Here is a 144179-nt window from a genome sequence, read left to right as displayed (position 1 = left end):
CAGGCAATACAATGCATTAACTCTACCAGTGTCTCAATCCTTTTCCAATACTTGTCGGTGCATGTTGTATACGGTACTCAGACTTCACACTTTTGTTAACCTCAGGGAACAGTGCTCGGTTGTCCAATGGTAGATCATTAGTACATCTAAAAAAGACTGTGTGTGTCCGTGAGCTTCAGGATTCTATAGTGTGTATTGTAATGAACAGTGATAAAAAGAAGGGGTGATTCTTCCAACCAGTGGAATCTTCAAAGGGGCTGTAGGAGCCTGGTTTTATATGGAAGTCCCTGCTGGGGTGGGACACTGTGTTTGTGTGCATTAGTCTTCACTCTGTGCTGTCACACATGGTGGCTTCACAGCTGGAGAGCAAAACCAGGAAGCCTGATGTGTGCATTCAAAGTAATTGGTTTGCATGTTACCACGTTTGGGTAGCCTCAGCAATTAAATGGTAGCCCAAGGCTGTCGGTGGCCCTGCAGGAACTACTGTTTGTGGGAAGGGATCACACTTCAAAAACTGGGCCATTGACCCATTCGAAAAATACATCTGTTGGAGGGAGGGCAGAGGGTTTGGGATTTACCAATAATATCCAGCCATGCAGCCACTGTGGCAATGCTTTTTATATTTGGATGTTGGTGCTGACAATGTGACTGTGTTGTGCCACATTTCAATCTGCATCATGAAACCAGTCTGTAAAACTTAATCTCATCTTGTTCCAATATAGGACTGGGGATACCTGCTGCTGGTTCCATCTGCAGTAGTCAATCCATCTGGAACTGGATGTAATACAAAAGTAAAAAAAAAAAAGTTTGTTATGTACAGTAATTGCTATTTATAAATGTATTCAGCAACCTCCAATATTTCCCTGACAGATGACTACATTCACAGCCCTCCATATGCAGTCCCAGATTTAAAACCTGCCTCTCGCATCCTTTACATTCAACACACTTTAAGTCTGATTTCAAATCGATTTCAAGTCAGTCCCAGTGAAAGATGGAAGTGTGGCATTAGTGAGTCGATGCTGGTCATACTCGGTATTTAAAAGTTGGCTTCTGTTAGGAGTAGAATGGAAGCAGAGGACGCACGTGGCTAGCTAAAGTAGTGCCTCTGAAAAGCAGGGTAATGTGTGAACAGTGCCATCTAGTGTTCAAGTCGGAATAATGTTGTGATGTCTGTGCTACAGGTGATGATACTTTTCTTGGACTTGAACATTTTAAATACCTGTATTAACTGACTTAATACAAACCACACTGCTATATAAGGACAAGCAATCTGTCAGAATTCTATTGTTCTAACAAAAAAATGAATGTTTTCTTGTAAATCCATTGAATGGCCTCTTAGAATTACTATCATTGTCAAATGTGTGTTTATCTTAACAGTAAATATATGTATGGAAACATGTGAAATGTAGCCAACCCAGATGTAAATCACTCTATTTTACTATACTAGCAACACCTTATTCCAAAGCTCCTGTTGTCCATATACTGTAAATAAAACCATTAAGGAGCCATACCTCATCGGTCATTGTCACTCCATTGGTGCTACCTACCTTCCCCACTCCCCTGAATTCCCTTCATTATTGATTTCAACTACCTTAACTTCTTATGTGATTTTTAAATAGCATAGAATGCCACTCCGTAGCCAATGACGCTTTTGGAATCTAAAGTTTTAAGACGGACCAATAGAAACCAGAATGGCAGACAAATTGTTGTTTTCCTTTTGAAGAAAAACAAAACTCAATTTGACTGCGCAGGAAGTCATTAGGTAACATAAAAGAACAGCAGCTTTTGTATTTCAAATATCTGCATAATCTTATATTAAAGTGCTTGTGCCAATAAGATAAGAATATGGGTTTTAAAATGTTAGTTATCACTGAGTAATCAGTAAATACAGAACCGCTTGTTGAAGGATAAGTCGTTTTCTACTTCTCCTTCCTTCAAAATGTGGTCCTTGAAAGTCTGAGACACATCAGAGAGATCACATTTATCATTGCATTGTTCAAAATGTACAATTTGTCATCATCAATCAACTCATTGACACAATTATCAATGTGGTAATCATTGTCACTTTTGTTGCAGGGATCCTTGTGAAATGCATTGTGTAACCTGAGTTGTTCTGCTTTTCAGAAACGCGTTCATCACTGAGATGAAGGATTCAACAGATTTGCTTTTACAGTAAATACAGATGGCATTTTTTAAGAAGTAAGAGAGCAAAACACTAAGCAACCCCATCCCTTGTGATAAACTACTGAAACTTGTATAGGACTGTATGTGTACAGCTTTTTATTGTATAAGGTAAAGACTGGGATAAATATTGAATATGAAATAAATTGGCTTTCTGTACATTGTACACTTACTAACTGTAAATCCCTATATTTGGCTTACATATTTTTGACAACAGATCAACATTTAGGCCATTTTCACTGCAGCTAACGTTAAAACTCCCATAAATTACGAGACACCTTTTCATTTTTTCACCTGTATCTGTAACAGGCTTTATATAGAATACAATTCATTCAAAATGACGACAGCATACTTTATTAATGAGTGCAATTAGGGAAAAATATATTTGTTACACGAACTACACCTTTAGCTGTAGTCAGGATATAACAAAAAGAGATTAAATAAACCCACATATTCTTTAGATATATTATTAATGGGTTTACAGTAGGAAAAACTATTGTTTTCTTAAACTGAGAAAACTGAGACAATGGGCTGATTCTTGGTGTGCGCCTGCTTTATTACATATGTATGTGGTGTAACACATTATATTACACCAACAATAACATTGATTTCTCCTACTCAATGTTAGCTTATAGCGTGAGGCCAAATCGCCCAAAAGTCTATTTTACTAACAATGTTCTGTTGGTTGCTATGGCAGTAGGAGGTAACGACGGTGGCCATAGGAAAGTGTTTTTTGGACTGTGTGCCTCCAACTATGTGTTACATGATTGATTTTTTAATGAGGTTAGCGTGAATCCACTATTTTTGTTCTTATTTAAGATCCTCTCCAAGGATGTGTCAGAGAGATCTAACATCATAAACACAACAGACCTTACACTACATAAGAACGGTAATAAACATTAGGCCTACATTTAAACATCTGATGAAAAAAATATATAAATACACAACGTTGCAAATATACTGAAGACTGTTTTCTTATAATAATAAACATTTAAGGAACATTTTCTCAAATAATATTACAAATCATTATTTTTTCTTAGCTGGCTCTGAATATTGAATATGAAAAAAAAACGGCTTTCTGTACACTGTACACAAAACAAAAAAGAACTAGAAATGTACCGAGCACACACACCACCCAATCAAAGAGCGCCAGCTATATACCGTTACACTAAAATCTCTGAATTTGCCAATTAAGCAAAGGAAACAAGCCCAATCAGCCATCAGCCTCTTGATTAAACATCAATACATGATTTCTACAACAGGTCTTAAAATAAGAAACGCTTTCTCTAATGCAGCATTGTGGCAGTGTCGTATTTCTTCTGCAAGCCCTCCCCTAATGGATTATAACATTATAAGGAAATGTAACATTCTTTTTGTATAACTATTTATATTGGCTTCTCCTTTAGGTCAAACAATTCAAATGCAACAGCAGAACAGGGTAAATAACTTTATAGTATTCAACAATGCATAAATATGCACATAAATAGATTTCATATGATTGACCCTCAATCTATTTATAAAAACTGGTAACATATCTGTTTCATAAATATGCAAGTCTGTGTTGCATTACGTTGAGTTGCTGCTGAATATATCAGTGCTCGTGATTCGTATCATTACGTATTCAGCCAGTCCATGTTGACACTACAGTGACGTAATGGCTTTTTTGCCGACCCGTACTGGTATGAACTAGTGTATTTAGCATCAGGATGGCAGAAGAGATTATTGTCTGGATCGATGTCTTTTCTGCATGGTGTTGCATATATTAGCACAGCAACCAGGAAACAGTATACTGTACTCAAAAGTTATTGAAACAGGAGAGAGCACTGGCATCAAACAGAGTAGACAATTGGTGTGTAACAGTTTACCAGTGACTTCAAAACAGGGGGAAGCATGGGAAATATAATCCCTAAAAAGAAAAAGGATTTGCTCCTTAAATAAAGAGTAAATGGCCTCAAATGAATTTCTTCTGCCTTACCTTTTATGATGTTTGCAATGATTCTCTTACTCCAATGCTGCAGTTCCCTTCACTCTGTATAAGCAGCTTTCAGCTTAATGCATGTCTGTAGTTCAATGCTAAGTGTTCATTCAATAGGACTGGGCAATTGACTGCATTTAAATCTGCATTTCCGAACCGATCTGTTGGTGTGCGCTGATATTTTTACAGGTAAGGCATGGAACTGACACAAAACATGTTGCAGATTTAGCAAATGCTAGTTGTGTAATTTACACATTCCGTTTAACCTGACAACGTAAAACCTGTTAAAGAGAATCGCTTGGTAAATTTGCATATCTGCACAGCCCTAATCTGCATTTCAGATTTTCTTTTTAGCTCAATACCGTAACTTACATCTTTTCCATATTCTTTATTCAATTCGTAAAATATTAATCAAACATTTTCAAATGGATTCTACCTAAATTTTTTCCATTAATAAAATAGTTTTTTTTTTTTTCTAGATGATGGTAAGTAAACCGCTGGAATAGATATGATATAAGAATGTATATTTCGTGAAATATTGTTCACATATTTCATCCTTGAAAAGAGAAACTGTAGCACAGTACTGCAGTGCTTTACAAAAAGCATTGTTGATAAGCTAGACGACTTCTTCAGTACATAAATATCACGGATGTCACGTCTCTAATGATGAGGCTGCTGCTGTGTATTGAATGTTCAGTATCAGGGAGAAACACAAAGCCGACATATGGACCGCTTCCCACCTCCGAGTCAACATTTGATAGGAGGCTTCATAATGAGGACACGAGAATCTGCGCACAGGCAAGCTGTGTTTGGATTTGCATAGATGAAATGATTTCTGGTGCCATTCTCTCCTTCTTTTCTTTCTTCACGGCTCTTGCTGGCATCTTGAGTCTGAGACAAAGGAGGGTTTGAGTCTAGTGCGAGCCCCGATCTCCATGATTGCTTTATACAGATGTCCTGAAGCAATCCCATGAATTGTTGCTCTATAGTCTCCAAAGCTGTTTGGGAAAACATTTCAGATGACTGTCCTACGCATTGGAGTGACTGAATTAATGGCATTTAAATGGTCAAAACGACAGTGTGAATAGGAAACAATGCCATCCCTGTGAAAGGGCCAGTCGGATTTTTTTCCATGACATTTTTATTGTTATCTACTGAGCCTAATCCTAAATGCTTCTGTCAGATGTTGCAATGTGCTCTTCATAATTAGAAGCTTCTTTAAAAAAAGAGTCTATTAAGGCTGACAGTTAAAATGTTCAAAGTGCTTTTACTGTAAATGTTCATCGCACTACAACACAGCAGTATAGGCTTATAAAGAATTTTGTTTGCACCATTTTTGAACCCTACAATCCTTTCATTTTTACATACCAGTATTATATGTCTTAATGCCATAGGGGCAACCACAGTTTGATTTCGTAACATACTCAGTATATCAACAATTTTTATCTATTTTAATGATCTAAATATTCTTATCTTAATACCACCGCTCATTAATATTAATCCTAATCCTACTTTTTTTTTGTTTGCTCGTTTAAAAATACAAGGACAGTATATGTAGAAAAAATGATATATAGAAGAAATATTAGCTGTCAATGTGGCAAGATAATGAAGTATCTTATTAGAATAGTATTTTTGTAGCGTGAGGCTGACACTGCCATGGGATAACACTTTGTATTTAGATGCTGATACAGTCCTCCTTCTGCATTTTGCTGTCTGACCCACACATAAAAAAGTAAAGTATCAAAAACAGTTAATCAGCGAAGGGCTCTTATACAAAATAATAAACTACTTGTACAATTTACTGTCAACATGGCTTTACTCTGAAATAACAAATTAGTGAATTATTGAAAAGTGAAATATTGAAGGAGCACTGCGTTTATCATTACTTTAAAAACATATAGTTAAAATACAAGAAAACACCCCAAAGACGTTTTTATTAATATTATTATTATTAATACTCTTTCATGATAAATTTGAAAGGGACTCACATAATGATGCCTAGCTTTACATACAATAAATCACCCTGATGTAGAGCGAAGCATTCATTTCCCTGTTTGATTTGCAAAAGGTCATTATTTGGCCTTCAGAGTTATCAACTTGAGCAAAAACCACTGAAAGTTTTTCAAGGGCATTATTCTAAATAAAATAAAAGCTTTATGAAGCAGACCTTGTGTGTGTGTCAAAATGGCAACAAAAATGATGCTTGGCTTTAGAGTTCTGTGTGCTTAATGAGGCCATTTTCTTCTATACATTAAAACGAATGTATTCCGAATATATATACCAGGTTATGAAGGTTGAAGCAAGTATGTGGTGCGTTGTGCTTCTGATAGACACCACAATTACAAAGAAAACCAGGATCAATTATGTTTCCTGTTTAATAAATGTGTGATGTCTTAATAAAAAGTTAACAATGCATTATTAAGGGAGAGATGTGTAATCTTTATATTAGTTGAAATTTTGCATATTAAAATAAAATATACAAAATTGGGTACCGGTCAAATCGGCCAAAAACTAGGTTTGCCTAAGACCCATTGGACATAAGTGAAATCGGAGGTAAGACCACTTGACCCACTGTTGCAAAGAAGATGACTACTGCAAAATAATAATTGAACCACAGGCTTAATATTGAGACTAAGAATCATATTTTAACTAACCTTTACTGGGCTACTACATTGACCACCAAGAAACGCAAAATAAATGTCTTATTTTCTATTTCAATTTACTTCACCTTCAGAATCACACAAAAGAATCTGTCACCAGACCACTCAGAAGCTAAGCAAGGCTGGGTTTGGTTTGTACTTGGATGGGTAAAGCAAGCACTGCAGGAACGCTGAAAAGACAAGAAAGAGAGAACTGGTCTTCAGAACATCTTTGTCTCCAGATTTGATGCCTATTGGATGGTGCTCAATTATAGAAATGTTCATTTTTTTACTTATTTTATTTACATTTTTTACTGAGCCTAGATCAGAGAACTACAATAAAGATTGCTGGCTGCCTTTCCCATTGAAATGCAATGAAGCTGCTCCTTATCCATGCTGAAACAATTGCATATTTGAACTTTGTTTCACAATCCCTAACCATTTCCAGGATGACGCATACATCTCAGAGACTGCACTTGCTAATTAAGCTCAGCAGAGTGTCATAAGAGAGAAGGCGAGGGTTATCAAGATTCTGTTCAGCTCTATAGCACGGCGTGCTCCCATCAGCGGAGCAAACGCTCGGTCCCAGGCTTCTACCTTCTACTCTGAAGACTTAAAGCTGCCCTCTAGTGCTGCCAAGGCAAGCTAGGACAGCTCTCAGTCCAAAGTGTTTCAATTGTTCTGGAGGGATATATGACCACCCTTCATCACTTTAGAGACTGTTCGCTGTGAAACACGTTATTTATACATTCTTGGATACAGAAGCACCTGCTAATTGAGTGCCTGCTATAAGTTGTCTATGTAAGATCAGCTGTATTGCTCATTGTGACTGATACTTATACAACAGGGAGATGCAGCTGTTATATAATGCATAGCACATGTCAGGGATTTCATTCCCATAACCTATCCATCAGCAATGTGAGAGACCGCCCATTTGCAAAAAGAGTGTGCTGCATGTGTCAGGTGTTCCTGTTGTCTTGAACCATCTTTCTGTGTTTAAATAACTAAAATCATCTTAAATACATTTATGGTATGATATAATGTCTCTATATTAAAAACAAACTCTATTCCATGAAATATCTTGATGACTCTGAAGAACATTCAGTCTATATGTCAGTTATCTGTAAGCCTAATTATCTATATAGATAGATAAGTGTCCAGAATGCATTTCTTTTTCAAATTATTGATATAGAAAGTGAATGCTGCTCCTAGGAAGAGCACTGCCCCCCCCCCCCCCCCCCCCCCCGCCCGCCCCCCTCGTTTATTTTCTCCATTACTTGTTTATATTCAAAATGTTGTTTTTTTTCCTTTCACCTCTTAATGAAAGTGGCCAAGATGAATGAAGTTGCCTCTCGGAGTCTTCTCAGAGGCAAAGAAAAAAAATATAAACTGCCAAGAAATGATTGACGTGTTTAATGGAGGCCGTGGGTGAAAAGGAATTTGGCAGGGATCCAAGCTCATGAAGCAAAATGCTCTGGCGAACACAAAGAGGCACTTTGCAATTCCTGCTGCAGGTTGTTTAAGTGCTATTTTCACCAAGCATGATGCCCCAGTGTAGGTATAATTCAAACCACAAGCAGCTCACCTCTAAATACCAGTTTGTTTGTTTTTTGGCTTAGTGTGTAAGGAAAAACAGACTGCTGACAGACATCAAGTGCTCTTGTGTAAGCAGACTCTCGTTAAAATATTAAAGTCTAGTGCAAATGTAAAACTATGCAAATTTGTAAGCAGGATACTCCTTACACCATCAAATGTGACGCTGTGATTGTACCAGTGAGTTAACTCCCCACCTTAATATCAACCTTCAAGCAATATCAGTTACCACTTAATTTGAGTGTCTCAAAAGGCAAGGCCTAGCACAAAACTCTAAATGCTACCGATACAGGCTGCTAACAGTTTTTATTTTTTTTTAGAAAAATCTTGGTTTTAAATCTCAAGAATTGTCCTGACTAAAACCAGCATTAGTTTGACATGATGATGTGGTATTTTTTTGCACTGATGGCATCAGTTATTAACTACAGAAAAAGCTGAAGGTGCTGAAATTATCATACAGCAACAATGCTCTCCGTGCTAGATAGTGTATCTTTCAGAGAAATGATTACCAAATAGTTTCAGTAAATCAAGATTGCAAAGTATATCAAATCAAGTTCAAACAGCAGACAACAAAGGATGGGGGGCTGTAATAGGTGTGGACCAGCCAGGGTCCGTTAAAAAACTTTCCCATAGTAAAAGCACATTAAGTGTAATGGTAGCATGGTAGGCTTTTGGGGATTTGCAATGCTTACTTATGTTTTACCAAAGCATGGTAAAACATAAGTAAGCATTGCAAATCCCCAAAAGCCATGATCAATTCATAGTATAAACATAGGTAAAGCATAGGAAACCTTACAGTGCAGATGTACTGTGGTATATACAGTATATAAATATGGGAGAAACACTCATTTGCCCTTATTTGCAAACAAATCTCCAAAGTATTATAATAATGAAGAGGTGTTGGAGCATTCACGTGGAGATCTTTAAAAGTAACCTTCTGGAAAGATTTTATCCGATGAATGAACTCATACGTGACAGAGGTAGTATCAAATACCTCCTGAGGATTTCCTGACAGCAAACAAGAAATGTAACCATTCTTTTGACAATACTGAAAGCAAGGCTCGCTCGACTATCCTATCAGAGCCTACCGAATCCTAAACCTCTGGAGGAAGCTCCACTGCTTCTCTGTTGACAAGTTCAGAACTTCAGGTCAAAACCTTTAGATTACATCATTATGTTCAAGAAGTGGTATATCCTCTAATACCCATATGGATCTACTAAGAAAGTGGTGGAGTACAATGGAAACCTTTGCAATGGAATAGATATTAAACAGTTACTGGCAAAACTCATCAGAATTTTAACTGGGTACAGTACATGGGGTCAATAAATCAGATGACCCCATGACCATTTAACTCTGTTAGGCTCCAGGGAATACTACATGAGTGGGTAGATTCAACAGAGTTCAAAGGTTAAAGCCAGTTTGAGACAGCTAACTGGAATAAAAGTTTTAAAACTCAATATTGCTCTGATTGAAACAAACTTAAGTGCCATTTAAAGCTGTATACCTATGTAAAAGCCTTATAAAGTGTAGCAGAGTCTTGTAAATTCTTGGTCAGTGCAAGAAGTATTGTAAAAACTAATACCATGGTAAAATACGGTAAAGACATAGAATGAGCACAGTCAATTGCTAAAGACATCAACATTCTGAATAAAATGAACACTAATTCCTACTGAACCACTGGTGAAGTGCAGCATTTCTACTGTAGGACTAAGAGACAGTACCGCTACCATCTCCAGGTCTATTTTAAATCACAGCGCGGTGAGGCTAATTCATCTCAGCTCGGGTACAGCACTAGAAGAAAAAGAGCCTTACTTGGAATTCTCCATGTGCAACACTACTTAAGGAGAAAATATGCAGCCTTGTAACCCTGCTCGTGTGTCCCTCAGCTCCAAACCACAGAGAGTGTGGGCTGGAATACAGCTTGTTCCTTTATCATGCATAACACGCAACAATTACACCGAGAAAAAAGAGAGGCATTTTCACCAGTGAGGAACCCATAAGAAAGGAGACTTGTTCCGAGAAATTATTCATCAGGCCCTTACGTAGGTGGACGACAGCAGATTAGAAGGAAACATTATCTCTCCGGGCAAGTTCATTGGGGCAGCGTAAGCCAAACTGGCACAGGCAGCACCTCTCAATAATTTATTCTTTCAGCTCGCTGTGTCCTTGGGAACAAAGTGGACAGTGTAAAAGCTGGTCTTTAACTAAGTGCTGCTCTTTTCTTTTCATGGCAGGGCTACAAAAGTTCAGCGCGAGACACGTGTTGGCTATTAGTCCACTACAAAGCCTATTTGAGTTTAGAATTTAGAGTTCCATAAAAACATTATTGTCCAGTCCCTCGGACATTTATTTACTTGACAAAGAATAAAACAAAAATGTTAACCCTCAAACTTTCAGATGCATTTTTGAAATTCTGTTTTGACTTTCGGGGCTAGCTCAAACAGGGGCCTATTGTACATTTTTTTTTCAATTGAGGAAGGTATTTGAAAGGTTGCATTAAAGAGAGCTTTTTTTGTTTAGTGTTTTAATACAATTGCCAGTTTTGTTTGCCTGTGCATTCATTACTGATGTAGCCTGACAGTTTACTGTAAGATTAACTTCAGGATAGCTTCCTTTTTAGCTGAATAAAAAATACAGTTCGATAAAGTACTACAATGTGCTTATTTTCCATCCTGTTTTCTTTTAGACAAAGCCACTTTATATGGATTCAGAATATTGCAAAAACTGTCCAATTGTTTAATTAGAAGTCCAAAATTAAGGGGAGCTGTCATCCAGATATATATTTTTTTATAAATCAATGAAGTATATAGTGTATATATTGTTTTTAAAACCAGTACTGTATTTTGTTATATGAATGGTAATATTTGCCATTGAATGTGCATGTTAAAAAAAATAAAGGTGGCATTCATATCTGGGGCATAAGGTTACTGATTCAACATATACACCAATGCCACCTGCTGGATATAAGAAGAATTGAACAGAAATAATCTTGATTACTGTACAACCACCGTTCAATGGCAAGACATTTGGGGCAGGACACAACGCACCAGCTTCTATTTTTTTTTTATCCAGATACAAGTTATTATTATTATTTCTTTTTGCCCTTCTCTTAAAAGTGCCAAGGGATCTTTTGCACTATGTTTGAAATCACATATGAGAGATCACTGTTAAGGATCTGTCAAAATGTCAATATATCTTACCCTGTGTATAGCTGTCATCCCATGCATAGAACACGCAACATCGTGCTAAAGTTTCATAGTAAGTAGCTGATGAGTACAATATTTGATTTGTTATTTATAAAAACACGTTGTGTATAGAGTGTCCCTTATTATAACGGAAATTATTTTTAGTTTTGTTTTATTTTATTTTTTTTTCAATGCACATGGACATTTCTACATGAAATCCTTTCTGACTTACTCAAATGATCCTCCACAATACTTTAGGGAGAGCATTCGCCTTTCATTTTCTCTTAGAGGACAAACATCACTCCCGTTTCAGTCAGTGCTATCTCCATAAATATTAATGAGCGTTTATAAATATCTGATTTGGGCGACTTTCTAGCATAATACAAACACAGTCCAGCCGTGGCAAGATTATATCTGTTAAGATCACATGCTGGATAAGATCAGCTTTCATCGCTATTGGTTTCACCTTAATTAAACAATAAGTGTGACCGCCAAATGAGAGATGAATTCTTAATCAAAACGTACCTTTCGCTGACAGCACGATCTTATCAGGGTCTCAGCCCACAACAGGAAAGATTTAAAGGTATAGCAAATTATTTCAGCAGAGATTTTTTCTGTTGTCTGCTTGTGGCAGCAATTTCATGCACAAATCTTACTATTAAGCTTGCACCTGTTCTATATGCTTTGCAACAAAGTACAGCTATAGCCAAAAGTTTTGCACACACACAAACTGTCTCACTTGAATTCTCATTAAGTGGAATGACAGTTCGTGTGTCTACATGGCAGAGACTTTACTTTCTGAGATAACGGTGCTCCGTGTAAAATTACTGTGCAGTAGCAGTGAACAGTTAAACCTGCAAGTGTTTAAGAATAGAAAGAATAATGATCATCCTAATCTAAGACTAAATGAGTTAATGCCAATTTCAAAAGCATGTATACTGTACAGTATACGGTATTTTATTTACACAACACGTGGTCGTGTCTTTACCAGGTGAGCCACACAGGGACCACTAAATTTACTTCTGTTTTTTTAAGTGAGCAAAATATGCTTTTACGAATTTGCGTCCACCATCTGATTTTGTGTGCTGGGAAACTGTTGCTAATAGGGAGAGTTAAGTCAAGGCAGGGCTGTTTCTATAAGTGCCTTTAGCTGTTTTTCTCAAGGTACCAATTTTTCTTTCATCTTCCTCATAATTATTCTTTTCTCAATGATGCAGGTAGGAAAAACCTTTTTTGTTCCTGTGGACTCTGTGCTCAACGACTAGCCTAAAACAGAAGAGAATGTCATTATTAGCCTCTGTGGCTCTTCTGGGACCATGACAACAATATAATTAATGACTGGTGCTGACAACTAAAGCCTTATTCTTTACTGATGTTTGTGGTCATTATTATTTAGAACAGAGTTAAAAGAAAGATAATGGAATTGGGAAAAAAGGGTGAAACAGGGTGTTTAACTTGTTTAAGAGATCAAGGCTGACAATTCAAAGAACAGGTCATTGCATTGGCACTGTAATTTAAAGAAGCACTGCCCTCATACAGTTTAAATATATATTTGTGACATATTTAAGAAGTTTATTCCAATATAAATGCATGTTAAAATGTCAGTTCTACAGCAGTACAGTGCGAAAGAGGAAGTAGCTTAAAATTTAATTAGATACAATCGATCTGAAGGAGGAAGTGACATGACAATCATCTATATACAAATAACACATAGTGACATTCGGCGAGAGCCAATGGAATCAATCTAAACAGAACAACATATTGTATCATGTCCCAGTGACTGTCAGTGATCTGGGGCAATCTGAGTTTATCTCATTGAGAAAGCTATTATGACTTTTCCTGTAGAGTAGACCGTCATCAGACTTACTTCTGTATACTAAGGGATTACAATTACTAAAAATGGGATTTCATGTGACCAGAAAAGGCTATGAGTTTTGTAATGTGTATCAGACGTATTGCCTTGTTATTACACATTACACAGTCCTACCTCATCATCATTTTTTCATGATGGTATTGAGGAATAAAGCCTCACTAAATGGAGGTACAGTGGTATAGGAACACCTCCTAAGAGAACACCCTTGTGGTTGATTTTTCCCATTGTAAATGCTCTGCCTAAAGGTACAGGAACTTCGCTTAAAAGAACACCTTTTTGACACCACTAGTGATTCGTTCACAGCTGATACAGTACTGTTTTGTAACCTGATTACTCATCATCATCAAACAGGATAATATGCAGTAATAAATCTCTCAGTGTCTTCAATGAAGATATTGGGAAAGAAAGTTTACCACGTTCACTTCCGTTATTGCTCTTCTGCTATCCAGTCTGTTTAGAGTGTGCTCTTTTTAAATAGTCTGCTCTTATAAAGCAATAGCATGTCAGAAATCTTCCTGCTAACTGTTCTGTATCTTATTGTCACATTTACAGGGGCCTACAGTTATTTAATTGTATGATTGGGGCAGCAGTGTGGAGTAGTGGTTAGGGCTCTGGACTCTTGACCGGAAGGTTGTGGGTTCAATCCCCAATGGGGGACACTGCTGTTGTACCCTTGAGCAAGGTACTTTACCTAGATTGCTCCAGTAAAAACCCAACTGTATAAATGGGTAATTGTATGTAAAATAATGTGATATCTGTATAATGTATAATGTGATATCTTGTAACAATTGTAAGTCGCTCTGGATAAGGGCGTCTGCTAAGAAATAAATAATAATAATAATAATAATAATAATAATAATAATGATTTGAAGAAAACTTGGAAGTCTGAAAAAGAAACTGCATACAAAAAAAAGAAACAATTCCCAATGTGATTTGATCCCATCTCCAACAGAGCTAGCTCATTAAACATGCATATCACTTGGCTGGGCTCCCACACCTTCTAGCTCGTTATAAATATGCAGTCGCTGCCAGCACTACCCCAATCATCTCTGCAATCAGAGCTTTTAATTAGGTTAATTAATTTGTATCAACCCTCATAGGGACATGGTTCAGTGATGCTGATGAGGCAGCCAAAACTGATCTTAACTTGGACTCTTAATAGATGCCCTGCCGTCTGCCTCGCTAATGACACTGCATAATAAATGAGAGCTTCCCTAGTAAGGTGCATCGGGGTTACTGCTTGGGTGAATTATGATCTATTCATGCAACATTACTATTGCAGGGTTTTGGATCCGAACATTCCAAAAAATGCTACTATTAAGGAATGCTCATCTGTTTACTAGATCTTTTGGTATTATGTTTAAATATATATTTGAACATCTCACAGCCAGACTTGTACTGTATGTGTAGATCGGTATGCGTGGAGCAGAAGTCTCATTCTGTGGGGTGCAATATACGATATATTTTTGGTACAGAGCCTTCAGTTATGCTACACTAATGATAGTTTGATTACACATGTAGCACAGAACACAAAATACATGGCTATGAAACACTACATATGCAACAGTTGTAGTGGTTATTTTTTAAAAACACACAAGGTGGATATCACAAATTATTGGTAAAGTCACAAGTTGCTATGTCAGGCAACCCTCATGTATATGAGGAAGGTAATTCTCACACACACACACACACACACATATATATATATATGAAAATACACTGGATTCAAGATTACACTGGATTCAAAAGACATGGTAGCAGTTATATTCCTTTGCAATATGTTAAATTATTTATTTTTTTATCTCCACTGTTGTATTACATCAAATGTAATGAACACATTTGTATACTTAAATAGATGTATTTCTATAAATGTTGTATTTCATACAGTTTTAATAGGGCATTAAAAAAAATGTTGTTGTTTAGTTTCACAATCAGTTGAACAGGGACTGGCCAATAACTACAGGTAGTGTTAAAGGCTCAGCAGACAGCATTTTTCTGAGGCATACACACATTTAAATCCAGCGAAGGACAAAAACCTAGACTGATTAAATCTATCAACACCCAGAAACAGAGACGGGCACTATTGTGTAGTCGGTGTGACATTCTTTAAAGACATAAAGGTCCCATCTGGTATTATGCAACAAAAGAAAAAAAAAGATAGCAACCTGCTATGTACACATAAAGCAGAAATCACCTTCTACTGTTTCCTGTGCTGTTACACCATAGAAGGTGTCTGTAATTCAACAGCAATTGAAGCTGCAGTTTTTCTGCCGTTAGTTATTTAGTAATATACTAAAATTTTGTAAATATCTCAAATCTGTGTTCATCAGGGCAACACACACTGTTGTTTAATTCTTTATTAATTGATTTTGCAGGGGCTGAAAATGCACAGAGCAACTATGTTATCCTAATTGATGTTAAATTCATAGGAAGTAGTCATTCATGTATGCAGAACCCTAAACATAAGCAACAATACGAGCAAGTGGGAATTGTCTGATCAATTAGATACTTGCAAGTTCATTTTTTGAATTACATTAGATACACTCAGACTAAACCTGTTATAATTTCTTCGCAATCATGCAAATATTTCCTAACATTTCTGTGCTTACTTTATTTCAATTCATCCCCAGCTTACATCACCCAAAGCATATGACCTTCCCTCCCAGACGTAGCAATAAATATCATGCTACAGGGGTCACAACACTGTACATGCCATGATAAATGTGACAGTCTTGATGAATGACATGGAAGTTATAAGGCAAAACTTAAATATGATATGGCAGAACGGGTATTCATGTCTACGATAATCTTTTGCTTATATCAGCCAGCTTGCAAACTGTTCCTTATGGATAACACATCTTTGCCAAGAGAGATGGTAAATGTTTTTGCAAACAATATGAATGTGACCTCTCCACTACTAACAGCACAGGCCTTACTACAGTCTTTGCACAAGCTATTCTCCCCTTGTGGAGTCCTGTTTTAGCCCCATGTCGTAGGATCTATACCATCGATCGTATCACATCGTTCTACAGCTGCTTGACAGTGTACCCTCCTGTATCACGATTCATGTTGTGTAATGAAGCTTGCAAAGCTCCCAGTGTGAGCCAGGATGCTTAAAAGTGCATTCTGAAAGCAGGATTAGATGGTAAATATACCATTACCCCAATATTGCTGATGGCTGTGATTTTCCAATGGGTACTGAATCTCTCGAGGTATCCCTTAAGTGTAACGGGTTACATCGCTTTCTAATGTTGCTTTCCAATTAACTGTTTAAACATAATATTTTTTTTTCAGTCTTCAATGCAAGTTTGCTGACCGTTTTGTGAAGTCCTGAAGTTTTATGCTTAGTACAGATTGACAGTGTTGTTAGTGTGTATTTTGTCCTTGTATAATTATATTGTGAATTAGTCATTTAGCCAAAGCGACTTACAGAGACTAGGGGGTGAACTATGCATCAACAACTGCTGCTGCAGAGTCACTTAGAATAGGACCTTGGTTTTACGTCTCATCTGAAGGACAGAGCACAAGGAGGTTAAGTTTCTCAGGGTCACACATTTGAACTGGGGACCTCCTGGTATCAAGCTCTTTTCTTTAACCATTGGACCACCAAACCTCCTATTTTATATCTGAAAGACAATATCAGTTTTAACAACACGTGAAAAATAAGACTGAACGTTTATGGCGCCACCATAGATATACTTAATAGTTTGCATTTTTAATTAGCATTATTTCCCCATACGTATTGCACATAATCGTGTCAAATGTACTACCCTCAGCTCTCGCTAGATGGCACCATCACATAATCTCTGGATTATCACACAAAACATAGGCAAAGCCTAGGGTGGCAATAGCTTCACAGTACTATATGTGTCATGAGGAATGCTGCGTCTCAAAGCGTCCATCAAAACTCTCCGATAAACTTTCCAGCGCTTCAAGCTTGAGGGTGTTTTTAAATAATACCAATTATTATTATTATTATTTTAAAAGCGTTCAACTGCTCATGAGTGAGACCCAATCAAAGTCTGACAGAACTCTGCAATTCCAATGGGTGTCTTTATAGGTTTACAGAACCTCGGAATGGTGTTTTCTAAACATACGTCTCCAAAATAAATAAATAGGAAACATAACAATTATATTAAAACAAAATTATAATAATAATAATAATCAGTGAATTACAACACACAATGGGTTTGTCTGAAAAGGCAGTAAGCGGTTAACTTGCAAGGAACGTTTTGGGGCAGATGTGTGTGGTGTCACAAGAATGATGGATTGACAGCACAGGAGGCTGCCCATGTTCCTCAGCCCCGATCTGAAGGGACTGCGTTCTACCAGGGTAAGAAGGTGATTTAGTCTCCATGCAAATTTAATCAATTCAAGTGCCTCTTGCTATCCCAACTGTGCCTCATTAGTGGCAATTTAGGAGAGCTATGTGATCTCTTCTCATACATACAAGGAAGCACAGCCTCTGTCAAGCCCGCACAACTGTCAGAAAATAAAGATTTCCCTTCACTTGCGCTGACAGTGGATTCCAAAACACTACTTCAAAGGGAAGCGACACGCCATTGAAGTAGAGCTATGCTGCCACCCCTCCCCCTCATTGCTGTAATTGGGAAGAGGTTATATTCCTCCTTAGCCTTTTAATTAAACTGCAATGAGAGCTGAATTGCATGCCTTTTTTGTTGTAGGATAATAAGTCAGTTAGAAAAAAAGATTCAGGTTCAGCCGTAGTGGTTTCTGTGCCATCCTGAAGAAGTTACTGTGCAGGGCATGCTGGTAATTCATCAAATACAGAACAAGCAGTGGTACTTCATAACATTGCCATTTAGCAAATCCTGTTTCATTGGATTTACTTAAACATAATTTAGTGCTTGGGTGAAGAAGGATTCTCTCGAAATTCAGATCAATATTTGAATACTGTTTCAATGTTAAAAAACATAATCCTTAATTATGCACATTTGTTTTTGAGGGAGGTTATTGATACAGTATTGTACATAAAGCTTCTCTTTCAATCCAGATGAAACTGCACACATACCGCACGGCTGTATTGTACCGTTCTGCTACAGGAAGTTTCACTTGGATCGCAATTCTACCCAGTTCTTCACCCTTCCAAACAGTCATGTGGTCACACAGGTGAAAAAATATAATGATAGCACAATTCATACACAAGCTTTACAGTTCAGGTCGTATGAATTATTATCATGCCATTTTGTTTAAATAAATATTTCCGGGACAAAATCTAGACCTTATTGTCACCCATCCTTTCCAGAAGGACAAAGAACTGGCTGTTCCAACTCCAACAAAAAATCACAAAGCTGTACAGGAAGTGATAAAAAAAAAAAAAAATACTGCATGCCAGAGTGATATCTTAAAATCGAGTACCCCTTTCACCCAGTGATCCCTGGAAGAAAAGCCTTTCTTACTGAGAACTGAGGCTTTCCTGTCTGGAGGGATTCATAAAATGGATATTTCCCCAGAATTGCGTGACCCGCGAAGGCATGAGCCGGTATGGCATGACGTCTTTCTGTGATGCTGGCCTCTCTGTTTCGTAGGCAGCTCAGAAAAGCTTTGTATGTGTTTGAGTGGACTAACAACAATTCAGTATGAAGCCTTTCACCTCCAGGTAACATGTGCCATTTCAAAAAAGTTCAGCAATCTAAGCAAGTCATTTCAACATGGCGGCTTTGAGAGTCTTGTTCCTAGCCAGTGTATACCAGGTTACACACATCTCTGGACAAAACCACCATCAGTTGCACAGACATGTTAGTTGCACTGATACAGTTGCACTAACATGTTTGTCTGCTGAACTCAATGTATTTGGAGTAAAGTATAATCCACCCCAATGGCTGATTTCAGACCTATTTAGCCTACCTAATTTTACCTAACGATAAGTAGTCTAATCTGGTTTTAAAACAACAGCCATATACAGTTAATAGGTCATTCATACAAACTGATTAATGGCTTAAAAGAAGACAGCGAGATTGAAATCCTTGATTGTAATTATTTTAACTCAATAAATATTAAATGACTTTGATTTTCCACCTTTGATTATGTGTAAACGTGTTGCATTTATTCCACAAGCCGAACTGTTTTACATTTTTGTTCTGAAAGAACTACATTTGAAACTCGTTGCCTGTTTTTGTTGAAGTCTCACCCTTTTGTCAGCGAAGTGCAGTTGAGCAGCACTGTAATCTAAGCCCTCAGATCCTCCTCTCCACTCCCACTTCAGAAAGAGATTGATTGTGTGATATTATGATGTTCTCACCAGCGTGATCAATCACAGCTACAATATGCACAAAGTAGACGCCGGCACCTTCACATCAAGACCTCTGCCGAGATGAGCATCCTGTTTTGAAAAGACAGTCAGCACGTCTCTAATAAACACATTCTCGCTTCTGAAAAACTGCTATAATCACCACCACCAGAAAATACCCTGCAAGGTAACAAACCACATTAACCAATTGATATGTAAAACTACCGTTAACATTGCCACCACATTATGGGTTTTAAAAATAAGCTATTTTTTCCTTCACTGAAAATGTGACTACTGTTAGTGGTTTAGCAGGTAACACATTTAAAGAGGAAAATCAAACCAATTTCAATATGGTTTTATTCAATCAGCCAATATTAAGTTTCAATCCCTATAGCCAACACCCACTGGCTTTCAGCTAAATTCATGCTGCTTTGGAACTTACCTGGTGTCTGTGACTTTCTCATTCTAAATCATAAGGGTATAACATTTTAAAGTGGTACTGTACTATGCTTTACAGTACAGGCGATGGAGGTAACAATGTGGAATCTAATTAAATAAGACTGGACAAAATAGAAATGTTGCCAGGATAATCATATCAGTGATATTCTCTCTCTCACACAAGTACCAGCTTGTATTTTTGGTTAAACCTGAAACAGTAAGGCAAGGAAGGCTTTTGGCTTCCTCTAAATATTTGCATAGTGCACAATTTTATTTTCCATTTGTGGGGATTTTTAAAAAAATGGACCCAAGAAAATATAACTGTTTTGTTTGCTTTATTTATTTATTTATTTTTAAATTCCGACAAAACAACTCTACTGCCATCTGCTGGATGACAAGAGCATTTATTATTTTTAGCGATTAGGCCCTTTTAAAGAAGCAAAAAGCCTGTGAAAAGGTATGACTTATTTGTTGAAAGCATTTATTGATCCATGGAACAATGGATCATCCATTGTTCCAAATACATAATATAAATACAGTGGTTTTCAGCACTGCTACATTAGGATTCAAACCAAATGTTGAATAATGTCCACAGTTAATCCAACCATAAACACATACACAATACTCAGTTCATTACATATATCTGTGCTCTCTGACCTGTTACTACAAGTACTCAGCGTTTCCTCTGTGGCTTAAATTTATAAATAGCTGGACTGTTGACAGTTTCATTCTTCACCTTCACTTTGTTGACCTTATCCTGTTAACGAGAGACAGAACAAAACCAGAATGAAGTTATATTACCCAACAGTAGTCATTCAAAATGGTTATTTAGACCCTATTATTCTTGCACTGTACTGTATGACTGGATCAAAGGATGTTGTCAAATGTCTGACACTGTCAATAAATTGTGCTTAAGAATATTTTGACCAAGTTTTATTGACCAAGCGGTTCTCTGGGTGTAGGTGCAACTCAAAATAGTGCCTTCCATGCTGGCCTACACTAACCATTTCAATGGAACGACAGCTGAAGAACAGAAATCCCAAACCTCATGACATTTCAATGCACTAGAGGAAGATCTTACCGTCACATTAAAATCAGATTCCAGTTTTGTCTGGAAGGCGGGGGGGATGATGAGAAATCTAAAATACATTCTGTTTGCAGCAGTATAAATATATATTAAAAAAAAGGACAAATACACCTGCTTAGTGGATGAAATCCCAAGTCTTCAACAGTCTTCTTTAATTTTTGTACTGTACTGTAGTGTTAGCGTATTGTTACACTCCTACCCAGTTTCCATTGAAACAATTCACAGGGAGCTACAGACAGTGTGTTTCTGTAGCAGGTCACTCATTTTTTTGGCCAGCCCATATCGGATGATTCAAAAGCATTTTGCATCTACTCACTGCTAGATCTTTTCGGGTTTGAATCTTCTGTACGATTACAAACATCTTCTTTTCCCTTTCAATCCTCTGCTTCAGAACGGTATACTGATGCTTTCGTTGAATGGCTAGTTCCTTAAAAGAAAGATTTCCAGGGAATATGTCAATTAATATGCCTTTCACCACATTGGAAGGGAAAAACAAACCACTCCTCAGCCGTATCTTAAAGATGTTGTGCCCTATATGGTTTTAAAAAAATAAAAAGCTTTTTTTCCCCATATTTAAAAAGGTGTTGTCTTTTAGACTACAGATTTTTAACATTTTTCCAAAGCAATGGATGCCCACACAACTATTAATTTTATTTTAGCACAGAAAATAAATACAATTGTGGAAGACACTGCGGCTTTAAATTAAAAAATAAGAAATCTGTGCACAGACCTTTAATACTTCTGGTCCAGTAGCTCCTTTGATGGTCTCCTTCTGCAGAGTTTCTATGGTTGGCCTGTTGTACACTCTGTCCACTAGTGCAGGGTCTGTGTTAAAGTGTTTTGCCAAGTCAAACTCCTCACCTGAAAGACAGATAGCGATAGTCATGTGCATCACTTCCATCCAAACTCGACAGAATAACGAGACAGTTTGACACCTTTAAGAACAGTTTTTCCTTTACCTTCTTTTTTTGTATTTAAGAAGAACGTGTGCTTGTTGTTTTGTTTCCCTTCAGCTTCAAGCAGATGGAGCTCAGATTTTTGTCTTTCTATTTTCTGAGAATGAAAAAAAAAAGAAAACGTAATGGTTTTAACAGACACTGAAGTGGAACCTCAGTTACCGACACATCGGAATGGAGGATGTTCATAAGCCTGAAACTCTTGACACTTATATTTTCAATCATTTAATACATGCATACAGCAGAGATTGAAATACAACTCCTACTGCATAGCCGTTTCACCCATTCCAGGTTTTACAACATGCTTGATTAGCCACAGCGTATAGGTAACAAGCTCAGGTGTGCTCAACTAAACATAGTAAAACCAGGAATTGATCAAACTGCTATGCAATCGGAGGCTTATATCTCTGAACTGTATTAATAAAAGACTTATAGACAGATCATAAAGTTTACCTGGTAAAATGTGTATCAGTTTCAAGTGGTGCAGGATTCATATGAGGATGCTGTACATCCACATTTTAAACTGACAGAGAAAACTCACTAGATGAGTTAAAAGCAGCTAAGGCAGGATGGGATTGAGGGAAGAGGGTCTGACACTCAATGCAGCCCTCATTCTTACAGATAATGAGCTCAGTGGTTTATGGGCTTTTCCTGGGGCCATGTTAATGTTACGTGCAGTCAGCACTAGAGCAGCAGACAGTCTGTGAGGTTACCTTTCCTTCAGCGACTCTCTTCATTTCCACATACTTGATGTCCTGCGTTCTCATCACCTTCAGCTGCTCCTCTGTCATCTCCTCCTTGGAATGACTAAGAACATGAACCCCATCCTGTCGGCAATGCGGGAGACAGGGAACATCGTTAGCATCGCTAGCCACGATCCCCAAGTTAAGGATCTATGGCTCACAATTTCTTGTTTGTTTGTTCAGTGCTGCTGAATATTAAAAGATTAGCTTTTTTTTTTATATACTGGCCTGATTGTAAAGTATTAACCCCAATGCTCTGCATGAGAAACCCTCAATTAAAAAAGGAATGAGCAACATCCATTCAAGAGCTTCTGTATATATAGATGTTGTCATTACCCTGTACAACACTGTATAGGGCTATGTCAAATTTAGAACTCCGAGTATAATGGTTTGAGCTTTCTCTCTTAAAAAAATGTACTTGCCTTATATTAACTCTACAAGCAATTTATTTGTGGTTTCTCTGAACACGTGCCATCTGCTGGACAAGCAAGGGACTGTTGTTTCTTGTATTTTAAATTGCTTTGGCAGTTTACCGTTAACAGTCCTGCGAGTTTTGCTCCCAGCTCATGAAACGCTAAGCAGCAGCACACTGTTCAACTGGATTGCTTGGGCAACAGTTAATGTATTTTCAATACTGAAATCAAAGAAGAGGTCCATTCACTCACCTTGAGCTTATTGCTGATCATCTTGTGATAGAACTCATCTGGGTTCTTCTCCAGGGCCTTTCTGCGCAGCGCCCTGAGCTGGTTCTGTTTACTGTGGTAATCACTGGAACACAAGAAAACCAAATAGTGACGCATTCTGCCAGACTCAACACTGATAATGATCTTGAAAATATTATTATTATTATTATTATTATTATTATTATTAGTTTATTTAGCAGACGCCTTTATCCAAGGCGACTTACAGAGAGACTAGGGTGTGTGAACTATGCATCAGCTGCAGTCACTTACAATTACGTCTCACCCGAAAGACGGAGCATAAGGAGGTTAAGTGACTTGCTCAGGGTCACACAATGAGTCAGTGGCTGAGGTGGGATTTGAACCGGGGACCTCCTGGTTACAAGACCTTTTCTTTTAACCACTGGACCACACAGCCTCCTGTATAAAATATTTCATAACATGGGGTCTATTCTTGTGTTGGGCGGATATGATTTTAAGATTTTCTGTACTGAACTTGCTAGTGTAGAAATGCCTTATCACTGGTCACCCCCTCTAATTCTGCTTAATATTATTAATGATACTGGATTCTCATCGGAAGCACTATTGTGTCACTAATTGTATATATAAATTGTTTTAACTTATTGCATCTTATTTTAGTGTCTGCTAAATAAACAAATAATAATAATAATAATCACTGATTAAAAAGGTTGAACTACTGCTTCCTGAAACTTAAACACTAGACTGGTTAGGTTTCAGGAAGCACAGTTTGAATGTTTAGCTGTATGTGTGGTAATGTTCATTTGAAATATCAAATCCCCCAGGTTTCCATAGCATGTACTATAAAAGTAGCTGTTACTCTGGCAAACTAGGGAAGGGGGTCTTAGCAAACCAGACACTGCCAGAACGATAAGGTGGGGAGGGGTTGCTATAGAAATGGAATCTCTGAAATGTATTCTGCGTTCCACCACAATTTTCTCTTAATACATAAGAGGTCGTTGTGAAGGAAAGATCACCTAACCTTTAAAAAGCTCACACCTAGCTTGCCTATTGGTGGCGCAGCACACAGTTGACAATAGTATGGCAGGTTTTCCTACGATGATAAAACACGGCACATACGCAAACAATACGATGCGTCAACGGGTGCACATTACTTACTTAGCTCGGACCTTGTAGTCTTTCTTTTTCTCCAAGAAGCCAAGATGTTTTCTGAAACCAGGCTGGAAAACAATTTTAAAAAACACAATATTACTGAATTTATATCTAATAATAATAAGTTCTGTGCTTTGAAATTAGTCACTTGTTTACTTGCAAATTCTAGTAATATCCAATCATTTCAACAAACACCTTATTGAAGTATTCAAACATGTTTTAACGACCCGTTTAATCAACTCACCTGAGACCTCTCTCTGTGGTTCCGCTGCTGGGATTTTAAAGCTTTCCTGAAAGCAGAAGACATGTTTGTTACAACACAGAAAATAAAGATTATTCTAACATTTAATTACTGCACAGGACAGCACAGCACACGACTTCCGACCAATTTTGATTACGCTGCGTCCATAGACACACGTGGGGCCGCTGTGCATCAAATACAGCCCTGTAATTCTTGTTAAGAAGATTCGTTACAACCCGATAAAAAAAATAAAACATTACATTCAAATTAATTTATACTGTTAATTTAAATTACAATATCTTTTAAAAAAGAATGTGCTTCTTTATTATTTTTTTCCATACAGTCTTTTGAATAAAAAATAGCGAAATGTAATTGGAGAAACTAAAGTTAAACTTTACGTTAACGCCCCCTTTGTAGAAAGGGATGGATGATATGCACAATAAATGACGGAATTGAATTCTGTAGTTTTCTACACGTGCTGTAATGTGTTTGTTCTCGTAACAGATTTATAAATAAGAGATTTTATAAGAATATGCAAATAAACTGTTTAGCTTTTGAGATAATTATATACTACTACGACGACTACGATTCATAATATTAATAATAATAATAATAATAATAATAATAATAATAATAATAATAATAATAATACATTGACCAATATAACGTAATATATAATATAATGTATTTTACTAAAGTGAAAAATGTTATTCTGGTAATAACAACATCACACCAGATGGCAGTGTTTACCAAATATTTCTAATTTGAATTCAAACGCTTATCGCGTATAGCGGGTGAATTCAAGATACAGTTTTAAAAAAAACAACAAAAAAAAACAACAAAAAAAAACATCACAGTCTCGCTACATAATCTGATTTTCCAATGTAATCTATCTAAAGTGTAATGGTTTACATTTGTGGCAAATGGGATTTGAAATTAAAACATGAAGAAACGTGTTCATGCACAAAGGGATTTGACGACGTCACGACATAACGTGTTCATAACTAATGTCAGCAGTAGATAGCTCTATCCCAGCATTCCATCCATTCAGATTGGAAATCATCACATCAGGTAGTGAAGCAACTGAATACTCTATACAAACGAGATGTTATGATCACTGCTAGAATGTTTCAAATAGTAATAGTGATAATAAAATGTATTCCCTGACCCTTTACAATAAAGCATAAAAAAGAATAAACTATGGTACGCATCAGAACATGTTACTATAATACAAACAAAAAGCAAGGCTACAGAGTGATAAAGTGTGTTTCTAGTTTGGATTTACACACAGAAATTGAACAGCTATATCTAATATCTTTAAGGAGGGAATTCAAAAGTGTCACTGCCACACTGCCAATTAGAACAACCACCAAAAGTGGCTTGTTTAAATCTTGGCACAACCGAGAGGCTACATAAGGAGTTAAAAGCAGAGGAAAGTGGGAAGGGGGTGAGCTGGGTTGGGCACAATACATAAGCAGCAACATCACATTTATCTTCTTCAGCTGTTTGCCTCCTGTGAACTCAGAAGCAGGTCTGGTTGGCCTACCAGTTTGTGTACAAGGTCGTTTGAGCAACCGGCACCAAAGTGTCCTCATTGATTCAGTTAAGAAATGGGTGTCTTCAAATAAACCAGCTAAAGTTCTTCTTCTCTATGTTTGTTTCTGTCAACAAACTATGCCGAGTTAATAGTTCTGGAAAATGAACTTAATGATGAAGCTGTCTGTACACTACAGTACAGCTGGTGAATCTATTAATATACAAACAGGCATGTGATTGATGTTTTTTTTAAACACTGGATCAGCAAACACAAACCCCATCAACAGATAATATAAACAAGACTGATGTAACCTGGCACAACACGTGCAATTTCATCTCAGCGCAATAGATTATCTCAAGCTTTACTAAACATATTAATCTACCTTGGCCATTGACTGGGCACTATATTCAAATTTAAGGACATCTACAATGTTTTGATCAAACTCGCTTGCTGTGGGAGAATGTTACAACTCTGTTTAAGTTTTGGAATATATTTATTGAAACTACTTCCACCACTAATGATGCAGCAGTAGGATGGTCGGAAAGCAGATTACACCAACAGCTTCTCAGTTTGTTTTTCGGTTGTCTAAATATTTTCTTTTTTACTGTTACTCATCCTTAGCTGCCTGGGCTGTTTACTGCTCCCAAACTTAGTTTTTTGTGGTTTCCATGCTCAGATGAGGATAAGGGTGTCTGCTAAGAAATAAATTATATATATATATATATATATATATATATATATATATATATATATATATATATATATATATATATATATAAGAGACAAGTTCAGCTGTAGCACAGATAGGTAAGTGTGTGCCAAAGGCTTGTGTTCCTGTGTATAATATGAATTCAAAGTAAGCCCTTACTTTTGGAAAAGGGCCCCAGCTTTATGTAAGCCAAACAAGGCAAGTTCTAACTGTTTTTAAATACAGTTCTGTGTTATCTGGACTCATTCTTTAAAGATTTTAAAGTACACCAGTTACATTCTCCTCACTTAACTAACCACACCTATACTATTGTTGTACAGTTGGTTTATGGATTACTGACTAGTCAGAAAAGAAGGGAAAAACCGAAGGTGGAAATATAAGGGATTATAAAGTGGTTATGATTCATGGAAACTTGAAGACGGGGACAAAATTCTACAAACCACTTTGGAAAAATAGGTTTATATATTTTTGTTTCGCTACATGATGTAGTAGGTTGTTATTTTAATGAATGTGTTGATTGGTGTTGGAATCTAAATGAGCTAATTCCTCCTCAATGGAATTGTTTCCTCATGTCAAAAAAGTGGATAGATAAAAATATAATGTACCCCTCCCCCCCATTAAGGAAACATATGGGCATTAGTTTGTGTCTCATCTCACATACCAATTAAACTAAGTAGAGGCAATGATGTTATACTGTTATTTTCCAAAACAGATTCTAATACAATACAATTGTGTTTAAATCATACTGTTACCTTTGCCAGTTTCAACCGATTTCAGTATTATACCTATTTCTTATGTGGGGCATTGTATAACCTTAACATAGATCTATTTCCTACTTCATAGAAGCCCTGTTCCATTGCTACGTTTAAAAAAAAAAAAAATCCTTTGAATCCAAAAACAAACGTACAGTTTCCATTGGAGGATTCAACGCTGAACCTATATAAACTTGAATCTCATTAAACCCCCGACCCAATTCCAGTTCAAACAGGTCACTTGAATCTGTTGATCCACACCTATGAAGTTCTAATTCACTGTTCTTTAAGACCTATTTCACATCTCTCTGGAATACATACTATATGGGCATAAGCTGGACAAGCGACAACTACCAATGCCCACGTATGGGCACTGGCTTGGCTGTTTGATTTGCCACCCTTTAGATAAAATAACATTGTACCTGTTTGCTCTCAACTATCATTTCAGTAAATAATAGTGCAGTGTAACAAATGAATGTGCCGCACATGATTTGGTTCAGGAGAATGTTCTGGCCAGAGTTAGGCCTTGTATTTTTTATTTCACTAATTCACTGTGGTTGTGTACCAGCTTTGCTTTGAAAAGTCCACTATATTTGTAATAACTGCAAACAAACATCTTATATTCACTACTGTGTCAGAATTCTGGCACTGCTAAAGACATGTTAATAGAGCCAGGATATTTATTATTATTATTATTATTATTATTTATTTCTTAGCAGACGCCCTTATCCAGGGCAACTTACAATCGTAAGCAAATACATTTCAAGTGTTACAATACAAGTAATACAATAAGAGCAAGAAATACAATAATTTTTGTTCAAGTGTGACAAACCACAATTCAATAATACAGCAGATAATAGTGATAGTTACATCAGGATATGATTAAATACAAAATACTACAGGTTAAACACTTGGCAGATTACAGTATTCTGAAGTACAGGATTAAATGCAGTAAAATAGGGGGCAGATAAGAGCAAAATAAAGCACATTTAAATGAAGGGTGATAGTGTCCCAGGATACAAACAGAGGAGTTCTACAGGTGCTGTTTGAAGAGATATTTACCTTCAAAACATTTTCTCTTTTCTGTAAATAGTTTTTTTTTGGTTTTCTAGACTTGTGTTTATATCATATCACAACAAACGTTTCCCTGTTCACTTCAGTGCTACAGGTAATAGGACCTGTTCCGATTCTGTGGTACAACATAGGAAGTCTGAGCGAGGTTCAGGTGGGGTCCATTCGTAGAAGTGAGCTAGTAGAGGAAACGCTAACTCACAGTATTGTGGCAGGACAGTTAATCTGAAAGTAAAATAAATTGATCAGCAAACTGTAAATGTGATACCATGTTGTTATGCTAATGAGTTTCAGATAGCTTTATCTGTTACGCCTTCAAACTAAACAGCCTTAGCACGCAAGATAATTACATTATGCCAATCTAAAGGAACCGAGGAAGGACCAAGAATAGCCTACAGTTCTAAAAAAGCATTCCATCTTTAACAAATCATTCATTATCCATCTTTTAAGTACCCTTTACCCTTTGCAGCAACTTGTTAATAGTCTGAAGATAGAAGTTCCATGCGCATTGATTATGGAGAGATACAGTGTTTGTCATTGGTCCTTAAAGGGTGTAGAAACCAAAGCTTTAAAAGCTGTTTCTTACATCTCACTAGTTTTACAACTACAAAGCTTGTTCTCTTTTACAATTTTTACCTCTTTAAGGGATAAAAAGAGTGGAAAATGAGTATCTGTGTTCTCAACAGATAGGTGAATATGGGTTTGTAAGGGTTGAACCCCACAGTACATTTGGTGAAATGTGACCCCACAAAAAAAAAAAAAATTGGGAAGTTCCTACAATAGTATATAACTTTTGATGCTTTATTAATATATCTATATTTTGCATCCATGCAATCTATTTCTAGAAATGCTAGTAAGCATTTATTGTTGCAATGGGACACCTTTGGAAATGAGTAGTTTCATATGAGTGGCTTTATTGAAAGAATTCAGCAGCATGCCACAGAATGCCAGTTTTCACTGCTGGAGGAAGCTCAGTGGAATTATACAGCAGAGGGTTACACAGCACCATAGTACTTGCAGCAACATAAACAAAGAGCATTCCAAGTGATACACCATCAGTTTAACAGTCCTGTAAAATAACCCTAATAACACAATTCTGTGCGTTTGAGAGCAGAGCCTTATAATTTCCTAGGCTGGAGCTAGTTATTTTGCGGTGAATCTACTAGAAGAATGTATGTGGGGCCTCATTCTGTGGCAAAGGCCCCTCAAAGGTTCATTGTCTTTCCTTGCCATATGTTTTCAATCGCTCGTATATACTGGAGGGCTGGTTAATTGAGGCACTGCGATGACGTCTGTTTCACAACACTTGCGTGGGACTCTTGACTCTAAAGGTGAGCTGTTCGGGAGTTTGAAGTGGTGCTGTTGACATTTCTAACCCCACTTGAACCCTTCTTACTATTACGTTACAGTGAGGCAAATGCTTGCTTTTGATATGACGTTAACAGTAATAGGGGATTATAAATTATAAATTGACTTTTTTTCAGAATGGAGTGTTTGTTATTTTGGTAATATTGTGCACCTATAAATATAACTGTTTTAAGGAATGTTTTTTAAAAACCCATTTTGATCAATTTAATAAAGTTTGAAATTTACAAAAAAAAGAACAATTTTTGAGGTTAGAATATATTTTTTTTCTTTTTAAAGAGTTTATCAACACTCTTCAAAAACAGTCCTTAATGTTGTATACCTTAGTGAAAAGATTACAATTTTCCAGTACAAAAACATTTTATAAGTTCTTAAATTAATATTTTGATTAAATAGTGTAATGGTTTAACAGATTCACAGGTCATAAATTCAGCCATAAACTATTGGCTCAAAAGCCTGACCTAAAATGTACACCCCATCCCTTGTGCTACCCACAAAGAACGATAAAATGTAATTGAAAAAAAAAACGTACTGGGGCTGAATGGCTATTTTCTCTGCTGGAGATCAAGCCATGCATTGTGCAAGGAGATGCCAAAATACTCCTCCCACTCCCATAAAGATGAAGTCCTTAGCTGTGGTATCAGGGCACAAGGGCTCAAAGGCACCCAAATATAATAAAAGCAGAATCAATCATGAAAGCTATCAGTCATAATATTTAGGCATCAGTTTAGGACAGTGTACTAGATCATTTTAAAGCTGTGCTGTTATCTGCAAAGGGTCTCTTACAGCCTCCAGGGGAGATATTCACACAAATCAATGTGTCAGCTGTAATCAGAGGAGACAATGTTCTTATTACAGCAGGTTTACTTTACCGTGCTTGACTGGGTAAACAGGCCAGAGAGAGCACACCGATATGCTCTTTCAGCAAAATGACTCAGTGTGCCACACTTACTGTAGTTTATAGAACTGTAATGTGAGACGACAGCAACGTGATAAATTAAACAAAATACTGTACTATTGCATGTCAGCATATGAATGTAAGGAAAGATATAGAAACATATTCAGTCTGTTCCCAGATAAACAATCCAAGGATAGATACAGCTATGGCCAAATGTTGTGCATCAGCCTGTAGAATTAACTAATTTTGCTTCCTAAAGTCGAATGAAACCTGCTAACTAATGTTAAGTTTAACATATTGAATTGCATACCGCGTTGTAGTTTTCCATATAAAATGAAAAACTGACATTTTTTTAAAAATGTGATATTTCGAACTCTAACATGAAATACTGTACTATTATAATGGCTTTGGGTAGACTTTTGCAATATCATTATGTAGTTTATTATTATTATTATTATTATTATTATTATTATTATTATTATTATTATTATTATTATTACATGATGTTAAATAAAAGATTTAAATGATGTTCATTTTTTTTTTTTTTTTTTTAATTATGTCTCAATCCTGAAATTCTAGGTGATGCTAAAATGTTGGGCATAGCTATACATGTAACACTCACAAATATATCAGAATCCCGGAATCATATATTTTAAAACAGCCTTTAAACCAAATGCATCTAGATGATACATTTATATATATTTTTTTGTTCAAAACAAAACCGACTAGCATGCCAGTTTTCAAAGTGATAGTCATTAGTGTAATGAGGATAACAACTACATGAAAACAACGCTGCGAGACGGATTGTCTCCTCTGCTGATAATCGTGATTCACAACATTCTTGCAATAGATGCTTTTGTATTTAAGGAATTTAAGATATTTCTGCACAGCTTGTTTTTCCCCCCAGGGCTGACTATGGCTGTTGGTGTTAAAAGCATGTATTTTATAATAAGAAACACCTTACACACGATATCTGAACTTATTATAAATCACAAAAAAACAAGGATATTAAAAAGTGGGAGTTGTATGCAAACCAATATCTTCATTTGATTGTACTGTATACTGTTCTAATACAGCAATACTGTATCTAATAATACTGTATGGTGGAATCGTATTTGTTTTAGTGTAATTATATTACCATGTTCCACCCTCTATAAAACTGTATTATATGTTAAGCCACTCAACTAGTAAGAAAAGCTTTTGTTTGAGTTAACACACCCGCAATAAAATATTGTAAACATTTACCAACTCTATTATTTTCATTTGCATAAAAACAATTGAATCTCTATTTATCTTTCAGGCAGTTCTCGCTAAAAAAAAAAAATATTTCTGACCACTTCCTTACCTCTTATTAGCAATAATATTATTATTTGGTCTTATTAGCTCTTATTATTATTAGCAATATTAGCAATGTTATACTTCTGTTTCAAAGACCAAGCTACTGGGTGGAATAAAAGCTGTTGATACTTCCTGGTAGTTACTTGCGTTTCTGATTACGCTTGTGAGAGTAGACAGGTGACTTGAGTCAAATCAATCTAGCTGGGTGTGTGAGTGCAGACAATCAACACCACTTAGACGTGATAAAAGTGTAAATGTAATTATTCAATTAAATAACAAAGACCCTAAACAGAAAGAGTTAAACCGGGACGCTGAAAATTCACCACCCGTGTCACACCTCTCTCGCTGGAGAGTTGCAACTCTGATGTGAGTCAGGGAGTTGCCTGATGTTTGAGAACATAGGGGCGGGGGCTGTGACTCACGAACTTCCTCTGTGGTGTAGACTGCAGCTCTTATTCCTGAACCGAGTGGATTAGTGCTTGCAACAGTGTTAGCAAGCAGTGTGTTTAGAGGCTGCTGAATGTCTGTAGAAACGGGGAAGGGAAAGGACAGCAGAAGACAATCGACTTCTCAGACCGCTGAAGTTCGCACGGCAGAAATTTCTGAACTTGTTGCACACGGTAACTTCAAATTCTATATCTATCAAAACATATTTGAGTTTTGCTGTTAAGGATTTTAACTTTTGTGTTCGTGCCATTACGCTAAATATTACCGGAGCATCATATTTCATTTGTGGCTATTGCAAATTGCAACATAGGTAGACTATGTAAAACTTCCTTTTTAAAAAGCATGGCTTGAAATACAGTAATTAAATGCAAAGAAATGCCCATAAAACTGAACGATGTTTCAAGATTCATATTGCTAGCAACAGTATGTAGATTTTTAAACGGTAGACGGTTACATAACTGTCAGCTACAATTGATAGATAAAAGGTAAATTACATTATAGTAATAAAAAAAAACAATTATTACATTATGGCAGATGAAAGAAATCTGTCGATAGCTAATGACCTGCCTACATAAATCCGATTACCGCTCAAACGTTACAGTAGAAAAATAAATGTAACAGGAATAAAAATATATAGGCGACATGAAGACGTAGTTTATTTAATATGTTGGTGGCATTTTATCACGCTGTGGGTATGTATTTAAGAACTGTACTATAAGAAGTACAGTAGGTGGCGCTGTGTTCTTTGCTTCAAACTGAATGTAACTGATGTTGTGATATGGATTTATGGCCAAAAGGTTTCGTTGAACTCATGTCAGTACCTCACTGTACTTATAATATGAAGGGATAGATAGTAATATGAAGGGATAGATAGTAATTGCACTAAAACCCTATGGTTAAGTAATATTCTTTTTTTTAAAAAAACTGTTTTATATTAATTGTCAGAAAATACTACTTTTTTTTCGTCCCTCGGGCATCTTGATTCATATATTTTAAAATAGTATCCATATACTCAATAAACAAATGTAAGACTTGGTCAAGACGTTTGTCATTGAATTTACAAAGTTTTGTTCAGTATTAACATATGATATGAAGCTCGTGAGGTCAATGTAGTGAGGAGAGAACAGGAAAGGGGGATATTTCTGTCGCAAGCCAGCACGTTGCGAGCTGCACGGCTAATGGAATTTGCTGTTTCCTTTTTTGAAAGACTGGAATACTCTTTAGAATGGTTAACATCCCGTACAGCACAGCAGCAGTTAAACTTTAACCCTAGCAGGCAAAGTGAACACAAACATGAGACCCTGTACTGCTGCACCAGGAAACGAGCGAAGGGAAACAGTCTCAATGCTGTGCCTAGGGAAAGACAGCAGACAGTCCATGCCAGACAAGATTTATGTTCCAGAACATAAAGCAAGCCGGTGGTCTTTAAATACAAATAGGTCTCAGCGTGTTTAAAACTGACCGAATGGAACATTCAAATAATAAACTAGTTCAGTGCCCCTAGAAAATACTGTTCTGTACAATTCCCCATGGTGAATGTGGCCTGACAGTCACCCGATGTGTGAGTAACTGAGGGTTTATGACTTTGAATTATGCATTTTTTATATGACTAATTACCACTCCTTATTTTCAGTTGATGTTGCTCAACTGTACCATAGCGTAGTGTTGCGCAATACACTGGCAACTTGTTTCAGATGCTTGGTTGGTGACGGTGAATCCTGTCGTTGAAAATGGGGAATTTGCACTTGTTTGTATGAGCCCAGGCATTATAAGTCTTCTATAGTAGTTTTCTATATGTTTAGCACAGTACACTAACTGATTTTGGCCAGCATTTAGGCATATTCAATTGGTGATGCAGTGCTTAGGGCCCTGCTGAAACATATATTTGCCAGGTGTTCAAATACATGTTCAGGTTTAAGACAAAAAATGATAGTAGGATGCAGTCTGCCATAAGGGAAACTGCTTCGCTACAGTCCTATCAGTAATGTAAAACACTTATGACTGGTTTCACAGACCCTGATTAGCACTGTGAAACCAACTGAAAAAAAAAGTATCCTGGGGAAGAATGCAAGCAATATGTTTAATTGGCTCTTTGCATGTGAACTGTGTTAATTTTAGGAAGAGCGGTTTATTTTTCTTAACTGGGAATAGTTTGAGTAGCACATATTTGTGGTCTGAAACTATTAACGAAATCTGTGTTTTTAAAGCAGTGTGTGGCTCTGGTGTAGCCAGGTATGGTTTCTGTGTTAAACAAGGCCTCGTTGCTAAGTGAATCTGAGTGAAGGCAGATTAACCCCCCCAATGGGAGGGCACAAGGTTAAACCTTTTTTCTTGGCTGCGAGGTCACAGCAGAGGAGTTTTGCAGAGTCTTGTGGGGGTGACGGCTCCTTGTAAATTTTATTTATCAGTCATGGGTCTTTTAATGTAGACAGGGCTTCACAGACAAAGACTTTATTTACAGCAGACTAGTCCAGGCTGACAAATGACTTTGCAAAGGGGAGTGTGCCTTGCTGGGACTGGGTGTCTGTCAGCACAATGGTGCATCAGTGCTGTTAGTCTACTCTGGGAGGTTTACTCAAACTGTGCTGTACTGTATCAGTCTAGAGATCAATGCATAATCCACTCTGCTTAAAAACCTACAGGGATTGGACAACAAGAAACACCTTCAATATATAGCACACACTTTTCGGTGCAAGTACTTTTCTCCAAAGGCCCTGTGAATTGAAATACTAATGCCATTCCTGTCATTGCTTTAAAATGTTAGTCCGTTAAGTCTGTTTCAGTTGCAACTGAAATTTCTAACTGGACTGAATTAGAGATCTGAAGGGCTTCAGGCTGCAGTCCCTTGTGTTGTGTGTCCACACTGCAGTGTTTTTGTTCTTGAGTAAACTTGTGGATTAGGTGCATGTGTGTGCAGTTTGGAGTGAAGCAGGCGTCATGCTGGGTGACAAGATGAGCCAAGGAGGACCGAACTGCCTTTTCCTGTTTTTGAGGTTTGTTTTCTCTATCGGTTCTTTCAGTTTGGAATTGGGATGAGCAGAAAAGCACGGCATTAAAAGTCCCTTTTAACTTCCACAATTGCCATTTTGAGTGGGACTGAAGGGGGAACAAAATGGTAAGGATAAGCTGCCATTGATTGTGCTTTTCCATCTCAGGCACTTCATAAAAACTGCTCTGTGGACTTGATTTATATCAAGGCTTTGTGTGCAACTGCTAAACTTTTTAATTTCGCCAAGGAAAAACTGAGAAGTCAGTTGAACGCCAGTGCTTTTTAATGAAACGGTTACCATGTATACTGTAAAAATAATTGGCTTTTATTAATCCACAGAGTGTCTACATTACCCACAAGTTTGATATTGCAGTTCATCTTCTGTTTCTGCAGTGTTTCATTTTAAACTAGAGTGAGGCAGAGTCACACTGGGTGACAGCAGGAGCCAAGGATCAGGGGTCTGTTTTAGTTTGTTTTGTTTTCCTGTGTTTATTAGGGCTTTTTACAGTCTGAAAGAAATAATATATATGATTTTTTTAAAAAAAATCTGTAATCATATTATTAGCGATTTTAGTCATGTTTCTGATAGTCACCTAAAATTTAAAAAGAATCAGTGATGCTACCATTGTTGTGTTCTTCCTTATTTCTGTTTTATAAGAGGACTGGGTGGGGTGTGGTGGAGGTGTTACGTGCCGGTTCATTAAACTGGGCATTGGGGAAGTTTACTTTAAAACAGTGGTATGGCTTTATTTTAAAAAGCCGACAAGCGAAAAGCACACAGAGGAAAATCTAAATAAGAGCTTCTAAATAGGGAGAATGTTTTAACATGATTTGGGATAATCATTTTTATTGTGACCATTTTTAGACAATATTCGATAACTGAAAAGCATGCCAAGGCATGATCTGCTTTGTTTATGACTCAAGTATTGGTCCACCAGTTTTATTTTTTTTTTTAAGAGGAAGTTGTTTGATCAGCTTTGCTTCTGCTTTGCTGTGTAGATGCTGGTAGATTATGTTTTTACTTGATTTATACTGTAAATAGGCCCACGGGCATCATTCCTCTTATAATTCCTCGGGCAGTAGTGTGGAGTAGTGGTTAGGGCTCTGGACTCTTGACTGGAGGGTCGTGGGTTCAATCCCAGCTGGGGGACACTGCTGCTGTACCCTTGAGCAAGGTACTTTACCTAGATTGCTCCAGTAAAAACCCAACTGTATAAATGGGTAATTGTATGTAAAAATAATGTGATATCTTGTATCAATTGTAAGTCGCCCTGGATAAGGGCGTCTGCTAAGAAATAAATAATAATAATAATCGCGTTTTGGCATCACGTCATTTAATAATTCTTCCCATTCATAAGTATGTATACCCAAATAAGTTTAAAGTTATCGGAAGACTGGTTCTAAACCTAAAGTCAGAACCATGTGAGCTACAATCATCTGTCTGTAGTTTTATTTCAATTTGCAAGCTGATTAATGGAGAAAAACAGGCTTTTTTCTACACTGCCCACCAACCAAAAATGTCTAGTGCTAAACAAGATTTTAAAATCCATTTTCATTTTTATTAGGACTAGAAGTATTATCACTGGTCCCACTTTTCTTCTGTTAAATGTAGGTTATTGATGTGTGTTTTATTGTATTTAATTTGGAATAGGTGTATATTTCAAACACAATGCAATAGAAAAAATATCAGCTATAGTGGTATGAAGTCACGTCACATAGCCCAGGTCCACTACAGTGGACAAACTGTACTTGCTATCAAGTCAGGAAGAAAGGGTTGTTATTGGAACCCTATTCTTTGGTATAGGGTCATAGTGTTCAAGCTTTCACTGTGCAATGGTCCCGTTTGGGAATGGTAACCTTATCTTACAGCAGTGGACACTTCATCATGGAGGTTTTGATGAATAGATCAGATGGAAACTCTGCCAGTTGTAAAACCTGTAACTTAGAAGCAAAAAAAAAAAACAAGAGTTGCCGGAGAGTCTGAAGGGGTCATGGTTAATGTATAACTCCAGAGCTCTCTAAGTTGCTTGTGCTTTTATCTTTATCTGACCAATGTGTTGCTGTTTTAAGTTGAAGGAGGAATCGTTTTTGCTTCCACGTTCAAGCCAACAATAATGGAAAAGCACTGTGAAATCTCTGATATTTCTTTTTATCTACTAGAATGGGAGAAGGATGTCACATTATACGTTTGTCTTCTGTAAGACTGGTAGGCTGGATTTTCAGAATCAGATATAAACCGATCATCAGGGCCAGCGTTTGGATGTTTCAGTGGAAATCACAAGTGAAGATGATATTTAGGCCAATCCAGTACAATGGATTGGGAGACTTTTTTTCTTACTTTTTTGTAAGAGGTCCCTGCCAAGATGTTTATTTAAAGATTTTTACATTAACAGGGCATCCATTTGGATTGCATCAACTACTTATTTTTTCTGGTGATCTCTGGATAACTAAGAATAGGTGGTTGATGTGATCCAGGTTGATAACCCAGTGGTGTAAAATGCTCAAAAAAAAAAAAAAAAATCCAGCAATGGCAAGGTATATGTTGATCAATGTGAGTAGCAGTGTGGAGTAGTGGTTAGGGATCTGGACTCTTGACCAGAGGGTTGTGGGTTCAATCCCAGGTGGGGGACACTGCTGCTGAATCCTTGAGCTTTCCCTAGATTGCTCCAGTAAAAATCCAACTGTATAAATGGGTAATTGTATGTAAATAATGTGATATCTGAATAATATATAATGTGATATCTTGTAACAATTGCAAGTCACCCTGGATAAGGGCGTCTGCTAAGAAACAAATAATAATAATAATAATAATAATAATAATAATGTTGGTCCAGTTGTGCAAATTAGCTAATTTTAAGGTCTTTTCTTACTTTGCGTCCATTTTTAATATGAGCGCTATCTTTAAACAATATCGTCTTTAAATATTAAATCGCATCTCATAATACTAAACAACATACTGAAGATTGAAGTTGTTTAAAGATACATACGGTTCTATAAACATGGAAAAAAATAGGAATGTGGCAGTAGCAAGTTCATTTCTGCAAACATAATCTCTGGTAGTTCAATTAAAGGTGAAACAACTTCCATCGTTAATATTTATGGCCGTCCTTTGTAGGTGGAATTCCTATCTTTTTTATAGACCCTTTTCCTTGATCAAATATGCCAGCAACAGAGATGGCTACAGTGTACATCAAGGGACCAGCACCAAATCTTGGCTTGAAATGCAAGCAGTAATCCTTGCTAATTGAACATTCAGTTGACAGATTAGTGCCCTTTATTCCAAACAGGAGATTTGCAAGGTTTGCTGGTTCCTTTCTGGGGTTTGAAGCCAAAAACAGTATCCTAAAGCTTATTATTACTTCCCAGCAGTTAATTAGTCTGAACATCTGTAAAGAATGAATCGGATAACAATGACATCACATTTAATGAGGACCTGGTGGAAAAAACAGACTTCTCAATCCTGGTTAGATGTGGCTGGAAATCTGGAGTTTGGTTTTGATCATGGTTAGTGTAGCTGGTTTAGACATGTGTACCCTTTTAAACCTGTGACCAGAGATAGTAAAAGAGACAGCTCAGCGCCCTGGGTACAGCCTAAAGCAATGGAGCTGTAAACTAAACACACAGTACAAATGTTACAGCACATGATGTATTAGTTGAGCAATCAAGTATGTGGCTTCTTCAGAAATGATTCCCTTGTCTTCAAAGGGTTTGCTAACCAGCAGGCTTAAACAAGCAGTAATTGCTTCTGGCGACGGGGTAAGAATTAGTATAAAACTTGTAAAGAAATTATACTTGAACTGCAGCTTTAACTTAGGTCTTGGCCTTGCTTTATATAGTGGTCAGTGGTTTTTAAAGGTGCTGTTTTAAAAAAAATATTAATACTCCTGTTTTCATTGACATGTCTGTTATGATGTTTGTTCTGCAAACGTATACAACTGGTCTCAAAGACCCTCATTAACACTAATCTTGAACTACCAAATGTTGCCTTAGGTAAGGTAGCACACAATTCTCATTGCTAATGTCCGGCATTCCCAATTTCTGTTCGTTCTCAATTAGAAAGCTGGACCAGCCTGGTAATGTTCAGTATTAAGAATTGTAGGTCAGGTTTAGGGTTAGGGTTGCATACCTAATGCGTAATTGTTTTATCCTCTGTCAAGTGAATATTGAACTGTGTGTGTAGTGTGTGGTCTAATAGAAGATATTTTTATGAAAGTATATCTACATGGCAGTTTTTTTTTTTTTTTGCTAAACGGAAAGACAGTACTGTACTTGACTTTCTTATAAACACTGTTGTGGAGATGAAGCAGATTCGTGCCCACGATGACTGTGCTTAACTGGTGAATCTGGGTCCTCTCTATACTGCAGTCCATTTTGGAAGAACAAGGCCAGGCTAAGAATCTCAAAAGTATGGCCAAAGCAAGACAGATTACGTTAATGAAATTGGAAACACTGTAACCTATAACAGTTTGATTTAAATGTGTATTTTCTTTGTTGTATAAGACCTAGAACCAGTATGTCATTACTGAGTTGACCTGTATAAGTCTCGATACATTTTTCATTGACGTTTGACCCTTTTGTTCCATTAATCCACCTAATCTCACGTAATGAACTTTTTTTTTTCTTTCTTTTCTTTGGCGCTTACCGCAGTTTCATCACTGACTGTAAACCCCATGGAGCAGGATTAAGAGAGCTGTTCATATCTGTCACTCTGCTTGTCTAAACTCTCCAGCCGTTTTATAAGCCTGTCAGGCAGGGAATGTTTTTTATTTTCCTGGAAACAGTGTGCTGCGCTTGCACATTTCTTTGAGGGCATTAATAACTGGGTTGCGTTTTCATAAAAAGAGAATACATTGTGGTTTCTGGACTAATACATTTTTTTTTTTTTATCCTCCACTGCTGGATATGGGAATGCAGTGGAGCTGTTTGTACATACTTGTGTTTTGCATTGAGAATAGGGGATTATAATGGCACTTGGGCTGGACAAAGCATGCATTTCCAGTGGTCTGCTTATTTTTATTGCAAGCCTGAAGAAAAACCTTCAAAGTGATGACCCAGGATTGTTGTGAAATGAATAACATAAATGGACATAAATAAAAATGTGTTTCCATTAGAAGTGCTGGACTTGGGCTGATTTCTACTAATTCAAGTTTTCCCAAATCCATTTTTGTAATAGTTGTATATCCAAAAACCTTTATTAACCTTGTTAACTCCTTAAACATTTCTGTGTAGGCTGTCCCAGTAGTTCACATTAGTAGACCAGGGTTGAGAAAAAGGGCCTTTTATTGGAATGGCTGTTGGGGGTGGAAATGCTAATTTTGTTGTTTTAATGTTTGTTGTCAAGGCAATTCTTCTGTCGCACCCCAGGGCCACCTAATGAGCGGAGCTGCCTTGATGGTTATCTTTACAGAGGAGGTGAAACAGATGTGTCGGAGGAAGTTAACATTTTAATTACTACCCCCTCCATAGAAACTGTGGAGTCAGATACTATCATTGATGGCTGTGTTATTTTTAAATCTATATAAACCTTTGAGACATTTCAAGACCAATAATTCATCAAGACGGTCGGCATATAGCTCATTTTGCATTAATTCACTCCTAAATCACACATCATTTTGTAGTCAGCATTGTTTAATTAGTCTTCATTAGCCAGTATGACATAATGTTTAATTTCAGGTATTGAGTGTATTGTTAATTACGGAGACAGCTGGTGTTCTTTGCTAGAATCCTAACAAAACATTTGATTTGAACTCTTTTGTTTACTAATCGTTTAGTGGTTTCAGACCGTGTTTATCCATAGCATTCCATCATAAGATATATAGAAGTGATCACACAAAGGCTTCCCTTTGGAACGTTGCCTCCAATAAAAAGATTGTTTGGAATGGAATGCAAAAATGAGTGTGGTTAGCACAATCAGTGCGTCCTGCAGATTATAATGCAGGCTGATTGAACAGAATTAATTATATTTTTGTTGTAAAACTGTGTGATGCTGCTCCTTCGGGCTACACTGGTTACCTGAGACACCAGTGGGGAATTAAAGTGCTGTGCTTGGTAGAATGCAAGTTTAAATGGCAGGAGGTATTTTGTGGTTACCCGAAAGAATAATTGAATCCATATGTGCTAGCTATTCAAATCCTGAAGTCTTTAGCAGTGACGAAAGGGGATACAATTTTCACTACCTTAGTGGCAATTTACTTAATTACACGAGCCCGGCAATAGCATTACTGCTTGCGTCAATAAGTAGACATGATACGAAGATGACAGCAGTGGAAATTGCTGTATGGTCAACTTAAAGGTCTTCAAAGTTTTTATGAGGGACGTCATTTTTCTTGCTTTTGATAGACTCCTTGAGCCCCAGAAGACTGCACTTTGACACTATTGTCTGCTTCTTCGGGTTCAATTTAAGCTAAATTATCAGCAGAGATTTTTTGCTGTGTAGATTCTGCTTGGAGAGTACATTCCACCCCGATACACACATGGTGAGTGCTAATTTAAACTACATTAGAATTACCTTGCACCTACTCTTTAAACTCAGGCACTGTCCCAGTCTGTTGTCCGCTCCAAATGGTTCCCATCTGGGTCTCCAGAACCAGTTCAAAGGCTTAGCTTGACTGAGTAGAGAACTGCACTGGTGACACAAGGAGCATTACCTCACTCTTCAAAAATGCTTTGTTACAGAGAAAATGGAAACTGTCTGAGGTTTATGGTGGGAGAAAAATCAGAGCCGTCTGTGTAAACCACCACCAGTCACTCCACTGCAGGCAAATCTTTGTGACAGCCTGGAGGACTCTGGTTACAGCTCTGCGGGCAGTCCCTTGCACCAGAACCGCAGGCAGCAGTCCCACACACATGAAACTGTATCTCTTAACTTTAATCCCCTTTAATAAAAGGGTTCTATGAAACATTAGTTGCGTTTTAACTATTTAAATTCATACAGTAAAGACGTGAATAAAGAAATTGCTCCATAAATCATGTTAATGTGTATTTGAATTATATTAGGTTAAAGAAAGCTTTACTTTTTTTCTTTCAGGTTAGTGTCATCATTTTTTTTTTTTTTTAACATACCGGCAACAAAAGTACATTTGTTTTAAATATGAGTGTGAGTCTGAATACATTGGCAAGAACAGTACAATTAATGTATGACGGATGGAGGAATGTTTTAAACAAACGACCTGTATTGATTGTTACAAAAGGGCATCTGTTATACTAATGGCATCTTCTCTAAAGAGAGAATGCCTGCAGTTTACCTTTATGGGGTAATGAAGTGGTTAACCAGGTTCTGTGCTGCCTGTCTGGGAAGGTCACTCTAGCCACAGCACCTGTTGTAGCCTGATGCGAGTCATTGCAGCCAGCCAGATAAAGCTGTGCTTGACTGGAAGAACATTCATTCAAATCTGCTATCTCTCATTGTCTAGGTATCTGCTGTAAATTAAGTGTCTAGGTTGTTGTGTTTTTTTTTATTTTTTTTTATTAAGCGTGCAGATAAAGGGATTACCGTCCTAACTACAAAGCTTTAAACCGCTCCAGATGATACAAGATGGAGTTGACAAGTAGCGATTGCTATTTTTATGAAATATTTTTATTAAATTTTTTTATGAAATTCTGTGAAAACTACCTTTTTTTTTTTTTTTTTTTTTTTTCAGTCAATGGCAGCTTATTTTGGAAATTGATTAGATTCTGATCCGATGTAGGGGTATATGTTTGATGCAAAAGACCTAACTTCAGGCCTTGGGTCTTTTGAAAATAAACGTCTGGCTACCAACAGAGAACAATGTAAAATATTTTAAGAATGAGAAAACTGAAGTTGAGAAACAAGTTTGACCCCTGTGGGTATTTATACATTTCATACCCATACCCATGAAACGAAAGTCTGGTCTGTTGCTAACCAATTTTGTTGAAATTCGAATGTCTCCTTTTGAAACGTGTTTCTCAACATTTAGTGGATTGTGTAAATATGTTTGTTTCTTAATGGGAGAGGTATAATTTAATAGGTGATTTATGGATGTATTTTGAAGTTTAACCCTTCCTCAACTGGTTGTGCTTTTAAAATATAGTGCTTTGTCCCAAAAAGCATTATTCTAAAGTCCTCAGTTGACCCACCTCAGAATTTGGGCAAGCCTGGGTAAACCCCAGAGATTGTTTATTTGCACTCCAGACAAAACAGTCTTTAACCTTTTGTATCATTTCAACACCACCAGCATTTTCCATTGTGTCACTTTGCCGTTTAGTTTGGATTTCTATTTGACTATACACGTGTGCCAGGCTTGGCCCCGCTAATCAAATAAACTTAATGATTACCCTTGGAAAAGGCAAATACTGCCAAGAGCAATGCTGACTTTCCTTGCTGGGGGGAGTAGTTGCCTCATTAGGACCCTGTAACTCCGGTATCTGTCTAGTATACAGACTGAGGAAGTACCTCAGGGTCTAGTTCAGCCAGCTGCTGAGATATCAGTACTGTCTCCTGCCCACAGCCAAGGACATGAAAAGTACCATATGTTTCCTTTGCTTTGGCAGTCCTTGAATAAATAGAAGCTACAATATCTATATTCAAAAACATTTTCTATGAGATTGATAGCTCGGGTCCTTTTCATGAATTTAATTTATAAATTACGTTTGAGAAATTGCGGAGTAATTCCAGTGTAATTGGCATCCCTGCACAGTTGTCTCACCCAAACTTAACGGGGTCTCTAGTACAGTAAGGGACACCCTACAACAAGGCATAACTAGAACTCAATGGGTTCTTTATATTAATGAGCGAGAATGTTGAAGCAGATGTTGGCTTGTATTCCCCACATCCATAACCTATTACACAAGACCATTGGCAGGGTGAAATCTGTCATCTTGTAGGCTTGCATTACATGGTACATTGCATGGAGTCCAAAGCTTTTTCATTTTTCTCTGGAATGGTTTTTATTATATCTTTCAGTAAAAGGACCTTCACATTTAACATGCAGGGTGCTGTTTATGTATTTATTTAAATGAGAAGTTTTAAAGTAGTGGTAACCAAGGCTTTTAGACTATTGTGTTATAATGGCCCCAAGCAGCTTGGTTTGTTTGTGTCCTTGAATCCTTTTCAGCAGGACCTCATCTCAGCAGGCAGAGGAAGTCAGAAGTTCCTTTTTTTAACAGTGGGAGGAGGTGATGGTTAAAATTGAGGTCAACAGAAAGACATCCTCTGCTTTAAAGGACAGGAAAGTGCACAGTGTGTGTGTGTGTAGGCCTGGGTCCGTTAGATATCTTTGTCAACAGCTTACAAGTTAAATACGCAAGATGGACATGAACATGCAGGTTGCAGCGTGGCTAATTTAGTGACACAAAATTCTAGAAAAGGTTTTTTTTATTTTTATATCCATCCTTGTATGTATGGTGTAAGTTGAGGCCACGCCAGATTTCTGAATTTAACACATAGAGCTCAAGGAATATCAGTTTAACAGTGTGTACATGTCTTACTGTACCTACTGGATCATACCAAGTCAGCAATTGTCATACAAGAGTTACAAGTTGATTGGGGCAGCAGTGTGGAGTAGTGGTTAGGGCTCTGGACTCTTGACTGGAGCGTCGTGGGTTCAATCCCCAGTGGGGGACACTGCTGTTGTACCCTTGAGCAAGGTACTTTACCTAGATTGCTCCAGTAAAAACCCTACTGTATAAATGGGTAATTGTATGTAAAAATAATGTGATATCTGTATAATGTGAAATAATGTATAATGTGATATGTTGTAACAATTGTAAGTCGCCCTGGATAAGGGCGTCTGCTAAGAAATAAATAATAATAATAATAATAATAATAATAATAATAATAATTTTGCAGTGCTTATGCAGAAATTAAAAATGACAGCAAGCAGATCTACTATCGTAGACACCCGGCCTTCATGCAATCAAAGTGTTCATTTTAAATTTGCAAATCACATCTGGTGTGCAGTCAACTAAGAAATCTTACAGATGATGGATGAAAAACCATAACCCTGGAGTCTGGACAATGTTCTTATTCAATGAAGTCTATTTTAGTGAAGAACACCCTAACTGGCACAGTAGTTTTGTGTGTTCTTTAATTAGTCACCCCTGAACTCAGTTAGACACACGCTAGAGGTCACTCCCTCTGGAACAGGCTAATCTACAGTGCAGTGGGAATATAGTGACCCTTGCCTTGTGTGAAGAATTGGAATTCAAACTGTGTGCGGTTTACAGGTTGCCAAGGAAAAACAACACTGGATACAAGCTTTTTTAAAAAAGAGTGTTCATTCTAGCCATTTCCTATTTGGCTCTTTTGGATATTTTTTTCTCTTTACATCATGCAAATCCGCTTTTGCCAAGGACAAAGTCATATGCTGTAAGTTAACAAATCCATCATTTGATGTGACTAATTCTAAGCTTGTGCTGTTTATATTAAAACTCTGAATTCCCTTTTATTTTACAGAGTGGCTATACAGTAAAGGGTAGCTGGTTCTAACCCTCCTATTTGGATCACTTTTCTGTGGTTTAGCTTAGCGCTCTGAAATATCCCGGTTCTCTTAACTAATGTATTCTTCTTACACTCCTTTATTTATCGTTTTCTGTTTCACTCATCACATCCTGGAGGCTTTTGAAAATGTAGAAGTTAAAAGCACCCATGTGGCCTCTCTGGTTCTCAGACGTGTCTTCTCTCAAAGTGCAGTGGGACAGGCTAATGGTTACACTCTGGTGTACCAGCGGTACTTCGAGACCACATGTTTTTTGTAACTGAAGTCCTATACAAAGTGAATCTAAATAAGGAATACATCAAATAACTGCTATTTCATACCCATACAAAGTTTTTCTCTTGGGGGGGGGGGGGGGCAAAATTTGTAGGCGAGTCAGGAATTGAATACTTGTCTGAAAAATTGTGTTCTGCTTTATAGCAAAGGACTAAAATAGACAAATGATCAAATTTTATTCTCTGAAGCCAGATGACCACGCAGTCAGTTCCTGGGCTGCTAAAGTAAAACATCTGCAAATTAAATCAGGAAAGCGATCTTCAAACCTTTACCTAGCAGGGCCCCTTGCCAAATTATGTAGCCTATTTCCTGTTTGCATGGTTACTCAGTGGTGCGATTTTACAATGATTGAATGACGTATTGGGATTGCCTTGCACCTGAACACAAAGTTTCCAGACAAACAAAGACAATCGGGCAGTCTCTACATACAGTAGTACCAGCACCTTGACCCAAATTCGCGTTTCTGTGCCATCCATTGAGGTTGTTCTATCTGTCAGTCTGCTTTCAAAGTTTCCTCATTCTTTGTCATAAGCTGTTTCGGAGATCAGGAAGGGGAAAGGGGTTCAGGTTACTCCACCACATGTGTGCCAGGGCTCATGCAGGCGTATTGACCTGAGGTAGGTACCATTTTGAAGTTGTGCCTTTTTTCTGCAGTCATATTTATTACCTCATTAAATGCACTTGCTTTTCATGCTTGGTAGCAATGTTGGTAATGTGCGTGTTGCAGAGATGAATGAGGCACCAACCTACGCTGTTTCAAGAGCTGGAGCTCACCTGCAGTTGAAATCTGGCAGTGGGGCAAAGGAAGTCTAGTTGATTTGTCCGCCTACAGCTGACTCATTTCTTTTAAATGATTAATGTTTCAGATGTGAGATGCTGTTGACTTAATATCTGACCACCAGAGCCATGTCGAATGATTCATGCCGGATGAAATGCAAATGGAAAACTTGTTCATATGATCCAAGAGAAATCAGGCTCCTATCTTAAAGGGGGGGTGCAAAGTTTGTCCCTATTTTATTTTTTTGAAAGAGAGGTGGAAAGTCTATACTTTTATACTTGCGTTATCAATTTATACTTACTCAAAAATGAGCTTTGACTGCAAAAAAAAAACCAAAAAAAAAACGACCACTCCAAATGACCATGGCGACACATGGTGGCACCAGATGTCAGGACATGGCTAATAAAGGAATTATTAGGCTATGCTTAAATTCCGCAATGGTAATTTAAAACATGCCATATGTACTCAAATTACCTTTGGGTCAGCATCCCAAGCCACCATTACAATCAAATTACAAAGTGACATCCCTCCATGAATCCTAGACCCTGGTCATGGAACTTCAAGCCAGTGGTATACAGTAACTCCTGAGGTTGGAAAAACCTTCTGTGTGTTACTGCATGGGCTATATTATGAAGATCAGTCTTAATGTCTACCCATCGTGACTGACCTCAGACAGTCCCTAATATGAAGCTCTACCCTTGTGTCCTTGCTACTTAAGCCAGACTTTAAAAATAACTATTAGTGCCTTGGTGGGACAGACAAAACATATTTTTACAGCTGACTCCATGCTTCCCCCCAACATGCAGGCAAGATTATATTGTCTGGCTAATGGGACAACAGTCTGAGGTTGGAATGTTTATGATGAAGAGGTTTACAGTAGGTGTGGATGGTAGCTTTTGTTGCCACTGCCTATCATACGTGGAACACTCTTTTTGGTTTGGTGTAAAGTTGAGGGTGAGGGGGGAGTTTGTTTTCCACCTGTTTTTAAATTTAAAAAAAAAATAACTTTTTTTTACAGCAAGATGCTAGGCAGACTTTTACTTTTTAAAGAAACAATAAATATATGAATTTTGTATCGATTCCAAAATGCACCCAAGACAGCGGACTAAAGATTTCAAAGAAATTCAATCCAGAAATATCTGTGGTGGGTTTTTCTTCTAAACTGTAATTATATGGCTGGTCTGCACACTGCATACTGTGGAACATGATCGTGTTTTCCATTTTTATGGCAAAGTCATCCCCATGCTGATATTTTTAATTGCTATGGACGACCATATTTAAATGGTTAAGGACCGCTTTGACTTGGATTCAACAGACTGTCAAACTACAAACAGTTTTTACTTTAGAACGATGCTGTGCCCCAGGCACATGACACTAAACAATACCGTAAACTGCCATTTTTGGTAATAAATCTTTGTCTGAAAACGCAGTGTCACAGAGCAAGTTATTGGAAGGCAGGGAGACTCCTGGGATTAAGTTACTGCTTGTTTACATTGAGTCAAACTCAAAATGAAAACAAACAGTGGTCAAATTCCCCAAGGAGATGGGGAATAAGACCTCCTGCAACAAACACTTTGAACTGCTCTCGCTATTCTGTGCATTTCCAAACCAAGCTTTCGCTGCACATTCTCAAATAAGACTGTAGACTCCAAACCTTCTTTGGCCTACTGACGCTGACTGCTTAGTTTTCCCAATTCAAACCAGATGTCAAATTACAATGTAGGTTGGTAAAAGTGTAAGCAAGGCCCCCCCTACTTTTAAAAATAATAAGGGTGTTCAACGGTTCTTGATAAATTGGTAGCTTTGGCTAAATGCCTTTGTTTTAATGTAGAAAATTGTTCATATTTATCTTTATTAGAGGGAGTTGTCTTGAGGAAAACATTTGATTAGGCCTATATGATTACCAGTTAACAATGCTGTTCTGCAAAATTCGGTTTTGCTGCTATGGACTGTATGGTAACAGGATGGTTTACACTGGTGTGTGTGTGATAATGACACTCCTGATTATAAATCAACTTGTCTAATAATTCTTGTAAATTTTAAATCTGATTTGCGTAAAATGAATTCCTTTTGATTTAAGAGTAAAATGCATCTGTAAAGATTTGGCAGTATTACATTGAAATACAGAACGGTTTCAAGGATCTAGATGACTTAATCTGAATCATAAAAACTCTGTTTAAATGTAATTGCGTTTTTCAGTTTACAGTCACCGGGCAACGGAAGAGACTGGAACAGGTCCATCTGGCTGTTTCAATAAGAATAAATTTAAGCTCACTGATACCACAGCGCTGTTCTACTGTAGAGACTAAAAGAAGTTAGTCAGCGTCCAATAAAGTCACATAAAGAATTTTTATTTTATTTATTCCCCACTGATTTTGTTTAGTGCTGAATCATTACCCTCAGCCAACTCTCTTTTTAATTAAGTGCAGTTTGCTTAGCTGTAAAACAGACTTAAAGCAGACAATCATTGGTCTCAAAACATCATCACCTTGGAAAAGCAACAGCATTATGTGTTATCTTTGCTGAATTTCCTAGGAAAAGAGAAGTACCCTGACGTGGAACGATAAATAGCAGATTGCATCCTGTGCAAAGGCTAAGTCTTGGATTTTCCCCTTTAAAGAGACAGATGCAGCCCACCAAGATCCAAGTCTGCTCCAACCAGTGCCCTTTAAACCCAAAGAACGCACATTACGAAGGCGTGGAACACTTCCTGCAAACCTTACAGTAATTACTATGTTAGGAGATGTGTGTCTTTTTTGAAGCAAGGGTGCATCTCCCGCTTTTGTCTGTTTTGTGTACTTATGTGAATGTTTGTTTGAACTTCATTGCTCTGTGTAGTCTTTCTTCTGTAGACCACATGCCTACAGTTTTTCTGCCTACCGTAGACTTTCCATTAAGCTAGGAAGGGATGAGCACCTGGTTTGTGTTGTTGCAATGTGCAGCAGATCAAAGGCAAAGGCAGCTGGTTACGGAGTCAAAACAGTAGTTTAGGAGATGAACGAAGACATCATTATTGGTAGACTGAATGAATGTTTTTGATATTGTAAAGGGTTTTTTTTTTTTTTTCTTGAATAGGATGGGGATGAGGATGGAGTCAAAACCTTGCTGTATCTTTGGAATCGATCCTTTTTTTTATATAATACCCTAATACTGATAATTACCAAATTGTTTTAACTGTTTTATTCTCAACATGTGAACCGTAATGTGGTGTGCTCAATATTGCCTGTGAACTTGCCCCCTAGTTTTGTGTGTGTGGTTGTGTTTATTTTACCTTATTCCAACTGGCTTTTGGAAGTTCTTCCCTGGCTGTGTTGTACCTTGGAACCTCACATTTTCTGACTTAAAGGAGTACTAGCCCATCGATTTTACACTTGCAAAATGATCACTATTGATTTTGTTGCACCTATTTTGTACTTCAATGTGGATTATGCAGTTGTTCCAAAGTCAACACTACAGATGGAAAGTATTTACAAATTGGCTCTGTTCCTGTGCAGTTCAAACTCCTTTCAATGGTCTATCTGTAATCCGATCATGTGACCTACAGCAAAGGTACCAGAATGCAGTAGTTCACCAATAGTAGTGAAATATTTGCATATCAAAACACAATAAAAGATGTAGTGGCACTAAAGATAAGAGATTTTGAATTGTTTGTTAGCATTGCTATCTGTGGTGAACGGCTGTTCCTCCTGGTTTCTCTCTTTTGGCGAGTACCCTGGTGTATGAAGAGTGTGCACTGTTGGGTGTTTCAGATTAATGCTTCCTGGTCTGGATTGACCTATTTTTAAAAAGCACTTTTTTTGTATCTTAGCCTTTTATAAGTGTGCAGATTTAAGTTGTTGTGTTTGTGTGTGTGTGTGTGTTTTCCCTGCAATGTGTTATCCTTGAAATGGTAGGCATAGAGTGATTTTTAAACGAATTTGTAATAAAACAAAAGTAAGTACAGGAAACATCTGGAATGTAGCCAGCCCTTTTCGGATAGTCCCAGAGTGACAAGTAGCCCATAATATAAACAGGCAATGCTAATGAGGGAGTTTTAAATGCAGCATTATTCATTGTGAGAAGAGAGGTTAGACCACAAAAAGGGAAATGCATTTTGCAGATCTTTACCCTGATAATCTGTGGAATCAATTTAAGCAAAGCACTCCTGGGATATTCCTAATCCAGAACTGTGGAGGGGAGACATTATTATAATGTCATATTATACCATTTATGGTTTGGACAATGAATACACTGTCAATAGGGTTAGCTAAGGGGCCACTTGTACGGCATGAAAAATGCTTAAATTGTTACGGAAGGATTTTTGACCAGTCTCCAATTATTATTTCAGGTACATATTTTTAGACTCTTTACTAATTCGTTCCATCTTTTGATAGAGAAGCACCAGCCGATTAATTCATTACACCCCTACAAACGAACCAGTTCCATGAATCCAATTTTACACAAGTGTGTGTTACACACAGTTTCTATATTGTATAACCTGTTTTGTGCTCCTCTTTCTTGATTTTAATATGGCATCAATCCCCTATCAGTTACTGGAATCGCAGTTCCATCTAAATACACATGGAGGCGAAACCCACTTCTGTTTCCTGCTGCGGCCTATGTGTTTTGTTCCGGTGAAAGTCCTGAAACGATGAAGCAATGTGCAAGCATAACTGCTGTAAATAAACCGCGGCGTGTAGTGTAAACTCCTCCGGACCACCCGCAAACGCTACACATCCACCCGCCTTAAATGCCAATAGTCTTTTGTCCAGACTCTTCAGGGATAATCAAGGTGAAATAACCTAAATGGGCTGGAGAAGACGGCATATGTAATGTTCATGACCATACCTTTAGGAACGTGGCTTTTAATGTGAAACTTCAGCACTGTTTGTTCTTCTTTTTGCCAGGCAGCCAATAAATTCAGAGATTCTATTGTGTGTTTTATTTTTTTTATGCTGTAAAATGTTTTTTTTTTTTTATTTTAGGAAGCTAATTCACAAAGCTTCCTAAATAGCACAAATATATCTATTTTATAGATTACAAAAAAGCATTTTTTGTACTGACAAACATCCTTTTTGTAAAGGGAGTATTCTCTCTGTCTTCAGACAGTGCTTCCCAGTTTTTTTTTAAAGCCCATGAAATGGGGAAATCTTTGTTGCCCAGCATACAGAAAAGGAACCGGAACGGGTTCCAAAAGAACACATGTTCCTGTGCAGCTGCTCTGTGTGTGTGTGTGTGTTTGTTAGTCCACACAGCTCCTTCCTTTAGTTAATGAATAGAGGCTGCATTATGATCCTACATTGTACTTCAGTTCTCTTGCGGAACACTGTTTTTTATCATGAGCAATTACCTTCCATTTCCTTCACTGGTGCCCCCAGGGACTGGGCAATCTGAAATCCAGTATTTTCCAACACCTCCTACGGACGTGGTGTGGTATGGTTGTTTTTTTTTTTTTTTTTTTACTACAGTTATCCGACAGCTCACGAGTCATTATTGTACATACAAAAGGTGAGATATAAGAGGATACATGGTCGGTGTTATAAAAGAGCACTATTCTGTAAGTTGCTTCCCTTTCAGTATAAAACAATAAATAAATAAGAGAAATGTGAACTCTTGATTTGAGACTGGGTGCTAGCATAAACATAATGTTATTCTGCCATAATGTTTGGATATTTTTTTTCTTTTGAAACTGGTCTGATTTTGATCACAGTGCTGGATTAGCAGTATGGAGACAGTTTTGAGTTGGCAGGAGCACAAAACTACACAAGAAATCCATTGTTCCAGATCTGAGTTTATATCCACTACTCTCATTTATATGAAAATTGCTCATGCATCATGCTAGCACATATTCTGACGTCAATCAAAGTGCTGGAAGACAAAACAAGCCATTGGCTGCATGAACAAGGTCAAGAGCTTTTTTCAGAAGCATCAGCCTTTTTACAATGACAAGCACAATGCCATATTGAGGCATCTGGAATAGCCCTGGGAAGTTAATAGAAGTAGGAGGTCTGTAGTTTGCACATACTGTAGTGCCATAGATTTCACAGTATGATCGGAACTGACCAAGTCTTGTTTGGGTATATACTAATAAATACACAAGAGTCCTATTTGATTTGTTCTAAAGCAAGTTGTATTCGTCAGAAGGTCGATACCATGATTGTTTCTCTGCTGACATTTATCAACTAATGTGAAAATAAAAGGATATTCAATACAGATGTATTAAATGGCACAAACACAGAGATTGAAGAGCACAGGGTAGTAATGACTTGTTGCCCTACCAATAAAACAGTAATGCAGTGTTTCTGATTGTCAGCTGCAGCCCTTGGGCACTTTGGTCTCCTGGGCACAAATTTGCCCTCTGCCACAGCTTTGAGAAGCAGGGTTGTAAACTTGTGAACTTGGCATGGCAGTTTGAACCTTGCAGAGTGACGGCGAACTTTGATTGAAAGCATGGAGTCCATTTTAAATATGGCAACACTCTAGTAGCTTTAAAAAAAGACAATTACAAAATGTATGTCAGCTGTGGGAAAGGTCATTGTTTTTGGTAAATCTAACCATTTGAGCATAACAAGATGGTCAGGCTTTTCATGTTTCTTTCATAAAACTGAAACTCAGACATTTGATGATATTCCAGTTTTAAAGGTCACGGATTCAGCTGTGTAAGGTAATGGCTGTGCAGTGGGACTCTTGTAGACACAGGGAGCAGGTCCATCATTTATCAATAGAGAATGATCGGTCATACCAACTATGCTGTATATCATCACATAAACACACCACTGACTAATGCTGCACACAATAGCACAGTCCCACCTGGTTTGAGTTATTAATACAAAGCTTGAAAAAAAAAAAAACACAATGGCCATCTGGCTTGGGCCAAGCGTGGCCCTGTGCCAAATCCACACGTGGCCAGCTTTGATCCCCTTTCAAAATCAAAACAGAACTAATGTTGATGTAACCATGCAGGTTCAGGAACTCCCAATGAATAAGAAGAGTCCTGCTTGGGATCTCTGTGGCATCTGTGGAACATTTCATTCGCCCACCGTTATCGCTGCCGATTTTAAAACGGCGTCACAAAATAAACACCAGGCAGTCTTATCAGGGCGTGCAGCCTGGAGGTGTAACGGATTCCTTTTCACTATAACAAAGGTGGTTAAGATACAGTAGGAGGCAGAGATTACTGTACCAGTGTATTTTGTATAATGGCAAGCCAATGACTAGTTGCAACAGATTGCCTATGTATGGTATCAGTCTTTCTTTGCATGTACAGTATCAAGGCAAAACTGATCATTTTGTATTAAACATTTTCCTTACTCGTGGTTGTTTTGGCAGCAGTCCTCTCCATGTTTTGTTTTTGTACATGGATCTTCATCACAGCGCATTAAGTATACACTGAAATGACATTGTTTAAAGATTCAGGGACAGAATGAACTGTTTACCAGTCGAAGTACTTATTGGTAGGCAGTGTTTATTCCTTCGTTGAAGTAAACAGAATTGTAAAAGATAACATGTCGAGGATGGGAGAACGCACAGTAATACCTGGAATGGCGTTTTATTTATATGTACCAAGCCTAAGGGATACCTAAGGGGTTATTTTGATCAACCAGCACTAGTTCATAGTTGCTGAAACTTTTATACAGTGAGATTCTTGTTTCTAGACCTGATGCATTTTGGGAAGGGAAAGCTGAGCCTCCTTACCAGGAAATGTTGATCTGATTTGTTACAAGAATATGGTCCCGTTTTCTTGTTCCAGCTATGTCTGTCTCCATTCAAACAGACATTTACAAGTCACTTTCTTAACACTTTCAAATGGCACGTGAGATTCCCAGTCCAAAGCAAACCGCCACGCTTTAATGTTAAGCAGAGCATGGCCGAGGTTTCGAAGGGCTTTATTGGCAGTCTGTGACCATATGTACTGCTCGAGTAAGCCACACTTTAAATGTGATTTGTTAATCATACAATATATATTTAAGCAGTAATGTGTTACCTGTCTTATGTAACTGAACAGGGTGTTCAGAGGTGGTGATGTGTCCCTACTTGTTTCATATCTGTTATCTGAGCTGTTGCACTTGTCATTCACAAATTGTTTAGCAATTTTGTACGTGTAAAAACACTATCGCATTTCAGTAGCTGGTGATGTATCTTGTGTGAACTCTTTTCAGCTTTTAGTAACTGTAGGACAACTATGGTTTCAGTGTCTTGTACAAGGATGGAAATCAGGCTCCTATTGCATAGTATTTTCACCCACTCCAGGTTTTACTACAAGCTCGATTAGCCACATGGGTAACAAGCTCAGGTGTGTCTGATTTAAACTCCTAGTAAAACAAGAAATGGATTAAACTGCTATGCAATGTGAGTCTTATTTCCATCCCTGTTATACAACAAAGTACTTAGTAGAGGACCTTTCTTTCTTTGATGTCTTTTAATAGGATCAGCTAAATATGTACATAAAATACAAAACCTCCAATATCACTTTAAATATCTCATAAGGTTAATTTACTGGTTGAGTGGTGTTTTTTCCTAGACCTGTCTGCAACTTAAATGGTTTCTTACTATTCTTGTAATACTGTATCGCCATGTTTAGGGGGGAAGGTGGGATGGCTTGTCACTGTGTTCAATTCTTTAAAAGAGTTCTCTTGGATGAGACTGTTTTGAAACACAAAAATAAACCCCAGAGACGGTGTGTAAGAAATCCAAACGTTATTGAATTTATCAAAAGCGGCTTTAAAGAATAAATGAAGTGTGAGTTTGCTTTTAAATTAGGCTAATTTATCCTTCTTCCTTCAATCCTGCACGTATCACAGGTAATCTGGCAGCACAGATACATTCTAAATTGCTATAGAGGGACATTTCAAACTGAAAAGGTTTCACTTTAAATAAATTCTAACCTGAAATTTCAGTATGTGTATGGGTTTAACAGAACTAGTACGGCTTTTACACTATAGCAGGTTTTTTTTTTTGTATCCTAAAACAAAAACTGTTTCTGTAACTGCAGGGCAGTGCGGTATTACAGATTCCAGCTTCTGTTTTTAATCATCCATGCCATGGCAATAGAAACGTCTCTTCCCTGCATTGCGGATGTCAGTGTCTGTTATCAATGAGTTCAAACCCCAGGGAACCCGTTTTCATGTCAAATTGTCTCGTCCACTTCTGAGTATTATTTTACAAATCTACTTGGCTTAAAAGTTTAACAAAGTTTTAAGTCTGTTGGATTGTGTTGTGCAACGCCCTTTTTTGGGGGGTGTTCACACATGTAGTTTGTAAACTGAAAGCGATAAGTGTTTTTACTAGGGAAGGGACCAATTCAATTTAACAAGCTTGCTCCTCCCCTGTTTGACTTTGTCGTTTTCTGTGAAACAGACAGACATGCACCAGGACCAGGAGATCATGCTGTAACTGTCACCTGCAAGCTCTGCTGTAGCTCAGGAAAGCAAAAGAAAATTGGATGCAAATAAAAACAGATGTAATTCTGTTTTTTTTACAGGAAATTACTATTTAAATACAATACACATTTATTTTCATGTAGTGCCCTTCAAGCCTTGGCATCCCAGAGCGCTGTACAAAGTTAAAAAAGGAAACTAACGGCTTTACATATGCAATACACTCCAGCTACAACCAATTATATAAAAGCACATTTTAAAAGTATGTTTTCAATTTAGACTTGAAAAGGAATCTGATCTTTCAACTTTGCCTAATGTTAACCGAAATAGAGTTCCACAAAGAGGAGCACAACAGCAACAAGCTCTGGCTCCACTTGATTTTTAAAAGTACTTTTTTGGAACAACAAAGAGTTCACCATTTTCTGAACTCAAAGAACAAATGGAAATATACGGAGTTAGTAGTTCTTGGAGATTTAGGATGGCCCTAATCCATGAAGGACCTTCCAAGTTATTACAGCAGCTTTGAAATTTGTAAGTAGATCCTTACAGTATGTAGATTCTTAATGTATTTTCTGAAATACCATTAAATCAAATACAAATATAATTACTAGAAGGTTAGATTTACTAGAAATATTCTGTTGGCTCCATGTACTTTAAGTAGGAATTGCTGTTGGGGGGAATATACAGGGAACAGTGTGCCCCTAAAACCTCTGGCCTCCGTCTCCTCGATCCATCTGTTTGCAGCACAAGTTGTTTATCTCTGAAGTGATGTCTGCTTGCACCAGGCCTGTCTGTCTGAGACACTGGAATACAGCAGCAGTCTGTAAGCATCCTCTCTGGGAATCAGCTCCGCCTTATTAGATACTGACTGTAATTTAAGCTGAGGCCTGAGGCAGACAGGGTAACCTAATTTGCAGGCCGTAATGCACCATGTTACTGAGATACGAAGGTAAATACTGACACTAGATTCGGCTTTTTCCAAGTAATAACATATTTCTTTTTTTAATGCTGGGTACAAGCAAACTAATCACATTTTAATGTGTCAACAAAGTAACTTAATGTGGCACAAATTACCCTCATTTAAATTTAATTAACTGTTATATATATACATGCATGCTGTAAAAAAAAAAAATGCCTCCACTGGCAAAAGCAACTGCATCCAAAAGCAACACCTGGGTTAAGACTAGAAGGCAGAAAATACCTGAATGTGGCACACTGTAAGCCACTATCAAAAATGTTGTCTTCATTGTCTAAAACTGTAAGTCAATCTGCTTAGTCAGAGCCCTTAATGAAAAGTAATGCACATAAATTCTTTCGGGACTCAGCTGCACTGGAGCACAACTTTAAAAAAGTATTGGAATAACTCGAGTCAGGCTAATTCTTTTTTTTTTTTATTTATTTTTGTATTCTATTTAGTTAACTAGATTTGAACTGTACAAGATCTTACTGAAATTAGGGAACACAATGTCTAAAATCAAGACCATGCCAGCTAGCTCTTGGGTTTAGGTCACAGTTCACTAAATATGTACACAGTGTTATGTAATAGGATCTGGCATACAGTACAGCATAGGCCGTTTGAATGTATCGTGTTTAAGCCAGTGCTGGAATACAAGCTTCAAACGGATCAGGTATTTGTTGCATAGCGTGGCTCTAATGCTTCAGCTGGTGTGAAGGAAGTCTTAATAGGTGGTCTCTCTTACTCCAACTGCTGCTGCTGTAACTATTTTTAGGTTAAATGGCACTTGCAGTGTACATAACCATTCAGTCAAGTAGACTTTTCTTTTTTCCCCACTTTTTTTCTTTATTTCTTTTCCTGGCATTCTTAACATTGGTATTTATTATTGCAAAATGTTTTCAAATGAAACATGCATTGTTTAAAGGTTGGCTTGTCTCAAGCGCCCTGTACACTGATGTTTAGGATTTAGGGCTCCGAGATGAAATCAGAGAAGTCTATTAGGAGTATTTTTGAGGATGATCAGTTTGACAGTCAAATGTATGTTGTATGTGCAGGTACCAAGAGTGGCGATACACGGTAACATTTGTAATTGTATGTGTGGTTGTACTGTATGCATCTATGGTTGTTGGGTATCATTGCTCGAGTGTGTATGAGGCTTAAACATGTTTGTGATTTAATACAGTACGAATGAGTCTCTCAATATTAAATCTAGCCAGCCCTGATTTTCATTTTGCCCAACACTGGTTCATTTTCGCACATTTATGAACGAACAGTCATGACTTCATAAACTCAGCTTGTGACATAAAAGCAAACCTCTCATGTTTTAATACCTCACATTTCTAGAATACTCCTGCATTTGCATTCGAAAGCTGTCACAATGCATATAGAACGGTGCAAATTTGATGTATGGGTACTTTTGTCAGTTCAGGAAATGAGGCATTGCTTTGAATCTCAGCGTTTCAAGTAATATGGTCCTCCAGTCTTTTAGCCTGTCGGACTTTATTCCGGAGTAAATGTTCAGCAGAATGGTAATGTATTCCAGTCCGGCTGTACTTGTCTTCTCATCTCCCAAAGTAATCGGCATTTCGTAAAAATGTCTGTTCCAGGGTCTGAATCTGAAGACACCATGAGCGAGCGATTCGACTGTGATAACTGCAAGGAGTCCCTGTATGGCAGGAAGTATATCCAGTCAGAGGACAGTCCTTACTGCATCCCCTGCTATGACAGCCAATTCGCCAACACATGTGATGAGTGCAAAGAACTGATCGGACACGACGCCAGGGTAAGAGATCAGACTACCATGCTTACGAGAATATGTAAGCTACCTGCATTAAACCGTATTAAAGTGATGGGCAAGGGCCTTCACAAGCATATACAAGAGTAAAAAGCATTATCGTTGGAGATTAAGCAGTACTTCACGTTTAGTAGGAAGCATGTGGCACAGAATAATCAGAAAAGCAGATGACTAATTTTGAATGCAATATTAAGAACCAACTGCAGATCCATGAGATTCTATGTGTCTGACTAAAGAATGAAACCTTTCAGGGTGCTAGAATTCCCCCACTGTGAGGGATCCTCACCTCCCCTCCCTTGCCCCCTGCAGGAGCTGTTCTATGAGGATCGTCACTACCACGAGCACTGCTTCCGCTGCTTTCGGTGCGACCGCTCGCTGGCAGACGAGCCCTTCACCAGCCAGGAGGAGGAGCTGCTCTGTAATGACTGCTACTGCAATGAATTCTCATCCAAGTGCGTCGCCTGCAATGAGACAGTCATGCCAGGTACTGAACTAACTGTATTGAACTTCGCTGTACATACACAGAGCTTGTGTACGGTGAGGACCAGCGAGTGAGCATCATTTCAAAAGATATTGAAAGACTCTGTTAAAAAGACGCAAGTTGTCACTGTCTTAATTAGGATATGGTCAGTGATGAGAACAAGTGAAATGTGCTTGGTGTAGTCGGTTTCCTGCCTGTAAGCTGTATAGTACAGTCCTTAAATGACGCGATGCATTAGGGTAAAATGAATATCTATTTTAGTTCATGAGAAGCATACTTTTTTTTAACAAGTTGCTTTACAGTGTTGAAGAGTTATAATATATGTAAATCATCGTAACCTATTCACCATTTGCATAAGCTGAAGGTCCATTTAAACCCTGTATGCAGCGAGCTGCCAGTTTTAATGGTGTTAAACACATTATGGCTTGAGCATTTAAATAGAGTGCAGTGGTTATGACATGTGAGCTGTGTAAGGAATGTATGGAATTAGTAGATAGCAATTTGAATTCCACACACACACACTGTCAGGAAGTTACTACAGATACTCACGGTTATACAACTTTTTTTTTTTTTTAGTCCTTTTTCCAATCTGTTGAGGAAATACATTTTTGTGTAGGCAGAAAGAATACATTACACAGGGGAGCAGAAGCACTCCTCAAGATTGCAGAGTGAGATAACCCACTGTCTTTCAGAAGCAGCAGACGCTGTGGAGTGACTAATACTGTAACTAGGTTTATAAAAGGAGCAGATACATCTCAAATGCTGCAAGATGGCAGCTTCATTTCAAGGGATACTTCATCACACACTAGTCTTGGACGAGCTATCTAAACCAGCCGAATGATTGGATTTCATCTCCTAACGTGTGTTCTGTATAACTTATCTAGTGCAGTTTTGGATCATTGTTTAAGCATTCTTTTAAAAAATCTCCCCTTTTTCTAGGCTCACGGAAGTTGGAATACAGTGGTAGCACCTGGCATGAAAGCTGTTTCATTTGCAACAGTTGCAAGCAGCCTATAGGATCGAAGGCTTTCATTCCTGATAAGGAGGATCATTACTGTGTTCCCTGCTACGAGAATAAGTTTGCCCCGCGCTGCACTCGATGCAAGAAGGTAAGAGCGTGTCCAGGATCCAGGAAAAACTACCAACTGAAGATGACAGTCACCTAGTCACAACAAGAGCTCATTCTGTAACAAGTACCTGTACATGGCTCTTTCAAAAAGTTTCATGAACTACAGAATTGATTTCATTAAACAAAATTCTTTTAAAATCCTGAACCAAGCATTCCTTTAAAGAGATGAATAGGGCCCCGTTTTCCTGTTAATCTGTTAACACTGCTATTGTCGTAGGTAACATTAGTCTTGGTTAAGTGTTTTTGTTGTTGCTTACCGTGCAGGCGCTAGCCAAGGGTGGAGTGACCTACCGTGACGAGCCGTGGCACAAAGAGTGCTTCGTCTGCACTGGCTGCAAGACCCAGCTGGCTGGCCAGCCCTTCACCTCTCGGGAAGACAGCCCCTACTGCCTGAAGTGCTTCGGTAACCTGTACGCCAAGAAGTGTGAAGCATGCAGCAAACCCATCACAGGTATGGACAGCACCACTATCCACCGAGCTTAAACAAACAGCAAGAGAGGGCGAGAAATAAAGACGTGTAGCTGCTTCTGATATTACTTCTGCTTGGTAACCAACCACTTTAGAAAGAGCAGAGAGAAGACCACCAAATGAATTCATCAAAGCAGTCATTACTCATTACTAAAGCCCGCTTTTGATGTTGACTAATGGAATAATGCTTTGTGAACTGATTTATCTTGGATATGTTTTTGCATGCAGGTTTTAGCGGAGGTAAATACATCTCGTTTGAAGAACGCCAGTGGCACCAGACCTGCTTCACCTGCTCCAGATGCTCTGCCTCCCTGGTGGGGAAAGGCTTCTTCCCAGAGAACGATGAGGTCCTGTGTCGAGAGTGTAACAGCGACCTATAAACCAATGGCTCTCCGCAGTCCTTCAGAGAACAGACCATTGTCATTGAATAAACCCATTGAAATAGAAAAGGGTGCATCTGGAAGTGTGTGGAGAATGTTGAGTGTGTGAATGGACCTGAAAAAATGTTGTTCAAAGAATAATAGCTGCATCTATATATATCCACATTTTGGCGGGTTTCGAGCGAATCTCTACTCCAAATCATTAGCTGAATTTTTTTTTTTTTTTTTTCAGAAAAGAAAAAACTAAACTAAGTACATTTTAAAATGTTCAATATATCCATGACAAATATATGTTTGAGCCACAGCTTTCAAATGCTTTATTTTTTAATGTTGCTGTTTATTATTTTCAGTTGAAGGTTTCATTTTTGAATGTACATTCAAACTGTTACAAACCTTTTTTTTTTTTTTTTTCCAGTCCACTGTAGTAATACTTAATGTATATTAAAGATATTTTGGCATGCTTAGATATACACTATAAAAGCTTTTAGGTATTATCTATAAAATGTAAATCAAACCAAAAAATGTCTAATAAAAAATAAAAAGGGACCCATATAATTTATTTTTGAAAAGCAATAATAATGCTTGCTTTATTTCATCACCAATTTTAAAGTCATTAAGTAGAGCATATTTATGTGCAAGCCAAGGTCTAAAATTGAACATTTGTATTTGGTTGCATCATTTTAAGCTCAAAACCACTAAAACTGGATGATTTTTGTTTGTTTGTTTTTTCCATAACTGGGTACCATATACACACTTCCCTAAAAGGTCCATTGGTTTTCTAAAGTATGACACCATATGTGTGTGTGTGTATGTATATATATATATATATATATATATATATATATATATATATAATATATATATATAATGTAAGTACATATGTACTCGCTCTTCATTCTACAGTGTTTTGAGCATCATGCATGATTTTTTTTAACCACTAATAAAATTCCAATAAAATTGATTTATTTTCATCATTTGGGTTTCACACACAGATCTCCCCATCATGTTACCACTAATAACACACAACTTTTGTATTTTTCTAATCTATGCTGTGTTTTCTTTTTCCCTACGTGTGTTATATTGAATAGTATTATTGCTTTGTAACCAAAAGGTTTGAAAAAGTGGGCTAGCCCCCAAGCTCCACATTGTACTTTGTTAAAGAGATTAAGGGCTAGATGTACTAAAGTGTTGTGACTGTCGCAAACCTGTTGCAAACGAGTCGGAAGTCTGGGGTGAAATGTACTAAACAAGCGCAATGCTTTTATGTGACTTATTAGGGGATGCTTTACAGCAGCTGTTTTGCTTTGTGGTTCAGCCTGCGGGCGTTCCTGCATAAATTCTCAAAAAGTGGGTGGGAGATTACGCAAATCAGGGTTCTCAAACATTTTAATGAGGTGTACTAAAGCTGCTGGCAAATGCGACATTTATAATTGCATGAATTTGGTAACTTGAAAGCATGTTTTAAACAGTCACAATTGTTGCTGGCATTTCCCAGTGCGCCTTTTCTCATGCATTGCCAGTTGTGCTCAATGTGTTTTGAGGCAAACAGTCAAATACCTTTTTTTTTCCCTAAAAGTAGGATGTACTTGCAAGACTTTAAAACTGTGTAGGAATAGGATACATACCTGTTCTATTAATGTGCAGGTGGTTTGTAATTGTGCACAATTTCACACTGCACCACTGAGTAACTTAAATAAAAACTGACTATACATTTGGCTTATAGGCTACTCATGAAAATACGAGTTAGTGGTATAATGTAAAAATTTGTTGCTGGTCCTTTTGAAATTCGTATAAACAAGAATTGAAGTATCATAACTTGTCAATGTGGCACCATGATTTATTTTGTGCTAATTGTCTAGGCTATTAAGTACACGAAAGTTAATAACAATTAAACGCTAAAATTGTTTGTTTAGAATAATGTGTACAATGCAGCAGCATGATTTATTTTGAGTTATCGGTAGGCTACAGGCTAAAGTAAAAAGTGCACCAGGTATGTGTTTGATTTTACTACTGTACTGTATAGGCATACTGTACAGATTTATATCTTTCATAATGTAATGTGTAGCCTACCCAAAACACATTAGTGTATTTCAGTGCAATAATGTATACATTTTAAAATACATTGAGCACTAAATGTGTGTGCGATTATTTTTTTTAAACCCCGACACCTCCTTATGTTGGACAAACATGTCCGGTTTAGCGAAATGCACGATTATGAAAAGCTTTTTGATAGAAACACATTTTTTATTTGGCGGTGAAAGTGGGGCCCCACTGTAGAATCTGATGAGATTAAACTGCCTTTCATTATTTATTTCTAAAAAATGTTGCACGACTCTTGCAATGCTAGAGATCACTCTAAGATGACGCAACAAATATTTAAGTTGGTGTATTGCAGCTCTCAACATATTTTCTGTTGGTACAAACCACAAAATGTATACACTACGTGAATTGCAGCAGAAATGCAAATTGCGTTGTGACTGGCCCATCTTCGTACATCTACCTGTAAGAATGGTATGCATGTTGAATTTAGTGTTTGTTTTTTGTTTGTTTGTTTTTTATAGTCACCTATGCAAATTCATATTCCATTTTTTTTTTCAATAGCTTTGATGCTGGCAAGTCAGAGTGTACTACTTTATGCTTTATAATGCTTATGAGGTTGTAAACTGTAATTCTCTGAGCATGAAGACCTTTGTTTAAAAAAGAAAAAAAAATGTTCTGCGTATTTTATTAATTTTCAATTTTTTATGGTTTTGTAAAGAAAACAAATTAAAGAAACATTTATAAATAAATTAACTTTTGTTTCTGTGTTTTATATATTGGTGTAGTGTTATGGATTATTGTACTTGATGGGGTGGTTTCACAGACCTCAATTAGAACTAACCTTGGACTACTTTATCTAGGCACCATAGGTAGTCCAAGATTAGAAGTAAATTAGGGTCTGTGAAACCTTAGGAATGTTTAAAAAAAAAAAAAAGAAATCTGGACCATCTGCTAAATATTGGTATGCATGTGGATTGTGGTCTAAAGCACAGAGCTCAGCAACATTGTTTCTTACCATACACATAGACGTCAAGAGCTAAGCAGTGGAATGTAGCAACAGAATTGAAATGATCACTTCCAGGTTTCACCCTTGACAAAACATCAACCAGAACAATCAGTAGGCACTATTTTTGAGAACTCCAAAAGGGTAAGGCTAGATAGTATGAGCTGTGCTACAGTATTCAATGAGAAAAAAAGTTATATTTAAAGTCTTGAAAACCAAGAGGAGTAAGGAGGGTTTTGGTTAATTCGAAACTGGTTTATATTCATGTTTTGAACTTGGACCAGATGGCATGAAGCTAAGTAAATGTAATTTTTAAATGCTTTAAATAATAATGGAATAGTTTCTGGAGTAAATAGACAAGTTTTGGAAGGGCAGTATAGTGGTCTGAACCCAAATCCACATATCTAGTGACGTAATCTTTCACGAATGCTAAAGTAGATCAGAGCCTTAGAATAATTGCTTAAGAATCAATTGACCAAACCAGGACCTCGCCATACCATGTCAGTCCATTGAATCGCTGATTCACGCAGTGTGTGTTGCCTCTATGCAGCCAGGACTCTTGCGTCACAGAAATAAGGCATAATCCAGATTCACATTTATGATCTTTTTTTTTTTTTTCTGTTACTTTTGAGTTTATTGTTTGCAGTTCTGTAACAATGTTGTTTGGCTTAAATGTGTGTTTTACATGGGTTTGCAGGGTTTATCCTTCTAACTATAATTTGATATTTGATTTGGGAAGCATGGGGGGGGGTCTATATAATATAAAATCATTAAAAGTATACTAAAGAGACTCTCAATTTTCATAACTTTGGCTACACAAAAAGACCCTATTATCTTAAAGGGTTATGGTATTAAGATCTACCGCTGTTCATATCACTTAAATACTACCCATCATTCCTACTTGAGGACAGCTGGGTTTATACTACAAAACAAAGCTGCCAAAGCACTAAGCCGCCTGTAAGCTGCCTCAAAGCCAATTTAAAAGTGGCAAGTTTAAACGGGTTATAGGTTTCACACTAGCTTTAGCTCTTCAAGACCACTCTTGAAGAGCTAAACACTTAATTAACAGCAGTACCTGGAAAACCATGGAAGATGGTGGAAGTTCAAAATGTTCTATTTTAGAGAACATTGACAATGCATTACTAAGAATAGAACACAACATAAGTCCTAGAATCTTGTTGGCCATCATTTGGTGTCTTGTCATTCTGTGAATAGATTTCCCAGAACAGAAGCACAGAGTTTGAAACCACTAATCTAGGAACAAGGTATTCCGTCATGTAGTGTTTGGGTTTTTTTTTTTTTAGAAAGTACTAGCAGCCCACAGGCTGTTGATGTTTGTCAAATGTTATTCTTCCTGACAGTTTTAAGATGAACCTGCTCTGTAACGGCACACAGGAGTTAACAAAAGCCACAGTACAAAAGGTTCCCGAGTCTTTATGGAATGAGTCATGCTCTTAAAAGGAGTGATCAGCAGTCTCCACGACTCAGGAGCAGCACAAGATAAAGCATACTGGAGTTTATTACAAACAAACCCCGGTATATGCTTTCAGATGGGGCTTCAGAACCCTGGATTTTTTCACCAAAAAAGGAAATGGAAAAACTAAACATACTCGGTGGGGGGTGGGAGGTTACGAAGAGTCGGAACATCTGGATTGTGTCCAGGTCTTGAAGGAATCGCTGATACACACAAACTAACTTCTGATTTATGGAATAAGAGTATGATCGTGTTGCAAGGCCCCTGATCCCCATAAGCCTCTTCAAAATAGAAGTGAGAAAAGCATTAGCCTCCCAGGCTGGCAATTGGCTCCCAGTGCTACTGAAACACAAAGCTGGAATTCCAGTGCTGAAAAATTGCATCTGTATAATAATAAAAGTAAACTGTTTCACAGCTTGCTGATAAGAACTGCTGACAAGACCCGATCATTTTACTAATGTCATGCTCCAAGTCATATCAATCACCATCACTAACTTAAATGCATTGCTTTATGGAAGAGAAGCCTGGTGTAGTCAAACATACATAGGAATCAGCATAAATCTGCGCTGCCAATTACCCCAAGAGAAAAATACTTCACTTTTTGAACTTCTGTCTCGGAGTTGTAGCAAGACAAGTTATACAAATACAGGCCTAGCCTGTAGTGCCTGAGCCATTGAGAAAGCTCAGTTGCATTTTGTAGCCAAAGAACGAAAAGTTTTGGAACAGTTTGTCACATCAAAGCTTGTCCCTTCCTAGAACACCATTCGCCTCTATTAATGGGGTCTAATTTAAAAGGCAACACAATTACATCATTTTTACTGTTGAACAATATTTGTTGAAACTGTATATTTCAACAAATACATTAAGTAAATCAGTAGAGGTACAAAGCATCTTATGTTGCAATGAAAATGAAAAACAACTAATGAATTCCAAGGCATAGTATTACATAACTGTTTAATAAACAGAACAAAAGGATATTTTATACACTATACTGTAGTATATGTAGTCTGTAGTTATATCAACAACACAGCCTTTTCTTATACGTTTCATTTATTAGCTTCTAGGCCAAATCTGATAATCGTGTCAACAGCAAAAAGGAAATTAATGTAACAATGTGCTTGAAAGGCAGCTCTCTGACCATCTCTGTGTTTCTGTTTGCAGTCTCCAATGCATTCTCACCAGCTCCAAATTCACGGGTGCTCACTCAGGATCCCAGGCCTTGGCAGGCTCTCCTGACCTGGCTCATCACTGCGCTGGCTTGCCTGCTTCTTAAATTCCTTTAGACACTTCCACAGCTTCTAATTAAGACAGCCATGAATAATAAAGGAGAGGACTGAGATTTCACAGACTTCACAATGCTGGTTTATGTAACCAGCTACATAAAGCAAGATTTATATAGACTATAAACAAAGACAACAACAGTGCCTTTCGCAATCACTATTTTAAAGTACTAGCAAGTTTCAGACCGCCTCATAGACTGCTAAAAATTCTGGTCACTTTGCAAATGCATCTCTAGTTATTAATACTACGGCTGTGGCCAAAAGCTTGGCATCAACCTATAGAATTAACTAATTTTGCTTCATAAAGTCGTATGAAACCTGCTGAATAATGTTATGTTAACAGATTGAATTATATACCGCTTTGTAGTTTTCCATATACCTCTAACATGAAATGCTGTACTGCTATTATGGCTTCCGGTAGACTTTTGATATATAATTTTGTAATTTGTTAAATAAAAATATCTAAATGATGTTCATACTGTATATATATATATTATGTCTCAATCCTAAAATTGTCGGTGATACAAAACATTTGGCCATAGCTGTAGATGTTAGTTTTGCTTTTTCTAGCAATACACAGGTGTGCACTAGATGGTGCTGGAACCTAATAATATAAACATGACTGATCTAGCCTACTTGGCACATGTCTATGGCTCCTGAACCCATTAGTCAAATATGTGTGCATTTACAGTAAGCACCATAATTATTGCAAACATCACAAAACAGAATTGTAAGAAATGTAGTTTGAAGCTACTTACTCTTTAAGTACTAGTATATCAGAGATAAAAGAAGGGGACTCGTGTGATCTTATTGGTTAAAAGCTGCATTTAAAACCCCTTCCACAATGAAGGGATACCAAAATCGTTGAAACGGTGCATGAGATGGTATCATAAATCGGTTGCAAAGAGCAAATTGGATATGAATTCATTATAAAGGTATACCAAGTTTTATTAAACTTTGCTATTGAAAAAAACCCCACTGTCCAAAGCAAATCACTGCTTTAGCAATATACAGTGGCACCCGTGTTATGTGGTGTATGTGAGAAATAGACAATGTTCCAGTTAAAGGGGTTATTCTTAGACTTGTTTCTTTATTGTGGTAAGAATAAGTTACTATATGCTTATTATTATTTGGTGGTATTCCACAGGAGCCATTGGGATCCAGTTGAAATACTTGAGGCATCTATACTGCATTAAAAAACCACATTCCACGTCTACTGGTGGAGGACTAATGGGAAAACTGGAATTTGTTCAAAATATGACATGTCTTAAAGAGGAGATAAATGCACGCTGAGCCAAAACCATCACAGAGATATTTCGACTTTGCGTGTCAAAACAGTTTTCATGTGAACTTTTACAGATTTTTTTTTTAATGTTATTTTAAGGAACAAGTAGCTTCAAATGAAATTTTTTTTTTCACATTTGTCTTATTGTTTTATACTGTTAGCAATCATTCTGAGTGGTTCTGGGTTCTGTCACAGATCATCTTCTCTCTCTTACCTGATTTAAAAGCTTGCCTGGAGAGCCTAGGGTGTCACCACTGAACAGCCTTCCCATTCAACTCATGTGACAAAGTGTATGAAGAGTTGAAAGGTCACATTGTCACATGGTTTTAATGGAATTAGGACAGCTGTTCAGTCCCAGCACCAAGGTTCCTCCAGACAAGCTCAAAGCCAGGTAATGGCAGCTTCAGAGAAAAGGGGTAATATCAGCTTGGGGTTTTATAGGGCAGCAGTATTAAGACCCTCCACAGTTTAGATCATTAAAATAGATCTTTCGGGGGCTCCCGAGTTGCGCATCCAGTAAAAGCACTCGCTAGAGTGTAGAATGCGCTCTATAGCCTGGACGTCGCCGGTTCAAGTCCAGGCTATTCCACAGCCGACCGTGGACGGGAGCTCCCAGGGGGCGGCGCTCAATTGGCTGAGCGTCGTCCGGGGGGATGGAGGGTTAGGTCGGCCAGGGTGTCCTCGGATCACCGCGCACCAGCGACCCCTGTAGTCTGGCCGGGCGCCTGCGGGCTTGCCTGTAAGCTGTCCAGAGCTGCCTTGTCCTTCGACGCTGTAGCTCTGAGGCGGCTGCATGGTGAGTCTGCATAGTGTAAAAAAGCGGGCGGCTGACGGCACACGCTTCGGAGGACAGCGTGTGTTCATCCTCGCCCCTCCCGAGGCAGCGCATGGGTGGTAGCGGTGAGCTGAGCCTAAAAATACAATTGGACATTTCAAATTGGGGAGAAAATAATAAAAACTAATTGGCAACGACTAAATTAAAAAAAAAATAATAGATCTTTCAAGTTCTAAAGTAATACTGCAAAATTCTGAGCAAAGTAACTATGCAGTAGTACTGAAGAACACTGTACTGCAGTCATTGTATTGTACTGCTGATTTGTATAGTAGAATGTCAAATTACTACAGTTTGCTGCAGTTTTATTGTAGTAATTCTGCAGAATATTTTTGCAAGGAATAGCATCCATCTGATAAAAACAAAACATACATGAATTTTTTTTTTAAATCAAATAATGTCTAGCAGTTATTGCAGGTTTCATGACTGTGCAATAATGACTAAGTTACATACTGTGAGCCATGTCTATTGTGAGTTTTTATGGATCCATCAAAGGTAAATGATTTATTCTTTTCTACTGGTAATTGCACCAACCGGTTTGATTTCAAGTTACCATATTATTTTAGCATTACCTTTACAATAATGTGCTTGGACAGATGCAAATCAAGTTCTGCAAGTTATTCTTTTTACTAATCATTACTGTCCCACAAACGCAAAACAAAAAAGGTTATAAGAAGCCATCGTTAACTAGATACCGCCCCATGAAGGCAAAGACATCCCGTTCAAAGCCTGTTCCTTAAACTGTTTGTTTTCAAGACCATTTATAAACCCCCTCCCCCAAAAAAACATCAAGCTGCAAAAATACTGAAGCAACGACTCCAACCTTGTAATTAGACCTTGTGCAGACTTTTTTAAATGATGCATCTACATTTCTATCTCCTTTAGTTCAGCTTCGTGCTTTAATGTCAGTGTCTCCTCACATGGGAAAGGTCATCCAGACTTGGCAGAGAGGGGCCATTCACAGCCTTGGTTCAGTCAGTCTTTTTCCCTGGCTGCTGTCTGCTGTACCATATTTGGTCAATATTGAAAGAAGAGCTGTGGGGAGTGTTGGAATGCAGCCACTGTTGGTGGTGAGAAAGCATCAAATGTTGACTCGGATTTCGGACCAGGATGGGATGTGTTCGAAACACTTTAGAAAAACAAGCTCTTCTGTTCTGGACCGAAATATTTAGGAACTTTCTATCAGGTTTTTAAAACATCTGTCATGTTTTTAAACGGGACACTAATGTGTTAAGTTGGTCATAACCACCATTACGCTTCACATTAAATGTGTTGTGGTCTTTATTCTTTACCACCATCTGGATTCCTATAGCTTCAAACTTCATTTTTAAATAAGTCGTTATCCTAAGCTTAGGTGTGTGGACTACAGAATCTTGACCGCATACATCTGTATTGCTTGCTGCAAAGAAATACCCTGCAGGTAGTTTCTGTAGTTCAAAAACACATATGTTGACCATTTTTTTTGTACATGTTTGAAGTTATATTGTGGTCTGTTTTCCATAGGAATAATGAACTTAAGGTACTAGTTATATGACAGTAAAACGTCCTAACCTAGAATGTTTGTGTATTTAGTTTCTTGTAGTTCTACCTTGGAATTCTGACTTTATGTTTTCAAGTTATGAATGAAATAAAAGGATACACATTAGTTTAGTTTAGTTTAGTTTAGTTTAGTTTAGTTTAGTTTAGTTTAGTCACTTTCTCAGTTTCAGGCTATATTTTAGTAGCACCTTTTTGTTGTAAATATTTTTCTGTAAATATTAATTCTGTAAAGAATTCCTGATCCTGTTCTTAAACACAGCAAAAATGCAATAAAACCTGATTCATTCAGACCAGAACTTCAAGGATTTGCTTTTTCGATCAATCAATGCATTTGTGAATGTCTGGTGTTTAAATCTTAATATTCCATATAGCCACCAAATAACCATGTGCTTTTAATCAAGTGAGAAGCATTTGCAAAATTAATTCTGGTTCCATTCAAAATGTGGCCTTCACATGGATTTAAAATGAGTTATCCACAAACTTTAACCAAAAAAACCCAAAAAACTGTAAATCTGGCCATGGGAGTTCAAGAGGAGCATACATGTTTATACCAGATGTTACAACTTCCATGAAACTGAAAGGGTTTGACCTATAACTAAGAATCCAGATCCTGGCTGAAGAATAAAGACTGGGAAGCGTGGTGGGACTATCTGTGCCCCCTTTCGGAGGTCAGTTTAGAATAGCTAATGATAGACTCACTGCATCAGGCTTTATTAAGACATGCCAAATGTCCTGAAAACCTTTGGTCTATATGCGGTCAAAGCGACTGGTGACTGGAAGTTACCTGACCACTGAGGAGAGGTTGATTGGCTGAAAGGTGATGTAATGTGTGTGTGGGCAGTCCAGAACTGAAATTACTTATATTAAGTGTTTCATTATATCAGTACTACTTGCCATCGTCAGTATTTGATATGCCAATGACCCAACCATTTTAATTATTAGGGAAAACTCCCATTCAATATGTTACACAATGATTAACCTATGGATGTAATAATAAATTAATTCAATGGACTGCGTGTGGATGATGTTTTCGTAGTCCTACTTCCACTAGTGTTTGTTCTTGTTTATTCCAATAGATTATCACATAAAGTATTTGTGGCAGAGCAGGGCTCTGCCCTTAGAAATACTGGCAGGGAAGGAGTTAAATTCTCCTCCCTGCCCAGGTTGATTGTGTCAGGTGGGAGCAATCAGTTAATTAATTATTCAATTATCATCCAACCACCTGGCATAAAAGGAGGCCTCAGCCACCCATTTGGGGGAGTTCTAGAAAGAGAGGAAGAAAGTGTTTGTCTGTGGGTGCTGTTTTTCTGTTTTGTTTGTTTTTGGAAACCAGTGAAGGCAATGCCCAGCCTGGAAGCCGTATGTTTGTAAGTTTTATTTTGTGTTTTGAAACTTTTTTGTTTGGCCCTTGTGCAGATTTATTTTGTATTTTTTGTATATTAAAAACTTTATTTTGAACATTCAAACGGTTTCTGAGTCTCAACCTCTGACATCCTTGTTACAGTATTTACAACATCTGCCGAATCAACATGAGGTGAGAGGGCAGGGTTTTGCCTGATAAGGTAAAGCTACATCAATCCTAAACAATGTATTACATCACCACCACAACTGGGTTTGCCACCGGCCATGTTGTTTAGACTCTGATGTTTGGAATCTTGCTTTGGTCCTAACAGGACGTTAACAAATGAATCATGTAAATACAATTTCAAAGCATGGAACTATTTACTTATCTTGGAGGAAAAATAACAGCAGCCCATTGGAGACTTTAAACATATGCCCAGGTGATTCTAATTGTAACCATTTAGTTTTCTACAAGCCAAACAAATAATGTACTTTAGTGCATTGCTGCAGATCAAATCCACCAAACTGATGGTAATGCACCCATCCACTGTGCCAGAATTGTGTGTGAATGATTTGAGAAGCACAACAGAGACTTCAGGCATCTTCCATGGCCACCATAATCCCCAGATCTCAATCGACCATGTTTGGGGAAAAACTTGAACAAGAACTTCAACCTTCTCGCACCTTGATTATGCCACAATGGTGGCCCAACCCAAAGTGGCTTGACAGTGCATATAGATTTTTTAAACCGGTTTTCAACTGAATTTGAAATGGCCAATTTGAATGTTGTCTCAACCCACTTAGCAAGCAGGAGTACTGAAGATCAGCAGGTGACGCTTTCCGATCAGTTGAACCCTTCAAACCTACATGCCCCCCTAGCTAAGAACGACAACTCAGCGCAAACAGAATTTGAACCATGCTTGCATGACTCACCCTGCACTCCTGCTTTCACTGTTGGAGCCCCCAGCTATGTTTAGAGGAGTATTTGGTTAATTATCAATATGTTACAGTATAGAAATTTCCTGTTTTGTTTTCAGTAGTCATAAAATTAATCAATCAGGGCTCATAACTCAAGCATCCTGTCCCTATTCCCTGTGCGACCTTTTTACAGAGAAATTCCAATACACCCATTTTCCATCAACTGCTGCAAAATATAAGAAGACAAAACAACTTTTATGTGCTTGACTCTTAAAAGGGATGTAAAATTCAATCTGTTTTCAAAGCTGTTAGGAGCAAATACAGCACTTTCATACAGGGAACAGCTGAGTTTCTCAAGCTCTGCCTCGTAAACAATGGAATCGTTTTTATAAACATTAATGAATGCCAAACAGGGTGGTGTCGTGTGAAGCATATGATCTATACATTTGGTTAGTTTATGAACAGCTGCCACTGCCACGAAGCATCTGCCTACAGAAAAACTTTGTCATCTCTTTAAATCAGTTATGAATCTAGATATATCAGGCAAAAAAAAAAGAAAATTAAGAGCATGTAACAAAGTGTGACTGCAATCTTTGTTCTGAATCTTGACTCTTGCTGGCAGTAAAACCCCATATTTTTAACATTATAATATGGAATTTATAAATGTGTTTCAAATTAATAAAGACTGGTGAGTGATCTCAAGTGTGAAATAATGGTTGGAAAGTAAACTTCTATTAAACAATTAAAAGGAAATAACAATATGGTTTAAATATGTGTTACAATTAACTGATTGCATGATTTATTAACTACATCTTTTGTAATAATGTTTTTATATTTAAGTTTTCAAAAAAAGAATAATTAAAAAAACATGCAAAATAAGAGGAGGATGAAGAATATATCTCCATTATTATTTTTTACATATTTTAAACATATATTTAACATAATGTACATTACACATAGTAAGCTGAAATGCAGGGCTGTATGTATGTTTTTTCAAATTCTTAGTGATGAAAGGACTATGCTAGGGAAATGTATTTTGGTTTTCAATAATATATTTTAGCAACATTCTTGTAAGCACAGGGGCTGGTCTCAGCTTTTCAGTTCCACAATGTCTGCTGGTTTCCTGGTTGCTAGGAAACATGGGAGTTATATGACTCAAAGGAGACACAGCAACTGTAAAGGAGAAAGTATGCTGGGAAATATCCCAGCAGCCTGAAAAATGATGACTCCTGGTACAAAAATGTGAAACTGTATTTTATTCTTAAATAATCTTGAACTAACTCATCACATGTTGAAGCCTTATGAATCATTTGCAATAGAGATTAAGCTTACTGATGAAATGCAGACACTAAAATCCCTTCTTAAATGTTTATTTCAAGTCAAGAGCATAACATTTCGAATACATCACACCCAGTAGTCTGCCAATCATAACAAGACAAGACTCCTGACGCAAGGATCAAATGATCACATTTGAGAGTTTAAAACTAATGCTGGACAAGTTATCTTCACTTTTTAACGACATAAGAGGAACACTGTGAAAATGCTCAAGGCAAAAATTAGTCTCGCTCTCCTGATATTTCCACAATTAATATTATCTTTCCACAGGGATAATGACCAAAAACATATGTGCCTACTATCTGCCCCTGCGAGGAAAGCTGAGGCAAAGTGGGTTCTGTAGCTGCCAATGGGTCTACATATTGACATTGTTAAGATAGCGTGGGAACATCTAGGCTCAGAGAAGATCTAATACAAGCTAATGCCTTCTCATAGTCCCTTCTCCTGTTGCTTGCATGCAAGGGGAGTTGCACCAGGCTTCAAGAACAGTTATCTGATTTACTGATAGAGACTAGTAATAAAAGGTAGCGGCTGATCTGTATTATTGTAAGAGTGGGTTTGTAGTAGGTTCAGGGTATTGCATTACATCACTCTACTGTAACATTCTGCTTTTTGCTCCAGGACTTTTAACTTCAGTCTGAGTAATAATTCCCAGTCTTCCTTGTAAAAAGTACACATTAACTAGGATGAAATATATACAAATGTTGTTATACAAATCTTATAAAGTTCTCATGAGAACGTTCCAAAGCCCCATTGCATCAGATGGTCTTATCTACATCACAGCAAAATAATACCTTGCAGAACCATTGAGAATCTTTTGTTTTGGTTGGCTGGGTGTTTTGTTTCTTCTTAGTCGGATGCAGTGTAATTTGTTCTCCACTTTTTCCTTTATAAAAAAATATGGCTGCAGGCAGAAAAATCACAAGCCTTAGAAGAGATTGTAATTGTAAATGATAGAGATGGGATGCACCTCTTTCCCAGAATGTTGAACACACTGCTCTTCTGTGAAAAGGCAGGTCATAGCTTTCAGCCTTTTGGATGCAATGTTGACACTTCGAGTGTCTGATCCAGGACAAACAAAGGACTAATACAATTCCCACATTTATTTCTTCAAAACAATCTCTTCAAGACAAGCCCATAAAAGGATTATCTTGTTTTCAAGCATGCTCCTGTCGTCATACTGCCCTGCAACTCCAAAACACAGGGTACAGTATGTGCTGTGAAGTACCATTACCACAGCCTTGTGCTTCATAATGAGTATGGCTGCAAGTATGGGTAACACTGAGAGTTTCAGGGCACATTTAGTATAGTAATTACTGAGTAATTGTTATGAACTGTAGGATCAAAATGCTGTAATCTTTGGGTAATTACTGATGTAATCAGTGCGATGATATATATATATATATATATGTATATATATATATATATATATATATATATATATATACACACACACACACACACACATATAGTAATAATTGCAATTGACTGCCCCATTCTGTACAGAATCATTATTTTGATAAACCCAAAGTCATAAAGTCTTTGATTTTTGACCGCAGCACAGCTCAGACTCCAGCCTCTCAATGAGACTGACGGCCTATCCTTTCAAAATAGCACTCTATAAATTTCTAAATATTAATTATAATATTAAGAAAGACCCAATACCCAGTAGTAAATGTAAGCAATGTTTGCAGGCTGTTATGTATTATTGTAGGTGAGACTGGACTTGTCAGAGGGGACTGGGTGGCACAAGTTTAGGGTTAGGGAAAGTGGTCTTAAAATTAAGGTTTTAGTTGAAAGTGTGTGAATATAGACTTATATGCAAAGAAAGATTACTGTGTTACCAAAAAATAAGGAGGTACAATTATTCATAAGGGGAATCAATATTCCTAAATTGGTTCCTAGGGGGAACAAATAATCTCTGACAATGGCACCCTCAAAGCAGCTCAAAGTCAGGTAAGGGCAGATATGGGACTTCAGAAAAAAAGGATTGCTTATCCATACAAAAGAAAGGGAAATGTAATTTAAAAAAGCCATTCAAATGATATCTGAAGCAGCCTACTCTTTTAGGTAATAGTTATATAAGATTTTTTAACACATTTCTCAATAATGCCACACTTAGAGAGGTCTTAGCCGTTTAAATCATATTCTACCTCATAAAAAAAGATACTGGTACTGTGAGCAGTAAATGCAACAGGTGTAGTGAGGCATTAGAGTGAACAGCCCATATCCAATTTTCATTCATTGTAAAACAACACTGGCGGCTTGCCTGAGGAAGCCCAGCATGAATCGCTAGACAGAAGAAAATGAGTTGCTGGTGCACAGTAAATGACAGAATCTGTTGCACTTTACACAGTTCACGGGTTCATTGCTGTAACTTGACTTTACAGCAGTGAAAAGGAAAAGGGTTGCACAAAAAGCGAGGTGTATATTTCTAGTTTAGAAACGTTCAGAATGAAAAATGGGTGCCGACAGATGAAAAGCGTATTACATAAAACAAGGGTCTAACCAGTAACATGAGAAAGCAAAAGACAACACAAAGTGATAATGTATATTCGGTAATACAAACAGTTGAAACAAATATGTCTATGAAAGCCTCTAAACAAAGCCATTTAAATTATATATATATATACAGTGCCTTGCGAAAGTATTCGGCCCCCTTGAACTTTGCGACCTTTTGCCACATTTCAGGCTTCAAACATAAAGATATGAAACTGTAATTTTTTGTGAAGAATCAACAACAAGTGGGACACAATCATGAAGTGGAACGAAATTTATTGGATATTTCAAACTTTTTTAACAAATAAAAAACTGAAAAATTGGGCGTGCAAAATTATTCAGCCCCCTTAAGTTAATACTTTGTAGCGCCACCTTTTGCTGCGATTACAGCTGTAAGTCGCTTGGGGTATGTCTCTATCAGTTTTGCACATCGAGAGACTGAAATTTTTGCCCATTCCTCCTTGCAAAACAGCTCGAGCTCAGTGAGGTTGGATGGAGAGCATTTGTGAACAGCAGAAGTGGGACACAATCATGAAGTGGAACGAAATTTATTGGATATTTCAAACTTTTTTAACAAATAAAAAACTGAAAAATTGGGCGTGCAAAATTATTCAGCCCCTTTACTTTCAGTGCAGCAAACTCTCTCCAGAAGTTCAGTGAGGATCTGAATGATCCAATGTTGACCTAAATGACTAATGATGATAAATAGAATCCACGTGTGTGTAATCAAGTCTCCGTATAAATGCACCTGCACTGTGATAGTCTCAGAGGTCCGTTTAAAGCGCAGAGAGCATCATGAAGAACAAGGAACACACCAGGCAGGTCCGAGATACTGTTGTGGAGAAGTTTAAAGCCGGATTTGGATACGAAAAGATTTCCCAAGCTTTAAACATCCCAAGGAGCACTGTGCAAGCGATAATATTGAAATGGAAGGAGTATCAGACCACTGCAAATCTACCAAGACCTGGCCGTCCCTCTAAACTTTCAGCTCATACAAGGAGAAGACTGATCAGAGATGCAGCCAAGAGGCCCATGATCACTCTGGATGAACTGCAGAGATCTACAGCTGAGGTGGGAGACTCTGTCCATAGTCGTATACTGCACAAATCTGGCCTTTATGGAAGAGTGGCAAGAAGAAAGCCATTTCTTAAAGATATCCATAAAAAGTGTCGTTTACAGTTTGCCACAAGCCACCTGGGAGACACACCAAACATGTGGAAGAAGGTGCTCTGGTTAGATGAAACCAAAATCGAACTTTTTGGCAACAATGCAAAACGTTATGTTTGGCGTAAAAGCAACACAGCTCATCACCCTGAACACAGCATCCCCACTGTCAAACATGGTGGTGGCAGCATCATGGTTTGGGCCTGCTTTTCTTCAGCAGGGACAGGGAAGATGGTTAAAATTGATGGGAAAATGGATGGAGCCAAATACAGGACCATTCTGGAAGAAAACCTGATGGAGTCTGCAAAAGACCTGAGACTGGGACGGAGATTTGTCTTCCAACAAGACAATGATCCAAAACATAAAGCAAAATCTACAATGGAATGGTTCACAAATAAACATATCCAGGTGTTAGAATGGCCAAGTCAAAGTCCAGACCTGAATCCAATCGAGAATCTGTGGAAAGAACTGAAAACTGCTGTTCACAAATGCTCTCCATCCAACCTCACTGAGCTCGAGCTGTTTTGCAAGGAGGAATGGGCAAAAATTTCAGTCTCTCGATGTGCAAAACTGATAGAGACATACCCCAAGCGACTTACAGCTGTAATCGCAGCAAAAGGTGGCGCTACAAAGTATTAACTTAAGGGGGCTGAATAATTTTGCACGCCCAATTTTTCAGTTTTTTATTTGTTAAAAAAGTTTGAAATATCCAATAAATTTCGTTCCACTTCATGATTGTGTCCCACTTGTTGTTGATTCTTCACAAAAAATTACAGTTTCATATCTTTATGTTTGAAGCCTGAAATGTGGCAAAAGGTCGCAAAGTTCAAGGGGGCCGAATACTTTCGCAAGGCACTGTATATATATATATATATATATATATATATATATATATATATATATATATATATATATATAACAGAGGAAATTCTATTCTGAAAAAAAATATCCTGGAAAAGCTTACGTATTTTATCAAGTGACACAATTTCATATACAAGCCTTTTACAATAAGAACATTTAACATCAATTATACAACCGTCATCAAATACTAATGTGGTAAAAAGTTGTAAATCACGCTTTTCCGTTGACTGTATATTGTTGAAAAGATCCAGTCAATGGACAGTTCATACGCTGCAGAAATATCTGAGCTCAACACACATAAGAAAGAGCTGTGTGGTATGCAAGTTTATGACAGACGGGGCTTGAGAATACTGCAATAAAACATCATTCTTGTTTTCGCATTAGAAAGGTTTGATTGTACACTGGCTCACGTATATAAAATGGAAGTCCTGTGGATCAAGCCTGGTCTGCGTCTACAGTACGGCAACAACAGAACACATCTACATTCTGTGATGTCCCACTTGACTCCATCACAATCAAGTGCTCTTCAGAATCTGGTTCTCAGCTAGTGTGTATCATCATTTTCTGTAAACATAACCTTCTGGTTTACTGTAAACACTCACAGGGGTGGGTTGGGGTAGGGGGGAATTATACACTTAAAAGAAACACATGTTTAATTTTCTTTCAATCAACTTAGTGCGAAAATGTTTTGTTGGGTATCTCATAGCTGCAGAAACATATTTCTGGGATTAAGTCAGATCCCTGGGGACACAATATATACACATATATCTGCTTTTTATTTGCCTTGTTCTTTTAGTTGACTCAAAGTGAACTTTGAAAAGGCAATTTCAACGGAAACTTCCATCTGAATTAATAATTCAAATCCAAATAAACAAACACGCACACACACACGTACAGGCCTGTTTGCGTCACTGCCCTAGCATTAAAACAACAACAAGAGGCTAATATAATATTGATTTATTCCTTTGCCCATACTTGGTGTTGTATTCCTTAATTGAATGTGCTTTGGATGATATCCAACTCTTTTTAGGCATCAGGCATTTAGGTCTTTTAAGGACAAAAATTTAACAAAGTGCAAAAGACCTGAGGATGGAAACAGTGCCACATGAAAAACATGGCGCTGTCAACGCTCCCCAGATGCCGTGGGCAGGAGGGTTCAATTAAAAAAAAAAAACTGCCATAGCACTGTCAATTACATGTACGGCCAGCACTGGGAGCCAGGAAGACAATGGTTTGATGTTAACGAGATGTTTAAAAAGCTTTCTGCAGTGAAACATGACCATTTCATGATTCGAGTCCCTTCAGGGGAGTTTGGGGTGAAAATCTGAAGTACTTTGTACAGTCTGGATTTGTGGAAGCACCTGCCAACCAAACACCTACTATTTCTTTCACTAAAAGCACTCTAGTGCTTGATCGACTGGTTAACAGCTTTTGGTTTAACAACGTTGAAAATGTGCTCACCCATGTTGGGTGATTGTTATTTTTATTTGTATTTATTTTTTCCATTTTCATCTTTTAAGCGATTGAGTCCCTGCAAGCTACTCTGTACACAAATGCTTGTGTTTTAGACCAATTATATAAAGGGTTGCTAATCTCCTGTATGTATTTATTCCCCTTTTCTGTGTTTACTTTTTTTCTACAAGGTCAAAATCAGTGTTTATAAGCTTTTTATTTTTGTATCATCTGAAAAGCACATTTTCTGGTATTGCACACAAGTACTGGTGTTTTGAGACCTGAACATGGGTTAAGTGAACACAAAGAAGGTTGTGTAAGTGAAACGATTCTGATTTTTGAAATGCACTTGCTTGTTTGTGAAAAAACAATACTGCACCACGCAAAAAGTTTTTTTCTTTTCTTTTTTTAATTTGCAATGCAATTAAACTGGATGGATTTAAGATGCGGCCATGCCCTACAGAATAAGTTAAATTGCTTTCTAGTACTTTCTTTGTTGTGCAAACACTTCGGAATGTACTGAATCATGTCCATAACCCTTGCTCTAATAGATACATAATGGCGTGGTGTTTGTCTATAATGTTGACAAAGTCTAGAGTAGGGAACTGGCTTGCAGTCCCGTAAAGATTACTCACGCTTACTGAAATCTACAGGCAAACTAACTTCTGGGTTTAGTCTTGGGAAAAAGACTACAGCATTGCCAAACAGCCTTTGCCAGATTAACAAGCAACATTGACAGTAAAAATGTTTTTGTATTCTTTAATTTTCTAACTAACGAATGAGTAAGATGTCCGTGTGATTAATTGTGAGGGTTTTTGAAGTCAAGTGGAAATGTGGAAGGATTGGTAAAGACAGCAAGGAATGTATTTATTTAAAATATTACCCAGTGGACAAAATGCAATGATGCAACCACAAGTAGGAATATGCAAAAAAAATCTGAATATTGTGGTTGATTGCAGCTCTCTTTTAGTGTGTTATTATTTACCTTAGTAGTGCTTGAAGCCACCTAGTGGACAATCATTGTGTATGATAATCAAAAATGGAATTTGAACTTATAGTAGATCTTAACAGAGTGCTAACCAGTGATCACTGACATATTTTATCAAGACAAGCTTGACATTGTTGGCATAGTTTTGGCAATGAAAAACCCACACAGCAATTCCAAACAAAACCCCTGCTTCAGTTGCAAGATATGTATAATGATACAGGGAAACGTTCCTAACAGTTATCATGAAATGTTCCTCTCTTGTTTTAGCCATGGGCCAGAAGCACACATATCATCCGGTTGTTCTCCTGTTTCACGCGAATGACAAGAATATGACGCAGTCTGTCCAGTTCAGTGGTTATTAATGAGCTCCAGATGTTTCTGCTGATTCACCCGAAGGAGAAGATTGTAAAGTTACAGCCCTCCTTCGGAAAAGCGTTTTAAAGGATAGCTTTATTTTTTTGCCATTACCTTTTCATGATCCATCATGTTTAAAGATGGCGTTCACAGAAAAAAAAGGATGAAAAATGACCTTAAAATTAACAAAAAAATGCACAAGTGGGCCTACTTAGGAATAAATAAGAATGTGGCACGAGGCTTCTATTGTAAATAATTCATTTTTGTCTGTGCTGTAGGAGATATCCCCATCTTCTGGTTCAAGACTATTTCAATATTTATTTATGTATTTATTTACAATATATACAGATTAGAACTAGGACTAAGTCATCCACACACCAAGTACAGCTCTGCATTTACAGTGAAGACGCAGAATGATAAACTGTGTGGTTTCTTCCTAGAGGCTCAGTCATCTGCCAATGTGTACACTCCCTCCACTTGTACAGAACTCACCGGGTCAAACTCTTTAGCTCTTCATGGTTGTGGAGGTGAAGAAAGCAGGAATGAAGACTTCAGTCTAGACACGTAAAGTCAGAACGTGTGACAACAAACACCTCACTACATTAAAAAAACAAAAAAAACCTTGCTTACGGGAGGCTAGAACACCACCTGCCAGGGAACCTATGCTTCTCTACTGCTTAACCCCAGGCATTTCTGAGACACATTTTTGAGATACATCACTTCAAACTAGGAATCAGCACCCATTGCTGGCTGAAGACTGTAGTTTTTTGGACTAAACAATTCATTGAGATGAAACCCAAGAAAGGTTCCAAGAAAAAGACAATCTGGGGAAACAATAAAAGGCATTGTATGATATTGGAATGCATTTCAGAAGGATACTGATATCTTGTAATTTCATATGGTTACATATCCCTATTGCATACTGTATATATTGACTGTTTGTTATGTAAATGAACTTCAAGAAATGTGCAGTTGCACATCCATGTGATCCTTATTTCTTTATTACAGTTCTCTGCCCCTGCATTAACTGTTAATATTCATTAGATTACGGCTAGGGTTGAGGCTTGGGTTGGGGTTATAAATGAATTGCCTGGTATACCCAATACTGCATGTCACCCGCCTAAAATGGGATTCACGCTAACATTTTAAATAGTGTAGATAAGGTTTACCCAAATTCTAAACTCAGAATAACATACAGAAGACTGGCAATGGTGACACGTTTGTAATGCAGAATGCAATACATGCTTGGAATGGTTTACTGGGTAAATCTGTAACAGCTAAAACAGTGGGATCATTCATGAAAGAGCTTGACACAACCTTGAGGCTAACTGTGTGCTAGCAAAGGGCTTCTTTTGTACACTCATAGGGATACAAGTAAAGGAATGTAAATCTGTAGTACACACGGCCAGAGCTCAATAGGGGCTGGGTTCACTCACAGTCTATTTTTGAATATACACTGCTGACACATATAGAAAATCTAGTGTTTTCAACAACAGCAAGTGATGAGAGAAACCAGATTTAGACTTAGGAGTTGATTAGGTTAACCGATGCCCCGCTGGAACAAACTGGGTATCTAGAATTGAACATTTAAAAAAAAGAATGTAAGGTTAATCCTGGGATAACCACAGAGATGTGGTTGAATCCAAGGTGATTCCCCAGTGCTATAAGATGCTCTAAACATAAATAAGCCAACGAGTATCCCAGGATTATTCATCTTTGCATGTACTTGATAATTCCTACTTTTTTTGTAACTGAAAATTTTTGGTTTAAAGCAATTGAAGAAAAAGTGTTTGAATTTGTGCTGATTATGTCACACCTGGTCTTTTAAAAACATATAAAACCACAATGATACTGCAGAATTTAAGTTGCTGGTGAGCTAGTTTGCACTGCTTAATATTTAAAGCTGCAGTAACCACTAACAACCAGTGTATCATTAATAAGGGCTGATCCACATGGGGCTTGTTTGACATTTCTGTCTGTCAATACCACTAGGCGGTATTGTTGATTCAGTGTATAGTGTTTCTAGTCTATGATGGGCAATATCAGTCACATACATCAAATAAAACTAGTGGTCACACTGCAAAACACGTGCATGTTCCTGAAGATAACCAGTTTAGTATGGGAGATGTTTTATAAATAGTTTTTTAACATATGTTTGTACTTATTACACTTGAATTACCAAGTACTGCCAAAATAGAAGAAATCAAACCACGTTTGTTATCAGAATTGAAGTTGTCTGTGTACGCACTTGATGAGTCTCACTTGTTTTTTCTAAATCTGCATTTACCTGACTTTGAACCTGCTTTGAGTGTCCCAAGTGCCAGGACTGAACAGCCTTCTCGTTCCATTCAATGCGACTTCTCAACTCTGTTTGGCCCACTTACTTATGATACACCAGACAGTAAAGGCAAATTTACAAAAATGGTAACAACTCACTATTGGAACAATAGATCATAAAATAGCAAAGGAAATGTAAACAGAAAGCCATTACAATGACAACTGAAACAAATTACTCTTAAAGGCTAAACCCAGAGATATCATCCCCTAAATTCACTATTTTATTTTTGTTTTACTGCTACTTGAACATTTTATTTCAGTACTGCTTACTAAATGGGGGGCACAGTTGTATCAATGCAGAGCTCAATCACACCGGTTTGTACAAGCAGTGCTTAGTGCAGTGTCAGCTGCACCATAAGACTTTCGACACTAGAGTGTCAGCCAAGATGAGACACTAGATCATTTAAAACAAACTTAAGAAACGTGTTGTTGGCTCAAGACCATAACCAACACAGAGGCTCGGCTCAAGTTAAAATACAAATCAATTCGATGTATTGCCCGCCAGCAGAGTAGTTTTCATAAATAACTGAGAATGTCGAATTTGATACCACTTTTTTCTGCATTAAAGTTAGTTATTGACACATTAAGAGAATAACACTATAGGGCTAGCAAAGATATACAGCTGTTAGTTTAGCCTTGCTAGCTGTGCAACCCAGTAATAAGAAGTGCAATACAACTGGAACGAGACAAATGTCTCCATGTAGAATGCAGGGGCTGCGCTCATAAAATCACTGAGCACACAAATCACTGTCAGAAAAGGTGAGTAAATGCAACTATACAGATATATACATGGTGATTATTATAAAACACCTGAAGTGATTATAGCTTACAAAATAATTCCCTGAATCTTCCATGCAGTTTATTTTATAGCAAACGCGCATTTCTATTTTAAAACATCATATCCGGTACTACACTAGGTTAAATAAACCCTGCTAAGCCATTCAGATAGTACTGGCACTTCCTGTAAGATATAACCCTGGTGCTCACTAATATAAAGACACTGGCAGATCTAGACCACGTCTAGGGGAGCCACCTAAACACAGACTAAAATATGTAACTATATAACAAATCTATATATTTGAATAATTGCAATAATAAGTATTCAATAATTGCAAACATGATAAAAAGGGGACAGTGAAGTAATTTGAAGCATTTTGATACAAACAATCCGAGTGCCCAAACAAAGCGAATATTATATTACTTAGTTGTTTGGTTCTTTGTCAGGAGTTATTTAAAGATTGTAATACATGGTTTTAAAAAAATTGAATAGTTCAACAGACCAATGTTTTGGCAATGGGTCTTATGTACAGAAGTATCTTTTCAGCACCAGTTCGTTTTCAACAACGGTCTGTTGTTTTTTGATTTCCTCATGTTTACAGTATTGTATATTAAATACAGGATGAAATTGAAAACTAAGAGGAGGCCTACATCCTATTGACCTGAACTTCACATTTCATTACAGCGTCGACCTCGCGGTGGCACCAGCATTTTAAAGTTTCATTAAAAACGCATTGAAACAGTAACCTCAAAACATAAAACCCAAAGCATATGGTCGAACACAATTAGAAATAATTTGATGCCAACAGCAATATATTCAAATTACTTCCAGGCCAGGGTTTTCATTGCAGTGCATCCGCTCCAGGAACTGATGCACATGTATTTTTACCAGCTGGGCCCAGAGTCGGTTTGCTAATGTAATCATAAACTACGCATTTCCATTTCTTTTTTTTCTGATGATTCATTATAGATGTACACACTGAAAGTGTAAGCAGATCTTTCAATTGTGTGAGAGAATTAACCCTTTAAATCCACAGGGCTAAGAAACCGTCCATTCAACCTTCCCTTCAGCGCTTTCTTTTGTTATGTGCTGTAGGTTTTTCGAATTCTAGAGCAGTGGTAAAAAGTGTTGTTCCATTCAAGGTTTAATAAGTAGAATGAATTGATTCGATACTTTAGGACAGGGGTCTCCAATCCTGGTCCTAAAGTATCGGTGTCCCTCCTGGTTTTTGTTCCAACTGTACCCTAAATTACTTAATTGGACCAATTAAGTGCTTATTAGATGCTTAATTGGTCAAACTATTTCATTTAGGGTACAGTTGGAACAAAAACCAGGAGGGACACTGGTCCTCCAGGACCAGGATTGGAGACCCCTGCTTTAGGACTATTAAAGGAATTGGTTAGAACAAAAACCTGAACTGGAAGTGTTGAGCTTGCCTACCCCTTCAATAGCACATCCAGACTCAACAGGATAGTCCATCTAGTGGCGAAGGGTCTCAACCACTGGCTTCTAATCAAGTCAGTTAATTACAGAGAGCAGCTGGTTAGGGTTTAATTAGGATATGGGGCATCTAACTGGGTGTTTTTAGTCTTTTTAATAGCATTTGTATTACTTAAATTAAGAAGGCATAACTCTTTTGCCCCCATTTTTATGATGCCTCATCACAGTAACTTCCCCCAACAGCTCTGAAGATCAGTGGGCATCCTCTGATCTCACTGCCAAGCCAATTGCTTGACATTAGAGTTTGGCAAGCTCTCAAGCAGGGGTGGCCAAAGATGACCCTTCCCCTCCGGGTCTTTGTTCCAACCCTGTTCTAAAACCTCCATGCAGACCCTGAAGTAGTTATCTAATTGTACCTGTTAAACCTGGAGTGGAACGGCCCTCCAGGACCGTGATTGGACACCCGTTCTGCAGCAGTGGTTTTCAACCCTGGTCAATCAATGACATCTGACAGAATGCCTTGTCTCATGTGACTTCTGCTTGAACCGCACTTCACTTAAAACAATCAACATCAGTGGAAACTGCGTTGATTACATTGGCTGTAGATCAGGACTTCAAATCAAAACAAAGCAAATTGTTTTCCAAATTCTGAGGTACGCTCCCTTAACTCCCTTACAAAACTTTTTTTTTTTTTTTTAAAGGAAATTATATCAATTTTATCAACCTTACAATACTTGCATGAAAGTTGAATGCATTGCTGGCACAAACTAACCAAGTCTCAAATACGCAATAAACCAGATGCAATTCATACAGCAATAAATTAATTTGTTTACTTACATCCCCGACGGCTTTGATATATTGTAAATTATTTTGGGCGTGTAGCAGTGACCTCGCACACCACAAGCGAGCGTCTTAACCACTGCGCAAAAGGACCCGGGCTCTTCTGCAATCGTGGTTATAGAGCTTTTAATCTCATATCACCGTCCGGAGAGAGACTCTGTAACTGCAGTGCATCACAAAACACTGTCCATTAGTATAACGTATGGTCATCACATACCACATACATCTTCATAATATTAGGAAAATCTCAAAACAAATTAAGATACTTCTGTTTGAGTCAACCATTAACCCCGATTATCCACCTGTGTTTATTTGAACCAAGGAATGTTAGCAGTAGAATGTTTCTGATACAAGGAATGATTGTATACAAACTGTCTCGAGCCTAAGCTGACAACACATCAAATACATCAACGCTATTAAAATGACTCACACAACACTTTGTTTTGACTAACCCAACTCAATAAGAAAGATCCCATCTTTACCGGAGTGCTTTTGATCACATCAGGCTTTCTTACAGTATTTGAACTGCTTGCGTTTTAAGTGGCTGGCAAGCCTTTCAACTGACCCCAGATCACATCAAATCCAAGACACGACACTACACAGAAATCAACTGATGCCAACGCATGACTCAGTGTTGATACAATAGGTACAGTACTGGTAACAATGATAACCTTTACTAGAGAAAGGCATACTTTGTTTAAAGACCCATCATTTTCAAGCCTAACATCAACTGGGTGTCACTTTAAAAGAATATGCACAAACTTGTAACAAAGCTTGTCCATAAGTTAACATGTTGGTGTGGTTAAAGACCTACACAATAAGGCTAATAATATAAAAGCAGTACAGAATACAACATCCGAATGTGTATTTTTTTTTTAGGGAAACCCCCGGTGTTCACAAACCAACCATAAACTTGACAATTAAAAGTTGTAATGATAGTCGTAACTAATTCAATAGACAAGAACCTGGTGGAATCCATACCTTGATAATGGCTTTATGGTATGTTAACGATAATTAAAATGAATTAATCTGTGAAAAGGCGCATGGAAGACTGCTAATACAATAAATGAATACATTTAAGATCACTAGACGAGGCTATAATGGTACACATCTGGTGTGGTACTAGAAAGCCCACCTGTTCATGTAATTTATAACGTGAATCATAAAACACAAAAATACTGTGCCAAAAAACACAATGATTCAAAAAAGCAGATTGGTGATTCGCTTACGTAAACACAGCAAGAATGCATTATTGCACAAATATGCCAGATCTGTGAGGTTTAAAACTTTTTCAATGGCAAACCTGGAATCTAAAAGTCAGCTGAGGGTTAATCACAAGCATTTATTCAGTCACTGTTATCAGGGAACCAGAAAGTGCATTTAAAAGGTATAACCATTTCTCACTTAAAAGGAGAAAAATGACAGGTCCAAACTCCCTTTTCCTGTCTTTATTTTCACTTGGACTCTGCTGACGTTCTTTTAACCTGCCATCACTGTAGCTTTACTGCCTGCTCAACAGACCGGAACTTTAAGATCCCTTTGGTGCACATAGGACTTTATAGAATGTGGTATGAGACAGGATCCTAATACCTGCTACAGGTACCAAGAAGGTGGTTTATTTAAATGTTGAGCTAGATTATGGAATTTTCCAATGTATTATACTAGTCAAATGTATTGAGGGTATATACAAGTACTGACCTTCTCTCAATATTTTAACCACTACCTAAGATTGAGTAACCTTGAATATAAAGTTAAAAGTAATGCATAAACTTTTTTTCTTCAGCCGGTGTGTGTTGTATGGAGACAAAACAGCATGAGATGTATAACCACCTCTACTGCCTGCCATGCTACTGCCCTCTGTTGGATCCCAGCAAAATTGCAGAACCTGCATTTCTTTTTATTTATTCAGACATTAGGAAAGCGTAGGACAATACTAATGTGGTAACAATACAGTATATATATCCTGTAGCACACTCTTGTGACTGGTTAAGGTACTGCCCAATCTACACTACAGGGTTGCTGTAGATTAGATAAAATAGAGCTACTTCAAGTACCCAATTAATTTATGTTTTAATACATTGTTTAACTTTGCCTACATCGTTCACATTCATCTGAATTGACATATACTGTGCATGATCAGTTATAGCAATCTAAGATATTACTGTTTCCAATATGGATTCAAATACTACAAAACTGCCTTTTAGATCTAGTTGTAAACTGCAAAACAGCAAATATTTACAGGATAGAAAAAAATTCACCAGACAAGAGGGTAACCACGTTTCACATTTTAATTTAGTTTTGTAGAAATGGTAAACTTTCAGTAAAAAAAAAAAAAAAAAAAAAAAAAAAAAGAAATTACAAAAAAAAATGTTGTTGCATCTACTGATTTTGTAATATTTCTCAAATCACAACAAAATTAAATATACATATCTAAAGATCTAACTTTTGTGGCCTATGGTGACAAAATGTGGCGGATAATGGTGAACAGCTAGACATTAACAGCAGCAACAAGTACAACAAAATGTTGCTGCCCAGAGTCAGCTAATCCATGCAATGAAGTTTCTCACAAAGAGAATCTCGTTGGTACACAGAGCACTCTCAATAGATCTGGCAAGTAACACCACAGGAATCTGCTTTGTCCAATATGCTATAAAATAAACTATACATAGACAAAGTTTGATGCTGTATGCATAATGCACTCAATGCAGATAGATACTCAAAGCCTGGTGGAGGTCATGGTAAAAAGTAGTAGGGAAAGTGAGGGGAAGGGCAAAACTTTTTCCACAATATTGTACAACAGAGAATTGAATTGTCCTGCTTGCCACACCTGGCACCCGCGGATTCCTGCCTTGCAACAGGTCGCACACTCTAGGTCCAGCTTCCTGCACCATTTCACTGGGATCAAATCCTTTAATATTCCTGCGAGAGAGAAAAAAAAAAAAGCTACCATTATGTCATACTGTGCATCTACCACTGAGCTAGTTCTCCTACTGTGATCAGATCCTTCACATAGCAGGATTTATTCAATTGATATAAACAGTGGTAAATCTGTGTTCAAAGTAGTTACCACCATGACGGCACAACTAGCTAACTTTGTTGTTAAGATTGTATTTTGCATTACTTACGGCTCTTGGCTTCTTGTTCATCTTCAAATCGATCCTTAAAACGAAAAAAAGAAGTTGCATAAGTTTAGAGTTTCAAGGAGTATGAAGTAGAATATTGCACATGATAAATACTCCTAAGGATACCATGAAGAGTAAAGTGGTTTAAAGAACTACCTTCTGCGAGTTTGAAAATGTACCACATCCCTAAATGCAAACATTATGTACTATTTAGAGTAAATTTGATACTTAAAAAGGAGAATATTTTTATTTAACTCTGATTCAATCTTTTCAGATTTTTTGACTAATCCAAACACATGTTTCCTCTTGAAACACCCAGAAGGTTTAGGAAATAACTGTTACACACTGCACTGACAAACCTGTACAACCAACCTATTTGCACTGGCAACAGTTTGCAACTGAAGATATTTTTTATTCAGGGCTTACACCATCTTGGCAAATACAGGTTTCATTACTGTGAAAATGACACAGACACAGTCTCAAACCAGGTCTAGAAACAATGCACCACTTAACAGTAACTGGCTGACTAGTTGTCGGTCTTATTTGAAAGCTACATTTACAACTATTAAGCAAAAGGCATGATTTAAGAAAAATGGTGCCTATTATTGGTAAATTAATAAATACAAAAGGAACCCAATTGTAAAGAATGTGCTTTATAAAGACCCTTGTCATTAAAAAAAGCACTGTTTTTATTATTTATGTATATTGTTTGTATAGAAATATATAGTGGTGTAAACACACAAAAAAAAATCCTCAGTTAAGCATTTTTCTAATTAACCATTTGTTTACAGCAGCTGTTACTCAAAGCACAAATCAAAGAAAAACATATTTTAACCATTTAAAAAGGCCAGTAGTAAAATGCTAGGCATGTGCTCATTTTATTTCTTTATAAAATGTGGAGCATTCCAGAGATAAAAGCAAATTTGTACTAGATGTTAAACAGTACCAAATGTTAGTTTACAGTAATTCTGTTGGAGGATGATTTTTTTTTTTTCAATTGCCCAAAAACATAATCTCTCAAAGTGCCTATATTTTAAATAGTGATTTTAACTGTGCTGTATTCAAAGGCAAAGGGTACATAATTCATCATGCTAACGTGGGTTAGAAAAACAGAACCGCATGAAAAGGTTAGTGAATGGAACAGGTTTCCTAAACTTTTGCTCCAGTGCATTATTTAGTTTCCACTACATTTTTATGAAGGTCAAACCAACTCCAATGTTAAAATACTAAACTCATGCATGAACCCTGAAACCAAGATTCTGAATATTGTTGCAGCTCTGCAAAAGTTAAGCAAACAAGCCCAATATATCACCTTCTCTCTTGGAAATGGAAGCATTCACACTTGCAGGTAGAAATGTATGCTAGGTTTGTTATACATGAATATCAATCATAATTCTATACAGGGTGGGAATTCTTAGAATGTAACTAAAACTTGCCTTTCTAAAAATCTTTGCTATGAAATATGCCATATCATACCAACCTGCAAACATGTGCAACTTGGACCTCTGACTGAACAGAGACAGATCTTTAAAGGTTCAGGTGGTATAAATATTGCTTCAATCATTATACAGTGCTACTTCATCAAGTACTGTAAAGCCATACATTTGCAAGCCTTTTATTACGTGTTTTTCGTGTATAAAAACAAACTGCTAACAATACATACAGTACTTTGTATATTGCAACAGGTCGCCAACATTTCTGGAGCAAAATAGGTTTTATGGGTATGATTCGCCAAATATTTTGGGTAGCAAATATTTATGTCTTTACAGTAAATTATTTTTACTTATAACTTCACCAAAAAGCAGTCAGCTACTCACCTCTGCTAATGTCTGAACAGAGGAGCATGCTTTTGAACATACTCTGACTTGCTGTATATAAATGTATGTATTTAAATATCAACAAAATAAAGAGGGGTGGACAATACTACTATCTACACACCAGAAACAAAGCACAAATACTCATTAAAATGTCAACACTTACTCAAAGTCATAATCAAACATGTCAGATGGGCTGAAAGGCAGCATTAGGAAGGAAGAAAGCAGGATACATTAACACACTAGTTATTTGATTATATGAACTGGTAAATATTGCTTTTGTAGAAAAAGTTTAGAAATGCATGCCATTAACTGTATATAAAAAAAAAAAAAACTATGCTGCAAACCTAGTATACCTTTATCTTGATCACTGGTGATGATATAATGTGGAACAATACAAGACATTTTTATACCGCATTATCCACCTTGTATACAGGCAGGATTTTGAGATGCTCAATTATAAGAGATGCTCAATTATAAGTCACCAGTTGACTATCAAACAGTAACTCTGTTAAGGTTTTGATTTCATGATACCACGGCTGATTCTCAAACATTAAGACTACAGGATAAAGACTTCTAAGGCACAAATACATTTTCAATTGTATGTCAAATTAATATTATATCTGATGTTCCCATTTTACTGATCCTTTTCTTTCTATTAATACACAAAGTCACATAAAAGTACTGATCGTTTTAAATACCCAGATACACTGATAAGTGCCAGCTGAAAATGGATTCTAGTAAGACTGCAGGAGATAATATCACGAGGTATACCTATGCCGGTTTTTGTTCTTTCTTTTCTTATGGCTGCCGTGATGACTGCCGGATGAGGATGAAGCAGCTTTCTGTGGTTTCATAGCTTGTAGAGATCCATCCAAGTCCTCTGTGTCCTCCTGGCTCGGCTCATTCTCCTGGTTCTGAAAGTCTGGGGAATTTTCACTTTCTGTCCCACTTCCTGGTTCACCTAAAAAAAAGAAAAAAGTTTAGGAATCAATAGTGTGGCGACAGGCTAAAGGGACTTGCAACAAGGTTGCGAGAGAGAGAGTGTGAGAGAGAGAGAGAGAGAGAGAGAGAGAGAGAGAGAGAGAGAGAGAGAGAGAGAGAGAGAGAGAGATGTCTGAAAAGGTAGATTTATAAAGCCTTGGTTGTGATCTTGGCTATTTAATATTAAGGCTGCAGTGTCACATCGTCATGTTCAGTTTTATAGTAAAATATGATTTTCAAGCTTCACCTGAGATACTTACGTTTTTCAATCAGCTGGTCTTGTATGCCTCCTAAAGCACTGACGGCCTAAAAGAAAATAAGAGTATTACTAAAGATTCATTGCAACTTATTTAAATAAAGCATTAGAAATACTTAGATATCAAAACAACACTCAACTGTATTGTACAGCCCCCTAATTATAGCTTTAAAACATAAGGGTCCCTATTTATCAACCAGTGCAAGAAATGAATCAATATGAAACGCAAGAATCCGACCAGTTAAAATTTTAACTCACAGCTACTGAAGTAACAGATGATTTGCTGAAGAGCCGCTCTGCTTCTTTAAATTTTCTGTTTCTTCTGTCGTTTTTACTGTTGCAGTTCCTATAACGTAAATGTTGAATGTTAATTGGCAAACAAGACCTGTCACAATGGAAGCATTTAGTGAATCCTCCCATTACTTTAACTGCAGAAATGACATTTTTAAAACACAAACGGTATTGTACACATCTTCACAATACAGTAGTGGGAGTATGACTCTGCAGAGGTGGTTTTAACTGTAGAGATGCAAGTTTCCTCATCACAGTTCCTCATTCATAATCCTTGTATGCTTACTTTTGGTTTGTCAGGTACCGATCCCATCCCCTGATGATGTTCCCATACATCTGGGTATCTTCCAGGTAACTCCCTTCAAATGCATAGATTTGTCTTTCCAAGTTTGCCAACGTTTCCTGCATATACATAAAAATATATGTTAAGAAGTGCAACAGCAAATTTGAGTTATTGGTTTTAAATGCAGGATCCTCCAGCTAAAACATGGAGTTTTGGAGTCTGCCACCTACAGCGGCGAAACACTGCCATCTCATGTTTGTTTACGGTTAGTGCATTTTCACAAAATCCCAACGCCAGAAGAAAAAGAAAGAAAAGCAAAATATTTGCATTTTGTATTTATACGACAAGCATCCCTTTCAACAATGAACGCAACCGTATTTATTTGAATCCAACGTGCTCTAGTACTACTCCATCACATGAATGTACTCTAAAGAATGGCCTGGTAGTATTTTCCTGTCTTCCATTGAAGAAATGTATACGCAAGAAACAAGAGACGTGTCAGCGCACAGTGATGCTGTCACGGCATCCCGTTTAGATACATCTCTGAACGCAACTAGAAATCCTTATCAAGTCGTTTTAGTAAATCTAGTCATCAGTAAGGCTAAATAAACGAGTTACTAAACATTGCAAAGGGGAAAAGGGAGCACATTTCTCGTAGTGAAAACATCGTATGCTTCACATTAGGAAAGGTTGCTGCAGCGTTATCGTAGCAGACCGAACCGCTTTTTATAATTACTTAAAAATAGAAAACACGAATAAACATAAAACAAGCCTCGTAGAAACAATTAATTATAATGCCATTGTAAGTTATTAAACCAAATATTTACAATTAAAAAAAAAAAAATAATAATAATTTAGCCACACGTTTGAGTCGTGCCATGGATCAAAAACATAAACAACAGCATCTCCATAAACGGCCTACACATCCAGGCTTGGAGCGGGCTTTCCTAGAACTTATCACCGGCTTACCCCAGCCTTTAGTACAGGCTGCACGCACAAGATACAGCTCCTATTCACCAAACTGAACTCCACAAATATATTTGAAGCGACACATTCCACTGTCCGTAGCCTGCGAATAAAATGTAAATCCCTGGGTGGAAGCTTATGGTTAAAACACTCGACCACTCATATATCGTGACGTAAAAAAATGAAACTATCTTTACCGCAAGCTCCTGTTTCCTCTTGACCAGCTCTGTTAGTTCTTTGCGTGTATCTGGTATCTGCAGAGGTGCCGCTTTGGGGTGCAACGCCATGTTGTCTTTAGAATAAAAAAAAAATACGATGCGAAAGAAAGGGCGGAATACCGAAAAGGCGCCCAGGCAGACGAGCAGAGTCGCGGGTAAAACGTCCACAAGGGGCGCTCAAATCGCATGGAGCCTCTTTACGTAACATCTGAAGAGTAACTTTGAAGCAGTAGAAAGCGTTACTGCCACCTGCCTAGTTGCCTCTTACAAGAAATTCAAATTCTGTACTGTTCTATGAAACAACTGGAGATTGCTTTTTAATTAGTCATTTGGATTATAATTTGTATAAATCTTTAATATTATGGTTACCCAAACTAAATTTGTTAATCAATATCAATATACATATAAAGGAAATTGTAATACACTTTATTTAACAATTACTGCATTTGAAGATTTAATAACCTTTTTTAAATATTTATTTTCTTTCTTTTTACTGTGTTTGATTACCAGCAAGCCATCTGGCAGAAAAAAAATAAATCTAGAAAAACTGTTCTGTACAAGGCAAAATGTTTACTTTTCCGTTGCATGTGGCACTGTACTATTGGGTAGACCGTTAATTGTGATATATGCAACCAATTTTCTTTTGGATTAAATCATAAGAAACTGGTCTATAAAAAGATTAGATCAGTTTAGGTTCATATGAAATATTTGTATATATTATAGATACTTCTAGTTATACCAGTATTTATATACCAACATTCTTGTCATTTTGCAATATAGGTATTGTTGCTGCCTAAACCAAAAAAGGTACTTTTATTAAACTGTTTTTTTTTTTTTTGTAAATATCTCAACTAAAAAAATGACTTACAGTACCTCCATATAGAGGATCATGCATTTTGAAACAGCAAATAAAGTTATGCAACACCATTACAGCAAACAAAAGTGTACTAATATAATACACAGAAAATGTAAAATCATCATTTTGTTTGACATAACATTTTTTTTTAATCCTCACAAGCAACATAAACTGCCCTGCTTCTCTTAATAACTGGATATGATTATAAAAAATATAAAGGGTTACATAAAGGTATTACCAAGTCCCCTGTTTACACTATACATCTAAATGTGCTTTTTGTTACACCATACAAACTGAAATTGTATATATCAGTACAAAAAAAAATACCCAGGTTGCAACAATATTGTCAAAAACACCTTCCTTTTCATTGTTTTTATTTACACTACAAAAACAGAAAAATTGATGTAAAATATAATTGTTATACAGGGCTGGCTTTTAAAAAAAAAAAAAAAAAAAAAAAAAAGAGCATGAGAAATATGTTCCAGAGCCAGATGAAAAAAAAAATCTGCATTGGGGCGGTAAAAACATAAGAAAGCTACAAATATATCTGTATGATGCTAGTAATACAGCTATACAAATAACCTCACCCCCATCCCCTGCAAAACATACAAACAAACACTTGTATAAGAAACAAATAAGTTGAATTGTAGATTATTTTACTAGACCCGATTTTCTTTACTAAATAAAAAATAAATTCTTATAAAAGGGTCCGAGGCAACTGTCTTCAGATCATTTGGTGGTTACAAAGCTTCAAGGTTTTTATTAATCCCTATGGAACTCCAAACCATTAAACCTGATTATTTAAAATTGTCTAACTGAAAAAAAAATCACATTGATAGTATATTTGAGTCTGAATGGATTTTGGAGAAACACAGGGTTTATATAATGGGGCTTTTACAAAGAATACTGCTTCACTGTTATTTACAAAAGCACTATTACAAAAGTCCTGAGACCTAGGAATCTGTAGTCCTGTTAGGACAATGATTAATTAGATATCAACTTTTCCTCAGTCAGTAGGTCCATCTATTTGACACCCCCTAAATACATTTATTTATCAAGCCCTTCGTCATCCTCTTCATCGTCGTCATCCTTCTTTGCGTCAACCTCGGCCGTGTCTGAAGATTCATGTAACAGGACATATTCTCTGCTGCTGAAGCCAAATTTCAGTACGTCCTTTTCTTTCAGTTCATAGTAGCGCTGGGCTTCAATACGCTGGTTGTTCAGGTAGGTCCCATTACCAGAACCCAGGTCTATGATGTAAGGCTTTACCTTCCTGCCAGCTGTGCCATCAGAACGTGTAAACTCCACGAGCCTGTAAAGACAACAAAAACAGACCTTTATTAAACACCTAATAAAAAAGGGAATAGAAACAGCAAGTGCGACTATAAACCTTTCTTTGATCAAGAAATGAGGTGTAATCTCCCAATTCTACTAGTTATTGTGTCACTATCACAGCAGTAATCTTAGCCTAAACCTTTTATCTAGTAGAAAACAAATAAGATTAATAAGGGCAGTACAAACCACTCCCAGAAACTGAAATTAAAACTCACCTGTACTGAAAAACAGCATGCTGCTTGGAGCAAGATGGGTGGTCAATGGGTATGTCCGCTATCTTTCTTTGTCTCCCCATCAGATAGGCACTCTGACGATGAACATACATTACTGGAAGGGGTTCATCATTTTTAAAGGGGTAGAGCCGCCACCTCCTCTTAGGAATGCGGGCCTCAGGTGGCTCGTTGTATTTGATCACAACTCCTCGGAACGTATTCGTATCCTCCACCAAAGCCCCAGACAGTTCAAAATTTGGGTTTTCTTTAGCCACTTGATTCTTGTCCTCAGTCCCACCTTCACCGAATTCTTGGTTTTCCACATCACTGTTGCTCACGTCGGCTCTTCTGCGATTCTCCCGTCTCCTTTCATCATGCTGCTCCCTTTCAGTCTGCTGCTGTTGGAAATTCTGCGCATCCCTGTCCCTCCCTCCTGCTCCTGCCCGGTTTTGCCTGTCTCCATGCTCCCCTCCTCTGTCTCTATGCCTCTCTCTGGGCTCTTCTCTGGTTCGCCTGTCATCTGGCACGTCATAACGATCTCTGTGTCTCTTTTCATCATGCCCTCGACGGTGATCTTCATGTTCCTGAAACAAACCATGTAAATCTACATATTAGGATAATTATATTGCCAGGAACACATACATGGAATATTCTGTGAAAGGATGCATTTTGACATTCTTCTTCTTCTTATTATTATTATTATTATAAACAAGCCTAATAGAGCTTTTCACTTAACTGATGCATGCCCCAGTGATGAAATTCTTCAGCAAAAGCTGCTGATTTTTAATGAACAAATGGCTGAATTACCCGCTTTATGTTGGTTTCGGCATTACGTGGACTCTTGCTTCTCCTGTTTCTAGGCGACCTACTCCCTCTTCTCCTAGGGGACCTCTCTCTTCTTTTAGTAGGTGATCTATAAAAAAATGTTTTTAAGGTAAAATAGTCTACACAATCTCTGTGGTTTCACAGCAACCGATATAAAACAAATTCTTCAGCAAAAGCTGCTGATTTAACTGAATGTGAGCTCAACACACTGGCTCCTAATACCTGCTGCAAAGAAAGTACATGAAAGAATGCTGTTGTAATGGTAAGAACCTGGTCCTTTCAAGCACCACCTAATGCACATATGAATGCTACTCGGAACAGAACTATTTATGCAATTGCATAACAGAAGCATATATACCTAGCTAGTCGAGTTTGATATCTAAATTACTTTCTGTAAAAAAAAAAACTCGAAATACAAGTCCACATTGCAAATGTATGACACACGTTTTATTTAACGTGACGTTACATTGCATTAATCGAAACTATTTTCTTTTTCGTTCATTGGATGTTGTAAATGTGATTACTGGTATAGCATTGTTTCGTAAACACTAATCACCACAGCAACTTAAACTAAAACATGTAAAAACAATGTGGTATCCAACACAAAAAATAGGGCCTGTTTCCAAACTGTTTTCTTAAAGAATTCCTCCCCACCTGCTGCCTCTTCTCCTCTGTGGCGGAGGGCTCCCACCGCTCCGGTCTGATCCCGAACTCGAGCGGCGGGGCTTCTGCGGCCTTGCCGGGCTCCGTTTTTCCTGTTTAACTTTAACCTTAGTTTCTCGCGTTGGGGGGGAAGGGTCCAGGTTTCGGCGCCGCCTCCCCTTCTCCATCTTTATGAGATGCTATCTAATAACTTGTTGTTCTTTACAAAACTCTCCTATCATAAATAATGTGTGTTAAATGACACAATACTTTCTTTCGCAAATTCACCACGGGCCAGCAGCAAACAATGTCTGTAAATAGTGACGCATTTTCCGGTTCCGGAATAAAAACAAGTCCGTTCAAATACACAACTCTGGAAACCAGTGCTTAGGGGAGGCTAACACGTTCCGGTTTATAATTTATGTATAACAATTTTTTCACCCAAACGTTATTGTTAAAGCACATATCAACACGATTAATAATATAATAGTAGTAGTTAAGACAAAATGTAATAACTGTAATAAAAAAAAAAGTTACTCCCAATTGTGTGTTGTTTTACTTTGCCATTGTTACATCATTTGAGTGAATCACGCTTGTAAAAACATTGGGGTTATAAAAAACCTTATCACGAAACATACTGTAACATTTACTGTGTATTACAGACATCAACAGGAAGGACAGAGGGCTTTTTTTTTGTATGCTTAATCACAGTAATTGGTGAATTCTGGGACTAATGGGGTATTAAATGTACACTTTTTCAGTAAGGTTTATTGTTGTTATTGTTTATGTATTTCTTTATTTCAACTTAACACTTTATAAAACATACAGAAGATCATCATTTTAAAGTACAGTACTGTAAATGAATCAATAACATTTGTGACGGATCTGTTTTCCAAATTCAGGAAATACATACTTATTATTAAATTGACATTTAAATATCTATACAGACATATCACTGCTGTACTACTTTAATGACAGGCTTGGAAACATATGCTGGATCTGTCTTCAAGGAGTCCTATGTAATCTGTATTAAGTGCTGGGTGGCTACCTCCGGAGCCCACCTCTGTCCTTAGTTTACTGGAAGAGACAAACCTGTCCTTCAACCAGTACTTTAGTTCCATCATACAAGGAAATGGGGAAAGCCCTGACGCTGGTGTTGAAGGGAAACCCCACCTATGCTCTGTGCCAGGTAAAAAATGAGACTAATTTCCTCATTACTGTATATTGGACATGGCAGAAGCATCTACAGCACGCAAGTCAAAGTTGTAAGTAAAACTACATTTTTATTGTTATTTTTATGAGTGGCTTTTTAAAGTTTTAATATAAATTAACTGTGATATTGTTTGATGAATTCATTAACTAATTATGGGCCCTTTTCTCAAAGCTTCAGCTAATGAGCAGTTAACAGATTTATGAATTATTTTGATGAATTAAAAAAAAGTTGAGTACCTATGCAGCTTTTCTAGATCGTTTAGGAACACAGAAACAGTTTCATTACTGTGGAATTGATTTTTAGTAATGAAGATATGTGTTAAACAATCCATGTGTTAAAGCTTTGTAAATAGGGACAAAAATCGCTATATCAAGTTTTTGCTCAAAAGAGCCAACTTCCCATTTTATATATATATATATATATATATATATATATATATATATATATATATATATATATATATATATATATATATATATATTTCTGTGTGTGTTTTTTTCAGTTGATATTGACACTTTTTAATGTTTGTTTATTTATGTATTTATGTTTACAGCGGCAACAAGGCAGACCGAAAACGACAACATGCCATGCCCGTACAGATTGATAAACTTGCCTTTGAATACACTGAAGCAAACAAAGCTGAACTTGTGGTTTTGCTGTCTGAGGACCCTGCAAGAATTCTGGAAAAAAGCCTGTTCTAAAAACCTGGTTACTCCAGCAGAGTGCCACTGGCTCAGGACAAGCAAATATCCCCGTGATAAACAAATGTGCCAAATGTGTTAATATATTCATATTTAAAAATCTTTCCTACAAAGGCACAACTTACTGTCTCCTGCGAGCATACCTCGCCCTCTTGTGGGGCGAGGGAGAAGTACAGTCTCCATAATCAACTTGGCCTCTCTGAGTCCGCCTGCAGCGCTCAATAGCATAAATTGTAATGAATCGTGTTGAAGTATATCACATGTTGTTCACTGAGGTGCTAACTCTTTTCACACTTTCTGTGAATATTTATGTAACTCATTCTCTTTCAGGTGCAGCGCTCGTTTGTTAATTTCCCCTCCCAGCTGCCATGCAGAGAACGGGCAACACTCCTTAAAGACTTTTATCTCTTCCCTGGACACTGAGACACTTAATGGAGTTCACGGCTCACATTTCTCCTGCGCATATGATGAGCACAAAGACAATGCAGCACAAGGAACTATTCAGGCACCGTTTACAATGTTCGGGCAACAGAATCTGAGCCGTCTTCATTGAAGCTGTTTGGGAAAAACAATTGTGAAAATGTCACCGCATGTTTTGGGAGATGTATTTACGTTAACTTAGCAGTTATAATGTGAAAACTGTCCCAAATTTATGTCTGTTTATGATAATATTATTAGTTTATTTAGCAGACGCATTTGTCCAAGGGGACTTAGAAAGTGTGTGAACCGGGGACCTACTAGCTACAAGCCCATTTCTCTAACCACTGGACCACACAGCTTACAGTATTCATATCCTATAGTAAAAAATAAGATAATAATCTTGATGTTTCTGATTTGTCGCGCTGCTTTTCAGAATTGATTATTATTATTATTATTATTATTATTATTATTATTATTATTATTATTATTATTGTTATTAAAGTATTAGGTTCAACACACCAATCGATTTCCAACTTGTTTTCCAAATGCGTTTTTATTCTTTTAGGCCACCATGCACATGCGCCTCGACAACGCTAGTTGTCATAGAAACCTAGTTGTCACAGAAACGGTAAACATGGTCTTGGACATATACCACATAAACACAAGTTTGTCAGCGCGATTCATCTGACAGTCCAGACTGAAACCGTACTGCAATTAGTTATGAAAAGCGGTTACATTTGTTATCCGATTATAAAGTTGTAGTTCATTTCGACAACATGATTCCTCCGGCCGATTCTTTGTTGAAATATGACAACCCAGTCCTTGTCAGCAGAAATACAGAGAAGAAATCACCAAAGGTAAACACAAAACTGTGTGGAAGCTGGGACCGTTTTCGTTAAGAAACTACATTCATGTAAATCTGATATATATATATATATATATATATATATATATATATATATATATATATATATATATATATATATATAATCCTGATGTGTTCTTTTTGTCGTTATTTTTTGTTATAGTGTAACACAGTGACACAGAAAAGGGGCTACAACTTGAAACATTGTTATTTCCAATCATTTCAGCGCTACATAAATAGCTTACATGAAACAACTAAACAGCGGCTATTGTATTTGTTTCCAAGCTGCTTCTTGGAAGCGTGTGTGTGGGTGATTGGTGTGTGTGTGTGTGCGCGCGTGTGGTATATGGGTACAGTAAATGAGAAACACTCTAACATGCTAATATCTTGGAGCTCACTGATAAACACTTAGTCTGATTAGTGCACTCTTAAATGTGTAGTGGTGCAATCTACTACTCCAAACTACCTTTGGGGCAATGTAAATAAACTGGACTCTCAACAAGGTCTGCTTTATGATAACTTGGTGAAAAGGCTGACCTTTGGAAGTATGTAATAAACAGACACTAACTAACTTAATCGTTGGACTGCAGCTTTAAGAACCAAGGAAAAGGATAGCTACATGTGAGTAAAGGTTATTGCATGTCATATGATAGCTGGAATTTCTTTTCTGTAAAAAATATGTGATGACAGATCGTGTGGCCCAGTGCCTGATTATAGACGTATTTGACACATGCTGGTTAACAACTTTAAAAAAAAAAATAATAATATAATACAATAAATGAACAACTGATACAACCTAAAATCAAAGCAGATGCAAACATCTATCAGACCTTGGCAACTTTTCATCTGATGCCAATGCAGTTACCGCAGGACTCTGAAGGAGATTCCAGAACATTATTCAAACAATACTGAGATGCTGCACCAGACCACAATGCTGTTGTTTCCTTGTCATTAACAGAAAAGGCAGCACTACTGTATTTTATGACTATTTTATTTTCTGTTCTAAGGCTTTGTTTGGTAACTTCAGAATTTATTTCCAGTCTCGACCTTTGAAAGTGAGCCCTCAGCAACCAGTGGTAACAGGTCCAGTCCCCCCACCTCCCAAATCAAAGACAACTTCAATTGATGTTAACAAAGAACAGACTGAGGAAATCCTTAATGCAATCCTACCTCCCAGGTACCTCTCATATGTGTTTTAAAAATAATTATAAAACATTCATAATGGAAGAAAGAAATACAACTTCATATTATTTCAATCAGTTATTTTTATTGTATGGCCACTAATGTGTGTGTGTGTGTGTCATATTTAACAATGAGCATCTTTGTATTTCCAGAGAATGGATGGAAAGCAACCAGCTGTGGGTGCAACAGGTAGCTAGTACCCCTTGCACTCGCATGGATGTGGTTCACCTACAGGAACAGCTGGATCTGAAACTGCAGCAAAGACAGGCTCGCGAGACAGGAATCTGCCCTGTGCGCAGGGAGCTCTATTCACAGTGCTTTGGTACGTTTGTGAGATATTTGATCGAAAGCATCGCTTTTTCTTATTCGAATATTTTTTGAGAATGTAAACAAATATTCTCAAATTTTTAACAGGAACTTATTTGTACCATATTAAAATTAAAATAAATCTCCTCGGAGTAGAATAAACTCAGTACACCAAGTAAAGAGAGGAACATACTGTACAGTATTAATTACTTTTTTAATTTCAGTCATTTATGCACTGGGTTCCTTTGCATGATATTGTTTTATGAATGAACACAACCATGTTAATTTTTGCCACCCAAATACATTTCCAGCAGTGCTTGTTCAAATATTCATCCCAGTACCATCACACTACAAAGGCACGGATTGCTATTTAAAGGGGAACTAGTAGAACCAGTAGTTCTTATTAGCCATTCACAGATCTTACCTATCAGTATGATAAAAGGTTTAGTACGAGATTGACCTCTGCCCCTTTGAAATTCACGTGTTCTATTATATAGGCTGCTAAAACAAATGAAGTAGCCTTTGCTTAAACAGGTCTAACACTTTGTTATTTGTTAGTTTGTAAAGCAACCTGGGATGCTTGTTAATGAACAAGAAGTAAATTCAAACTAGTATTAATGTGCATGTTGTGTTTTCTTTCAGATGAACTTATCAGACAGGTCACCATTAACTGTGCAGAGCGCGGGCTGCTTCTGCTGAGAGTGCGAGATGAGATACGCATGACTATTGCTGCCTACCAGACTCTGTATGAAAGCAGTGTGGCGTTTGGTATGAGGAAAGCTCTGCAGGCTGAACAAGGGAAATCTGACATGGAGAAAAAGGTACAAAACTATTCTAAAACAGCCTAGAGAAATATTTCAAAGTGTAATTGCCATTGGTCCTCATTGGGGTTAAAATAAGCGATGCAGTTTGATTTTCTTATTTCGCTTTTCATTTTAGATTTCCGACATGGAAAATGAGAAGAGGGACTTTGAGAGGCAACTGAATGAGCAGAAAGCAAAGTGTGAAGCTATTGAGAAACGTGAGGCTGAGAGAAGACAGGTGGAGGAGAAGAAACACACTGAGGAAATCCAGTTCCTCAAACGAACTAACCAGCAACTCAAGGCAAGGCAAAATATAGTTGGGCAGTGATTGCCAATGATAAGTCAAGGCAGCCATTGCAAGTTGTTAGGAATGTAACTTGGCATAATCTGTATTCATTATTTATATATTTACGCAAGAAAGCTTACTTCGATGTCGTTACAGAAATGTACAATTTAAATTTAGATGTCAAATATCACTTAGTTATTTTAATATCAGTAAAAAGATTGCTTCGATAAATCAGTCAAAATGTAATAGTTACATGCCAGATTTGATAGGATTTTTCTGTTTACATTTGACAATACCTGGATTTAACATTCAAGTATGATTTGTGTTTTACAGGCACAACTGGAAGGTATTATTGCTCCGAAGAAATAAGTGGACCAGAAAATCTTACATTTATTGTTTCCACTATGTAATACTGTTGTTTATTAAATTCTTATATAAAATACTCCTTGATTGTTTTTGTCACCCAAATACATTTTATATAAAAGTATTTTAAAACAAACTGGTTCTTTACTATCTAAAGGTGTTTTTCATATCTGACTTCCTTTTCTTATTAATATTATTTTTTTTACATGAAGCAAACTTCAACAGATACAACTTTCTTATCTGTTTGAGTATTTTGCTTCAATTTTAATTGTGCGGAATTGAACTAGGTAATGTTCTGGAAAACACAATGAGCAGAACACAAGTTCTGAGGGTGCAGCATCTACTACACAATGATGTCCCTGCATGAGACTCTACATCCTCTGAATAGCAATAATGACTGGTAACTCTAAATATATGTTGCCCACAGTTTTGTCCATGTATTTATATCCAAAGTACCATATAGATAACATTGGATGTATTGTTTGTTTCTCAATAGCCCAGAAACAAACTGAGATCCAACTGTGTTAGCATTTTGGTAAAAATCCTGATCTGAAGTGTGCCTTTAAAAAAAAAAAAAAAAAAAAAACACAAAAAAATGATATATATATATTTTATATATCAGGGTCACAGTGATCTTAAATACTTTATATCTTTAAAGCATTTAAAAAGCACAGGTTTAAAGGCATCATTACAGTTTATTTTTTTTAAGAAGCTGCGTCTCACGACTTATGTCTGAATTTCTTAGATTTGGGTCCTTCTGAGCTGCTTGGTTTCTTTTTGTTCTTGTTCTTGTTTTTCACGTTGTGTGTTTCATAGTATCGAACCCCCACTTTCTTTGAACGCTGGGACCTTTCTAATCTTCTCTTCTGCAAATTGAAGCACATGAAAGATGTAAGCACCAATCAGTAATGAAAACCCAAATAATTTTACAAAAGAAAATGACAAATGAATGGTGGTGGTGAATAATAAATCAGACAGAAAAAGGACAGTACACATACATCTCAGTTATACAAACTTCTACTATGAATATAACAACCCACCCATACAATATTAATTTAATAAGCATTTAAAAACAGCACTTGCCTCCTTTGAAGTCAGTTTGACCTGAGGTTCTTCAACATCATCCTGTGCCTTTCTCTTTTTTCCTGCATTTGCAATAACTAAAAGAAAAAAAAAGTTTATGGTTTACCATGTGGAAAGGCCTTGTGCAAATTACAATTAAGAAACACATTATTTCAACTATTATTTATTTAAATTGGATATTTTTTCTTATACCAAATAACAAAACAATAAAAATATTTTATATGAATTATTGCTTTTAGATTTGAACAAAAGTGAACCGATACATACTGTACAAACAAACACACAAGCCTAAAAAAAATATCATGTAACAGCCAGATTGTTTGAAAAGGATATTATTTATTTTACATTACCTTTAGGTTTTGAATCAACTGGAGACTCCCGTTTCTGTTCTGTCTTTGTGATTACCTTTTCAGAGAGTCCTTTGGGTATTCTAAAGTATGAAGAACACATCAAAATGACTAATATTCATCAAACACATACTAACATTTTACCCAACAACGAGTCACACCAATGGTTTATGTATTATAAACTTAAGATTTGTATTGCCCAATTAATATTGTAAACAGTAACAATTTACAGTTACATCACTATATTAAGATAAATGTAAATATAAAAAAATACCTTATGGCTGAAAATCTCTTGGACTTGGCTTGATCCAAAAACTTTTTGTATTTGTTGATCTTTTCATCCAGCTCACGAATCACCTCTTTGGAGCTCCTCTCTTTGCCCTTTGCTTTGGGTGTTGTCTGAGCAGACTGGTCGCCTTCAGGTTTGTCTCCTTCCTGAACCTCATTGTTTTCAGGACTCTCATCTTCCTCTTCCCCCTCTGTGCCTTCCTCCTCCTCCTCTTCTCCCGAGCACTCCTCTTCCGACATATCTGACATTTCCACAGGCACCAGGTCCTGCTCCGTGAATTCCGGGACTACGTTAATTTTACCAAAGTTCTGCCGTACGTGTGTCATCATGATCTGCTGGATTTCTGTGTCTTGCTTTGCTTCGGCTGATTTGTTATCAGCCTCTGCCGTTTCTGGTTCCTTTTCTGGGTTGCTGACCTCTTGGGTACTCTTGGCAGCTTCGATACCTGCTTGAGGCTGAAAGGATAATGTAATAAAATCATGCATTATAAATTCTAAACAGATGCATGTAGAATTATTTGTACGAAAAGTTGATATTGCATTCTATCCAAAAGGAATCAGACTACCTGTAGCCATTCCAGGTTTAACTATGGATTTAAATTAGCCTTTCTATTTTTTTACGAATACAATGTGGCTAAATAAACTGGTAAAACCAAAGTGGATCAAACAGTTAAGCAATGGGAGCTTTACTTCCATCCCCTGTATTCATCAGATTAAAAAACATACAACTTCTAGCCACTAGGTGGCACAAATCACATCTGGAAAAAATAATTTCAACCCCATTGTTGCTGCAAGGCTCAAGATGAATTTGAATGCATCCCTTACCTCTGAACCTGGCTCTGCATTTGGGGGCTTCACAAAAAAGGGGATCCTGCCCCTCTGCCAGTCATTCAAAACCATTTTTGATACAGTCTGCAAGTCAGGTTCTCCACCCTGTGTTTTAATGACAAAACAAATTATTGATGTTAAACCTTATTAAACAGGAATCCTCTGAATAGCTGGATTCCCATTACTGTCTCCAGAAATGATAAACTGGATATGTCCTGGTTTAACATGATGATGCTATATAATCTCTCCACAGGTGCAAAAAAAAGTGGAATACACCCAAGTCCCTTTATATCTTTTGAATAAATGACATAAATAGGCAGTCAGACAGAAACAGGTACTGTAGACACTCAAACTATTATTTTGTAATGCATTATAATTCCGTGCCATCTCGGACTGTAGATTTATGCAACATTTTTCCAGTATGAGAAACTACTTGATCTGCAGCACTTGGGGCTTCACATACAAATCTCAATTTCCTTTTCAACTAAGGGGTTTATTTGATCAATTTAAACCCCGCCAGAATAGCTGGATTACATTTTTTTTTTGGGGGGGGGGGGGGGATTTTATAGTACCAGGGAATCACATACATTACTTACTTCGGTAACACTTTACTTTAGGGACCTGTTATACGCGATTATAAACAATCCATAAACATTAAATTATGCTATTAACAATTACAGAATATGATCAGAAATAATAAGACCATTCTACATTTTTGCCATTGTTTTTTTTATGCTGCTGTTCATAATCAGTTATGACAGTTAGTACCTGTCTGCCTGTCTTTTCAGGTCTGTTTGTCTTTCTATGTCTGCCTCACCAATTCTATGGGGCTGCTTGGCTTTTGCAATCCAGTTATTATACACTTTTGCCATTGTTTATAACCACTTATAACCGATCCCTAAATGAAAGTGGGACCCGTCCTTCTAGGTGTAATCCCAGGATATCCAGCGATAAGCCATGGTGATTCCCCATTGCAGTAAAACTCTCCAAGAAAATCCAGCTGTGGCTTAGCCTGGCTCATCAAATCAACCTCTAAAAGAAAGCAGCCAGTGCCGCTTCTGGTTTCAATTATTACTCTGGACACCAACGGCAAGTTTTGTTGATTGATTTGTGGGAATTTTCTTTGCATAAATGAATGAATACAACATTCCAGCTCACTGAATTTCCTGCTAAAAAGGTCAACTCATTTAAGGAAAAATGAATTAGCCTACACTAAGAAAACATACATGGTATTCAGAAGTAATGCCCACAGCTCAATTTCATTACTGCGCCCTCAAACATCATTGTTGAACTGTTAAAGGCTAACCTAATATAATGAAAACCCTCCAAACCCCTCTTCATTGGAAATATTTATTGGGAAACAGCTAACCTTTAAGAGTTTTCCCATCCTAAATGCCAGCTTTTCCAAGAAGTTCTCGGGTGACTCCCAGGAATCAACACGGTATGTTTTTTGAATGTACTCTGGTTTTGCTCTTTCCAGCACTGCAGCAATGTGGTCTTCTGGGCTCTTGATTTTTTCAACCTGAACCTAAAAATATGCAAAATAAAAAGTTAACTCCATTCATGGAAGCACTATTTTTTTTCCCATTACCAGTAAATACCATTACACAATTAAGGACTGCAGTTCCACTTAAAAGTAATCATAAACTGTCACTATGGCAAGCATTCTCAAAATATTCAGAATACTATAACGTGCAAGTGGGAATCATTTCATTAAAACTCTACAGTATGTTTAACATCACAATTATAGCCTGTCCATCCAATTCTGTTTCTACCCACATTTACAGCAAATGTATACTTACCACTCCTTTTAACACTATATCGCTTTCAGTGTCACCGGATGGGTAGACAACCCCAGGGCAATCAATCAAGTAAATACGACGCATCAAGGTGATGTACTGCCAGACCTAAACAATCAAAGCAGAACCACTTTTACGATCTATTTTTAAATGACAATACTTTAACATACAAAACCTACACAGTGAATGGTAGTGATGGGAAATACTTACAGAATTCATTTATCAGTTATAAATATTTATATATTAAATATCAACTTAGGGTTTTGCAAACAGGCACTGTAACACAAATCACTGTAAAATAAACGACCTTGACCAAATCAAAACTGGAATCCGATAAACTGAAACCCCATCAGATTTTTTTATAGGCATTACCCATCTTTAACAATCCAGGAAAAAAAGGATATATCAAGTACATTTTCCCCCACTGGACATCTTGGCTTTGAAAAGCTTGCTGCCTTACACAACTGCCTTATTTTTCCAACAGTAGAGCCCCACTTATTATAAGCAGTTACGTCAAGTGGTTCAAGAAGCTCATTTGCGAGATGGATCAGGCAGCACTCCCTACCTTTGTTTCTCCTGCGATGGGGGCCACATTGCAGACCTTCTTGGAACGCAGCGTGTTTATCACAGAGCTCTTGCCAACGTTTGGATAACCGATGAAACCAACACTGATCTGTTTCTTGTCAGTATGCAACTGTAAAACATTTACACACAGGTTTAGATAAAGGTATGTGTTTCACTAAGATAAACTTGTGATGGCTTTAAACAAATACCCACAGCCTAAGACTTTGCAGTAAAGCAATGTATTCTGTCTTGCTGATAAATGAAACTCTAAAATTATAAATGTGGCCGTTTTATTATAAACTTTTCTGTGTAAGGTATGTAGGTGTTTTCTACATTAAAAAAAAATATATATGGTATTCCCATAAAACATGAAGGTGATTTTCAACCACATTTTACTTGCAAATACATTTTGTATTCATCAACTCAACTGACGTGTTTACCTTGACAGCGAGATAACAAAACTACATCTTTCTTATCGGTACTATTTATTAACTCGTTCCCAGAAATCCAGAACATTTCATTGCACATATAAATTATTATGAAACAAAATCTGTGACATCAGGTTTAAAAGCGGCCTTGTCAAAAACAACAATGTAATAAAAAGTTAACTGCATAAGTGAAAATAATGCTGAACTTGTTAACTACAGAAGGTATGTGTATAAACATACATGAATGTATGTCACAATACATTACGTTACTTTTAAAAAAAATATGTTGTCAGGTACTGTTAAAAATTGTGCTAAACACTGCAAAAGTTAACCCGTTACCTTTCCAAACTGCCTTAAGAGTTGAATCAGGGCACCTTTTCCAAAGGAGTTTGTGAGGCTGGCATGAAAAGCAAGTGTGGGATATTCCTTTGATAAGATTGCAACCCAGCGTTTCTGTAAAGTAAGCAGAAAAGAGCTTATTCCTCAAAATGTTCAATACAATACTGCCTGCACTTGGCATACATCGGAATGTCACAAGCGGCTTCATAATATCTTATTTTACCCAGGAACCCTGTCCGCGTACTCCAGTCCACATATCCCAGTGGCTCAGTCAGTAAAGGTACTACCATGTGGTGTGGAGGGTTGCCAATCTTGGATTGGGGCCCACAGAGAGCTCTGCATTGGCCTTTGTGCTTCTGTGGGTTTGGGAGCTAAATTGGCTACGGGAATAGTGACCCCCATTGGTCAAACACCCTACGAGTTCGGAAGAAGACCTTTGAGGGTGTTCTGCTAGTTTCGGGAGGTGGAAAGAGGCGATTGGCTTAACAGCAGGAACGAAGGTCGGCTGTTGATGTTCAGCCCATCTGATCAGCATATGAATTTGGCATTTCATTTTAGGTAGTGTAACAAGGCAGGGAGGGGGTTAAAATCCTCCCTGCCAAACACACGTGCAAATGTGTGTTATCGTTAATTTGTTATTATTGTGTTAATTGTTTTATTGGTTTTGGCAGTTGGCGTTTTGTGTGCTGGGTCTCATTTAAAAAGGCAAACGCACGGTAGCGAGAGCAGAATTCTCACAGTAGATAAGCAGGTATTAAGTGGCAAAGTTTGGTTTCTGTGTTGCTATCAGCATGCATTTCAATAGGGTAATAAAATTCAGATTACAGGTCAAATCAGATTATCAGGGTCTGAATTAGCAAGGTACAGTACCTAAATACCTGTAACAAAGTTTCTTTTTCAGAAATAAGGGTTATAGTGAGGCATAGCTGTGGCATGAGCAACAAACGTTTTCCTTTGTACCTCTGTGAATGCTAAGTCTTGTGAAACCAGATTCAAACCCAGGACTCCATTTTATAACTACATCTTTAGTCAATACCAAAAAACTGGCAAAAGGATTAAACGTTGTTAAATTAGATTCGTCTCATTCCAGGCTCTGTAAAACCATATTTAACAAGAATCCATATGAAATACAATAACACTACAGATCTTTGTCCAATGCTCAATAGCTGGTAAAAGTGGAAACAATCAACTATTGTACAATTACACAAGTCACTCATTTTACTGCCAGCGTCTAGTAATGAAAGGGCTTGGGGTAGGTACTAAAGTAGACAAACATTAGGAATAAATGAATGATTACTTAATTATGTTTTTGTTTTCCCCCCCAGATCCTCAGAGCTGGAAAATAGACCCCCAGCTGTACACTAAAGAAGTTGTATGATGCCAAAACACTTACCGTGACCCAGGTGGGGATGAGATCACATTTATTAAGCACGAACATGAAATGTTTCCAAGGTTTCTCCTTCTTTAAATATGACTCAATGCTACGAGAACGCGTTCCCATGGGGTCTCTGGCATCCAGCACTTGAATTATAACATCGGACGAATCTAATACCTTAAAATTAAAGGGAGGACAAGAGCGCTTTAGGCAGGTACAGTATAGCACGTACTTAGTACTATACATAAGAGGCCACAATACTCTGCACAGCATTTAAGAATGACAATTACCCACTGCATATAAAAGCAGAATACAATTAAAAAAGCACAAGAAATGCATTTAAAAAAAATAAAATAAAAAAAAGACAAAAAGTGTTTAAAAACCTTATAAAGTTCACCCCAGATCCTTTTTGATTGCCCCTTTTTGTAGATTTCCTCTTGGACTTCATCCCTAAAATCACAGAATTAAAATGAAAAAACAAAAAACTTAAATGCTATGTACAAAACTTCTACTGGACACTTAAAAACAAATCTAAATCAATATCGTACCTCGGCCTTTAGGTTATTACAGAATTGGAATATGATCTAATCATATATGGTTTTTTATAAACCTCTTGAATCGAACAGAGAATGCTTTCTAAGTTTACAGGGCTTTACAGTGAATTAACAGCTGCTTAGTTTAACATCTGACAGCTGGAATAACTGTCCTTGTAGTTTTATCTGTGGTTTTTTGTACGCGGTTTTTTCAGTAGGAGGATTGGATGTTGTGTGTAAAAGTTATGTGGTCAAACATCTTGAGCATCTCTTAAACACACCACAGTGTCATTATGAAAAATGGTCAGAAACGGTTTTGTAAACAGGATACAGTACCTTACGCCAGTGTCCTCCGTCACCAGATCCTTATCTTTGTCCTCGCTGTATTTATCTGCAGAAGCCTCAGCTTTCTCCACCAGATCATGCACATCAGCTGCAGACAGGCTTGGTCTTTTCCTCTGGGCTTTAGGACCAAACGTTGTTTCAAAGGTCTCCGTGTCTAAAATGTGTACTTTTGAGTTCTGCGGATTAAACAGAACTGTGAGCAAAACCTCATACTGAAGATAAGGTAGGTGCAATATGCTTATGTTCTATTTTGTGTAAACTATATTAAATATGGTATTCAATTGCTTTGCTGTTACCTGAAATGTTTATTTGAGTACATTCTGTATTGCTTACAAAATGGGTAGCACTTCAAACAGCTATGTATAACACCACAACACAAATCTTCTGATGTCAATGACTTCATTCGTGTCATACCCATGTTAGTTTCATGGGAGGAATACATTATACCAATAGCGAAATAGGTCCCTATTTGTCACTCATTAATATGGAAGGACACTTTGCAAAAGTATTGTAATCTTCAAATAAATAAGAGAAGTATTCAGTGAACCATAATACCATAATGTATTTTGCAAAATTAAGCCTTCAAATTGTATTTCTTACTGAGTCCTCCAAATCCAATCACATGACCTTGTTTTTACAAATCAGGCTCACTTGTATACATGCTTAAAAACCAAACAATTTACAGATCCTGTCAAAAGCACAACGGTTCAATTTCTAAATGCAACGCAACTGCCAAGTGGTTCTGGGAATAGTTTGGCTTTCATGACCAAAAAAAAAAAAAAAAAGATTCTTTTCTTTTTTTGTTCCAAATAACATTTTTCCCTAATTAAGTTATATTGTTTTATTAAATGCACATGCAACACATTCCTGTGGAAATATGTGGCAATTGTCAAATATAATAACTTTAGCTGAGATAATAGAAACTCAGTACCATCGCGGGATGTACTTGAGGGCATTTTTGAATCCAGATGAAATAAAAGACGGTTGTGCTATCATTTATCATGCAACGCTGGGGTTTAAACTCTTGTAAGTGTACATATTTCAAATAAGCCTCTCCTAACTTATCATAACCAGTTGATACCTTTCTCAGTGGTACGGTTTTGCCAACTACCACCCCTATAAATGCTGTTTTATAGAAATTGCTTGTCAAAGAAGAAAGAACATAGGATCTTGCACCTATACCTAATCCAAACTACCTAAATAATTTGTGATTACCACAAGTTGAAAACATGATTGTCAATGAAGTGAACGGCAATAGTGCCAACAGACTCTGGACTGACTTTCGTGCATACTCTGCTGAAACTCTTTATAGTGTTTTCCATAAAAATCAATTTTGACATTTTGGAACAGAACATCTGTTCTATACACAAATCACAGATTTCTACAATGGACAGATTAGACAGTTTCCCCTCTCCTTATTTTATTACTACTGTATTTTTGGCACTTGTTACACTGCTTCAAAAGGTACAATTCACCAAAACATGGATATAATTGTCATTGAGGGCAGTACTGGAAAAGCACAGCCAAGAAATCACTAGACCCAAAGATGGCACTGAAAGTTATGGAAATGTTTTTCATATGTTTTTCAGGAGTAATATAAAAACAGCAGAAATGTGATTCAGTTAAGGTATGGCACACCAAAGATTATAAACATATGGAAAGAGTTTGTGACAGACAAAATGATTCTTGGTGATACATCTCCCTCCCGACCTGTGAGGATGCAGTGTAAAGGGAACAGAGAGCCCTGGACTGCACGGCCTGACAATTCATTCCCAGGGTTAGGTGTAAGTCGACCATCTAGAAAGGGGGCTCAGCTGCGGTACATTTAAGTCATTGCCCCAGAGGGAAAGCGATGTGACAACTGCGGATTGGAGGAAAAAAGGCTGCACTCGCTAACCAAGGGGGTGTGACTGAAGGTACAAATAGAGGACGTAGCTAGGTGATCTGTTCCTTTGTTTACGGTTAAGAGAAACGCTGAAGGACGAAAGTAAAATAACCGAGTGTTTAGTGTTTGTTTGTCTTGTTCTGTCATGTCTAAGCAATTCACTGTTTGTTATTATTAGACGGCTGAACACGATCCAGAGCTGTCGCCAAAGGCCAACACTTACCCGGACATCACTGCGTTTCACAAAGAACTGTGATTACACCACAAGCACTTCAGCACGAACTGTGGACTTGTGTATGTGTTTTGTGTGGGTGTTTAAGAACGGGACTGTTTATCATTTCGGCCGCTTTAATGCTTATCACCCTTATTATTTACTGTGTTTTTGTGTCATCAGACAATTGGATTTAAAATAAAAATAACATTGCACCTGGATTATTGTTGTCTGTCTGTTCACTATCACTGCAGCATTCCTGCACCTGCACCTGCACACAGTTAACCACTTTGCCACACAATTTCCTTTCTGGCACATCCGGACTTAATGCACAGCATTGTAGACTGCATCTGTCATCAACTCAGAATACAGCCGGTCAAAGCTGACCCCGCCACCCCCCACTCCCTCACCCTGTGCATGCTACACTCAAACAAAATCAAACAAAAAAAGGTCTTTACAGAGTATAGATCTTACATGAGATTTGATTCTGTCTTGCAAGAGAGACATCGGCAGCTTGCTCTTTTTCATCACTACTCTGTATGGGTCCTTCTTCACTCGATCCATTTCATCTTGAAACTTCTGCAGAGATGATTGCTTGATGACCCTCGTGTTAGCTGTATAGTTGGAAAAACACCAGGATAAAAATGAACTACATTGTACAGGCTCTGTACTTGAAATCTGCCCTTAACGATTGCTCCATAATCTTTGTAAACCTAAATAATGTAAAAGAAATACAACAATTCTCCAATATATACACTAGCATCCCAACAGGACTAAGGGACCAGTCACTACGTGTATTATTATTATTATTATTATTTGTTTATTTAGCAGACGCCTTTATCCAATGCCTTTATATTTAGCAGACGCCTTTATTTAATGCAACATGCATTAAACATGTGCAATACATTTAAACTGCATCCAAATGTCAGTACATATGTAAGAAAGTGCTATATATTCATGTGGAAGTGGTCATATTGGGTCTTTAATTGTGACTTCAATACAACAGAGAATAGTGAAAACACTTACCAAACCACTTAATATTCGGCTCTACTCTTGCTACGGTTCCAGGTGCCACTGTAGACTGGTACTGCAGAGTTTTAATGACTTTCCCCCGGTTGTTTCTAAAGGCAAAGGGAAAACAAGTGGTTATGAAGTGTAATTTCCGTTATGACAGACAGTGTGTCCCAGTAACGTTATGGCAAGGATGGTGTTGAAACTGTAGCCACATTGCTGCCTTTTCACATGGAGACACCTGCCTCAGCAACTTCAATCAGCCCTGATCACAAATGAGCCACCCGACAGTGAGACAGCTTCCTCAGATGGTGAGGAGGAAAGATGAGCACTGAAAGAAATTGCTGAAACTGTTACGTTGCCAACAGTTAGTGAAAGCATAAGGGTTTATCACATCTGACAAGCAACTAGTTGTCTTTTGTATTAGACCCTTATGCATACAGATTAGATGCCAACATATGTGACCATCCTGAGAAATCAGGGATGAAAACTGTCTTAGAAATATTACATCAATTAAAATAGGAGGGCATTGCCTTAGGGAATGCTATTGCTAATAATTAACAAATGGTCTAAAAAGGCAGATAAGCAAGTATTTAATCACATTGAAGCAATTTTCCTGTTTCAGCAATACTCCCAAAAATGACAAATCAAAAGAATTTCTTAAAAGCTTCCATATTGTTTCTTTCCTGCATTCCTAGATAAGCCCAAAATGGTTTAAAATACTTAATTACTTCAATGTTTATTTAAACACTTGGCACATGTTCAAAGTTTAGATTCTTTTTGTATTTAGTGAAGTTGCTAGTTTTACACAGCTTAACATGCTCTGTTACTACGTTTAATCATTGCTTGCAAATGTATTAGGTACAATCAGTGGGTACCTACCGACGTTCTTTCTGCCTGTACATATTCAGGCGCTTGACGGTTGCCCGGTCCCTCATATGACTACCTCCAACACCCTTAGGTCGATCTTTCAGTACAAAAGGAAGACAATTACACACTGAACCAGTTGCAAAAGGTCCTCGTTTGCATAGCAAGATGATCTCTACTGCCTTATTGTTTTGCTTCTTGTTTTCAATCTTAAGGCAACACTAGGTACAATTCCTGACCATAGGACTATATGTGGAGTCAAGTGGGGCCATTACACACACACACTATATATATATATATATATATATATATATATATATATATATATATATATATATATATATATATATGACTTGTAACCTGATGAAGACACGGAAGTGTCGAAACGCGTTGTTCTACACAATTTTTTAGGTAAATCAACTTTGATGGGATACCTGTAAGTATCTGTAAGTCGCTTTGGATAAAGGCGTCTGCTAAATAAACAAATAAACAAACCTGTCTCTTCACCTTTTTTGAACTGTTCGCCACCATTTGGATCTACATGAGAGTGATGCTATACTGCGACTAGATAAATATAAGTGAGTTTACTACCTGCTGTATCAGAGACAATTCGTTTTAATTGTTTTTTTGTGCTTTGTAGCAAGCACGTCACCATAAACTTTTTTGGTGCACGAGTATATATATATAACATTTTTGTCTTGGTAGAATTTAACTGCGCAAAGTTAAGCTTGGCATACGGCCAACGATTCAGATTTCCTCTAACAACAGCGCAAGCAATTACAATCTTTGACAGATAAAACACCTGCACTATTGGAATCACCCTATTTGAATGTGTTCGTATGTTATACGCGTTGGTACGGTGTCACGTGGATCTTACACTGACATGTATTTTGTATTTGTATTGTAAACATGCACATACACGGGCAGCCATACAGTGCAAAGCACGGCTGTTTCTGGGTATTTAAATTCTCACCTGGGTTACTGCTGGAAGTAGAGGGGTTAATGGAGCTTCTCCCCTTGTATTGTGGCTTCACCATTTTGGCGGCCGGTTCTAGACGAGCTTCTACGTGAAAAAAATAACAAAATAAACGTTGTTTTGCAAACTTCCAGACGCTTACTCTTCTAACCATACGAGTACACGTGTTGAAGACTTCACCACTGACCCAGGAAGGAGCGTCATCAGACAAGGGACGAGTTACGGAACAATACGAGAAACGTCAATTCAGCGCGACAGACCCGTTTTAGAAATCAACTAACAAACCAAACTAGAAAGTCTTTAGAGAAGATGTAAACGAAACAGATAATGGACAAAACATTCGACGATTTAAGTTTAAGGAGTGTAGGAATCAGAATTTTGGCAGATGTTACTATATTGGATTTTTATAATTGCAATATTTATCAGTCATAATAAAAGTACAAGATAAAAAACAAAAACAAAAAAAAACTGATTTTACAGTATTTATTTACTTATTAGGGTCCAGGATTAATGTTTAATGTCACAACGCTGGTGTCACACAGTGAATACTTTATTATCATATCATAACAATAAATAAATACATTTAAAAAAAAAAAAGAATATCATTTTTTTTGGTACCACATTTTTACATATTGTTGACTGGGAAAAAAACTAATTTCCCCAGAGGAAAGGAACAAAAGACTACAGATCTTGCCAACGTCTGTGGATTATTTGTAATGGCAGTATTGCGTAATTTGTTATTCCTTTCCTGTGTAGTATAATTTAAGCCACAAGTGTTTCCCTGCTGTAATAAAATAAGTGCTTCGACTGTACGTGTTTGTCTGCGCTAACAATTGGTCTTAATAAATGTCTACCCAGTCGAGTGAGAACATCTTTTTTCTTCTTTTTAGTTGTATTTAAATGTTGTTAGTGGTAAACGTTTTGAGAAATATGTTTAAACAAAGTTAATAAATGTCTAATTTTCCAATAATTAATCATTTCAGAGGGGAAAAAACAACATTTTATTTTTATACAGTATGACTGCTTGTTTTGTTCTGTTTTGATCGGTAGAGGGAGCCACTGTACCACAACACAATGGATCACCTTGGAATAGAAAGTGAGTTGAGTTTCACTGGGAGTTAAACTTACTGGTTATCATTATCAATCCACAGTGAGTGGAGCCTGGCATTAACGTCATCATGTATGATAGACGATTTGCATGATTTATTCAGTATCTTAAACCGCCAAAACACTAATAATGAGACCAGAGGGCTTTCTCTCTGTGATCCGGTAGTTCATGTTACAGTCAAAACAGCCCCCTCACAGTTCTGAATCAAGCCTGAGTGATTAAAATAATTTGCACAGTGATTAAAAAGTATATGGAGCCTAAAGATAAAGTACTGGGCTAGATAAAAACAAAACATTGCTGTTTCCTGGTTATTTGATCATCTCCTGTACTGTTGGTCACATGGATGGTTTGAAGCGCCACCATTGGAGTGAAATTGACTTACAGGACAGGATGTGATGTGGCACCAGGGAGAATTCACAACAGTGCTGTATACCCTCAAAAAATAAAATCACAAGATATTCTGCACATGGGGGACCAGTTAATGTTGTTAATGATTCTAAAAGTGTAACGCCTAGAGCGTCACTTAACAACTGTATAAAAACAGGTCATATCTTGGTTGATTTACAGGATTTTTATTGTAACAATCTGCAGCAAGCCTTCCTCGCAGTGAATGGGGGACATGTTATATTTTGCTTATCGGCTTCAGCCAAAGCGCTTTTAAAAGACTCATGGAGGTAGTCTTGCAATCTTAGTGCTCATATGTGGTGTCGCCACCAGGCACGTTTCTTTGCATCAAGATGAATGATTTCTAAACAACAGGAGTACAAAGTGGCTGAGTAACTTTATAAGTACTCTGTGTATATTTACAGTAGAGTCATACATGCAGAGAACAGAATTCCTATGATATCTGCAGTTTGTTGGAGATATCCAAGTTTTGATCAGTCCAACTCCTCTTAGCTTCTGAGATTTGGCATGATCCACGATGGCCTGATTTAAGTCACGTAACCCAATTTGTAGTAGCGCAAGACATAATATAAGCAGGAATGTTTTCTTTTCTTTTTCATTTTCTAAAATTGGACTTGACAGCATTGGTATCGCACCGTGAATATTAAAAAGTTTTGTTGTTTAGAATTCAGACTCTGAGCAAAACAATTTGCATCCCACAAAGTAAAAGACAAACCATTTCCATGTCTGTAGAAGACCTGTTTTGTGGTAGAACAGCAGTGTAGTAATAATAATAAATGTTTGGTGCTATTTCTTATGGGGTTTACTGGTTTGTTGGAATAGCCAGACAGATTGTGATTTTTCCATAAGATTTTGTTACATGTCTAACCCAATCTTTTTTGGCAATCTTCTTTTTATTTTCCACACGATAATTCATGAACAAAATGATGGAACGGAATGGGTAGGTTTGGTACTCAGCCTCCTATTGATTTTGGATGTGATAGTGTCAGGGGAACATCTTCTCGCTCACACTGCAAGGATGGAGTTTTTTTTTTTCACAAAACAAGTGCAGACAAATTTGAACCATTTCGAGCTGTTGGCTGTAAGTGACATGATAAGAATTCCTGATGCACAGATAAGTTGTCAAAAGTCAGTTATTTTTATTGTTTGCTAGATGGCATTCTGGTGCTTGAAATAAATCACAGATTAAGTTTTAAACACTGTTAGTATAAATAAGATAGGCGATAGGCTTTTAGGTACAATATTTATTAGGAATGCTATGTTGTACCTTCTTGCCCAGAATCAGCTGTAGTTTTTAGGTCACTTTCACAACACAAACACAGAACTCTAGTATTCTCTCCTTGTCCCTTGATTCAATAAGTTAAAATGTCTGCAGAGTAATTATGCATGCCTTAAAAAAAAACAGTGATAGCAATATAAAGCAGGCTCAATCTTTCACTAATTAAAGCACATCTGTGCAAAGTCATATTTATATTGCAGATGCATCTCCAAAGATGCCACTCTCAGTTTAATTTGCTGAGATAATTAGCCCAAATGGCAACCACTACTGATGGCCAATGACTTGATAAACAGAAGTCATATCTGATTTCATGCATTGTGCCTGCTTATCATCTTTACATAATTTCTACTTTGTTGCTCATTGATCTGTTTCCAGATGTACACAGCTAGCATTGTTGATGAGAAAATATGTTGGACAGAGATCAGTGATTTCTAGCTCGCTTATATTCTTTTCAAAGATCATCAGGATGATGGATGGCACAATTATGTTAAGTCCAATTGACAGCACGGAGCTATAGATCAGATATCATTACTGGCTGAAAGAAAAAGCAGGGGTTCTAGAAATAACAGAATCAAATTGTTCTGCCCAATTCAACAAACTGTTTTATTTGCCAGTAACAAATCATTTAAAGTTACATGTCACAATATGTGTTTATGAGACCCCCTCTCAACCCTATTCTTTTATGTCTGTTGCCTGTCTGTATGTGTGATACTGACCCCGCTGCTCTGTTGTATAATATAGCAGCAGGTGTAGTCAACAGAGCTGAAAGATCACTGTCACATTATTTCTTTTAAATCAGGATCAAATAACACAGCCTACAATCATGCTCAGTTAGACAAATAAATACAACTCATTATTGGAACAGCAACTTACTCAAAACACACATAATAAAAATAGGTATTCAGATTGTAAAATCCCATGGCGACAGAATAAAAACCTATGCAGAATTATTGCACGACTATCCCCTAGAGTGCTATAAACATGATTACATGAGAGGAGAGCTCATTAATTTAAAGAAGGAATGTACTGTGTTATTATCTCCGAGCCACTTTAATGCAAAACTCTTCTCAACTGGAAATAAGGTCCAGCTTTGAGGAATGGCATCTTTTTTTCTGTTTTCAAATGTTGCCAACTCAATTCTCCATGTTAGCAACTGTGGTAGGCCTCAGTGGTAGGGAATTAAAGCAAATGGGAAAACCACAGGGCCTGCAAAGTTCCATTATTCATCATAAACAAGGCAATTAGATTATTCACTTTTTTTGATGTAATTCAGTTCAGCCTTAATACATTACATGGAACTCTCTGTCATCTAATACCAGACACATACCAGATGCAAAGATGCATAGGCTAGTACTATCAGGTACCAGCTACACGGCTTCTTAGCCCGTATTACAGCACAGTAAAGTCACTCTGAAATATCTGTTTTAATAATTCTAGCAGACATGTATTATATTTAATTGCAGATCATTAGGTAAAGTTCAGCTCTGGGTTAAAACCTCGTCTCCAACTGCACAGCAAAGAGGCATGGCTATAACAATATATATATATATATATATATATATATATATATATATATATATATATATATATACAAAACAGATGCCTTCAGATAAAGTTAATGTAATAAACTGTCTTGCTCATTGCAAATAATAAATAAATAAACACATGAACAAAAGTGGATGTGTTGCACTGCATGCATGGTGCAACACACTGACTTGTATTGTATTTACTGCAGGGAGGACACATTTTAAAGTAAAGTAGAGCTTGGACTTTCCCTGTAGAGTTTGGCCGGGAGTCCAGAAACAGAATGATTGAAGAGAACCTTTATTAAACAAAGTGGGTGTTTAGGTTGCATTCCAGTATCTGATATAAGTCACCCGTCTGAAGGGAACTGTAAAACAAAAAGAAAAAACGGTGAAAGATTGAAATTAAGGATACAAGTAGATTTAAGATACAGTTGTACCGAATATGTATTTTTGTACAGAAAAGTGTCTGGTGAGGAAAGATTAGAAGGGATTGCTGAGTTTAAAAAAAAAAAAAAAACTAAGGAAAAAAATACAGTTTAGTGGTTGTAGCTTGAAAAAATGACCCACTTATCTGTTCTCTTCATGTGTCCTGTAGTTGTCTTTTATTGGATTAGTGCAACTTATAGAAATAAAATCTATTGCAATATACTGTCAATATATTGAAAATATAGTGCAATATATTTTGTTTCTGTCCCTAACACTCCATACTATAAATCAATGTATTATCTTCCAACTATGTTTGGGTTAAGTACTTTATGCCACTGTGTATAACATGGATTTCATTTCTCAGCTTTTTACATTAGATAGACTTCAATATAAGCAGCACTACTTAAGCAAGGCAATGGGATGCCTCTTGGTGTAGATGGTTTGGTTTTTATCATCTTGCTCGTCTTCCTGTGTTTTTTTTCTATTTTAACTTCCTGTTCTTGAGAAATCATTACATATTGTTCTACCATGGAGAGTTGAAAGGTCACGATATGACACAGCAAGAATTGATTTTTAAAAAATCTCAATATTTGAGCAACCAAACTAGGAACCCTTCAAAATGATTGCAACCATCATAAAAACAATAAAAAAGGCATTTAAAAACCATCTGCTTGATCTGTGTAATTTACATTACCCCCCCCCCCCCCCCCTCCCAAAAAAAAAACAGGGTTTGTTTAAAGCAAATGCGTATTTCCCCACAACTGTTTTAAATAATAATCAAACAAATAGAAGCCAATAAGATAATCATGTGTGATGTGATGTCATACTCTTAACCTTTGAAAAGCAATTCATCCTGATTGGTGCGGATTGGAAAATAGCATCCTTTGTTTTCTGTGTTTTTGATGTAAGCTGCCAAGCACTTGCTTCAGTAAACTGGCAGATGTGGATTTCTCTATAGTCCATCCAAAACAAACATGTTTTCCACAGAATAACCGTTTAGTGTCGCGTGTTTGGACTTTTCCACGTTTAACATGTGGTGCGCATACTTTTATATTGACTGAAATTATTTTGTACATTGGCAAGGAAAACATCTTTTCAGTATTCCAGTGCGTTAAATATCTTATTATGTAGTGTCTGTGTGATTCTCCATTGAGAGGCTGTATAGCGCATTGAAGCCCAGGCACTGTAAGCAAAAAAATATGTTTAGATATGTCATTTTTAATCCTCATGTTTGATCCATATGTCATGTTTTATATATGGCTCAAAAGGCTAGGAAAAAGCACACAATGTTTACATTGCATCAGTGTCTAGCATTAGCAGCCTAAATTGGAAGAGAGCTGCACCTTTTGTATTCAGAAAATATTATTTTGTTCAAAGAAGCAATTCTAAACACTGTCATAAATGTTGTTAATATTCAATGTGTGACCACCTATTTTTGGAATTCATGGAATTTAAAAATGAATACTATTCCCTTTTGTTTTTAACTGTGTAAGTAGTACACATCCTTCAGTCAAACCAAACTGCCCTCTTAAGTGGCACCTTGTCTCCCATAAACTTCGTCTACTCAGTGCAGTAAATAAGTATTAATAAATGACCAACAAATCAATTATCCTGTGAAATGCAATGTAAACAAATATATCAGTGTTGATAACAAGGGCAGCAGTGTGGAGTAGTGGTTAGGGCTTTGGACTCTTGACCGGAGGGTCGTGGGTTCAATCCCTGGTAGGGGACACTGCTGCTGTACCCTTGAGCAAGGTACTTTACCTAGATTGCTCCAATAAAAACCCAACTATATAAATGGGTAATTGTATGTAAAAAATAATGTGATATCTTGTAACAATTGTAAGTCACCCTGGATAAGGGCGTCTGCTAAGAAATAAATAATAACAATTAATCTGCCAAAAAAAAAAAAAACTAGGCTGGGACTAGAAACAAGTCTAAAACTCAGTGAAACGGAACTGTGTTTTTCACATTTTATATAATTAGGTGATAACTGTGCATTGAGTCTAGAGGATAAAATGCTTACAAGAGGGGCAGCTTTAAGATATCAGTTATTATAAGACAAATGCTTGGTCTTTCGTTTTTTAAGGTTCTGGTTCTTAATACGGAATCTGAATTAAAAATGAATAAACACATTTTGCAATCATGATTAGATTTCTGTGGTTAATGAAGAATGTTTTTAGTTTCTATTCACATGCACTTTAAGACAGCAGGACACTTTAAGACATTTTGGTGCCATAACAATTGCCTGTCTTGATGAAGTCAGTAGAGTTTGGTATTCCAATTGCCTGCTGTGGAACACATTTCAAAAATCTCTTTCCAAGGGTTACAGATCAAATAAAATAACGATCACAGCACATGAGGATCGGTTTGGTGACCATGTGTGCAAAGATGATTTACAAAGAAGCATCTCATCACACAGTGGCCGCACTTCAATTTGAGATTCGGTGGCTTTCTTTTGGTGCAGAAAGCAGCTAAAACAATATTAGTGTTGGTAAGAGTTCACATGTGAAGTGACAGCATTCATTTTTCTGCAGCAGTTAGCCGGTCTTAAACATAGTAAATCCTTGGTCTCTTTCTTCTGCTGTGACACACCACAGAGCAGACTTTAAATATACTGTAGACTATATGAGGCCTGTGGAAGCTTGGGTAACACCCCCCAGGGCAGGAAGCTAACCGCATGCAGTGTGTGAACGAAACAGTGCCTCAGCGGTGATGGTGATCGTATTGTCTCTAATTTGTCCAAATCTGCTTTATTGCTACTTGTATTACATATGCATCGGTTTTACTGTCTTGCGGGCTGACCAAAAGATATATATTTTCAGCTTGAATGTGTAAGTGCTGAGACGAAAACCCTCAACTCCAGAGTGCTTACAGCAAACACAAGCTTCAGGCTCAATAAATCTTCTTGATTGGTATGGCTGTAGAGGACTGTAAACAAGTCAATTCCCCCCTTTTTATGTCAATGTATATCAGCGCCACCTGGTGGCGATGGTCTTTTAATTCTATATGGATTTTTTAATTAGAATTACCGGTATTAAAAACAAGTACATTGACCCTTATAAAAGTTTGTCATAGCCAAAGGAGTAGCAAAGTGTGGAGTGAAAGCATGGCAAAGCTCAGACAAGCTTTGTTAAACCCAGAGAGGTAGCATATTAAGACATGGCAAACTATAATAAAATATAGTAAATGCATGATATTAAGATGGGAAAAGCAATGGCACATTACCATGCAAATTTACCATGGCACACTTTTATGAGAGGGAGGGGGTGGGGGGGTGGGGTGCAGTAACAATGCTGCTATCACTAATAAGAGGTAAGAAAATGGAAAATCTTGGTTAACACTCCTTGTTTTTATGCATATCTCTAACCTTTGGCTGGACCCTTCATTACCACTGATTCACACACTCACAAAAACATATTCCTAATCAGAGAGTTGAAATGGCATCCCCTTTTGCTTTATCTGCAATACTTTATTTTGAGATAATGGTACAGTGCAGTCCTTTGTGCTTGTTGAGAGAGTAATAGTGACACAGTGGTACATCTGGGTGATAAAACACCCTTTCAATTTTTCCTCTAACGTATCAACTGTTTAAGCTTCAAAAGAGAACACTGTTTATCGTCACCCTAAGACTCACTGAATACAGGCCACTGTCTCCATGCTGGGACCTGAAAGGTGGATTATGACCAGAGCCCTGGGGTTAATACCAGCATGTCCATTGGAATCTGACTACCAACAAAACCTAGAGCCTAGGGATTCAAGTTACCCAAAGTAACCCAAAACTACCCAAAGTCACCTTAATTAACCCTGGATCCCCGTGTAAAATGTGATGGTTGACACTTGACAGTGTTCAGCTATGGCCAAAAGTTCTGCATCACCTAGAATTTTAGGATTGGGACATAATTTATATATATATATACACACAAACATAATCTAGATATTTTATTTAACATCATGTAATAAAAAAAAAAGAATAAAAAAAAACTACAAAATGGTATCATATAAGTCAACCAGAAGCCATAATAGTAATACAGTATTTTATGTTAGATTTCACAATGTCACTTTCGATTTTTCAAGTATATAGAAAACTACAAAGTGGTATGTAACTCAATATGTTAACATAACATTATTCAGCAGGTTTCATTCGACTCTATGAAGCAAAATCAGTTAATTCTATAGGGTGATGCAAAACTTTTGGCCATAGCTTGTACATTCAGGGATTTTGTGCGTGTAGGATTTTAAAATGACTGAGTTTAGTTCTAGTTTTGTAAATAACTGGACATGTAGGCCTTTGTCACAAAGCTTTAAGTTATTTAAAGAATGTTTTACAAAGTCTGTCTTGATGAAGTCAGTAGAGTTTGGTATTCCTAAAACTGCTCTTGACTGTTGTTAAAGAAGCCAAAAACAGACTTGTTAACTTTAATGAATATCAAACTATTTTATTTCATAAAAACAGACTTTTTATCATTAATTAAAAAATATCATCCCTATTTCTTAACTTTATTATAGTTTTATCTAATATACAGCTGAAAATAAAAATAAAACGATTGCATCCTCTAATGCTCAGTCACCAAATTCACAGGGATTATATTCATATGAATCTGGCCTATTTGAATAAAAATTAAAAGGAGTGATCAAAACAATTAGTCAGTGGGGTAGACCTTAACCATAAGAGAGCAGTTATGTATTACACTGCTGCTGCTGCTGCTGCTGCTTTGGGACACATCCTCTCTAGGGGGGCAGTGAGCTTCTTGTCGCTTTTAAAAACTAGCCGAAGCTGTTTAACTTCTCTTCTGGACTTAGTTCACTGCCTGATGTAAGAGGAAGGTCTGCCATTACATGAAAAAAAGTATATTTTGTATTCCCCTTAGAAACATTGCCTTTTGCCTGTTGGGTGGAGTTTCCCTTTAAAGGTAAGGTACCCATGACCCAGGTACCTGCCATTTTTAGTGACATACTGCCAGGTGGTTCCGTAAACTGACACAAAACATCAAAAATAGCACTTGCCACCAATTCGTGACATACATCATGTGACACTTCCTTAGCCCCACCTTAACAGCTACTGCTGTTGTATACTGACAGATGTAGTTCATTGATTCATATTCTGTTCAAAATAATTCTTCGTAAAAATGGATACAGTTAATACATCCAAACAGTCCAAACATAAACAGCATGTGCTACCATAGTGCTTTATGTTTGTGATTTAAAAATAATCCTATATACTGTATATATATAAAGTTTGTAATTTAAAAGGGTAGCCATTCCCTGCATAGCTATTAAAACAGGGTTTGTTTTCTTCCGGTTCCACAAGGCTTTACACATGCAAACCAGAGCCCTGAAATCTGTTTAAACCTCATATACATGTGAAATATTGTTGTGATAGGAAGGTACCTGCAAAGCGTGGTAACAATGTTCTTTTAACAGTCCTCCAATAATGAATTGCTTTGTTGTGGAGTGATGATGAAGTGGTGTTGATGTTTCTCAGTCTTAATGAGTTAAAGTTGCTCGCACTTTACAACAATTCCCAGCTGTTTAATGGGGCATAAAACCCCCACAATAGAGTCTGTGTTCCATTATTTTAATGATTTAAACCTTGCTAGGATTGAGATCCACCACTATTTAGATCAATTGAATAGACTAAGGATGGAACGGCTACTGATTTGGCAATACTTGTTTGATTTAGTGTCCTTTAGTGTGTGTTTTTCTCCCCCATGTACAGTAAACTGCAGAATTTTATTAAATGTCTTTAAAAATGTTTTACACAATTTATTATTATACAACAATTCAAAACGGTAGAGATTTTAACTTTAAATTGGTATAACTCCAATTGGGATCGCTGCTCCCTACCCCAGAATCCCAAATCCAGAATTCCAGATTGTACTTTGTGGAGGGAAAGCCTTAGATGCTGGTTGGAATGAAAGTTTCCGATGGTACCAATGGAAAGCTCAATAAGAGATTATACAGATGAATTTCAAGGAGCCAAACATATTTTAGAATTTGAATATTTTCTTGCCATGACAATAGCATTGATGGAAGTATTATGCTAACAAGCGTTTTTTAAGAGCCTGTTGCTAGACCTTAAAGATAATGCAGTTTTCATACAGTATTAGAGTTTATTTGTGATGGACTTTATTGGACAATGTATTGTAATTTACAAAAGGGTTGCACAAACTAAGTAGCAGGAACAAGGAGGCTGCGTGGTCCAGTGGTTAAAGAAATGGGCTTGTAACCAGGAGGTCTCCGGTTCAAATCCCACCTCAGCCACTGACTCATTGTGTGACCCTGAGCAAGTCACTTAACCTCCTTGTGCTCTGTCTTTCGGGTGAGATGTAGTTGTAAGTGACTTTGCAGCTGATGCATAGTTCACACACCCTAGTCTCCTGTAAGTCGCCTTGGATAAAGGCGTGTGCTAAATAAACAAATAATAATAACAAGGCCTGGCCCTGTTGCCATTGTGAGTTGTTTATACTGTGCATGGGCATATGCATGGAAAATGTGCTAATGATTCCTGGACACAATGTAGCCAATTTGCTGTCCCGTATTCCTGTTAATTCTCTAAGTACACATTTACACAATGTATTTGGTTTGTTCTGGCTCCAAACAAAAGAAAAAAAAGTGGCATATTTTGAAATGGTACATTTAACACAAATGCCTAATGTGTTACATTTGCCCCAGACGTTTCCATAATCCTTTGGAGTGTTTAAGTTATGCATGATACACTGTAGCTGTTTTTATTTTTATTTTCCTGATTAATATATCTGAGTTTGAATCCAGGTACTGACTATGCTGAACACTGCTTAACCTCAGACAGGAGTCTTTGGCAATATGACTGCAGGCTTATGTATATTTAGCAGATCTTGGGAGAGAGTTTGACTACCCACCTCAGAGACAGACACTGTGGAAGCTAACTCACTGTGGCCTGGGGACAGAAGGGTAGAACATAATCCTGCGTCTGTATGAAAACAGCAGTCACTGAGAGGGCAGTAGACAGTGAGGCTGAGAGGGAGTGACTGTGAACCGAGAGCCTTACAAAAACTGAAGAGACATACCCCTGAGTTTTTGCTAGTTGCTATATATTTTTTTTTTGTAGGGGTATCTCAATTGAAATTGACACCCAGTCAATTTTGGCAGAACATTTCTTCCAAGCAAACTGGAGATGACACCTTCAATCCCAACACTTTTTTATGAATACTGCTCGTTAAGATGCTCAGGTGCTTTCGGGTTACCCATATTGCACACACCATAAAGCTTTCACCTTCAGCAGCAGATGTATTATTTAAGATCAGATTTTTATGTAAAGGAGGTAACCCACTTTCAACGGTTTATTTTTCTGGAGTAATAATCTGTGACAATTTAAACAGAAACACCAGGTCTTTCTTTTAGTAATCCTGTAAATGCAATACATCAGTGGCACTGTTAAAACTGAAAAGTGCATGTGGAGATTTAAAGAGACTAAATTATATCTATTAAAAACTGATTTATTGCCAAATGATACCGATTGGCCATTAATCTTTGTCTAAGTAATGTTTCACAGGTGTTGCACTCTTTGAATCATCCACTTATGTGGGCCCTTATTCAGTCATTAAAAATGGCTTGGAACTAAATAAATATATATATATAAAGAGAGAGGATACACCAGAATGACTGAATGAATCAAACTGTTCTACTAAACGCATGCAGCGCTTGCACTTTTTATATAAACAGAATACTCCATGAACAACTGCTCTGGTTATTTCACTCATGAGGCTGGCCATAAACACATTCATCTGTGAATGTTCCTGCTGTATCCTCTACTGTATTTATCCCACAGTACTTAAATCCAAGCCACAACTTTAGGGGCAAATATAAGAACATTTTTGCCATGATACACTGTGGGCTCAAAACAGGTTGGACTGTATTTAAAACAAGCAGAAAAACTGTGTAAATCAAAGGATCTTTTAAGAGCTAACAAGCATAATTTATTTTCATTATTAACAGAGAAGTATCTGTTGGCATCTGAGACCATTATGACTGGTCTGGGATACATCACAAATGATTTATTTATTTCACACCGGTAGAGAATGAGAAGCTACCAGAACACCACAGATTCTGCTCTTCAAAGTTTTGTTTTTGATCAAGATCAACGTTGGTTCGTTTTGACAAAGCAAGTGTTCCTGAGACTAAAGCACGAATACATAGTTTTTTCCCTTCCATTATGGCATTCTTAACATTTTTTCTTTCTTTCAAGAGGGAAATTACTTGATTTGATAAGAGGAATAGTAAAAGTAAGCTCATCGTTATGGGTTTAGTCTTCTCAGCAATGCTGCATTTGCTGGTGATGGCTGCTTTTAAGATGACAATGCATCCATCCACCCTTCCAGAATTGTGCTGGAATGGTTTGAAAAGCATGATACCGAGTTCAGGCCTCTGCAATGGGCACCACAATCCCTGGTTTTCAATTGAGCTTTGGGATGAACTTGAATTCGCCACTTAGTGTGTTAATGGACCATGTATAACATTTCATTTGTGATTTATTGCAAGCAGACAATTTAACAATGTTGTAAAAAACCAACACACAAGCTAGAAAAAACCACAGTAGCTTCAGACGCGATTAGGGGAAAAAAAACAAACCTGCTATGCAAAGTCTTTTACAGGGAGGGTTGGTTCGACTCCAAGGACTGTTTCTCCTCATCACACTACTGTAGACCTCACTGGCCAGACACCCATTTACCTCAAAAGTGGCCTTGCCTATGCCCTCGGGAGGCTGGTAACTTGCTGACACCCACTCTTGAGCTCCTGGGTGTAAAGAGGCAATTGGCATGGTTGTGGGATTGGACCTTTGGTTTTCCTAAGCAATTACTGGGGATTACTGCGGTGGGGGAGTATAATTGGACATTCTAAAAAGGAGAGACAATAGGGGGTCAAATATGACAGGATCGTCTTTATCTGTGAATTGTACAAGCGTTAAAGCTACACTTAGTTTTCTGTTCTTTATACAAACTATATAAAAACCTAAACAATGTTCTCATTTCTGGAGCCATCAGACTTTTTACTGATGGAGGCATTCTGCTCTTCTCTTAACCAGCTGGTTAAATAAGATTTATCTGAAGTTTGTTATTCTTTCTCTCCACTTCTTTGTCCAGCCATTATAGAATTCTAACATGCACATGTAAGAGTCTTTCTCTTCCCAGATGTCCTCAAGCATTCCGATCCTTAGAGCACACAGTCAGCATTCTCTGTTTTTAAATAAAACAAGAATGGCTACAGAACATATAGAAGAAAAAAGTGTCAACTGTGAAGGCTTACCAGAGACAGCTTCATTTCAGCTACAGTGGTTTACCTCCCTGTACTGAATACGCTATAATAGGAATAACAATAAATAAAAGGTGTATTCCCTTTATTTCCACATTTAATAATACCATCGATGACCATCTGTGTTAAGTAATGTCCTGTGCCTGAGAACCCACTATTGTTGTATATCACCTTATACATCTGCATACATTCCAGGGGATTGTCGTTGGTTAGGCAGTGTATAGAATCACATGCTACTGTGGAAAAACCAGGCTCGACCGTGTGGTGTGCAGAGTGAGTCATACAGTCTGAGGGAGTGCAAACTGATCAACTATAACACACATTAAAATCAACATTCGCACTATAATAAAATCCATCAGTCTTGTTGCCTAATCTGGCGGTTCCCACAATGGAACAGGCTGTGCATTCCACTACGAAGCTGTTGTGCAACTCATGCATGTGTCCCTGTGGTTTAGGGCAGGCATTTGTCGGGATACAATAGCATCACAGTTATGACCTCTTCTAAAAGACTGCAATTAGTCAACCTTTGTGGGGGGTGTGGGGGAATAAATGTTCTTGTCAAAAACTATTCCAGAATGTTTCTGTTGTGAAGCTTGTTTTCTTAAGAGAGCTGCTCTTTAAGCAGAAGGGATAACAAATACAATAATTTCCTAATCCCTCTAAAGACGTTATTCTGTTTTAAATCACATGGAATGAAAGCTGGAAGCCACAGGGATGATACTGCAGACCTACTTTACACGCAAAGGATTGTTGGCCAACATAACCCAAGCATGTCATCTTTCTCAAATATCTGCTGAAAAAAAACCCCTTTTAAATTGGATTTTTTGTTTTTGGTTGCCTTTTTTTTCTCCCAGGCTCATCACAGCCAATATACAGAGACTTATAGTTAATTTCCTAGACAAAACTCAGTGCTAGAGTCCAAATGCTAAAGGAAATAACTCGGTTTAAGAAAAGCCATGTGCAACATACAACTAAATTGGACAACAAAAAATGATTCATGCATCCTTAAGCATCTTTAACATTAGATGCCACAGATTACATTTCAAGAAATATGGTATGCCAGCCAGTCTCCTGGCATTGAGTGTCATTTTCCCTCCAAGCAAGCAGGATTGTACGTTTGCCATAGTAAATAAGGCAATGAAATGTGGACTTCACAAAATCAACAAGAAACTATGCCTCAGATAATCTCTTTGCATGCCGTCATTATAGTGATCTTGTCCCCAGGTGGTCACTTTGGGATATTAGTCAGCAGACGAAAAACTTAGTCAAGAGGGAAAAAAATGGCTATTTAATGTCAGATGATCCTTCAAATGCATCATGGAACAAGGTGTGTTTGGTTTGTTTTTTTCACAGATATTAAAAAACCTGAGCGATCCTAGTTCATTCTTTATTTTTTAAACAGCTCATGAGTTAAAGCTTGTGAATAGAACACGCTGTCATTGCCCTATACTGTACATGTGCTCAGTATTTTGTGTATGTATACCAAATTATTTTGTTGTCACTGTGGGTAGAACATGACACTTTGGCTTGACAGCAAATTACTAGCGCATTAAAAAGGATAAAGCCAGTGAAATAGCATCCGTCAGGGGCTGGAATAAGTGCAGGCTTTTCAGCTGTACAAATTACAATGGACAACAGGAGAGGCAAGAGATAGGATTGTGTTTAGAAGGAGTAGGAAATGGTGGTGCCCACAGCTGTATCCCAGAGTAATTAAACTACAGACTGGAAGAATGTTATGAGCTGGAGAAAACCCACAGAGAAGATAAGAAAACAGCTCCAGAGTCTATTGTTAGGGGATTAATGTTCTCCCACAGCTCTTGAAATACTCCATGTTCAATTAGAAGGCTTTCTCAGTTTATGAAAGAAATCATATCATTTAAACAAGACTTTTCTAAAGAAAAATTTGAAAGAATACCTCTTCAGTATATTCTCACTGCTTTTTAAATTACATTTTCATAAATTTGAAAATATGTAACTTGCGTATTTTGTGTTATATGTTGTATGTGGCATGTTAATGCTTGTGTATATATATATATATTGGTGCACGGGATATAATGTGGGATATTTAGCACAAGTTTCATTAAAATATAAATATATAGTTGCATTTAGGCACAGGGATTGCAGTCCATATGCAGATAAAGTATGTAATAGTATGTGTCCACGGGATTGCACAAATTAGGTCATGTTCTGGGATTCAAGTGAATAATTAATTAGTAATTGAATCCCGTCACAACTGTGTATAGAGATGCACGTTTCACTCACTCGTGGTTGTGTGTTCAGGGTGAAAGTGAGGATATAATAATAATAATAATAATAATAATAATAATAATAATAATAATAATAATAATAACAATACCAATTGATAAGTTGTGCTGGAGGACCAGCACGGACTTGTTTGTTGTTTCGTTCAGTGTTTGTTTGTTAGTGTCTGTTTGTTTTGTTTGTCTATTCATTTTGGCCCAAAGAGCTGTGTGCTGTTTTGTTCAAATCCTTTTATTTTGTTCATTTATTAAACCGTGCAAGCAACGCAATTCACTCACCAGTCCTGTCTGTGTCCTGTCTACTACTTCCTGTCCTGACTTCACCACAAGTGTCATCTTTACCACAAAATCATACTCATATTTGTAGAGATATGCCAAACGATCCTTTAAAACAAACCCTAAACTTAACCACCAGCCATTTTCTCTCAGTGTCAACTTGCAATCGTAGAACATTTTGGTTCAATTATCTGCATTTCATGAACATATTTCCATTTAAACTCTACAATTACTGGTTTCAAGTTCTCTGTTATTGTGCAGATTACATAAATAAAATAAATAAAAATACATTGCTTTAACAGCACCTCCGCAAAGGAAAATGGGCTTGTTTGTTTCTACTTTTGTTTAAAAAAAAACATTTTGTACAAATATAAAACTGCATTGGCTAGCAGAAAAGCCAAGCAGGCATTTTGGGCTGGGATGTGCTTAGCGTGTGGGCCAGTTTCCCAAAGCAATGAATAACTAGACGGGAGAAAATCAAATAAGACAAGCGGAGACAAGAAGCTTGCCATTTGGAGGTCTGGAAGCTGGCATACATCCATACATTCATCTGATCTTGTTGCATACCACATGTAGTATTTGAAAAGTTTTTATCAAAAGTGAAGCAGAAAACAAAAGCCTAGCTCCCATTGGAGCCCTAAAAATCTATCGAACTCTTATGACAGGCAGAATAACATATTTTATATTGGTAGTCAACAGGCACACCCTATCCTTCTTGTATCAGAAACTGACTGACTGAGTGGCTGCTCTATCCTGGTGCATTTATATCATGTAGCCACATTAGTTGCTCCTTATTCAGCTTCCTGTTCTCCAGTTTCCATGTTTCTCCAGTTTGCTTGCGCCCTGACACAATATATTTATTTACATCATGTAAAAACACCTGTTACAGATGTACAGGTTATGAAGCTCAACACGTAGTAAACTGAGCTTTATTATCGCTGTGGATAAGAAAACACCAAGATTCTTTTCATTTTTAGGCTTTTTTTATATCGAGGCATCATAAAAGCAGCTGCAGGGCTATATTTGTAGAATTAACAGTTACATTTAGACTTAACTTTTGCGGTTAAAGAGAAAATTAAAATAACAAGTAGATGCCAGTTAACAAAGCTCCAAAAAATTCAAATTAGCCTGTCCTCAAATAATGCCAATGGCCCTTAATGTGTAAAGTCAGAGGCAGATGGAAACATGGGTTAAGAATCACCATCCTTCTGGGATAGAAAGCCAATGCCTCAATGTTGTAAGTGATTTCAAATTCAATGTATTTGCAATTTATTTGATCTATTTAGCACCTTTCATACCACAGTATTACAAAGCGCTTTGTCAGATAAAACAGAAGGAAGTATGCAATTTCAAGAATACAAATTACAAAGTAACAATACATGTTAATAATAATAATAATAATAATAATAATAATAATAATAATAATAATAATAATAAAACAATTGAAGAAAACAGGAAATGAATAAAAATGATAAAACACAAGATTACAAAAAAAATAAATAAATAATAATAATAAAAAAAAAAGATACAGGTCTGGTTTGCTCTGTGGATATTACAGGGCCCAAAAATATGCACTTTAAAAATCACATTGCTTCGTGTGACAGTAATCAAAAGCCTGTGAAATATTTAACATCTAAGGACTGATTGGAACTGAATTTGTCAACTGCTGCCAGTAAACTTGGGCCTAACTGCTAAAAACATTCTTCTGTTCAAAAGAAGTTTTGCATTTTTATTTAATTTTCACTGTCCCGTCCAATTTCAATAGACCATCTAAAATGTTTTTTATTTTTCTCCCCTAGTGCATAAAACTGTCTTGCACTGCGCTGGACGGATATGTTATTAAACGATCATGTTAAAAGTAATTATTTTACACTGGTGAAGGCATTAGCTGAAACATTTGTCAGCTGATTCATTTGTGTATAGTTTGACCTAAAAAAAGTCACTTGTAGCAAGGCATGCTGAATCATAAAAGGGATAAGTGTTAGAAAAAACAAAGAAAGCACAACAAAGATATCAGGGGAGCATAGTAAAGCATGCTAAAACATAAAATAAAATAAAAAAATAAAAAAGAATTATTTTGGCTTCAAGATATTTCCCTCAGCTATAGCTAATTCAAGTTTTTGGTTTGCCCATTTGTTTGTCATGATTGTTTTGGGAAACATGGACTGCTTTCATTATGATAAACCCATGCGTAATTGTCCTATGGGGTTATTTGGGGTAAGAGCTACTGCTTTGAGGTTTGAGTTACCCATTAAAAAAAGTTTGAGTAATACATTTCTCTTTGTCAACAGAAAAAAAAGAGCTGGTTTAAAATAAAACAACCGACCATCTGTTAAAAATCTAAAAACACAAAAACAACTTTGATATTAACAAACCAACAATGCAGTTTTAAAAATGTTGTTAGCCAGTTCTTAATAAGAGTAACATTTAATCGCTATACATTGTAAAAGAGCAGGTCATTAAGGCATTTGTATGAAAACACTTTGTGATTTCTATGCAGCACAAGATGTACTGCAACTGAAAGAATTACCAGTGCTTTTTATACTTGTCCATTGCTCTTTCTTTCTGCAAGCTGTTATATAGGTTGTGTCTGTTCTGTAGTCACTGTTTGATGTGCGACAGGTTTTATGTTGGATGCTTCTTTTTATGTTGTCCTTACTAATACGGGTCTTCTTTACCAATGGCCTGAATTAAATCAAGAGTTATTTTGTAATGATTATAATTTTATAATAAATGAAAGGCATTACGTATGTACGGAATGCAATTCAGGGCTTCCGTACGGTGACACTGAATACTGGGTAGAAATACTCAAAGCAACCGGTACAATTCTTTGAAAAACATTTCAAATTAAAATATTGATAATTTCTTTTCGTGTTTCTACAAAACAGGCTATTAACATTTTACCCATCTTTAGTATGCCAACAAAATGGTATATAAATGATTTAGTTGATAGATGTAAAGATTATATACCTATAAAATATCTAGACATGTTTGTGAGGAAAATAATCTTGCCATCGCAGAACTTCATGGCAACTAATATGACTTTATTAAGCTGCAGTGTAATATTTTTTGGTCCTTTTTTTCTTAAAGATGAAGGATTCAAGTACAAAACAATAACTTATGATTTTATGACAATGTAGTTCATGCCATTGCCATTTTTTAAGTGTGTCGGGGCCAACTATAACACCCAGTACTCAGTAGTCGAGTTAATAAAACCTGTAAATTACATGTGTGATCCCTCATGCTTTGGTGATGAATGATTTCAGCCTACTAATGTGTAACTTCCATCTGCGTCCCTGGCACTGGAGAAACATTATGCCTTATTCTTATTATGCCTCCCCGTAAATTATTCGCTGTTCGTGTTTTTAAAGCCCTCTGTTAATTTAACCAAGGTATTTCTCATGCGCTACAAATAACTCAACGTTGTTAAATAATCTCGTTGTTCTATATTTGTAAACTTCTGATACACTCGCACTTGCTTCCAAGAAATTGAGCTCTTATTATAATAGGCCTGTTTCGTCCGCTAGGGGCCTATTTGGCTAAGACCTCTCGAAGCTTTAGATACAGTAGTTGTTTTTCAACTTGGTTGGCTCATTACGTTCATACTTTCCCCTCTCTGTGGAAAAATGATCAGACTCATATAGAAGTACACAAAAGCAGCAGTAAGCCATTCATTTTGCTGGTGCTGAAATCCATTGCCTTATCTAAGGTGGTTTGAAAAGGTCTGAGGCTTTCTGAGGCAACCAGCCAGAAATGTATTGCTGCTTTAATGGAAAATTGTTAGTGACCACTAGTGGTGATATTCATTTCCAACTCCCTTGGTTAACAGAATAGATTCATTAACAATATTCACTGCGAGGCTAGATTCATATGTGCAGCCGGGATATTGCTTCTGATTTTTATACCTCCACTGGGGGAATAATGTTTCCCATAGTAAAGATATACCATGTACCCAACATGGGATGCGATAGAGAGGTACCGCAAAGGGCAGGGTCATGCAATACTCACAATAACTTTGGAGCTCAATTTGCTGCAATATTTTCACACATAACTAAAAAAGCCAATCACATTTTGTGCAACAACACACTTAAGTGAACAGAACTCCAGTTGCTCATTAAAATATCCATATCACGATAAGATAAATTATCGCAACATTTCAAACCGGTATGTGAAGAAAAAAAAGGTGTACAGCTATGGCCAAAAGTTTTGCATGACCCTATAGAATGAACTCATTTTGCTTCATAAAGACGAGTGAAACCTGCTGAATAATGTTACGATAACATATTGAATTACATAGCGCTTTGTAGTTTTCCATATACTTAATGAAAAACTGACAAAAATTGTGACATTTCAAAATTGTGAAATACTGTACTACTATTATGGCTTCCGGTAGACTTTTGCGATATCATTTTGTTTCATTACATGATATTTAATAAAAGATATTTAATAAAAGATTGAAATTATGTTCATATAGTTTTTTTTTGTAATCATGTCTCAATCCTAAAATTCTAGCTGATGCAAAAGTTTTGTATATAGCTGTATATACAGTATGATATATACATATATCTATAAAACCAACTTCCCACACAGTGGTAAAAGTTCTTGGAGATAAAAAAAAGCAGATGAAATGCTGTTAAATAAAGTGCGGTGGTGGGAGGGAGAGCTAGTGTTCAGTCAAACTGTGTTCTAGATTAAAGGACTATGTTAAATCAGCAACTCCACCTTGAGAATCGGACTTTTTTTTTAACCACGCAAGGAATTCCTGCGTGGTGTGTGCTTAAGGGACACAGCGGGCACTTCAGGAGCTCCAGACACTGGCGATTTCATTATTAATTCATGCTGGTGCCATGCACTTTCCATGGCATTCAATCTGACTGTGCTGTCAGATACCTAATTGATTTCTCGGAGCTCCCTGCTGGTGAGACTCTGATAATCTGCTTGTGTAGCACCAACGCTGGAGACCTTTCCACTAAGCTGGTGTGAACTGATTTTCTGTTCTTGACCCGCTAGTTTTTACTTTTGTTCTTTAGCAACGGTTTTTAAAAGTAATTTGATTAGAGATGCTTCTTAGTTTTGGCTTTTGTATATCAGACAGCTAAATTAAATGATACTCTGTATGTAGGCTTTTCTGTTTAAAAAAGCATACTTTAGTAGTGCATGTTTTTGCAAATTGTTTTTTTCATATTCAGTAATCAATATGGTTCCAAAAATCTGACAATTCTTCTGATATGCATTTGTAAAAAATAAATATGTTTCTTTATAATTAAAATTTTGAGGCCTGGGAAACTAAAGTTTGTATAAAGCATACAACAAACCCTATACATACCAATCATTGTCAGTCTCATAGGCAAACGCCACACACTAAAGTATTATTTAACCATTTATTCCATTGATTGGCGTTTAGGTACCAAGTGCTATTTGCATGCTGCATTAAGCACTGTATTGGCCATCCGTTTTGCATTATTTTGAGATACGAGATACAAGCATGCATTAATATATTGAATTACATACTGCTTTGTAGTTTTCCATATACTTAATGAAAAACCGACAAAAATGAAAAAATGTGACATTTCGAAATCTAACATGAAATACTGTGCTGCTGCTATGGCTTCCGGTAGACTTTTGCGATATCATGTTGTAGTTTCTTTGATTACATGATGTCTCAATCCTAAAATTGTAGGTGATGCAAAACTCTTGGCCACAGCTGTCGATGTTGTCCTGTTCATCCAAACAGTGGTGGGGTTTGTGGAAATCTAAGCAATGCTATTGATGATAGCTGAATTTTAACCAACCTGTACACTCTGAAATGAAGTGTGTACATTTCATAACTGACCTACCTTCTTTGACTTCAATGGAATATAGGTTTAGTGATGTTATTTGGCATTTTAATATGTATGAGCATTTATAAATGATGCTGCTCTTAGAAGATGAAGTGAATTGTGGATTTAACACCATGTTTGGCTAACTCCTCTCTGTGGTCCCCTATAGGATGTAGCAGGGGGGGCTGGTAATTGTCAGATTATATCCATGCTCACCTCTGACCACACATCTGGAAAGCATCAGCTCAAAGGACGAGACTGTGAAAAATTAAGAAGCAGTTAAACACAGCAAATATTTAAATTGAGCGGACAGATAGGAAGTGTGAAGTACACCCCTTACGTCTCAGGAATGTGCTGTTTGCAATGTCTGGAATGCTCAGTGGTTCAGTATAGCCTTTCAGAAGAATTTTTGCTGTTTCCATGCAAGGGTAAATATGAGTCAGTTGACAGACAAATGTGATTTTATTCCTGGTTATTCATGGTACGGTTTGCGAAAGCTGCAGACTTTTACACAAACACTTGGGTATTATACTGTAGGTCAAATGCCTGATACAGGCTGACATTATGTAAGCTGACTGATTGTTGCTTAGGAACGCAGTTTGGCAACACCCAGGATCCAAATGTCTATTACAGTAAAGGTATTCTTGCTATTACATCTTAATAACAAATATATATATTATAAGCAAGTTTTCCATTTTTTGTCTTCTTGGTTTTTTTTTTTTGTTCTGTATTGCAAAGCTTTCTAAATAAATGTAATAATAATATCAAAGTAATATGGAGGCTACCATGGATCAAGTGTCTTCAGGAATGATAGAAAGGAGGGATTAGGATTCAGATCGTTTCCAGAAACCACAGTGCCTGTTTTCCCTTCAAACTTCAAACAAGTGAAAGTTGAGGTCTTAGATACCACCTGAGACTGGTACAGCCTTCAGCATTTCATACTCAAGTGCTTGCATTGTCTAGTGCTGTGTGAACTGGCTTCAGCTTTGGCACTTGTAGTAGTGGGGTCAGATAAGCTCAGTTCCCATGTCAGATTGCTAAAACAGTCAAGTAAGGTCTGAGCTAAGAATTACAAACTCATTTGAACTTTCTGACCCATTGAAATGGAAAAGAAATTCAAAACTTGAGCACGTTATTTAAAGACTGTGCTGTCGAGCTATTTAACACCGTTATTATACAACGAGTGTTGTGCACAGTAAATAACTTTTTAACCTGGATCTAAATCTGGAACCTGTCCTGCATCCAGTCAAATCTAATGACAAACAGTGGGCGAAGCTCGTTGAAAGTAGTCACAGAATTCCGCTGTTTGATGTAGGTTTACATTTAATGAAATATGTATGTTCCCTTAACTTTTTTATGATGGTGCGTCGTATTGCAATTACTCCGGTAGTATGTTTATTTTTCTTTTCTTTGATAAGCCTGTGTTTAGGTGAACTTAATTTCCGATTGCCTACCATAGACATATTTAATGTAGCCCAGATCAATCAAAGTGTCTTCATATTAGTAAGCCCCTGCATGATCTAATGTTCAGCTGTGTATTGCCAGCAATACAATGGGAAACTTGATCCATCGTGGCAGGTCACTAGATGGTGCTGGCTGTGGCTTTAAAAAATTAGCTGATTTGGCTGATCTACCCTGTATCTATGGCAGTTAGCACTGAAAAACAGTTACCAAATACCTTTTAATAATTGAGCAAGTGCAATAATAACCACTAAGATACTAGTAGATACCAGTATCTAAAGTCAACAACAGGAAGGCATCAAATATAAAGCGTAAGAGGACAGTTACAAAAATGTAATTCATGTCATTTGAAGCTACTTACTCTTTAAGGAGCATCGCTCACGCTAATAAGAAGTGAGAATACATTTTAAAGCACTGGTTGTCACGCTTTTAAAAGCTTACTTAGTTTAACTCTTTTCAGGTGCTGTATACATGTCTGTAAATATCGTTTCAACTGCTAACTACTTCATTCATCTTTTTCAAAAACAGTTATCTGTTTCCCATTGCCAGACGTTTCTAAAACAAACAAAGCGTGCGCAGAATCTTAAAAAATCTTTAAGCTGCCTCTTAATCAAATTCAGCAATGGTACAACGTGCTTACCACATGCTACATCTCCAGTTTCGAATCCTTTTAAGCAATGGTTTACGTTCTGGTTTTAATATTTGTTTTTAAAACCACACATCTCATTTTAAGGGTTTAAAGCTTACACAGAACACAGTCTTTTTCAACTTACCCATGAAAGGTCTCATGCAAAACAGATATAAATCAGTACATCATTTACATCGCTAATACACAACACATTTTAGGGCAAGCAGGTTTGGAAGGGACTCAAAGGGAATTTGCCACAAAATGTGATTCTTGCATCAACAAACCACATCATTGCTCCATCGTGAGATGTAAAACAACCTCAATGATTGGAAAAGCTTATGCTTTTAACACAGATGCAAGCAATTATATAATATGTCATGACATTTCAAATAGTCCTTTGGTATGATTTTACTTCCAGTGTTCCATTAGCTTGCAGTAGTGCTACAGACAGACATCAGGAAATGAAGGTGCTAGTTTTCATTGTGTGTCCTTGCACCAAGGTTATATGCAGCCAGGTTGTTATTGAACGTATAAAAGCCTTACAAGATTTGAATTGATCTTGCTGTCATCTATTTCTACTCTTGTCTATGCTATTCTAAGAGGTTTTCTGTTGGATTTAATAGACAGATTAATAGTGGAGTTGAACCTGAGTCCTAATTTGTATTCAGATTCGTAACACATGTTCAGATGAAACTCAAATTTGTTTCTATTCAGATCTTACAATTTCTTAAGTATTTTTCTGTACTAAGTTATTCTTTTTGTGGGCTTTGTGACTGGCTATCTCCAGACAGAGGACAATGAGTTAAACAGTGAAAGAATGTAAATCAATGTAAGAGACTCATTTAATGCATTTCCGGTTCACTTCCAGTGTCAACGGATGTCACGCAAATTCAAGTGTTAACTTCTTCATTTTGATTTGAAAAATATTATCAGCTGCCTGAAACAAGTTCTTCGGTGTCTGGCAAA

The 144179-nt window shown here is 37.1% G+C and overlaps 6 protein-coding genes across 10 annotated transcripts; 2 read left to right on the top strand and 4 right to left on the bottom strand.

Annotated features, from left to right (window-relative positions):
* Nucleotides 1-20453: 20453 nt before the first annotated feature.
* On the bottom strand, nucleotides 20454-25169 carry LOC117413475 (probable U3 small nucleolar RNA-associated protein 11). The gene is made up of 8 exons (XM_034908726.2): nucleotides 24977-25169; nucleotides 24739-24800; nucleotides 23587-23689; nucleotides 22892-23005; nucleotides 22182-22275; nucleotides 21953-22083; nucleotides 21539-21649; nucleotides 20454-20892 (listed from the first exon to the last, which is right to left on the bottom strand). Exons 1-8 carry the CDS (start codon nucleotides 25037-25039, stop codon nucleotides 20809-20811), a joined length of 762 nt encoding a protein of 253 aa, XP_034764617.2. The 5' UTR covers nucleotides 25040-25169; the 3' UTR covers nucleotides 20454-20808.
* A 7761-nt stretch (nucleotides 25170-32930) lies between these two features.
* Nucleotides 32931-64940, top strand: LOC117412890 (four and a half LIM domains protein 3-like). 4 transcript variants are annotated; one of them, XM_058999539.1, is made up of 6 exons: nucleotides 32931-33009; nucleotides 59506-59681; nucleotides 60003-60177; nucleotides 61114-61283; nucleotides 61568-61754; nucleotides 62000-64940. In XM_058999539.1, exons 2-6 carry the CDS (start codon nucleotides 59526-59528, stop codon nucleotides 62149-62151), a joined length of 840 nt encoding a protein of 279 aa, XP_058855522.1. In that variant the 5' UTR covers nucleotides 32931-33009; nucleotides 59506-59525; the 3' UTR covers nucleotides 62152-64940. The 4 variants fall into 4 exon arrangements, with proteins under 4 accessions (XP_058855522.1, XP_033877404.3, XP_058855523.1 ...); XM_034021513.3 differs by lacking the exon at nucleotides 32931-33009 and adding an exon at nucleotides 33016-33263; XM_058999540.1 differs by lacking the exon at nucleotides 32931-33009 and adding an exon at nucleotides 35887-36083.
* Nucleotides 64941-90255: 25315 nt separating this feature from the next.
* On the bottom strand, nucleotides 90256-96054 carry LOC117413025 (chromatin modification-related protein MEAF6). Of its 2 annotated transcripts, XM_034021720.3 has the most exons (8): nucleotides 95825-96054; nucleotides 94665-94780; nucleotides 94346-94433; nucleotides 94092-94137; nucleotides 93622-93811; nucleotides 93014-93043; nucleotides 91037-91070; nucleotides 90256-90830 (listed from the first exon to the last, which is right to left on the bottom strand). In XM_034021720.3, exons 1-8 carry the CDS (start codon nucleotides 95912-95914, stop codon nucleotides 90822-90824), a joined length of 603 nt encoding a protein of 200 aa, XP_033877611.2. In that variant the 5' UTR covers nucleotides 95915-96054; the 3' UTR covers nucleotides 90256-90821. The 2 variants fall into 2 exon arrangements, with proteins under 2 accessions (XP_033877611.2, XP_033877612.2); XM_034021721.3 differs by lacking the exon at nucleotides 93014-93043 and having other exon boundaries at nucleotides 95825-96053.
* Nucleotides 96055-97149: 1095 nt separating this feature from the next.
* Nucleotides 97150-100096, bottom strand: LOC117413082 (smad nuclear-interacting protein 1-like). Its single transcript, XM_034021823.3, has 4 exons — nucleotides 99728-100096; nucleotides 99056-99161; nucleotides 98252-98832; nucleotides 97150-98013 (listed from the first exon to the last, which is right to left on the bottom strand). The coding sequence occupies exons 1-4, from the start codon at nucleotides 99901-99903 to the stop codon at nucleotides 97749-97751; spliced, it is 1128 nt and encodes a 375-aa protein (XP_033877714.2). The 5' UTR covers nucleotides 99904-100096; the 3' UTR covers nucleotides 97150-97748.
* A 2560-nt stretch (nucleotides 100097-102656) lies between these two features.
* Nucleotides 102657-105933, top strand: LOC117413583 (axonemal dynein light intermediate polypeptide 1). Its single transcript, XM_034022770.3, has 6 exons — nucleotides 102657-102906; nucleotides 103955-104091; nucleotides 104249-104418; nucleotides 105045-105223; nucleotides 105342-105506; nucleotides 105825-105933. The coding sequence occupies exons 1-6, from the start codon at nucleotides 102826-102828 to the stop codon at nucleotides 105858-105860; spliced, it is 768 nt and encodes a 255-aa protein (XP_033878661.1). The 5' UTR covers nucleotides 102657-102825; the 3' UTR covers nucleotides 105861-105933.
* A 514-nt stretch (nucleotides 105934-106447) lies between these two features.
* Nucleotides 106448-118963, bottom strand: LOC117413582 (nucleolar GTP-binding protein 2-like). The gene is made up of 16 exons (XM_058999622.1): nucleotides 118731-118963; nucleotides 117773-117857; nucleotides 116906-117000; nucleotides 116354-116493; nucleotides 113775-113959; nucleotides 113289-113355; nucleotides 112924-113082; nucleotides 111531-111644; nucleotides 110765-110893; nucleotides 110203-110307; nucleotides 109770-109928; nucleotides 108398-108505; nucleotides 107559-108028; nucleotides 107288-107367; nucleotides 106938-107014; nucleotides 106448-106720 (listed from the first exon to the last, which is right to left on the bottom strand). The coding sequence occupies exons 1-16, from the start codon at nucleotides 118885-118887 to the stop codon at nucleotides 106574-106576; spliced, it is 2277 nt and encodes a 758-aa protein (XP_058855605.1). The 5' UTR covers nucleotides 118888-118963; the 3' UTR covers nucleotides 106448-106573.
* Between the last annotated feature and the right edge of the window lie 25216 nt (nucleotides 118964-144179).

This window comes from Acipenser ruthenus, chromosome 25, assembly GCF_902713425.1.
Source record: "Acipenser ruthenus chromosome 25, fAciRut3.2 maternal haplotype, whole genome shotgun sequence".
NCBI lineage: Eukaryota > Metazoa > Chordata > Actinopteri > Acipenseriformes > Acipenseridae > Acipenser > Acipenser ruthenus.
Note: the sequence above shows the minus strand (reverse complement) of the source record. Positions and strands in the feature narration are given on the sequence as shown.

Bases quoted from the DNA above. Each gene is read 5' to 3' on its own strand.
- LOC117413082 (XM_034021823.3), bottom strand. From the start codon at position 99,903: ATGGAGAAGGGGAGGCGGCGCCGAAACCTGGACCCTTCCCCCCCAACG. The intron at 99,162-99,727 runs GTGGGGAGGAAT...ATTTTTTTATAG, and splicing joins CAGAGGAGAAGAGGCAGCAG to ATCACCTACTAAAAGAAGAG. The intron at 98,014-98,251 runs GTGAGTTTTAAT...TTGTCTTTACAG, and splicing joins CATGCTGTTTTTCAGTACAG to GCTCGTGGAGTTTACACGTT.
- LOC117413025 (XM_034021720.3), bottom strand. From the start codon at position 95,914: ATGGCGTTGCACCCCAAAGCGGCACCTCTGCAGATACCAGATACACGC. The intron at 94,434-94,664 runs GTAAGCATACAA...TTTACGTTATAG, and splicing joins CGGTACCTGACAAACCAAAA to GAACTGCAACAGTAAAAACG. The intron at 93,044-93,621 runs GTATACCTCGTG...GCTGCCTTTCAG, and splicing joins AAGAACAAAAACCGGCATAG to CCCATCTGACATGTTTGATT.
- LOC117412890 (XM_034021513.3), top strand. From the start codon at position 33,164: ATGTCTGTAGAAACGGGGAAGGGAAAGGACAGCAGAAGACAATCGACT. The intron at 60,178-61,113 runs GTACTGAACTAA...CCCTTTTTCTAG, and splicing joins CAATGAGACAGTCATGCCAG to GCTCACGGAAGTTGGAATAC. The intron at 61,284-61,567 runs GTAAGAGCGTGT...CTTACCGTGCAG, and splicing joins GCTGCACTCGATGCAAGAAG to GCGCTAGCCAAGGGTGGAGT.
- LOC117413583 (XM_034022770.3), top strand. From the start codon at position 102,826: ATGATTCCTCCGGCCGATTCTTTGTTGAAATATGACAACCCAGTCCTT. The intron at 104,419-105,044 runs GTACGTTTGTGA...GTTTTCTTTCAG, and splicing joins GCTCTATTCACAGTGCTTTG to ATGAACTTATCAGACAGGTC. The intron at 105,224-105,341 runs GTACAAAACTAT...TTTTCATTTTAG, and splicing joins AATCTGACATGGAGAAAAAG to ATTTCCGACATGGAAAATGA.
- LOC117413475 (XM_034908726.2), bottom strand. From the start codon at position 25,039: ATGTCTTCTGCTTTCAGGAAAGCTTTAAAATCCCAGCAGCGGAACCAC. The intron at 22,276-22,891 runs GTAACCTCACAG...TTTCATTCTCAG, and splicing joins AGAGAGTCGCTGAAGGAAAG to AAAATAGAAAGACAAAAATC. The intron at 21,650-21,952 runs GTCTGTGCACAG...CTTTCTTTTAAG, and splicing joins CTGGACCAGAAGTATTAAAG to GAACTAGCCATTCAACGAAA.
- LOC117413582 (XM_058999622.1), bottom strand. From the start codon at position 118,887: ATGGTTAGAAGAGTAAGCGTCTGGAAGTTTGCAAAACAACGTTTATTT. The intron at 116,494-116,905 runs GTAAGTGTTTTC...CCAACTATACAG, and splicing joins GCCGAATATTAAGTGGTTTG to CTAACACGAGGGTCATCAAG. The intron at 108,506-109,769 runs GTTAGCTGTTTC...ATTAAAACACAG, and splicing joins GGATGGGAAAACTCTTAAAG to GGTGGAGAACCTGACTTGCA.